The sequence below is a fragment of the Rosa chinensis genome, chromosome 5, assembly GCF_002994745.2.
Source record: "Rosa chinensis cultivar Old Blush chromosome 5, RchiOBHm-V2, whole genome shotgun sequence".
NCBI lineage: Eukaryota > Viridiplantae > Streptophyta > Magnoliopsida > Rosales > Rosaceae > Rosa > Rosa chinensis.
In genome coordinates this window covers 33,686,593-33,830,771 of record NC_037092.1, presented here as the reverse complement: position 1 = coordinate 33,830,771, position 144,179 = coordinate 33,686,593, and the positions used below count along the sequence as shown (strand labels likewise).

The 144,179-nt window shown below is 38.5% G+C and overlaps 8 protein-coding genes and 6 long non-coding RNA genes across 22 annotated transcripts; 7 read left to right on the top strand and 7 right to left on the bottom strand.

Annotated features, from left to right (window-relative positions):
* Positions 1 to 8,046: 8,046 nt before the first annotated feature.
* Positions 8,047 to 9,204, top strand: LOC112165277 (fatty acid desaturase 4, chloroplastic). The gene has a single exon (XM_024301760.2). The coding sequence runs from the start codon at positions 8,107 to 8,109 to the stop codon at positions 9,025 to 9,027; it is 921 nt and encodes a 306-aa protein (XP_024157528.1). The 5' UTR covers positions 8,047 to 8,106; the 3' UTR covers positions 9,028 to 9,204.
* Positions 9,205 to 18,792: 9,588 nt separating this feature from the next.
* Positions 18,793 to 23,637, bottom strand: LOC112167274 (vacuolar protein sorting-associated protein 22 homolog 1). 8 transcript variants are annotated; one of them, XM_024304279.2, is made up of 10 exons: positions 23,476 to 23,610; positions 23,345 to 23,363; positions 23,164 to 23,235; positions 20,850 to 20,949; positions 20,665 to 20,775; positions 20,436 to 20,571; positions 20,047 to 20,201; positions 19,466 to 19,573; positions 19,248 to 19,337; positions 18,793 to 19,136 (listed from the first exon to the last, which is right to left on the bottom strand). In XM_024304279.2, the coding sequence occupies exons 4-10, from the start codon at positions 20,898 to 20,900 to the stop codon at positions 19,035 to 19,037; spliced, it is 753 nt and encodes a 250-aa protein (XP_024160047.1). In that variant the 5' UTR covers positions 20,901 to 20,949; positions 23,164 to 23,235; positions 23,345 to 23,363; positions 23,476 to 23,610; the 3' UTR covers positions 18,793 to 19,034. The 8 variants fall into 8 exon arrangements, with proteins under 8 accessions (XP_024160047.1, XP_024160050.1, XP_024160046.1 ...); XM_024304282.2 differs by having other exon boundaries at positions 23,188 to 23,235; XM_024304278.2 differs by lacking the exon at positions 23,345 to 23,363 and having other exon boundaries at positions 23,491 to 23,637.
* Positions 23,638 to 30,244: 6,607 nt separating this feature from the next.
* LOC112203677 lies at positions 30,245 to 33,271 on the bottom strand. Its single transcript, XR_005800750.1, has 5 exons — positions 33,111 to 33,271; positions 32,730 to 32,852; positions 32,549 to 32,641; positions 31,824 to 31,920; positions 30,245 to 30,259 (listed from the first exon to the last, which is right to left on the bottom strand). It is a non-coding gene; the product is annotated as an uncharacterized LOC112203677 (long non-coding RNA).
* A 9,300-nt stretch (positions 33,272 to 42,571) lies between these two features.
* LOC112203676 (F-box/kelch-repeat protein At3g23880) lies at positions 42,572 to 43,696 on the bottom strand. Its single transcript, XM_024344604.1, has one exon. The coding sequence runs from the start codon at positions 43,694 to 43,696 to the stop codon at positions 42,572 to 42,574; it is 1,125 nt and encodes a 374-aa protein (XP_024200372.1).
* A 1,967-nt stretch (positions 43,697 to 45,663) lies between these two features.
* On the top strand, positions 45,664 to 46,425 carry LOC112203675. The gene has a single exon (XM_024344603.1). It carries the CDS (start codon positions 45,664 to 45,666, stop codon positions 46,423 to 46,425), a length of 762 nt encoding a protein of 253 aa, XP_024200371.1.
* An 11,435-nt stretch (positions 46,426 to 57,860) lies between these two features.
* LOC121049630 lies at positions 57,861 to 59,809 on the top strand. Its single transcript, XR_005800943.1, has 3 exons — positions 57,861 to 58,129; positions 58,570 to 58,633; positions 59,580 to 59,809. It is a non-coding gene; the product is annotated as an uncharacterized LOC121049630 (long non-coding RNA).
* A 3,326-nt stretch (positions 59,810 to 63,135) lies between these two features.
* Positions 63,136 to 64,510, top strand: LOC112168458. The gene is made up of 4 exons (XR_002924246.2): positions 63,136 to 63,249; positions 63,358 to 63,600; positions 64,135 to 64,234; positions 64,379 to 64,510. It is a non-coding gene; the product is annotated as an uncharacterized LOC112168458 (long non-coding RNA).
* A 5,232-nt stretch (positions 64,511 to 69,742) lies between these two features.
* LOC112201636 lies at positions 69,743 to 70,445 on the top strand. Its single transcript, XR_002936835.2, has 3 exons — positions 69,743 to 69,811; positions 70,160 to 70,191; positions 70,282 to 70,445. It is a non-coding gene; the product is annotated as an uncharacterized LOC112201636 (long non-coding RNA).
* Positions 70,446 to 75,990: 5,545 nt separating this feature from the next.
* On the bottom strand, positions 75,991 to 77,115 carry LOC112203674 (NAC domain-containing protein 6-like). Its single transcript, XM_024344602.1, has one exon. It carries the CDS (start codon positions 77,113 to 77,115, stop codon positions 75,991 to 75,993), a length of 1,125 nt encoding a protein of 374 aa, XP_024200370.1.
* A 14,889-nt stretch (positions 77,116 to 92,004) lies between these two features.
* On the bottom strand, positions 92,005 to 96,127 carry LOC112201343 (probable folate-biopterin transporter 4). The gene is made up of 7 exons (XM_024342231.2): positions 95,860 to 96,127; positions 95,391 to 95,518; positions 94,633 to 94,854; positions 93,744 to 94,202; positions 93,138 to 93,335; positions 92,922 to 93,059; positions 92,005 to 92,670 (listed from the first exon to the last, which is right to left on the bottom strand). Exons 1-7 carry the CDS (start codon positions 95,938 to 95,940, stop codon positions 92,409 to 92,411), a joined length of 1,488 nt encoding a protein of 495 aa, XP_024197999.1. The 5' UTR covers positions 95,941 to 96,127; the 3' UTR covers positions 92,005 to 92,408.
* A 5,840-nt stretch (positions 96,128 to 101,967) lies between these two features.
* On the top strand, positions 101,968 to 105,326 carry LOC112202474 (putative calcium-transporting ATPase 13, plasma membrane-type). The gene has a single exon (XM_024343487.2). It carries the CDS (start codon positions 102,259 to 102,261, stop codon positions 105,229 to 105,231), a length of 2,973 nt encoding a protein of 990 aa, XP_024199255.1. The 5' UTR covers positions 101,968 to 102,258; the 3' UTR covers positions 105,232 to 105,326.
* A 374-nt stretch (positions 105,327 to 105,700) lies between these two features.
* On the bottom strand, positions 105,701 to 107,386 carry LOC121049004. 2 transcript variants are annotated; one of them, XR_005799116.1, is made up of 2 exons: positions 106,664 to 107,386; positions 105,701 to 106,436 (listed from the first exon to the last, which is right to left on the bottom strand). It is a non-coding gene; the product is annotated as an uncharacterized LOC121049004 (long non-coding RNA). The 2 variants fall into 2 exon arrangements; XR_005799117.1 differs by having other exon boundaries at positions 105,701 to 106,428.
* A 58-nt stretch (positions 107,387 to 107,444) lies between these two features.
* LOC121049003 lies at positions 107,445 to 108,201 on the top strand. The gene is made up of 2 exons (XM_040505396.1): positions 107,445 to 107,838; positions 108,054 to 108,201. The coding sequence occupies exons 1-2, from the start codon at positions 107,475 to 107,477 to the stop codon at positions 108,062 to 108,064; spliced, it is 375 nt and encodes a 124-aa protein (XP_040361330.1). The 5' UTR covers positions 107,445 to 107,474; the 3' UTR covers positions 108,065 to 108,201.
* A 7,631-nt stretch (positions 108,202 to 115,832) lies between these two features.
* Positions 115,833 to 116,347, bottom strand: LOC121049353. The gene is made up of 3 exons (XR_005799702.1): positions 116,266 to 116,347; positions 116,052 to 116,105; positions 115,833 to 115,965 (listed from the first exon to the last, which is right to left on the bottom strand). It is a non-coding gene; the product is annotated as an uncharacterized LOC121049353 (long non-coding RNA).
* Between the last annotated feature and the right edge of the window lie 27,832 nt (positions 116,348 to 144,179).

Genomic DNA, 144,179 nt, shown 5'->3' with positions numbered 1-144,179 from the left:
TCTACTCTAATCTGTCTTTGTGGAACAAATGAGCTAGCTATGGAGTTATGAACTTGGTACCTTTATGTGATGTTTTGGTTATGAACAAAATTGGGGTTTCAGTGTGGAAGCAGGTGTAGGGAAATTATGCATGCTCTTGCAATTCACAAAGAGGTTCAAGTTGTGCATAATCTCACTATTTTCATCATCGAGGGTCAACCAATCAAGCTTTAGATTTGGGACACTGTAAGTTTCATGTTATCACTTGCTCTACTATTGCGGTATTTTTGAAAACAAATTTCCATGGTGAAATTTTGATACTGCCTTAGTTATGGTGTACAAATGCTATATTTTTGTTGATGAGATTGACGCTTGGTGAATTACTGCTACTTTTTGTGTTCTCTTTGCCTCAAACCGCCAGTCTTATCGATCACATTCTATCTCTTGGTTTCTGTTTGTTAGTGTGTCCTGATTTTGTTGTGAATAACCCAAAGTCGTCACATTTTCAATTCAACAAGAAATTTAGACTTTTTACGACAACTTTGGGTTGTCGCCGATGACATTTTCTCTTGTAGTGAGGGAGACTGGTGCGCATAACCAATGTTTGTGCTATCATTTGTAGTCGTTTGATAGCAGGTTCAGCGAGACCATTTTGGGTATGAACATGGGGAACTGGATGCTCTACATCAATCCCCAGTGACATGCAATAGTCATCGAATGTTTTCGATGTAAACTCCCCCACATTGTCAAGTGGAATTGACTTAATATGATGGTCCGGGTAGTGAGCCCGTAGACGGATAATCTGGGTGAGGAGTTTAGCAAGAGCAGCATTTCGAGTGGACAATAGCGCGACATGTGACTAGTGTGTTGACGCATCAACCAATACCATAAAGTATTTAAAAGGTCTACATGATGGTTGAATTGGTCCACAGATATCCCCTTGGATTCTCTGTAAGAACGGAATTAGTATTTTAGGATCTTTTGCCTAGGACGATCTCGGTCCTAATTTTTCGAAGGAACAAGCTTTACAAAACGAGCAAGGGGCCTTAGAAACAACTAATGAGGATTTTGGTTGGGCCTAAGCGTTTGTAGCGCTATTAGAAGCAAAATGTGTGACTACATCACCCATCATGGTGTTGAAACCATGGAAAGTGCCATCCATGGCGTCTTGGCTAGGGGAGAAGTATCCATGGTGTCATGGCCGTGGTTGGCACCATTTATGGTGTCGTCACAAGGGACTTGGGCGGCTCTAGGGTAGCTCAGCACAGCGGCAGCACCAGAAGCAGCGGTGGTGGCGGTCGTACTAAGTCTAGGAATCAATTTTCGATTCTTGCTTCATCTCACTCTAAAGAATTGATGTCCATGCGAAGTCTTTAGTATACGAATCATCATATCACGACCAGGATGTCCTAGTCAATCATGCCGAAGCCAGTATGTGTCAGAATCCAAGAGATCTTCTCTTATTACATTATTGGATTCAATTGGTCAAATTGTAGTGACATAAAGTCCACTAGATTGACACATAAGCTTCTCTAAGATGCGCTTCTTTCTGCAATCATTAGAGGTAATGCAAATGAATTCTTTTCCGTTCTCAGTATGCGTTTCCGCATGGAATATGTTAGCTCTTATATCTTTAAAGCTCAATAAGGTTCGATTTGCCTTAGGAGCGTAGAGAGCTTCTGCGACTATAATCAAGGTGCCATTAGGCAATAGGAATTGGGTCATTCCATGTCCTTAAACTAAAGCTGATGGCCCAGCCATCGTAGTCACAGAGGAATATGTAGGCAACATCTCTAAGAATAATTACCTATGGCGTAGAATGGTTTGCGCAGATATTGTAGTTCTCCAGAATCCATTCCTAAAGAAAAGCTCGTAATTAAAAAAAAGAGTCATAAAGGAAATAACTCAACTTTAATTAATAAGCCAAACGGAATTACATCATTGTTTCTTAACCAAGAAAAATCTAATCCAATAAACTAGCGAATGCAAAACAATGGCGGTTGTTTAACTTCTTTTGGTAATTCCAACACAAATGTGACCAAGTAAGTAGAGAGATGTCGGTGGAGTGAGGCTCACTTAAGTACCACTTATCTCAAAACCTTCCTAGACATCACATTTATATTGAGTACGCCTACTTTCAAGAAAGACTAAACCATTGACATTTACTACAAAAATAATATGGCAATTGTCTACATCTCTTGGAAAATAAAAGGACTTAATCAAAATCACCAGTTTATTGGCCCTTGAAGTAGTCCACCCTAAGAACAAGATCGTCCTCTTGATCCTCTTGCTCCATGTAGTGCGCCTCCCTTACTTCACTATACGCCTTGTATGCGTCTGCAACATTCTGGGATACTCTACATGCTTTGACCCAATGTCTGATTGATCCACATCAAAGACAAACATCATTATGGTTAGGCTCCCTTGATCGAGGAGCCTTTGGGGCGCGATTTGGACGACCATTCCCTTTGGTGGCTTCACCACCATGGCCGGAGGCTCCGCCTCTCTCTCTCTTCACACCTTGACCTCTACGGTTCTGTGCACGCCTCTCTTAGCGGTTTCCTTCCTCTTTGGGGCAAGTATATGGACAGAACGTCTAGAATTGTCCCTACTCTTAGGGTTTCGCTCCTTGAGTCCTCCCTTGGGGGCGCGACTATAAATAGACTCTGGAATAGACTTGGTTCCCACGGGTATAGCATTATAGTTCTTAACAAGGATATTGTCGTGCTTCTCAGCTACGTTCATGGCACCAATAAGCTCTTGAAACCTTATGATGCATCCTACATTCACATCAATCCGATAATTCTTAGAAATCATCAGTGCAGAGACGGGGAAGGTAGAGAGAGTCTTCTCGATCAAAATCGTATCAGTTTTGGTTTTGCCACAAAACTCCATCAAAGACTTGATACGAAGAGCTTCCGAGTTATAATCAAGTACAGACTTGAAATCACAGAAGTGGAGACTATGCCATCTCACTTCTAAATCAGGAAGCAGGGAGTCACGAACGTTGCCAAATCGCTGCTCAAGTTCCACTCATAGTTTTCTAGGGTTTTCCTCGTTGAGGTATTCACTTTGGAGCGCGTCATTCATGTACCTTGTCATGAGAATGATGGCTTTAGCTTCATTTTCCTCTCTCGTAGCTCTATTTGCTTCAAAAGCAGCAGCTTATTAAGGAGTAAGTACGTCTCGACTTGGCTCTTGGATGGTCTTCAGAAGTCCATTAGCCTTAAGATTTTGGCGCACATCTCGGACCCACCTATGGTATCCAGCGCCTGTTGTCTTCAGTGGAACAAAGTTCAACTTGCTCATCCTGAAAAACAACACAAGATTAGGGTTAGTTTCGGAGCGAAAAAAAAAACTACCACGAAAAACTATAAAATTTCTAAGCTTAGTCGCTTCCAAGAAATTAGGGATTTCTGAGCGTAGTCGCTTCCAAGAAAATCAGATTCCAAGGGGGGTTTGGATTAGATCGAAACAACGATGTATGTGGTCGATCGTTTTTCTTCTCAACAAACTCTAAGTTTGGAGGACTCTACAAGCTCCAAGCTTGGAGTGAGCACGAACCCCGACAGCTTGGCTTTTGGTCTCCCCTATAAAGAAGAAAGGGGGGTAGAAGAAGGGAGGTTGCAAGTCCCCGAGAAAAAGAAGAGAAAAGAATAAAAACTTCAAAAACATGAATTTTTAGAAAAGTTTACATCTAAAAGTGTCGAAAAATTGCAGGAAAAGTCTGCCGGAGGTGGCCAGAAATCAGAGGTGGTAGTTGGCCAGAACTGTTGCAGGGCTGCTGCGAGGCTGCTGCGGGGCTGTTATGCAGTGCTTGAAGGGTTGCTGCGAGGCCTGTGCGAGGGCTGTCTGTAGATATCGACAGCTAGTAAGGCTAGTTACGGGGAGCTGCGTGCAGGACTCGACAGGGCTGCAGGGGCTATCGACAAGTGTGCTAGGGGATGTCGACAAGTGTGCGAGGGGCTCGCGCGGGCTTGTGCGGAGGCTGTCGAGGGCTAGGGCAGGATCTGTCGACAGATGTTGACAGGGGCTCGGCAGAAGCACGCGGTGACTCATCAGATGCGCGCAGGGCAGGCACAGGGGTGCGGTAGAGGCAGGTGAGGCTAATTTCTCCGGTTCAGTAACTTCCGACGGCCGATTCAGGGTGATTCCGACCGGTTCTTTAGAATCCGCAGCAGGTTCTTGGCTCCTGAGGCTGAGGGCTTTTTTGTGTGCAGTGGTGGATGCTGGGATTTGAGGGCTACGAAATTAGGGTTTTCAGGGTTAGGGCTTCATGCTGATAACGTGTTTTAGAGAAACGGGAATTAAGAGAAAATCGCTGTGTATTCTTATTAATAATAGGGGTCTCTTTATATAGAGGGTTACAATACATAGAATCTGAATCATACAAGGACAGATAATCATACATTGAATAGGAATCTCTAGATTCTTCTAATTGAACCCTATTACCACTAGGTCAAATAACCTAGAGTTTAGGCCAGACACAAAATAGAGATTTACTTGAACAAGACACAAATAAAGTATAAAAAAAATATATAAAAAGACCAATTGACACACGCGTGAGCGTGTGTTAAGAGGCTATTAGAAATAAATCAAGTAAGAAACCTCTTTCAATCCTTACCAAAAAAAAAACAATGAAACAAACAAACACCGTCTGTTAAAGGCAAACTTAATAACATGTTTATTTACGTAACAAAAAAAAAAGGATAGGCAAAATCCAAAAATAAAATAGGTAATCCTATGTACCGACATCATGTAACCTAAATGAGGACCTTTTAGCAAAGCCGCGTTGAGCATCTTGAGCCCTAGCAGCCTCGTCGCTCTCAATTGAGGCTGGTCCAGTGATGGCCAGCAGCAGTGCGACCTTGATTGCGTTGTTGTCATTTATCATTGCCGGACAGGTGATTTTCTATAGGTGATAGTTCCTTTAGCTGGATTCTTAGTTTGGCTGGGTTTTTGAGGCTGGTAGGTGGTGGTGCTCTATTTGTCTGTACTTAGGCTGTTCTGAGGCAAGTGAAGGTGGGTGCAGTGTTTGGCTCGACGTTAGGCGGGCGTGGATGGATTTCAAACTACGGCGGGGGCTTGGTTGGTGGCGTTGTGGTGGAATGGAGGCGCTCTTCGTGGCGGTGATGGCAGACTTGGATGCTCCTGACAGATCTACAATGAGGGCTGAGGTAGGGCTGGCTGGGCCTGCTATTGTACTTTCTTGACCAAGCTTTTCTTTGGGCCTTGCTTGGGTTGTTGCCATTTTCAATAGATCAGATTTTCCTTTCAATAATTCCCTTTTTGTTTGGGGAGGTAGTGGGCTTCGACCCAGTCTAGGCATTTTTTTTATGTTGTTTTTTTACTCGTTAATTAGTTATGTGACAAACTACAAACTACGTTTAGCCAGATCAGTTTTGTCTTGTCTATCCTAGCTAGTAGAAGCTCCTCTAGGAGTCTTTGTAGAAGTACTTGGTTTAAACGTATCGTAATGGCATGCTCGGCATTGGAGTCAAGTAGAATATATTGTATATGAGATGATGTGTTTTTGTTAGCGTAGACTACTATGAGTTATCAAAGATATATGTAATATAGTCTTCTAGTACGTACTATTCTTTGCCCATGAATCCGGGCCATATTAAAAAGTATGAGCACGTTACATCAAAGAAAAAAATGTAACCTAAATGAGGAAGAAATGGGAGAATAATTGAATATAGTTACTGTTTGTTGTGATATCCACTTATATTCCGATTAAGCGCATCCATTCTTATTGATAAAGATAAAGAAATGAGAGTTTTTATTAGAATATCTTAATCTACTTATTAGACCTCTCTTATTTTTTAATTATTAAATGACATATATATATATATATATATATATCCTCATATAAAAAGACTGTTACAGACATTCAGACAACAAAATATTAAGAAAATATATATATGGGGAAATTACTGGTCACTCCTTGTACTTTTGGGGCGTCAACAGTTGGAGATGGTTGATGTCACATTGATGAATAGTGTAGAATATATGGCTAAAATTTAGCCCCAAGGCTATTGTTATCCCTTCCGGCTGGAGATGGCCTACCCAACAAACCAAGGGCTAAAGGGCCATTTTTTTAGCCCAAAATGGTCTCCAACCCACCAAACTAAGGATCAAAGTGCCAAAAGTTAGGGCTAAAGGTGAGTAGAGAGGGTTAAATTTAGCCCTAAACATAGCCCTTTGCCCCTTCAAACAAATGAGATCAGAAAGCTGTGGCCTACGGGTTGTAGTGGACTGTGACCTAAGCATGACGTCAGCAACGGCTAGTTGTTGGTGTCAACGAGCTGTTGGTTTTTTTTTTGTTTTTTTTAGCCGTTGGTTTTCCTTTTTTTAACTTTTACACTATAAATACATATCACCTCAACCTTCTTTTTCACATCTTCCTTCTACTTCCTCATATATATCTCTCTATTCTAAATCTTTCTTTTTCTCCCTATTCAAAATCAGCTTTATTCAATTTCGAAATTAGTTTTATTCCATTTCAAAATCAGCTAAAGATAGTAAAAGAAAAAAAATACAAGCGAAATTTTTTTTTATCATAAAAATGATTTCAATTACTGTAAGTAAATTGCTGATAAAAATTAAGAATATATATATAACATATCCAAAATGTTAAAATATATTTTAGGACTATAATTTAGTCTTGACGGTTGATGTCACATCGATAAATAGTACATAATTCAAGGCTAAAATTTTAGCCCCAGTCGGAGATAGCCTAAGCACGCCAGCTAACTATTACGTACTTAGCCGGACCAACACGATAAAAATGGGTGAAAATAGACATATGGTTACTGTGAGCAATAACCATATAAACCAACCAGAGCCATGAATAGAAAGATTAGAAAGATTCATGAAAATAAAGACGCAAAGCACTCCACGCAACGCAACTAAGTCCATTTACACGTCATACTAATTTAGACGATTTATCAGGACTTATTGTTCTTTGTTTTGGACTGGCATATGTAAATGTGCTTGATTGCAACAAATTCTTCGTTTCTTTGATGAAACCTAGCATTTTGCCAACAAAGTCGGCCCTAGTTGAGTGTTGACAAGGACTTATTCGTTTGAAACTTTGAATGATGCCGTGTATATTCCGATCGATCTGATCATATGAAGGATCTTAGAACATTGCAGATGCTGCAGTGATATTCTATACGCCATATATAAACAAATTAAAAAATTTGAAAACCCACACCATCCACACACCCATAAGGCCGCACCTAGGATAGAGTAACCATACAATAGCAAGCGGCTGTCCATCATATGTACACTTTGGTTCTGCAATGTTTGTATGTGAGGATCACAAAATGTCAATGGAACTTTAGTTCGGACATTATGAAATACGTGTAGGAACCAAAAACACATTTGGTTATTTAAAACAATAAATTTTTAAACACGGAATAGATGTGGGAGTGAGGAAAGTAATTTTAAAGAATGTTGGTGGTTATGAAAGTATTTTTATTTATTTTTATTTGTGGTTTTACTTCTTTAAGCTTTCGAATTAATTTGGTTTTCCGTGTGTGTGTGTGTAACTGTAAGGAGCATTTATGTAAGAAAAAAATCTGTTTTGGTTGACAACTTCTCTTCTTTTAAATATAGTATAGATTATAACAAGTTCTAATTCTAATTATTGATGAATCTTCAAATATGCTTCGAAACAAAGCACTACCACTGAACAAAGCGCTTTCTACAAAATCACTCCATGTTCCATCACAGTCATCTTGACACAAGAGCTTGTGACTTATGAGCCACCACGTAATTGAAAGACTTGCCGTTTTTGCTTTTAACTCATTAGAACCAAGCCAAAGGCAATTGACCATACATCTCAAGTCTCAGATGAGACCTATTCATTGGTGGGTGGCTGTTTAGCATCCAACAAGAAACCAAATCTGTGACAAATTCACAACAAGGCAATAGAGGATTTCAGAAATCCCACGATTCCTCTATACCCACCACACCATTGCCTTTCTCCCTTTCTCAGTTCCTCACCACAAAACCCACCACTTTTATTGAAAGCCACTACTCCCAAACTTCACTTTGTATATTTGTATACATATTCCCTCCATTTAGTCTCTCATATTGGTTTCTCTTTGACACCGTTCAATGTCTATCTTCACTCAAAATAAGCTCCTCCCAAGCCCCAAACACCATGTTCACACAATATGCCACTCTCCAATCCTCCGAACAACCGTACATTGCTCTGTCTCCACCACCGCAAAGCCGAAACCAGTCCCCGAAAAGCTCATCATCGAACCTCCCCGGCTGCAGCAGCTGGAACCCTCACCGGACAACATCCGGCCGATGCTCAATGACCCGAGTCTACTATCAACGTGGTCTCACCGTGCATGGGTAGCGAGCGGGTGCACTACTGTGCTCATTTCTCTAGCTAAATCCGTAGCGGGTGCAGCCCATTCACACATATGGGCCGAGCCCATTTTAGCAGGCTTGGTCGGGTACGTGTTGGCGGATCTCGGATCTGGAGTTTACCATTGGGGCATTGACAACTATGGTGGTGCCTCAACTCCAATTTTTGGTGCCCAAATAGAGGCATTCCAAGGTCACCATAAGTGGCCATGGACAATCACTAAGCGCCAATTTGCTAACAATTTACATGCCTTGGCTCGTGTCATAACTTTCACAGTGCTTCCCTTAGACCTTGCCTTTGATGATCCTATTTTTCATGGCTTTGTTGCTGTTTGCTCTGGTTGCATTATGTTTAGCCAGCAATTTCATGCTTGGGCTCATGGCACAAAGAGCCGGCTACCTCCATTGGTGCTGGCATTGCAAGATTCCGGCTTACTGATATCTCGGTCGCAACATTCGGCGCACCACCGGCAACCTTATAACAACAACTACTGCATAGTGAGTGGAGTTTGGAATGAGTTTTTGGATAAGCAGAAGGTATTTGAAGCGTTGGAGATGATCTTGTTTTTTAAGCAAGGGTTAAGACCTAGGTCTTGGAGTGAACCTTGCTCTGAGTGGATTGAAGAGGCTGAGACTATTTCTCAACTTGCAAACAATTGAACCTTTCTTTATTCTTTTTCTCGTTTTCAATTGACTTTGCTCTGGTTCATATATTGATTTGCTTGCCCAGTGCAGATCGTGTAATTTGTGAAATTCCTTTTCCAGAGATTGGATTATATATGTAAGATAATGTAATTCCAGTACATTGAAGATACAATAGCTTGAACTATTACATTCTTTCTTTCTCTTGTTGATGAACTTCATGCTCGATCTATTCAGTCTTGTAGCAAAATTGTGAAGTGTTTGTCCTATATTGGAAAAGTGAGATCTTACCAATGTTTTTATACGGATTTGAATCTCTCCGATTATTGCAAATTGGTTTTTGTTATAGTGCTCATATTACTTTATTACAGAATTAGAGCAGTTTTGTTCGCATAACTCAATATAAATGATTTATGTGCACGGTTTGAAAAATCGCCATATATATAGCGGTGCAGGGACTTGTGAAAATATGAATTATTTGTCTCACATTGAGAAAATAAGACATTGTAAATGTATTTGTAAGAATTTGAGTCTCTCCAATGTACTCCATTATCTTAAAATTGATTTTCGCCATTGGGACTTAAACCGGTGTAGCATGTAATGACGTCTGGTCTCTAGAATTCGACAATGACTGAAAAACAAGGGTGTCCTTCCAATATATAACCAAGTGGAACTATCCTTAAGGGGCATTCAATACACAATAAGAACGTGAAGGTATATAATTAAAGATAGGATTAAATTCAGTTTACCTCCTTGAGGTTTGGGGGTAACTTCACGTTAGTCCCTGCGTGGTCTCAATTTAATCAGAAACATTGCTGACCTTTCCAATTTTAGTCAGCTATGTCCAATTTCTCAAACTCCGTCTAAATTGGACATTAAGTCCGACAAATAAAATATAGCAAAAGGTGCAAAACAATAAACACACCTTAGCAGGGGAACTGTCAATGAAGCCAAACACAAAAATTAAGGTCCAATTGGCAGAGTCTAGCAAGTCATGGTGGATTCGGGAGGCACCAACATATTATTATTCCACTGCAAGGAGCGAGAGGTACTCGCTGCTCTATGAAACAAACAACTAACGTCAAAGCTAACAAACCTGAAATAAGAGTTCTTTCACAGTTCAAAACCACCTAGTCAGAAAATCTAATCCAGTCTATTCAAGCATGGCAATCCCAAAACTAAACCCCAATTCCTCAATTATTCCAATAGTTTACAATCCACCAATATCATTAACAAACACAATACAGACATTACAATTTCCATGCTCTGAATTTAACCTTAGGATCATGATCAACGATCACCAGACCTCAAAATCAACAAATTACCTCTAGTACCATTAGCCATTTCTCTCTTGCTTTCCCGAAAGTCTCTGTAACAAAAATTAAGAATCACATGCACTATTCAGATCCTATTAGCAAACAAAGTGCTTGAAATTCAACTCAAATTCAAAAGAATTAGATTGGGGAAGAGCTAGGGCACTGACCTTTGGCATTGGGTTGGAGAAGATGTTCATGGGGAAGAACAAGTCAAAACTACCAGAGTTTAAACTTGGGGAGAGGTCAAACGAAGGGCCTGAACTAGTCGGATCAGCGGCTCGGGAGGCTTATGATGATTGAGGAAAGGTCGAAGGGCCATAGGAAAGGTCGTGGATCTCCGGGTTACCTGAGGAGAGAGAAAGCCGATGAGCAAGTTGAGGAGGTAGATCCCTAAGCCGTACGACACGATGTAGAATCCCTGAATGAGGTAGACGCGGAGGACGTAGACCAAGGCCATGGCGGAGTCATTTTGTCGAACATGTGCTGATATCTTTACCTTCTTAGCCCCAATCTTGACATTTTTGCCTTCAATCCCAAATCCACATCTCCGCGTAAACCAACAACCACCATTTCCAAAAGATCTAAAGAACCCTAGAGGTTACCCATTAGGTTTTCTACCACCTCTGAACCCGAAAATCCCAAACCAATCAGTTCACAGGCCTTCTCTATTTCCCAGATGGAATAACCCATTAGGTTTTGGTGGAGGTTTGTTGAAGAGAGAGAGCTTTGGTCGAGGTTTGTCAAAGAAGAGATAGTGTTTGTAGAGGAGAGAGAAAGATCGGGGTTTGTCAACAAGAGAGAGGGGTTTGTCGAAGAAGAGAGTGAGGGTTTTGGTTTTAGGTTTGTGTCGAGAGAGCGTAAGGTGCTATCGAGAGTGAGGAGTGAGGCTTTTGGTTTTTGGGTCGATATGTTATTTTTTTGCTCACATGTAGGGTTTCATGCCCTGTCCTATCAATTTGGACAAGCCCTACAAAGACTCACACAACAGAATTTTATAACAATGTGGTCTGACTGCATCAGTTTTAAATTTGGGATTGTTTCCTATTAATTTGACTTCCCTCTTAGGAGAGTTGGAAAAAAATGTTGGTGGGAAATCTCCCTCCTCTCTGTCAAACTATTTGATCAGACCACAGTTATAACATTTCTCATCGTATGATCAATACATGTTGGGGAAAATTTGGGGTTTCATATGGGGTTTGACACCACTAACGCAGTGGGAAACTTAGCGCTCAATTTTTTTTAGCGTCACACAATAGTTTTTATCTTAAACGTGTTCTGAGCTAATTCATAAGTCCCTATCAGACGACAGCTCTTACAGAAACTACGTCTGAAAACAAAATTCAATCACACGACGGACAATTGCATAGCGTCGTGTGAGAGGTGTCGTCTGATCCAATTTTTGTAGTAGTGCTTGATTCACTTGAATCTTGAGGAGGGATTTTTGTAGTAGTGCTTGATTCACTTGAATATTGAGGAGGGCCTATTGTTGCTGATTATAGAAAAACTTTGGCGATATGTGTTTTGCATTATCACCCTTGATATATTCTAGCTTCATCTGTTCGATGCAAGCTGCATTATCTTCATAGATTCAAGTAGGCTCTTCAGTGGTAGAACTTAAATCACTAGTCCTTCGAATATGTGTAATGATAGCTCTTAACCATACACACTCACGTACCACCTCATGTAGAGCAATGATCTCTGAGTGGTTCAAGGAGGTAGCCACAAGGGTTTACTTGGTTGATCTCTAAGATATCGCCGTGTTCCCAATGGTAAATACATAACCAATTTGGGAACGACCTTTATGTGGGTCAGACAAGTACCCAACATCAGCAAAACCAACCAAAACTTCATTTGACGTTTTAGTGTAGTGAGTGGCGCTTTCGCCATCAACATTTCCTTTAGGGATTATAGTTCCATCTGCGGTCCCTCTTGTCTCTCTGTAGGGAAAGAATAGTCCCAAGTCAATGGTTCCTTTTAGGTATCAGAAGATATTCTTGATACCATTCCAGCGACGCTGCGTTGGCGCTAAGCTAAATCTAGCTAACAAGTTCATTGAGAATGCAATGTCTGGTCGAGTACATTGGACTAAGTACAATAATACACCTATTGCACTTAGATAGGGAATTTCAGCTCCCAACACCTCTTCGCCATCTTCCTTTGGACGAAATTGATCTTTCTTTGCATCCAAACTTCGACCGATCATGGGAGTGCTAGCAAGATACGCTTTGTCCATGTTAAATCGCCTAAGCATTTTTTGGACATACACAGATTGGTCAATTAAACTCGGTGTTCTAGTTTAAGGCCTAGACAGAATCAAGTTTTCCCAAGATCATTAATCTCAAATTCGGATTTCAAGTAGCTCGCGGTTTCTCTTATTTCATCAAGAGTACCTATTATGTTCATATCATGGACATATATAGCTACAATTGCAAATCCAGAACTTGTTTTATTTATGAATACGCAAGGTCACAATTCATCGTTCTTATAGCCATTCCCAATCAAGTAGTCACTTAGACGGGTATACCAAATCTGCCCAGATTGTTTCAATCCGTAAAGTGAGTGTTTCAACCTAATTGCAAACTCACTCCGTGGTTTAGAGTCACTTGACTTGGGTAATGTAAGGCCATCAGGCACATTCATATATATATATATATATATATATATATATATATTTATATATCTGAATCAAGATCCCCATAGAGATATACAGTAACCACATCCATGAGCTGCGTTTCCAGTCATTCGGAAACTACCAAGCTAACTAAGTAGCGGAACGTATAACGTCCATTACGGGAGCGTATGTCTCCTCGTAGTCAATTCCAGGGAGTTGTGAGAAACCTTGCGCCACAAGGCGAGCCTTGTACCTCAGGACTTCATTCTTCTCATTACGCTTTCTGACAAAGACCCATTTATGTCCTATAGGCTTTACACTTGGTAGGGTTAGCACTACCGAATCAAATACTTGGCTCTTTGCCAGAGAATCTAGTTCTGCTTGGATTGCTTCTTTCCATTTAGGCCAATCTGCTCTTTGTTGACATTCTGCAATAGAGCGTGGTTCTATATCATAGTGCTCTATGATTTCTTGAGCAACAATGTATGCAAATACATCATTAATGTGTATGGAAGATCTTTCCATCAACTCATACGCACTCTCATAATCCATTGAGATTTCTTTGTTCTCTGGAATCATTTCAAACATCGGATCGTCCTCCAGTATTTATTCATGGACATAACTATAATCAGAGACAATCTCATGAGAGGGATTCTCTACATTGATGATTAATGGATCGGTTTGTGCCTTACTCGCCCTCTTCTTCCTTGGGTGATTGTTAATCGAACCAAGTGGCCTCCCCCTATTCCTTTGGGGAGCCACGGCCTTAACCACACCTCCACCAAGTGTGATTGCAATGCCTCTATATGCGGCATTGTGCCCCTTGTTGGGGACTTCTAACCTTACAGGCACATTTGCAACTGATATATGTGATCTCGTCATTTTTGCGATATCAGCAAACGCATCAGACATCGAATCTGCTATGTTCTGAAGATTGATTATTCTTTTCACTTCACTTTCACATTGTGAAGTGCGGGGATCAAAATGAGACAGAGTGGGGACAAACCACGACAATTCCTGTCGTTCTCTTGGAAAATCTTTTTTCCTATCTCCCGCTAACGACGTGAAGACTGTCTCATCAAAGTGACAATCCGCGAATCTAGCAGTAAAGAGATCACCTGTCAAGGGTTCCAAGTAGCGGATAATTGTTGGAGATTCGTATCCAAAATAAATACTTAATCATCTTTGAGGACGCATTTTGATGCGTTGTGGGGGCGCAATAGACACATATACTGTGCAACCAAATATGCGTAAGTGTGAAATGTCAGGCTTATATCCAATTACCAACTGGTACGCAGAAAATGGTTGGCTAGCAGTGGGTCTTAAACGAATAAGTAAAGCTGCGTGCAATAATGCATAAGCCCAGGCAGATATAGGTAGGTTGGTGCCCATAACCAGTGCCCTAGCCACCATATGTAGCCTTTTGATGGTGGCTTCTGCGAGACCATTTTGTGTATGCACATAGGGTACAAGATGCTCTACATCGATCCCAATAGAGATGCAATATTCATCAAATGCTTTTGATGTAAACTCTCCAACATTATCAAGCCTTATAGACTTGATAGGGTGATCAGGGTGGTGAGCCCTTAAGCATATAATATGTGCTAGGAGTTTTACAAATGCAGCATTTCTTGTGGACAATAAAGCGACATGTGACCAGCGTGTCGAAGCATCCACCAGAACCATAAATTACTTGAATGGTCCGCATTCTAGATGGATATGTCCACAAATATCTCATTGTATCCTTTGCAAGAATGGAATATTTTGTTTTGTATCTTTAGCATAGGAAAGTCTTGATCCTGTTTTTGCTAAAGAGCAAGCTCTGTAAAACGAGTGATGTGCCTTTGAAATAGTCAATGAGGCATAATGGGAGGGAGGTTGAGCTTCTGGTACTTCAGAAGGCAATGACTGCATTTGAGCAGTACTAGGACCGACACCTTGCAGTGTGACAAATTTTTGTCCCATTTTATTTTTCACTCGAAAGAAAGGATGTTCGTGTAAGTTCTTTAAAATATGAATCATCATGTCACGACCAGGGTGCCCTAGGCGGTTATGCTAAAGCCTGTATGAGTCAGTGTCCCACATTTCATTGTTGGTGACAGCATAGGATTCAATGATTCGAATAGTAGTGAGGTACAATCCACTAGATTGACTCATAAGTTTCTCTAAAATGCGTTTCCTTCCACATTCATTAGAGGTAATATAAAGGTATTCAGTTCCATTCTCACAGTATATTTCTATATGATAACCGTTGGCATGAATATCTTCGGAACTTAACAAGGTTCGATTAGCTCTTGGTGAGTATTTCTATTTGGGAAGAATGACAATCTTTTCATTCTAATAATTTTTTCTTTTTCTAGATGTATTGCTTTACATCTTTATAATGCTATTTCGAATCATGTAAATATGTGTAGTAAATAAAAGTCGAATAAATTCAGTGCTTCAGAATAAAATTTGAAATTTATTAATAAGTCAACGATAATAAAATCAATGTCTTGTTCAGAAATCTAATTCATCAAACCATTCTTTAAAACCAAACAATAGTCTAATTAAAAATGAGGCATTATGCCTTCACAACTGTCCTTGGAAAATAAGATAAATAAAGCAGATCAATCAAATCTGGAGCAACCATTGACTGGGCAAGTTCCTTGTTGCCATTGAAGTCTGCAATTGTGAGATTGACGTCTGGGTCATGGCCTTCTTCCATATAGTGAGCCTCTTGTTCTTTAGACTCCCTATACCACTTGTAAGTGTAAGTGGCCGCAACTATATTGCTTGCTTAGCAATTCTTGTACCAATGCCCAATGACTCCACACCTATAGCATAGTTCATTGTCAAATCTTTCATGTTTGACTGAAGGGTTCTTAGGTGCCCTTTGCACCTTGTTTCCATGACCACTAGGGCCAGCACCACCATCTCTGCGCCATACATTGGGAGGGCCTCCACGGCCCATATCACGACCCCCACGTCCCTTTGCATTGGGGTTCTTTTCACCTTTCACTTTTCCATAATTAGCCTTGAGAATTTTCTTTGTCCCAACAGGCCTGACATTGTTGTTTAAAAGAACATCATTATGCCTCTCAGCCACTTGTAGTAGGTTGATCAACTTATTGAAGGTTGTGATTCTTTTGTTGTCATACTCCAGCCTTTACTGGTTCGGTAGTATAAGTGCTGAAGTAGAAAAAGTAGAAAGAGTCTTCTGGATCATATCATCTTCTGTGAGTTCCTATCCACATAAATTTAGACGTGCCTTTAGGCGCAACATGTCCTTGTTGAAGTCATTGACCCTTTTGTAGTCAAGCAAGCGGATTTCATTCCACTGAACTGTCATTTCTGGGAGTAAGGTGTCATGAACGTTCCCAAAACGTCCCTTAAGGGCATCCCACAGTTCTTTGGGTGTCTTCAACTGAAGGTATCCCCTGCGTAGGCTAGGATTAATATGTCGCCTCAGAAACATTAAGATATTTGCTTTCACCTTGTCAGACAGTCCATCGTCTTTGGGGTCAGTAGGAGTTTTGATGGTGGCAGTGTTGTCTTTTGCCACAAAGGCAGTTTCTACATCGAAAACCCAACGGTGGTACTCAAGTCCTTCTGAGTCAAAAATGTCAAATTCAAATCGAGTTGGATAAGTCATCTACATAAACAAGAGGGAAGATATAAATTACGCAGTCATAAAGATATCCACATGAATTATTTTCCAAAATTATGAATTAGATTTTAAGACCAAGATTTGTAATGGTTACTTTTTTTTTTGATGCTATGTGAAAATGCTTTATCACAGTAAGTATGTATTTATAATGCGCATGAATTTTCATTATCATGGCAAAACGCAATTTTTGTATAGCATTCTAAATAAGGAATAATCATAGCACGTAATAAAGAATAAGACATAGCATATATAAGAATAAAGTACATGGCATGCCCAAAATTCACAAATATACACCAAAATATATGTTAACATAATAATAGAAATAATATATCATGCGTAAAAAATAAAAACAATAGCATAATATAAAGACATGCTTAGGAATAATTATATAAACGTAAATAAAAATCACAAAACATGCTCAAAATTTCATAAATAATATATAACAAAATATATATGGCATGCTTTAAAATGATCAAAATTATCTAACTAAACATGCTCAAAAGTTCTAATTATAAACAATTAAATATATCGGATTATGAAATTAAATAAATAAAAGATAACATACTTGGTTTCGAGAAAATAAAACAATCCTAACGCACGTGCGTATTGACATGCGTAGCGATGCTTTTGGGCTTGAGAAAACTGGGCTGCTTCTTCTTGCATGGGCCACAAGGCCTTGCTGTTTTTCTGTTTTTTTTTCTTTGCTTTTCTCTTTTTTTCTCTCTGGGCCGCAGGCCTGCTTCCTTTGTTTTTTTTTCTTTTGTTTCTGTTGGGCCTTGTCACCACTCAAGGCCCATTTGTTTTTTTTTCTCTTTTTTTTTTAATTTTAATTGGGCCGGGATTCTTTTTTTTTTTTCTGGGCCGGACCTTTTCTTTGGGCCGAGTCACCTTTTTTCTTTTTCTTTTCTTTTTTCTTCTTCTTCGTTCTTGTCTGTGTCTTCTTCTTCCTTCTGGGTTTATGTCCTTCTTCTGGGCCAGAGCCGGACGCCGCAGGCTGCGAGGATGCTGGGCTGGGCTCGGCTGCTATAGGTAGGTGGGTTGCTGCAGGGCGCACGGGGACGCTGCAAGGCGCTCGGGGCTAGGGCTGTGATGCAAGCAGGGGGCGATGCGCGGGGGAAGGGGGGCTGTGCGACTAAGCTGCAAGTGGGGAAGCAAGGGCTGCAGGTTGGGCAGCAAGGGCTTGGCGGTGGTGGGATGTGTGCGCAGAGGCTAGGCGAGAATGAGGATCTGAGGTTTGTGACGAAGGCACATAATGTGTTTTTCCTTTAATATATATATATATATATATATATATATATATATATATATATATATGGTCCTTCTGGTGAGGGATCCCTGTTTTTTTGTTTTTTTAGGGATAAGGCATTAGACCAACTTTTTTATCATATTTTTGCATCTCAACCGTTTAGTTTTTAGGTCCAAATATGTAGATCACTTATGCAAATTTTCAGCCAAATTGATTATCGTTAAGGCATTCAAAATGATGATTTAAGATTATAAGTTGAACGGTTCAAGTCTGACAGATTTGGTTCGTTCGTTGATTTAATCTAGTTTGACACCTTAACGATCACCGATTTGGCTGAAAATTTGCAGAAATGATCTACATATTATGACCTAAAAGCTGAATGATTGAGATATCGAAATGTGATCGAAAAGTTGATCTAATGCCTTATCCCTAAAAAAACCAAAAAAAGACATCCCTTAGTGGAAGGTGTGTGTGTGTGTGTATATATATATATATATAAATATATACTGCGCCGTTCGAGAGCGGACGTCCGCAACCCAGAAAAAGTGCGGACGTCACTCCTCCGGCCTCGATCGAGTGGCGACGGCGCAGCGCGGCTTGCAGAAGGGATGCTGGGGGTCGTGCGGAGGGGTCTGTGGTCCGGTGGAGTCGCCGGCGACGGTTCTGCGGTGCTACACGGAATCTGCAACTGCAAGTGAGGTGGCTGCCCAGAAACCGGCAAGCCTAACCTCCTCCGACCTCGAACGCCGCCCAGAAGAGGTCTGAGATGCCTCCGGCCTCCCTCCGGCCAGCCCCGCGCCGCCGCTGCCTGCTGCGTCGACGTCGAAAGTGCGGATGTCCGCTCCTGATCGGGCCTATATATATATATATATATATATATATTTTTTTTTTTTTTTTTTTTTTTTTTTTGGATGACCTAGTTCAACTACATATTTCTTTCAATCTAATTCCAACATCATGTTCCAGCAAAAACAGAACTTTTTTTGTGTTCTTCCAACACTTCATTAATAAACCACATCTCAAATTGAGGTGGGAGTCAAGGAGACCGAGTTGTGAGAAATGTAGCAAATTTCTCATTTATACGATGAAAAGCATTGATCATCGTTAGTTTGTTGGACCAACTAGCATTACAAAGGGAATCACAAATGAGTCATTTTTACATATAATCCTATTTAACTCCAAAATGTTGAGATATCTCATTTGTTAAGTGTCAGCTCCAACTAGGGTAGAGATGGAAGATACACAGGGAAACCAATATCGGCGTATACCATCTTTGTGGCCATCATCAATCATTGCAAGGCCCTCCTGATACAAACAATGGTATTTTGAGCCCCGGAAATCGTACTGTACATGTAAAAGACAAAAGGGAAAGAGAGAATACTAATATGAGTAGATTACTTAAGGTCAAAAACTTACATCTAGTAAAGTGTCCAAGGCATCAATTGCACGGCCACTGGTCCAAGATAGCCGTCTTTCTACCTCATCAACAGTCACAAAGCCTTGAGACTAAAGAGAAGAAAAGCAGAAAATAACTGTAAATAATCATTCTAGAATCTCGATGGTAAATAGTGAAACATTTACTCGAATTTTATACAGATGAAGGTAGAAGGACGATAAAGGAAGAAAGTTGGAACCTGCGCGAGCTCTAAAATTTCATTATGGTCTTTGTTCAACTCAGTTGGAACAGAACGAACAAGCTTCCTCTTTCCAACAGAAATAACCTCAAAACCATTACCCAATACCTGGAATCAAGCAAGAGATGACAGTATAATGCATCACATGGTCAATAATCATGCATTACAGAGTTGTAATAAATAATGAATTATATAGTTCCACTACCATGTGATACAAACGGAAATGACATGTAAAAACAAAAATTAATTTGTCTTCCAGTAATCACTAGGCTAAAAGGCAGAATAGCAACAGTATTAGTTACTCATATGAAGGATTAGGTGATAGGCATAGGCTGGAGTGCTGATTTGGTGTTCAGATGAATCAACCCATAACAAATTGTTGTAAGAATTTAAGCATTCATGCCAAGTTATCCAACACAGAACCTCATCTAGCAAGACAATAGGAGAGCACAGATTTTCTTTTTTCCCTTTGTGGGTGAAGGGGCCAATTGACTCATGTAACAGATTCCTAAGGTCGTACTCAAATTAATTTTGGATTGAAACTTGCACAAGTAATGTACGCACAAGCTAAATCATATTACCTTCAGCTTACTTATAGCACGCAGGCAATCATCCTCAGAAACAGCTTCACGATCATTTTTTCGTCTCCGACGAAGCAAATTGCAGAGTTCCTGCAGGTTGATCAAGCCTCCATTGTGGGGTCTTGTTGCTAAGCAGATATCAACAATTTGCACTCCTGTCTAACCAAGGAGCTCAATATTAGAACATTTATACAATATTTACAAATATTCCCAAGCAAAATGCGGCGACTAGTGACTGAATCAATATATAAATGTTATAGAATATTGCATACTGAATTTGCAATAAATTCATTTGGAGCCTGGAGCATGAGTATCTAAACTATTTAGCAGTAACAATAAGAATAGCCAATCTTGCAGATATGCAAAGACACTAGGAAGATGGTACCAACCAAGTTCATAGTAGAAGTCACCGATCCCCAAAAGCTCTGCCCAGAAACCCTTATTGGAGGCCAAGGGGTCTACTCCAACCTTAGTGCACATATCATGAAATTGTGATCTAAAAGCAGGATTCTTGCGAATGTCATTCTGTGCATCCATATTAACAGTCAATACAAATTTATTCCAATAAGAAAAAGATTCACCAAATTTCTTCTGAAAGTGCTGGAAAAAAAACTGGACCTTGTGTTTGCGAGCAAAATCTTCTAATTGGCTTTTAAAAGTGGCAAGCTGTTCCTTCATGAGATCAGTTCTAATCTGGGCCACATTCTGGCCCAGCGCCCGATATTGGTCCTGCAAAGCAGCATACACAGTTACTCATATTGGAATAATTAGTAGCAATAATCACTGGTAAAGAAGAAACAAACCCTAGCAGCAGCAGCATTCTGCAAACCACCAATACCAGGTCTCCTCCTCATTTTCTTCTATGAGTCTACACCCACTTTGATAGAGTTGAATAAGGGGAAGCTGCCAAAAAGCAAACTAATAAGTTGGTAAGAATTACAATCCAAACTAGAGTCAAAATCATCAAAAGACTTTTTCCTCTTTCCCAGTCAGTGCCCTGTAACTTGAATTACGGACACCAAGCACACCCTGTACACGCAGACCCACCCTGATCAGATTTTCGGCCGTCCTCTAGGGAGGTAGAATCCCTTCCAAAACTAATTTCCCCGAACATAACCAAATCCTATCTCTCACTAATTAGAAATAAAAACCATTTCACTTCAATATTCCTTTCCTCTCTGAAGACAAACCGATCCAATAAATCCAAATCTCAGCAAATTCCTCCTCTTTGCTATTTAAAGATTTCGTCATACATTCAAAACTTAAAAAAATATTACAAGCTACGACTATGTAACTAACCGCCAAAGTACAATGCCATTAAACTAAGATGTCTTATATGTTCCCTAATACACTAGGAACGACATATTATATCTATATTTTGTGGCATTAAGCTCAAGAGCATTATATGAACTATTATTGAATTTTGATTCCTAGAAGTTGAAAGTTGAAACACAGAGCAAAATATGAATATATTATCCAGAGAATGCAATTCAATTGAATTCATCAGCCACAGTATATCATAGTCCAATCAGATTATAGAAATAAACTATCAGCTGAAACTGCAATAACTCATCTAAATCCACAGACTAGTTGGAAAATCAAATTATTCCAAATTAATTAGGTATAATCTACATAAAGAAGTTCATAGCGGATTGAGAAATCAATCTGTCCTCATAAATACGCTTCTTGAAAAGAAATCTTTGGCTCTCCCAAAAGATTGAAATTAAGAATCAATAAAGTCAAATTCAGAAAAACCCAAATTACAAATGGTTTTGGTCTACAAATTGAAGTACCTAAAGTTGGGTCCCAAATTACAAAATCATATGATACTTGTACATTCTCACCCATGATTGGAATTCACAAAATCATATGCCAATAATTACTTTTAAAGGGTGTGGCTATACATTATTGCTGGTGTAAGGGATTTTACAGTCTTTGCATCACTCACCAAGGACATAAGCCTTTGCAGTTACATTATCTGTATGATACAACTCCAGTCATTCAAACATACAGACAACCTAACTCAAAGTTCCACGCCACATAGCTGAACAGAAGAGGATGTGGTGTGGAACTAAGTATGTTATCATGTAGAGAATGAATTACTAATAGTTAGAATGAGGCTAATAAGGTCCAACTAATTACTAAACCCATGTCCGTGAACTTTTCATATAAAGTACATAAATCACTACTACTAAAAGAAAAAAAGGGCTACAGCTCAAGATTGCAAACACTGACTCCATCAAAATAGTCGGTGATTAGTCTAAACGATTACAATCTACAGATTGCAACTCTATTACAATCTACAATCTCTTTGCTACAAATTGCAGCTCTATTACAATCTACGATCTCTTTGATAAAGATTGAAAACTGAAAAATTGTTTTACAAAAAATCATCAAATTGCAGCTCTATTACAAAATGAAGAAATAGAGCTGAAAAGATTTCAAACTACATATTGCAGCTCTATTACAAATTATCAGATTGCAGCTCTAATACATCCAATCTTTTCATAAAAGCCGAAAAGGTTGCAAACCACAGTAAGCTAATGGACAGATACGATAGTTAATTTTACAATTAACAATATTCTGACTAACAAAGTCATCTTTAAACCACAGCATGCTGATGCACAGTTACAATAGTTCATTTTACAGCTCCATTCTTTATACGGGACATAAAATTGATAAAAAGCTTAAAGTAGAAAATCTATGATAATAAGGCTTATCATTTACATTTATTTGGAGATATAATCCACTAAGTTCAATTACCTTAATCAAATCAAAAGATCATGACACCAAAACACAAAAAAGGTAACAATTTCAGCCCCAAAAGCATGAAAACTTGTAAGACAACAAACAAATCCCAATGTTAATCGACAAAGACTGGAAATAATGACATCCCAGCAACAAATAAGATAATTTAAAAAAAAAAAAAAAAAAAAAAAAAAACTAAGAAATCGAATCAAATATAGGAGGGGATTCAATTACCATATTATTTTCAGTATGCCTCTGAAATCGAATCAAATATAGGAGGGGTTTCAATTACCATATTATTTTCAGCACAAACAAAATCAAAGAATATTTAAAACAATTTTGCAACAAAAGAAAGAAGAAAAAACACACCCAATTGGATCAATATCGTTGCACCTGATCAAAACCTAAACCCAAATGCTTCTCTTCCCCTTGGCTCCAGTTCTGCATAAACAGAAAGGGGAAAAAAAATACTTATAACCAATTCATATATGCAGATCTATATATCTGAAATTTGCTGATATATAGCATTCATGTTGTAAAAGGTTCTTACCATAAGATTTCTACAGAGCCTACAATCAATTTCAAGGTTGGAAACTCAGAACAAAAACAAAGGCAAGAAACCAAAAACAGAAGTGAAATCATTGAAATCCAAACATAAAAGAAGATCGGGACAATTGCTACCTAAAAACCCTCTACCTCTCTCCGATGCTTCTCACGTTTCTGGGCTGTTTCATCTCTTCCGATTTCAATCTCTATGCTCTCGCTGCGTTTCTCTGTGTCTGTGATCTTGGGCTCTGATTTCGCAACCGAGTATTGGGAGACAGAAGCGAGAAGTGGAAAAAGATTCCGATGGCCGATTGTAATTAAAAGAAAAAAGAGGACAAAATCGTCTTGTCACCATCGGCTCGGCTCAAGCCGGTACTGTTACTAAGCCGATGATGAACAGTGAATCCCGCACCCTCCTTTAATATATAGTATAATTACTAGCAGGTCCACCTACTATCTATACTATTATTATTAAGAGAAGAGGTTTTGATAGCCAAAACTGAAAATTTTGACAGATTTAACCCTGAAATATTAAAAAGTTGAGTTTTTCTATTGGAACCTCCAAATTTGCTCACTTGACCTCTATGCTTTTTGCACCTCCTATCAAATTTTCAAATACTAAATTTACTCACTACACCTCACTAAAGTTCCTTAAATAACCTCACTCATATAATTTGCAAACAAACTATTATCTTTAAAATAAATAAAAAACTTAGTCATTTCAATGATTAATTACTCTATAATCTTAATTACATGTATATTCCTTAATCAGACAACATAAATCTCTTATCCAATAAAAAAAATCAAAATAATTTCTAATCAACAAGAAAATAACATGAACTATTGTGTGATTTTTTTAAAACTTTTTTTTTCTTTTAGTTGTGCAAAAAAAAAAGAGTAATAATTTTTTTCTTAATGTTTTTTTTTCTCTATTTTCTGCACCTCATGATTAATTATTTAATTTTTATTTTTTAGTTTTTCTATAAATGCTAACTTTTTTGTTTTTTACAAATATAATAGATAGACGTAGATTTAGGTTATAATATGATTTATTTTGCTCTCCCTCACAATATGTGTTCAACATGTATATCATATATTTTTATGTCTCATGATCTTAATCATAGTTTTAGTTCTCATTAAATATATATGAATGCTTTAATGAGTATGTAGTGAAATTGGAAAATGAAAATAGATAAGGAAAATAATAAAGTATGCAATCTGATTATTATTGAATTGGAAAGTCTAGAGAAATAAAAAAAATATTTTTTTGATATAATTATTGTCCTTAATAGTCATTTTATAGTAGGTTATATATGTAATTTAATAATTCGATTATGAATGAGGTCAAGTGAGCAGATTTGGAGGTCTCAATAGAAACACTCTAAAAAGTTTTGAGAATAAATTAAATCACAAGGATAAATAGGACAATTATGAAATAGATTTTTATTCAGAAAATTAAAAAGAAATGATTCCACAACCTCCACTTTTCTCTCCCACTATTTTCTCTCTGCAATAACTACCCACTGAATCTATTTCATCTGCAGATAACTTTTTTTTTTTACAATTAAATTTTTCATACACATGCAGAACATGTGATTACAGACTAGTGTGTGTGAAGAGAAGTTAAAGGTAGTAGAAAGTTTTTTCTTACAACTACCACATTTTCTGCCTTTTTTTTATGCTTTTATTTTTTAGTTTACAATTTACCATATTATCTTTATTGATTAATTATATTTTATATTTTTTTAATATATAAAGGTTAAATTAGTAAAAAATTTCAATTTTGGAGAGCAAGGTATTCTCTCTTAATAATAGTATAGATACTCCCAAAACCACATAGCATTAAGAGCAAGTTCACCCGTTGGGTCACCAGTTCACTGCTTTTTAGTGTTTAGTTTTACTTTCTGGATCACTGGCACAGTTTCCAATAAGATCTGGGTTACTAGGTCAGCTTGCAGATCACCAAGGTGACACATGGCTACCCAGGGCAGGAAATATACTGTGCCCGTGACCCAGAGAGTGAAAATACACATAAAAAGCAGTGAATAGTAGATGACACGGTGACCCACCGGTGAACTTGCTTTAAAAAGTCATCTAAATAAAAATAAAATAAAGAAACAAAAAAAGGCGGTCATTTAAATAAAAATAAATAAATAAACAAAAAGAGTAAGGGAACACAATACTGTGATTTAAAAAAAAAAAAAAAAACTTTTTAATAAATGGCTGGTGTGGTTGCCCTCAAGTTTTAATTAATGAAACTGTTGAATACAAGAGAAGATATTGAGTTTAAACTCCTAATTACAATAAGCATCTAAAGTTCTTTCCTACAACCTCTTGGATTGAAATGAAAGCCCCAAAGCATGTACTAGGAAACACAGCACCTTAATCAAAAAAGAATATTGTAGGCGTCCCTCTCTTATTTTAAGCTCCGAACACCAGATGATTCTGGTCACCACCTAAAATCTAGACATCCAACTCTAAATCATATCAACACCTGCACCCAAGGCAATGGCTCAAAATCCTTCTTTTAGACTCGAAGTCGACTTGAAAAATTCCACTAATACGTTTCGAACTCGCATATCGAAGCAACATCCACACTATTTCTCTTCCAATCCTCCACCGTGTCTTAACGTCAATCTTGAACATCTTCGATACGTTAAGCATCAAACCTTCATCAGAAAAGATTGCTTCGGAACTATACAAAAATGTAAAAATCTTGCCGATGCTGAGAGACACAGAAGTTTGTAAGACTCAAAATTTCTCATACGTACACCCACAAGAATGTTTAAGATACCAAGGCAAGTATATGCTGATTTTCGGAAAAAAAAATATTAGACTTAAGATTTTGGGTAGAAGAACATGCGTGACAACGGTCGAGTCACGGATGAGTATTTGTGGGATCTTGAAGAACATTAATTGGGAAGAATCTGAAGTCTTGATAAGTTTTGGGAAAATCAGCACATATTTGTCTTGGTGTAACACACATCTTTGTGGGTGTGTGAGAAATCTTTCGTCGTGGCTCTTTTGAGTCTCCCAATGTCTCTTAGCATCAACAAGATTTTTGCATTCTTCTATAGTTGGGAAACTAAATTTTCCAACAAAGGATTGATGTTTAATGTATCGAATATATATGTTCGATTTTACGGTTAAGTTATGGTGGAGGAGTGGAAGATAAATAGTACGAACGTTCCATCAATTCGGGTTCAATTGGAAAACACCCTGCCACAGTGTTTTCAAGTGTAGATGAAGCCATGAAGGATTTGAATCCCTTGCCTTGGGGTTTAGGGGTTCTGATTAGAATCGCATGCTATCCTGCTTGGGTTTGGGGTTTAAATAAGAGAGGGATGTCTGCAACATTCTCTTTTTTATTAAGGTTCTATGTTTCCGAATGCATGTTCTCGTCTTCATTTTTCTTTTGGGCACCCCCTTTTTAGATTGTTCGTGGTGTTCTAAAAGCTTCCGTTTTCCAAAAAGTAATAGGATTTTCCATTTTGTCTCCATGATTTTGGTAACCTAAATTAAATTAATGAGATTAATTGGGGTACCTTATAGCAGCATCCTTTTTAACAAGTTAATTTTCTATAAGACCTTTTTTTTTTTTTTGAAAGAGGGCCAGTACGGTTGCCCTTAAGTCTTGATCATTTTTTTGAAAGAGGGCAGGTGCGGCTGCCCTCAAACCTTGATTAATAAAGGATTAAATTCTGTTTACTACCCTGTACTTTCAAGGGTTCGTCAGTTTAGTCCCTGCACTTCTAATTTAATCAAAAAAGTCCTCGCACTCTCTAATTTCATCAAATCGATCCACTTCCTCACAATTCCGTCAATTTCCTCTGTCTAGGAGCTGACGTGTCCGGATGCCTCTGATGTGTCAGATTTGTGGGACCTTCCCACATGAAAAATTCCCAAGCTACCCCTTCAATCTCCCTCCCCTTTCCCACCCGGAGCAGCCTAATTCCCAACATCATAATCAAAGTTTTTTTTCCTTCTATTTTGCAGCTTCAGGATTTCTGTTCAGAGAGAACTCGAGGAGAGAGGAACTAGAACTGGGTTTCTCTCTTTCCTCCACTAGTTGGCATCCAGGCATAACCTTGCATCACCTCCACCACCATCGTGCTCAGTGGCCTCCGACGATCCACCGGCAGCTTCTCCATCATCGGGGTATGCCCGAACGTAACCCACGCGCTGCCGCCATAAGCACCTAGAAATCTTCTCTGGGCACCCACGACCCCTGCTTTCTTCTCCGGTCTTCTCGTCGAAGCAGTCCTCAAGTGACCAATCCTTAATCGCTTCGTTTTCTTTTTTCGTTCACAACAAAAAAATCCCAGTCGTCTCTTCAGCCTTTGAGCTCCTCCGAGCTCAGTGCTTCCCCCACTCTACAACCATAAGTGGCGCCAAGGCCATCAGCCTCGAGGAAATCAAAACGAGTCCGTCGATCTGGTATACAACACACTCTCTCTCTCTCTTTCTTTCTCTTTCTCTCTGACTCTGCCGCATGCGTTTGGTTTGCTCAGAAGAAAACGAAACCAAACATCTTGAGAATTTTGGAGTTGACGCGTGGGCAGCACAGGAGCTCGATCCGGAGTCGAGGAGTTGGGGGAGAGATCGGAAATCTTCGACCAGAGCTTGGCGAATGCAATGGTCAGGTCGATGGAAATGATCAGGGCCTCGCCGCCGACGTAGCGGAGCTTCCCAGATGGTGGCCGGCGGTGGATTGCGCTGTTGGAGCTGCAAACGATATTGAGCTTCTTAGGCTGGGTGTGGTTGGTAATGAGCTTCCAATTTGGATTTGGGAAGAATGAAATTTTGATTTGGGAGGAGATCTATATCTTTGGTTTTGATTTTCATCTTGGATTTACATGCATCTTGATTTGAATTTGGTTCATATTTGGTTTTTCTGCATCTTAGTTGAATCTAGAGGACTCATCTCAACCAAATTGGGTAAATTCGCACACCCAAATACTTAAATTTTCTGGGTTTGCTATGAGCATGATCTTTGGCCGCGAGGGAGGACATTAATGAGAGGTTGAAGAATGAACCCATACCCAACACCCCTCTTGTTTATCAGTCTCTCTCTCATCTTCTCCTGCCATGTTCATCGGTGAAGGAGGTGAGGAACCATAACCAAGAGCTGAGAAGAAGAAGAAGAGCTCTGAAAGGGGAAGGAGGGAGATTAGAGGGGTAGCTTGGGAATTTTGCATGTGGGAAGGTCCCACAAATCTGACGCATCAGACGGCGTCCGGACACGTCAGCACCTAAACAGAGGAAATTGACGGAATTGTGAGGAAATGGATCGATTTGATGAAATTGGAGAGTGCGAGGACTTTTTTGATTAAATTAGAAGTGCAAGGACTAAACTGACGAACCCTTGAATGTACAGGGTAGTAAACAGAATTTAATCCATTAATAAAATTGCAGAATACAACTAGGGGACGTAAAGCCTGAACCCTAGATTACAATAAACATAAAGAGAACATCCTGAAATAATACCAAGACTCTCCACAAAATCTATGTATTCTAACAAGCACTAATTAGCAAAGAGTCCACGAATGACTACTCTATTTGCTTTGACATAGAGTGACATACCGGAAAGATAACTTTATCACAAAGAAGCATCATTACAAATAGCATAGTTTTCCCACTATGCTGCCGCAAGGAAACAAATCCGGCGACACTTAATTTCATCCTGCCACTAGGAGGTTGCGTCTATTTGATCGCTGTGTTTGGTGATCTGATATTGAAGCTATGTTTACCCTAGATATCTTCTGGTGTTATTGAAGAACCACTACTACAAAAAGGTTATCAGACGACGGTGGATTTATGTTGTGTGATGACCAAGCTCACCGTGGTCTAAGTGAGTGTTGCGTGATTGAAACATCAGACAACGGTGATTTCACCGTTGTGTGATAGTACTTTGCTCAACAGAATACTAGTTTTCGTTGTGTGAATTCTGCGCAGGCATGTGCCTGGCATGGCATGGGCGGGGATGCCGCGGCACAGTCAGACAACATAAAAGAAAATTTTCCGTTGTCTGAGATTCATAACACACAACAGATATAACTCATTCTTTGTTGTCTGAGATTCATAACACACAATGGATATAACTCATTCTTTGTTGTCTGAGACTAATAACAGACAACGGATATAACTCATTCTTTGTTGTCTGAAACTAATAACAGACAATGGAAATAACTTAATATTTGTTGTCTGAGGTAAGTAACACACAACTGAAGTAAAATTATCTCCTTTGTCTGTTGATTACTCAGACAACAATGATCATTTTATTTCTGTTGTGTGTTATGAATCTCACTCAACAGAATTTTGTTTTCTTTTGTTGTTGGTTGTTAGTTCACACAACAACTATATTTGGTTATCTGTTGTGTGAATATTGTAATCAAATTGGGTACCAAGCAGTGACTGTTGTAGGAGAAGCCTTAATTTTAAACTCTTTTATCATCATACAACACATGGTTTTGTATTGTGTTGTATGACTTAACCTTGGACAACTTGGATTGCCTTAACAAATTGTGTGAGAAGAACTCAAACAACATACTATTTTTATTAACCATTGTGTGTGCATTATAAACCATTCAGAAAACATAGAAAATTGAGACTGTACTTGTAAAATGTTCTAGCTAGAAAGACCTAAAATACATAGATTACTGGCGCTTTCCTTTAATGCACCTTCATTTGTTCTTGCCGAAGCTCTCTTGTAGGCAAAGATGATAAGTAGCCTCTCGATCTTTTACGTCATCGATCCTACACATGATGGACAAGGACCTTGTAGAAGCTCTAGTATTGACTCCAGTTCTGCTCACCCAAAGACCTTACCCTTTGAACACATTGAAGACTCTCTAGCTGATTGAAACATTCTTCAACAAGTCCTAAATGCTTTGCCCACAGTGCCACTCTACCCATATATCTGCACAGTCAAGAACACAAACATCTAACTTCATTTATTCGGAAGCAATCAATCATATAATGCTGGAAACAAATTATTCACTGGGACATCTAATAAAAACAACATCAAAACAAAGGTCATTTTCAATTAATCTTGGACTTGGACTATTTTCAAGAGCTGCCCAGCCACCAAATCAAAAGTCAAGTCCATTGGAGCTCATTTCGCAGCTTGGTAAAATGCCTAAGCCAACACCCAAATATGCTTAACACCTCAAACAACCAATTATTCAAACTTTGCAAACAAATCCCAGCTAAGAACAAGAACTTGTTCAAGAATTAGTACTACCTTGACATTAGTGTTTCTGAGCCTAATTGCTTCCTCAGCATCAGTAAGAGCATGTCTGTAATTACCAAGCTCCTTCGATAACATCAACACACAGGAAGTCAGGAACCACGCTACAATAACACAACCAAGTGGAACACACCCAGATAATAATAATCAATCACTGGAACAATCACTTCACCAAACACCATACAACTGTTCTAAGACAAAGTCAACTCAAATACACAAGCAAACCACATGGGAGACACATGTTCAGACCCAACAAAGCATCTCAGTAATTCAAATCTCGGTACGAAAACCCAGAAATACAAACACAAACCCCCAAGGTCTCCATCACTTGGGCTCTTGATGGAGACCTTGCTCTTCACTTGGGTTTCCAGAGCCTCACTCATAGACTAACGCAAACCCCCACAACCCCATCAGAAACAAAATTAATACACAAATAAAATATCAATTAATTCAAAAGGGCAAACCCAGTTCCGTAACACAACCAAATTCACATTCAACTCGTGTACTAACAATATGCCATTCAACTCTAAGTCAATCAAACTCTAGGACATAATTAAATCAAAGAACAATTCCACCCAGAATCTCTAATTTTACCTTTGATGCTGGTCAAAAACCCAACTGAGTCGACAGCTTCTTTGACATCAAATTAACTCAATTTGAGCACAAAGATTGTCTTCCGATAGAATTACCTGACTGTAAAACAATATTCAAAAGGAAGATCAGAATTATATGTAGCCCGCTTATCTTTGATGGTGCTGTTGAACTGAAAAAAGCCAATAACATTACTTAGATGATAAACATACACATATGTACACATATCACATATGATAAACCAGAAACTCAAGATTGTATTTATAAAACACAGAATTAAACTACTTACACTCTTAGAAATATGGAATCACAGACGTCTCTATGCTCTAATGACATTATGTATAATTGATTAATTGTTAAAAGGTTTCTTCTCTATTGTCATTGCAGAAGTGAAGAGTCGGCAGCATTTGGAGCAGCACGTAAAAATGACGAAGAAGGAAAGAAACTTATTAGGCCAAGAAAACCCATTTATTGGCGTACCAGTTCCACCAACGCCTCCAGGCCCTCATGGTTAAATATGCTTAATTTGGTCGATGAAACTCTAGGAATTAAGAATATTCTCTTAAAAAGATAATTAGTACGCATGATTACTTTGGGAAATAAAAAATAAAACAGATCAGAGGAGCCTATGGCCTTTTGTTACCCTTAATTTGTTGTTTTGTTGCTGCTATTTGTTGTTTTGTTGCGTCCTGTATCCGTAGAAGCAAAGTCTGGACCTTGTCATTATCCACATGTTGGATCTACAGCAAGCACAAGGAGAATATTATGATAAAAAAAATTAAAGTAATAGATAGACAAAATGAAACAAAACATGACAACAGATAGTGCCACCAAACATTTGAACAACATTTGTGGAAATCAAATACACCAGAATCTCTAACATAAAAAAATATAAAAAATAACACAGATAGAAGGAGAATGAGCAGACCCAACATAAAATAAGAAAAATGAATGATTAGAAATACCAATGAAACCACACAATAAACTCGGCAGCAACAGAGAGAAAAATTAATACAAAATAGAAACAGTCATTAGATTTTGCAAATACCAGATTTTAGTTTGTTTTTCCTAATTCCAAGTTCTTTGGGTGGATCTTCATCAATCAACATGAAGGACTCCTAACATTAGAGGATGAAGTATATATTCCAAGAGCTCCAAATAAAAATAAAAATAAATCTTCATTATTTCTAAGCAAACACATACAAGTATCACCCATCATCCTATATAAAGAAGGCCAACTTCTGTTAATAAATTGAAACACATCACTGGATTAGGTTTAATTCCATGAAATTCATAGCCTCTACATGCCGTACAAAAAAGAATCTAAAAGATACTAATGTGCAGTGAGATTTCTGAGTAAGAGGTTACCTTTCTGGTCACTAGTTGCTTTCCAAAGTCCACCCATTTATTCTTTGCAGCCTGGGCGCAAGCTATTTTGAAAACCGATGCATCAAACTTTTTCTACATTAAAACATCCCACCTTCAAATACCAGCACATCACTCACTACATAAAAACCACAAGCACGAGAAGAATGCATAGAAGCATTACCTGCAATTCATCTTTCGTGATGCCCTCTTGCGGTATGGACAGGAAGAGCCGCACTTCTGGCGTTCCATGAACAGCATATGTCTTCCCTTCCTCGGTGAGCAACCATGTCTCCTTTGTAATCTCCTGCAAAATCGACAAGTAGCAAGAAGTAATCAACACACCATTACACAATCCAGGAATAGGAAATTGGATTAATCTATAGCCAAATTTCTTCGCGCATTGTCTATGTGCCTAATTCTAACAAGTAACAAGTGTGTGAATCCAGTAGCGAAGTTAAAGCTACACCAGAAATTGAACATGAACAAGTTGAAATCTCTGTTGAAGAAAATCAAACTCTTCGTGTTGAAGCATGAGATTAGGAGGTTAGGGAAGTTGAAGTACCTGAGAGTCAACATATCTGTGACCGGTGAGACTCTTAATAGCATTGGCGATGTCGTCGTGGTTGAGTTTAGCTTGGTCTGCGAGAGCGCGTGGGCAACTGGGAGGGCGAGTACTTGGGCGAGTGTGACGGAGATGGCGAGAGCGAGTGGGAGGGCTGGACCGGGTTGGTGACCGTGACGGCGGCGGCGTTTTCGTTGTCCAAGAAAGTGGAAACGGCGGCGTCGAGGTCGTAATTGTGGAATTCGAGGAAGAAGAGGGCTTCTTGTTTGGAGGCGGAGGTGATCTCGCAGAAGGAGGTGATGACGGCGTCGTTTTGGGGGCTCGATTCTTGAGCTTCGGCTTCCATAGTGTTCCTCTTCTTCTTCTTCTTCACTCTTTTGATCGAATTCTTGAGCTTCGGCCATGGTTGCAGACTTGCAGATCTAGATTGAGAGAGCTTTCACGAGAGATAGGAGTTTCGCACAAAGATAGAGAGAGAGGATGGTGAGAGAGATCCAAATAGACTGGGATCCAAATAGACTTAGGGTTTGTGAGAGAGGATTGAGAGCAGACTGAGATTTAGGGTGTGTCTGAGAGGACTGACTGGGAGTTTCATTTCGTTTTGTCGAGAGAGTTTCAAGAGTGTGGGAGGTATAATTAAACTTCAAATAAATTCTAAAGTGACTCACACAACACAAACCTAACAAACTGTTGTAAGAGTGCACTACAAAAATCAAAATGCCAAACACATGGAGGGAAATATACCGCGCCCATAGCATTTTGGCTTAAAATGTTGCCGCCTATATTCCAACTTCACACAACATAAAAGTATAACTTATGTTGTCTAATTTCTACAACTTGCACTAGGTTTATCTTGTGGAAGACATTCAAGCAAGCTTCCTCAAAATTTGACATCCAGTTTTCAATCACACAACGGAAACCTCAAGCACCGTTGTATCAAGTAGCCCAAATTTCAGATTTCAAGAGGCAACCAAGACTCGAGAATGGAGGGAAATCTGCCGCTCAATTTTTAAGGCTCAGACGACGGACCATGCTTAATTCCATTGTGCAATGTAGTTCCGATAAAAAAGTTATCACTTTGTTGGCATTCACACAACAGAATATAATCAGCACCGTTGTATAATAAAACTGACTTCAACACACAACAGATGATTTGTGTTCCGTTGTGTGATTAACTTTTTGTAGTAGTGAACATTGATTTTGTTCATTGTGATTAGATTGTGTTCGTCCTCAATTGAATCAACGCAGAAGTTTGATGACTCCCAAATCAGTCTTCTGACTTTCTCACGTCTCTTTTTGAATTTTTCTTTTTAATTCAAATTTAAAGGCACCATTATCTTCCTCTCTTTCATATATTGGTCATTAAATTCTTTCTAATTTTGTTATTTGTCATACACAAATTCATTTAATTGGTTCTTTCAGTAGAAAACTTTCTTTAATTGGTCAATGACTTATTAATTTACTAAATGCAATTTAAGAATGTGATTATAAAAGTAAAGTGAATAAAATTAAGCAACCTACTCCGACCGTACCACGTACCAAAGTAATTAGCGTACTGCGTACTCGTACCACTACAACCCGCAATCCAGGTAATACTAGTCAAGTCTTATGTTTCAGTTTCAGTTAACCATTCAATATCATTTTTATCTGGTTTGCAATCTCTGCTCAACTTCTCCACCGCGTTCGGCGCTGCTCTCTGGGTCACTTTCATCGGCAGCATCATCATGTTCAAGAATCTTCTGAGGCATCAGTTCGGTAATCTGCAAAGCAAGATGTTTCCAGCTTATTTCACCATGGTGGGGATTTGTTGTGCCATATCGGTGGCTTCGTTTGGGTATTTGCATCCATGGAACTCTTCCACTGTAGCAGACAAGTACCAGCTCGGCTTTTTGCTTTCTTCCTTCTCCTTTAATCTCACCAATTTGTTCGTCTTCACTCCCATGACTGTTGAGATGATGAAGCATAGGCATATAAGGTAGAGAGGGAAGAGAACATTAGGGAAGAAGTTCGCTATTGGTTTGCTGTGCCATAAAAGGCAGCCATTAACAGTGTTAAGAATAGATTTGTTAAAGTAACAAGTGTCATAAATTGAATGGGTTGTAAAACCATATACATGCTCACAACATATGCACATCAACTTGACAATAATCATAAAAGGATCAAGACTTACCTTCAGCAATTACTGGCATGGATTCCATATCTACAACTGCACAACAACGATCACTATAATATAGCCTTCTGTTGCTTACTAACCTTGCTTCTCAGTGGACAGAACTAATGCAATAATCGTGGTGGCAACAGGGACTAATTCATCCATATATATAGGAGACTTAAATCTCAAGAAGCTTCCCATTAAAGCAATCCGTATTGGTTTAGGTTTCCTAGTTAGACTCTTAATGTATCACATCATTGTAGTCTTTCTTGCAGACTAACAATAGGATTACTTACCTTAATGAATTGATACACTCTTTCATTAAGTTACAATATTGATTTATAGTTTGTGTCCATATTGAACTAGTTTTTGACATTAAGCTAATTATCAATTTACTATATGTTAATGTGTGACAAGTCCATGTTGATTCTAACAATCTCCCCCTTGGACTGACACATATTAAGCTTGATAATTTGCACCAGAAAATGTCAGAAACTACTCAACTTACTGTAGTGCACGCCAGACAACAAAATCAAACCAAAAATCCATTCCAACATGGTCAGATCACAGTTACTTATGCAGAGCAAGAAACACTATACATTTTAACAAAAATGCAGAGTTTCAATACCACAAACATAAGCTCCTGCAACCTACATATGTCAATCAAGAAGTGATACGATATATGCTAATGTGTATCAACAAGAAGGCATATAACAGGTCCTACTTTATGTTTCTTAAACCAGAAACTCCTACTTTATGTTTCTTAAACCAGACTCAAGCAAATTTACTGAACACTGATGGCTTAAAAATTATTGCTTGAACCTTAACATCATGCTATACATGATTTAAGCCATCTGATAGCTAGCAAGTATAAGTTTAAGTACAAAATCCACAATTTTCAGAATATTTAATAAAAGCTGCAGCAATAACCAAAATCTGAAAATACCTCAAGAAATTTTATTGATAATAATAAACTGTCTTTACAACCAAGTTGTGATACATAAACTGGAAATCCACAACTCAAGGAAATAGAAGAACTCAGAAACCTTAGAAATTTAAATTGCTCCAACTGGACTAACTCTCTACTGAACCTAAGCATCTAGATTAGCTAAAATTCCAATGCTTGTTGTATGCTTCTGGAATGCAGCCACTGACAATGCCTTGGTGAAAGGAACTGCTAGCTGTGAATTTGTGTCAATACTCAAAACAACTATTTCACCATGTTTTACTCTTTCTCTAACACTGTAATACTTCAAATCAATGTGTTTAGAATTATTTGATCTTTTACTGTTCTTGCTAAAGAAAAAAGCTGCTTCATCATCACAATAAATCACAAGTGTTCCAGCCACAATGTGACTTAACACTTTGGTATGCATCAAAAAAATCCTGATCCAAAGTCCTTCACACACAGTCTCATACACTGCAATAAATTCAGCTTGCATGCTGGAGGTTGAAACCAGAGTTTGTTTCATGGTCTTCCAAGCAACTGCACCTCCTGCAAGCATGAATACATATCCACAAGTAGACTTCTTGGAGTCTGGATAATTCCATGCAAAATCAGAATCTGAAAATCCAACAAGTTTCAGGTCCTCCACTTGCCTATACACTAGCATATAACCCTTGGTTCTCTGCAGGTACCTCAACACTTTCTTCACAGCTACCCAATGCTCATGGCTTGGATTGGATTGAAATCTTGACAAAATCCCTACCGCAAAAGACAAGTCTGGCCTAGTGCAGACTTGTGCATACATGAGACTTCCTATAAGTCTGGCATAAGTCTTTGACTCCATATTTTCCTTTTCAACATCACTTTTGAGACTTTGCTTCTTGGTTAACTTGTCTCCTTTGGACATGGGAACTTCTCCAGCTACACACTTCTCCATACCAAATCTCTTTAAAATTTTGGTAACATAATTCTATTGTGACAAACCAAGTAGTCTCTGTGCCCTATCTCTTTTAATCTCGATACCTAGTACATAGGATGTTTCTCCTAAGTCTTTCATGTTAAAATTCTTTGACAGAAAATCCTTAGTGTCTTTAAGCAGTTTTAGGTTACTACTAGCCAAAAGTATATCATCCACATAGAGAACTAGGAAAATAAAATTGTTCCCAACTATCTTCAAATAAACACACTCATCCACAAGATTTTCTGTAAATCCAAAAGTAGAAATCACATAATCAAATTTCTTGTACCTCTGTCTAGAAGCTTGTTTTAGGCCATAAATTGATTTTCTTAACTTACACACTAAATTTTCACTTCAGGTTGTACAAATCCTTCTGGCTGCCTCATATAAATCACTTCATCTAGTTCACCATTCAAGAAGGCTGTTTTAACATCCATCTGGTGTAGCCCCATATCAAAATGAGCCACTAAAGCCATGATTATCCTAAACGAGTCTTTTGTAGAAAATTGAGAAAAAGTCTCAATAAAGTCAATGCCCTCCTTCTATGTAAAACCTTTGGCAACTAACCTTGCCTTGTGTCTCTTTACATTGCCATTTGCATCTCTTTTGGTTTTGAAAACCCATTTACAGCCTATAGGTTTCTGTTTGGGGTTAGGTTCAACTAATTCCCAAACTGTATTTTGGCTCATGGAATCAATTTCTGCTTCCATAACTAACTGCCATTGATGAGATTCACTACTTTCAATGGCCTGATTAAATGTAGTTGGATCATTGTCCTCTGCACAGTCCATTTCAATTTCTGCTTCTTGCAGATAAACAATGTAATCACTATCTCCCCCCCCCCCCCCCATAAGTTGGTTTACTTGCTCTCAGTGATCTTCTAGGCTGAGGATGTTCAGGATTAGTTGAGCTACAGGTACTTGACCAGATACAGGTACTTGATCAGTTACTTGGTTAGTTACTTGACCAGTTACAGGTACTTGATCAGTTACTTCTTGTTCTAAAGGCAATGCTACACTTATATTCTCATCTGACACAATTTCCTCAAAATCTGAGGTCAAATCCTCAAGGTTTGTATTGTGAACTTTTTCACTTAGAAACTTTACTTGATGTGTTTCAAAAATTCTAGGTGAATGATGAGCAGAATATAATTTATAGCCTTTAGATTTATCTGAATAACCTATAAAATAGCAACTAACAGTTTTGGGGTCAAGTTTATTCAAGCTTGGATTATAAATCCTAGCTTCTGCATGACATCCCCAAACATAGCAGTGATGAAGACTAGGTTTCCTGCCACACCAAAGCTCAAAAGCAGTCTTTTCTATAGCTTTGCTAGGTGTCCTGTTGCAAATATAATTTGCAGTTTTTAAAGCCTCAACCCACGGAAATTTAGGCAAACCAGTTGTACACATCATACATTTAACCATGTTCAAAAGAGTCCTATTCTTTCTCTTTGCAACACCATTCTGTTATGGGTTATAGGGTGTTGTATATTGAGCTTTAATTCCATTGTCTTGCAAAAAAAGGTAAATGGACCCTTTTGTTGGCCTGATTCAGTGTACTTGCCATAAAACTCACCACCTCTATCTGATCTTATTGTTTTGATTTTCTTTTCTAGTTCTACCTCAGACTTAAAGATTTGAAAATCTTTCAATGCTTGTGCTTTCTGAAAGTAGATAAACATAACTGTATTTAGAAAAATCATCAATGAATGTGATGAAATACACATTCCCACAGATAGTTTGATGCCTAAATGGACCACATATATCAGTGTGTATGAGTTCTAGTAAGTTTTGGCTTCTATATGTAGTCTTCTTTCTAGTATTGGTTATTTTACCCTTAAAGCATTCTACACAGTTTGTTAGATCAGAAAAATCTAGTTCATTTAGGATTTTGTTTTTCACCAAAATTTTTAGTCTCTCTTTTGAAACATAGCCGAGCCTTCTATGCCATAAAAATGCAGACTTTTCATTTAGTTTGGTTCTTTTAACACCTATTAAAGTGCTAGTATTGTTTGTGTTATTTTCAACAAGTAAAATTTCTAGTTGAGCCATTGAACAATTTAACTGTAAATAATCATTCATAATAACACCATAACCAATTTGAACAGAATTTTTAGAAATAAGAATTCCATTACTATCCATAACAAGTCTACAACCAGATTTTACTAAAAGAGAAACTGAAACCAAATTCCTTCTGATGGAAGGTACATAAAAAACATTGTCCAAAACTAACAATTTTCCTAATCCTAAATCGAGCTTTAAGGTTCCAATAGCCTTGACTGCCACTCTCATGCCATTGCCTACACACAAGTTCACTTCATCACTTTTTGGGATTCTCCTCCTTATGAATCCCTGCAAAGAATTAGTAATATGAAAAGGTGAGCCTGAATATATCCACCAAGATTGTGGTTCAACATTTATAAGATTAATTTCTAAAGAAAAAACTGTATTAGAAAAAACTATTAGGTAGCAGGTTCTTTTTCTTCCTTGATCCTAGCTTCCTCATCCACACAGATGGATATAAGTTCATCTAGAGTCTAGTTTCCCTTTTGAGAATTGTAACTGGTTCTAAGATGACTAAAACTATTAGGTAAGGAATGCAGTGCATAATGTACTACCTGCTCATCCCTAACCCCCATCAAGAGCTCCCTTAGTTTGCCATTTATATTGATCATCTTCATATTATGCTCTCTAACTTCCCCTGAACCCATGTACTTCAAATCATGAAACTCCTTGGTTAGCCTAGCTGCTTCTGCTTTTTCACTTTCTTTAAACTTAGCACCCATGAGTTCCAAAAAATCTGATGCTAGCTCAGGCTCTTCTATACTTCCCCTGACAGTCTTAGACATAGATGTTCAGATGAGGTTCTTAGCCATTCTATTTGATCTAAGCCACTTCTTGTAAAGATCAGTTTCTTTCTTGGTGCTCTTTTCATTCAACTCTGCAGGCTTATCCTCAGTAAAGCAATAGTCTATATTCTCATGCATTCCCATATAGGTCTCTACATAATCTAGCCAAGCTCTATAGTTGGTTCTAGTTAGCATCAAGACACTGTTCAAGTTCATATAAGAGTTACCTAAGGAGCAAAACAAAATTCATGTGAGTTCTCAAGAAAATAACTTTAAGTTTTCTGTGTTTTATTTAGCTTTAAGCAACCAAAACAAAAAACATACAGAAAACCTAAACAATCCATACTTACATTCATGTCAGTCCATAACCAAAAACAATGTTAAGAAACACTTTTGAGCAGAAGCATAACATTCTGTAGTTCTTTATCAATATGCCATGCTTAATCAAAATATGTTATCCATGGAGATTCATCCACATCTTTAGACACAAGAAAAATTTCCAAGTATCCACATATATTTCTATTAAGCATGCATACTGCTGTCTTGTATTCTAAGACTATACTTGACCACTTCTTTGGAAGATAAACAAAAGTATAGACTTAAAATACAAGACACAATTTCAGTTTTGTTGTACTTTATGTTTTCTGCCAATATCAATGAAGGATGCTTTATGCACCATGTTCACTTATGCCAACAGAAAATCACAAAACTCATGAGGTTTTAACTTTATATTCTACCCAGATGATTGTCTTTATAAGAAAATTAAGCTCTTGCATCTGTCAATTTCTACAATGTGTAAAGCTTTTGGGAGATTCTTATTTTTCAAACATTGTCACACAATCACAGATACAATACCATATAAGCAATCAATTCATCATGCATATTCAAGCACAATCTAAATTGTTTCGATTCCAAGAACCACAGAACAATCAAGAAATTGTAAATTTCATCCTGTCACCATCTACTCTAGCCTAACGCACGCCGAGAATGCAACTAGGGTTCTTGGGCACAATCAAAAACTTAATTATCATGCTATGAATTGAAAACAATTTTCACAGAAAAACCTGTTTTTGCTTTTTCCCCAATTTGCTGCAAAAAATCTCAGCAGAAGCGTGAATTTGATCACCAGATACAGCAATCGACTTTATTGGCTTCTTGATTCACAGCAGTTGGGATTTTGAATCCCTTCTTGAGATGAAAACATCTTGCGCGTTTCCGAATCCAGTCCCAGACCTTCTTCTTGATCAAAACTGATCGTTGTGATACAACGGTCACCTGTTCTTCATGTTTTGGTCGGGTTTGGGCTTGGATAGTCCGCGTGCTGTGACTAGGCCTAGATTAAGTAACTTACCTTGATGAGGTACCTAATCAGTTACTTGGTCAGTTACCTGATTAGTTACTTGACCCGTAAAGCAAAAACCTTTTTTTTATTTTTTTTATTTTTTATTTTTTTTATGTTTGTTTTGCAAAACCCTAAAACAATTTTCATGTGAAGCAAAAACTGAATTCATATTTGTGAGCCTATGCTCTGATACCAATTGTAAAACCATATACATGATCACAACATATGCACATCAACTCGACAATAATCATAAAAGGATCAAGACTTACCTTCAGCAATTACTGGCATTGATTACTTACCTTAATGAATTGATACACTCTTTCATTAAGTTACAATATTGATTTATAGTTTGTGTCCATGTTGAATTAGTTTTGACATTAAGCTAATTATCAATTTACTATATGTTAATGTGTGACAAGTCCATATTGATTCTAACATGTGTCACAGGGATGGAGACGGGAAAATTAGGGACAGAGGATTTGCTGCCCCATCCACATGTGTAATAATCGTGTTACGTACAACCCAAACCGGTGGTTAGATTCTTATTCTGAAACTAAATTGCCGTTTCAGATGAGAAGTTACATGGATATAGTGTGAGAATACAGAAGGCCTCAAAATACTGGCAGACATGATGTCATCATGTTAATTGCCTAAAAATCTGCATCCCAGAGCATAAACTTAACTTCTCCACAGAAAATTATGTCAAGCCTGCTAGCATATGTTATAATTTAAAAGTAAACTGAAGAACTCTAAACAACCTGGTACCTGTGGGAACTTGAGAAGATAATAATCTGAGCAAATCAACCGTCCACAAAAACTTAAGAAATTAATCCCATGGCATTTCATTCAAGCAGAGTACAAGCGTACTTTGATGGAAAAAAAAAAAAATGAAACCCCAACTCACCATGATATTCATAATTAGTATTTATAAAATCTCCGACAGAACAAAATTGCCAAATCATCTGAAACATACAGAAACAACCCACGTACTGAAAATATATTCCAGTTAGTTGTTTGGTTTGTGAATGCAAAATGCGCACAATCATCTATTGGTCTAAAACTTTTAAAAGGGAAAGTAAAAGACATGTCAAATTACCAGGGAAAAAACTAAGAAAACAAGAACTCTCTACAATCCAGCATGGGGAACAAAAGAAACAAAGCCATGTGCTAAAGTTCAATTCAACATGTTTTTAATTACTTGTTGCTTGCTCCTTAAAAAGATTTAACATGGCCAAGTAAGGCAAGGCTTTCTGCAAAGCAGTCCAAGAAGCCGTAGTACTCGTATTCATTATTGATTGCAAATTCTCCAACTTTCTTTGTCTTAAGATCCACTGTTAGTACCCGTCCACCACTCATTTTGAACACTGCTTCATTACCATTCTTTTTAAAACCAAATGGCTGTAGCTGAGGTCCTTCCAGACGTATAGTAAATAATTTTGTCCAGGATTCCACAGCTCCATAATCTCTCATCACCCACATGTCGACATCAATAGTACCGAAACTCTCCAAATCTGTCCCCGTAAATAAACCAATGGACTCCATGTATCTTGAAATATGGCAATGCTTTCCTCTCAAATCTTCTGGCATCATCATCATCTCGCGAAATAACTCACTGGCCATATCAAACAACACAATAGCAGTATCCACAATGGCCTTATGCCTTCGACCCCTACGACGGTGATGCACCCAATGCACTGCACCATTGACATAAGCATATCTAACATTATCACCGTGACGCGGAAAATCCTTTGGCATAGGAGCACGAAGGATTTTCCAGTTGCCCGTAGCCAAGGACCAAATCTCTGTTTCGCCACCAAAATCACTGACAGTTCTCAAAACCTTGTAGTCCTTGGTCCGCGAATCATAGCCAAAAGCATAACTTGCTATGTTAAAGTCACTGCCACCCTTAGGGTTTGAAACACGACGCTTAGGCAAAGTCACATACTTTCTGATACAAGGGTTCCAAATTACTGCTATGCAACCATAATAGGCAAAGTCAAAAGCAAAGCACACTAGCCCGTTACAAGTTCCCACCACATTGAAATTCTTGACTACAAGTCTTTCACCTTTGGGGAAAATTGATTCTGTAAGGTAAAGGCAAGGATTTTCGATGTTGATATAGTCACCAACGTCCCAAAAACACCAGTTGAGCGGAGGGTTTACTAGAAGGAAGTGAGGGTCGTTTTGGTTGTTGGATTGGACTTTGCGGCTGAGGTGGGTAGAGCTTTCGATCAGAGATTTCCATGACCTACACACTAAGCAGCAACGGATTACAGATTTTACGGGCAACCTTTTAAGGATTTCGCTTATGATTCCCTCAGGAAGGTGGTCTGACATTGCTTGCTTCGATTTCTCTCCCGCAATTTTGCAGCAATTGTAACTTTAGGTAGGGGAGTTGGGGATTTGGGAGGTTTTCTATAAAACGTCGTATGTTGAAAACCGAAATTATGTGTGCCTGACCCAAATAGGATTACTTAGTCTAGCTATAATAGGGTAGAATAGTTTAGATCATATTGATTAGAATTCTTGTACGCACATGTAAATCAACATATATAGGCCCTATTATTAATGAAAGCATTCAAGTACTCTCCCAATTTCTCTTATTCTTAAACATCATATAAATTAAAAATCATAGCCTATCGGATTACTTAGTCTAGTTGTAATAGGGTAGAATATTTTAGATCAAATTAGAATTCCTTGTACGGCAAGATAATATACATGTAAATCAACATAGGGCCCCTATTATTAAATCAACATAGGGTCCCTATTATTAATAAAAGCATTCAATTTCTCTTGTTCTTAAACATCATATAAATTTTTCTTTTGAAAATCATAGCCTAAATCAAACGAGGTGACATCAACCAAGAAAAAAATAATAATAATAAAGTAGGACTCCTAAATCATCAGTTATCTAAACATTTGTTTTTTCTTCATAATGTGCAATTGGCTACCTAGCTATGTTTCACTTTAGTATCAACTAGGCACTTAGGGCAACTCCAACCATAGGCACCATTTGGGGGTGCTATTCTCATTTTAGCACCCCCTTGTTGCACTATTCATATAGGACTCAATTCTCATCTCCAACCATGAGGTGCTATACGGGGGTGCTATTTTCACTATTCTTGACTAAAATATAATATGAGTATAATTTTGATGAATATTATATTAAAAATATGTTAATTTAATTAAATAAGGTAAAAAAAATAATTTAACATTTTATCATAATATTTAAAAATTATTCTTATTATTTAATGAATTTAAAAAAAATATTTTAATTTTTTTTTGTCGGCATATACGACAAAAGTGTCGGCACATACGAGTAAAAATCTAACTATTTAGATCATAATATTTAAAAATTATTCTTATTATTTAATAAATTTTAATTTTAATTTTTTTTGTCGGCATATACAACAAAAGTGTCGGCACATACGACAAAGAATCTAACTATTTAGAAGATATTTTGATGTTTTGTGTCGGCATATATGCCAAACAGCCGAATTTCGATGTGATTTCAGCGCCACGTGTCAATCTGTAATTGGTTGTCCAAATTACGGTTGATTCTTTGTCCGCCACGTGTCATATCTTATCTAATGATATGAACTCAAACTGTCCATAAATATGGGGTCATTGTCATCCTCATCTCTCACAAATTCACAAACACTTCTCATACCCAAATCACACAAATCTTTCTTTCTTTTCCGTTTTGATTTTGTCAAACCATTTCTGCAATGAATCGTTTGACGAAATGGTCGCAGAAAGATCAAGAAGAGGCCGTCACGAGAAGTCGTCGACGAGCCTTGATGATGTCTGCCGCTGCCTTGCAAATCCAAACTCTGGAAGATGAGGATCCACAATGGGGTGGTTCTTCAGAAGGTCGTACCTATAAGGCGAGGGATCGAGAATTGATGGATCTTCGACTCAAAGCTCAATACTTCACGGATCCGTGCAGGTATAAACCAAACATATTTCGTAGGTGATATAGAATGCAACCTTGGGTCTTTGACAGGATGATGCGGGACGTGGCCAACTACGACCCATATTTTGTTCAAACAAGAGATGCTTGTGGGAGACTAAGCTTATCCACTGAACAAAAGCTGACATGCGCCATGAGAATGCTCGCGTATGGCATCACAGCTAATTTCTGCGATGATTACCTAGATATTGCGAAGACCACTGCCATTGAGATTTTTGAGCACTTCACAAAAGCAATCTGAAATGTGTACCATGAGACTTACCTCCGCCGACCAACACTGGCAGATTTACGAAGGCTGCTTGACAAAGCTGAAGAACGGGGATTCCCGGGGATGGTCGGTAGCCTTGATTGTATGCACTGGCAGTGGAAAAATTGTCCCACCGGATGGGCAGGGCAGTATACTGGCTACAAAGGGAAACCGACAATCATCTTAGAGGCGGTGGCCTCCTACGATACTTGGATTTGGCATGCTTTCTTCGGACTTCCAGGTTCCCTGAATGATATTAACGTCCTTGGATGTTCACCGTTGTTCAATGCCCAATGCGTTGGTGAAACCCCTGAAGTGAGGTACCAGGTACGTAATAGGCATTATCATCAATGTTATTACCTAGTTGATGGCATATACCCTAAGTGGGGGTCATTTGTACAAGCAATCCGAGACTCGAGGTCGCCGCAGACACAACATTTCACAAGGATGCAGGAAGCATACAGAAAAGATGTGGAGAAAGCATTTGGTATTCTCCAAGCTCGTTGGGCAATCATAAGAGGACCAGCTCGTGGGTGGAGTAAGGAGAACCTTCAATACATCATGATGACGTGCATTATCTTGCACAATATGATTGTTGAAGATAAGCGTGATGAAGATGCAGCACAGCCATTTGATCCAGATGATATCCCAACCAGACCAAGGAAAGCAGAGATATATAAGAGACCAGAAATGGACACCGATGTTCATCGCAATCCGCAACAACTAAATCAATTCTTGCGTCGTTATAGGGAGGTTAGATGTCCAGTGATGAATAAAAACCTCCAAGACGATCTAGTCGATCACCTATGGACCATGAAGTTACAAGCTGATCAGAACCAGCAGTGAGGAGTTTTTTTTTTTTGGTGCTTTCAATAAGTAGTCATGTTGTCATGATAAGTGGTCATGGCCTACTTTAGTTGTGTGCTTTTAATTTGTGTTGTGTGATTTTACTTTGTATTGTATGCTTTTAATTTGTGTGGTGTGCTTTATTATGAAAATAAAAGTTCAATGCTTTTTTTGTAGATGAGATCTACTCAACAAAATAATTTTTATTATCATAAATTAAAACACAAACCATTCAAAGCAACTAACAATATTCATTACATCCAAGATGTCTCGCCAAGTGGATCATAAGTGGTCAAGCTTGTGTTGTCTCCTTCAGGGGGTGTAGGATCTTGATATTGTTCCGGGATGCTTGAAGTTTGTGCCTCCTTATCAATTATTTGTTGTTGCTTCCTCTCCCAATAACTCCTCTTTCTTGGGGTGAAAATTGATGGATCCACTTGCATCGTGCGAGCATCCTCAGCGCGTTGCTCAATTAGTTGACCTTCCTCAAACTGTCTTTGCCTTTGTTGGTACTCGCGTTCTGTTTGTTCATAACATTTCTGCATTTGAACTCGAAGGCCATCCGCATCCTACTTATTGCTTTTTTTCTTAGCTAGCTTCTGTGCTTTCTGTCCTTGAGGACGTGCCTTTCTTGATGACGGAAGCTCATCCTCAGTAGTGGGTGTTCCATCGTCATCCAAGTTGACATGATTAGGAACACTAAAGTATGTGATATCCATTGATGGCATTTTCCCAAACTTTTCCGTACTTTTCAAGTATTGCCAACAATGGTCAAACAAAAAATCACAACCTTCCGAGTCGTAGTACGTTGATTTAACATTCATGAGCTACATATAATATTAAGTAAATAAAATATTAAAAAATGACCTTGGCTTAGTATAAATCGATCAATAAACTAAGCAACTAACAATTTTACTTTTAACAACTACATGAGAAATAAAAATATAATCATTATTAAACATATTTCAATATAATTACCTCGTCCTCCTTATTTTCGCCGCTTCTTCGTTGAAAGTGTTCGACCTTGTTAAGAGCTTGGCGCCACTTCATACATGCCGGACTTATTTTCTTCCAACGAGCGTGGCAACTAGAATGTGTTCTATCCATGCAACCGGCCGGTTTGTGAGCATTGTACTCCTCCGCCACACGACTCCACAATAACTCCGACTTTTGATCTTTTCCTACGCAACCATCACCCCCAACGGTGATCCAAGCTTGGCAAAAAATAACTTCTTCATTGTGCCTCCAAGAATCCCCTCTTGGAGCCATTTTTTCCAAGACAAAAAAAAAAAAGGAAGATATATTTAAGAACAAGAAGATGGGTTAATGAATGAGAAATTGTGAAGGAGATGGAAGATATTTGGTGTGAGAAAATAGAAAAGAATGGGTTGGTATTTATAGAATTTTCTATATTTTACTGTTCCAACGGATATATTTTTTTCCCATAATTTTCTGGTATTTTTTTTTGTGGAACAAAAATGAAATAATAACCTTTCATTTAATAAGAGCCGTTGATAAGTTTTTTTCCCCTCAAATCTGAGCCATCAGATCAAAATAGATTCGTTCAGTGTAAAAAAAAAAAAAGCCAACATTAGACCGTCCATTTTCAAACAAAAGCGATCTCAACCGTGCATTTAGTGACCGTTGGGACACGCAACGGTCGGCAGCAGACAACTTTCGCCTTGCGGGGCCCACTGGAGCAGACCACCTGCAGTGATATTTCTCTCTCCAGCGCAAGTGGGCGCGTCTTCCTTCAGGGGAGTTCTCCCTTCTGCGCGTGCTGCCCACCCAAGGCTTCCAGCGCGTCACTCCGCTTGTTGGGCTGGGGCATCAGAACATGTGGTCCCGTTTTACTGTTCTGAGTTCTGGTCTTGGATTTGTCTCAAATTTGAGACTCCAAATGAGCCCAAGTCTCATATTAATAGCACCAAATCCACCAAAAATACAAGGTTGGAGAAGCAAAGTCCTATATTTGGCAAAATTTTGGTTTGGCACTCCATGGTTGGAGTTGCCCTTAGGCAGGTTCATATTTCAAGCTATAAAATTAAATAAAGCCATAAAAAGTTATTGTATTAGAGCTCATATAGGTGCATGTCAATCTGAGTTCAATCTGTAATATATATTATTTTATTTTATTTGAAGGATGATCCGTAAAGATATAAAAGACCCAAACAATATTAAAGTTAATGAAAATGCTACGGTTGAGAGAGAGCCGGCCTTTATTCCTCCATCATCGATGTAGAGCTAGTCCTATGTCGATTTTGGTGTCGGATTCTTTGAGCAAGACTTTTGCCATTTCCTCAAAGAGTTGGTGGTTTGTGAATCTGCCTTCAGAGCCAATCTGACCTTAGCGTCTCTGTTTGGGGTAAGATGTTAGAAATGCAGTGCTGACGTTCTGGATAGGGGAGGCACCGAGAGTTGGACGTCTACATCCAATTTGTGCCCGCCTGAAGGCGTTGTTGACGGACAAAGGCTTTGGACTGGTGGTAGTGTGGGTATAGATGAGGGGCTAGAGATGACTCATCATTCAACCTTGGGTGGAGTGAAGACTTTCCATAAAGTGAAGGTGAGGCCAAAGTTTGAGACTTGAGTTTTTCTGCTTCTCTTTGCCAGACTAATAAGATGATGGTCGGTATTGACTACTCAGTAAGTGGGTTAGTATGAGTATTAATCGGTATTAATTAGCAGATGGGAAAAAGCTGAGTGAATGTGACACGGGCGGAAGTAACCCTAGGTTTACAAGCAATAAACCTAAAACAAAGATTCTGGAGTCCACTAGAGATAAAAGAGTAAACTCTCAATTTTGATTGATAATATGATAAAAGATAGTTCTGCAGCCGTTTAAGGTTGCTTATATATGGGAAAAGAAACCCTAGGGCGACTAACAATGAAACCCTAAAGCCCACGGATTAAAACAAAACAAATCCAAAATAAACTAGAAAACCTAAAATAAAAAGAATATAAAACTAGCCTAAAATTATTAAATCACGAATCGGATTATTAAGATGATACATTTTGGCCTAAATCTGATAGGGCTCACTAAAGTGAGTCTTGAAGATCTCGTCGTTCCCATTCCGGAAAGGTATCATGCGTTTCAAACGGACATTCTGGCCAAAAGTTAGTCAAATCTGATTCAAAATCAAAACCTGACTTAAACACGAGAAACCCGAAAAGTCCAAAACCAAATCTTCTTGAATATTCCAGCGGCTAGTAACCCGATTACGCGTGAGTTACCTATTTTCCAATCACTCTTCTTGATTCTACACCGCTTCTTTACTTTTATGGTTTTTCGGCTAAACTGGGTCCATTCTCGTCCTACATCAGAATGTGTTTTACACTCATGCCCGTGTGAAATACAAACACCGTACCTTAACCCAGATAGATATCGGTGGGAAAATAACAATTATTACATATATCTGTGTAAACTTTATACTGATATTAGAGTGACTACTACATTTACATAGACGATCGACGGTGTGAAAAGTTATTGTTACATATAACTGTGTGAATGAAAATTAGTTTGCAAATTATAATCTTGTTATTACTAACGAAAATCTGTGTATAATTAATTTATACGGATATCAATATGGGCAAAACATTTGATACACACGAAAATCTGTGTATATATAAATTAGATGGATATCGATCAGTACAAGCTAAACATTTGGTACACACGGAAATCTGTTAGAAAATCCGTCCACACTGATTTCCGTAGTTAATAGTGTGAACATGTTTTTATGTAGGACCCCGTCATTTAGTTCACACTGATGTCTGTATCTTTAGATCAAAATCGATCCACTGATTTTTTATCAATGTGAAAGTCAACATGTTTAAAATTTGTGTGAGTTGTCCATTTTGCTAGTAGTGGCACTTCGACCGCCAGAGTGTTTAAAGTGGAAAATGGAGTCTGATAAAGGGATCAGACACAGATAGACTCTATTGGCAAGGGCACCTTATAACTCATGAGGAAGTAAACTCGTACAACGAAAAGCCATCTCATACCGTTTCAGATGCAAGGAGCAAAGTAAGTAGTCACTTGTCTGTGAAGACAAAGAAAGTACAAAAGTGACCGAAGACTTCAGAATCTAGATGGGTTTTAACTGGAAATGAGCATGATAGTAAGAAGACGGGTGGGGATTCGGATTTGAAGAAAAAGGACAGACTCGAGCCACATGCATACTGGCTTGATCACAATATGATGAGCAGTTGACTAAAGCATAGGGCTTCTGCAAGAAAAGGGATGTCAAGTGTGGTGAAGATGAAAAAATGTCTTGCGTGGATTAAGGCTAGGAAAAAGAGAGCAAGAATGTGCAAGAACCGAATAGTTTGACCTCGAGCTTGGTTAACAAAATATCAATCAAGCACCAGAATCTTCTGCATGTTCGTCGTTGTTCTAGCCTAGCATGTTGTCCTTCATGCTACTGCCATATTTGGAGACAATTATTGGGTTCGGAATCCTCATAAACAAGTCAAATATTTGACGCTCGCTCAAGCGACAATACTCTCAAGATGAATATTGTTGGCTCTGTGCAAAATCTCTCAAAAGCGGCTGGGGGATTTATTATTAGAAATGCAAATGGCCGGCGTCCCCGTAATTGCTGGTGCAAGTAACCTGGGTCATGCTACTGCTCCGATTGCTGAATGCAGTGCCTTCAAAAATGGTTTATCACACTCTTCTCTTTAACCTCAAACACAACTGTGTCAACTACTGTGAAATTTATTGGCACCGAATTGAGACCATTATCCAAGATACAAGCACTTAGCAGAGCAATTTGAAGTCATCTCGTTCGACTACTAGAGAAGCCACTTCCTCTGTTGATGATATTAGTTCCTTGAGGCATAATATTCATATTCCAAAGTTTGGCATCATATGTCCAGATTGACTACCTCCAGCCATCCTGGCCGTTTTTCGTGTCTTGCTCCTCTGCGCTAGAATGGAGTTGTTTTGTTTGTTTGCTGTCGTTTCACATATTTGGAGGGTTTAACAATTCCAACATGGATCTAACAAATAACAACTTATAAGAAGTAAGTTTCTGCGAGTTGCAGAGCCTATCCTTCACTCTATAGCTACCAAGCACTATAGTCCGTAGTTCAATAGGTGGTGAACCACTAAATGACCTGTTTTTGTCCGTTAGGGTTTTCTGAAGTTTCCTAAACCACATAAAAAGAACAATTTGGATGGTTTTTTGTTTCATGTATTGGAAGTTAATATGATCTATCTAAAGCGTTTTTCCAGATAACATTTTTGGAACTAATTAAACTCTGTTAATTTGCGTACTACATTTTAATCTTCTAATGTATATTTTGTATAGGGATGTGTGACATTATTTATCAATGTAGTTTTTATCATTGTTATTACTCATGATCAATTGAGTACCCTATTCAGAACACAGGTATAATAAACCACAGAAGGATGCAGTAGTTTTTGGAGCTAATCTATAATTAATCATATACTGTAATATATATTATATAATAAATCAAACATTAATTTCAACAAATGTTTACTAGCTGTGCACTTTATTCTTCATCCTTTAGGCCATAGCCCGTCTTATCATCACTACTAGATGCCTAGCGAACAATTCCAGGCCCCGAGAATTGGGAATGAACTGGTGTATCCTAAGCTTATGCCTAGAATGAGGATTCTAGAAGGACTAAATCTTATGTAACCAAAATTAAGAATCAAGAGAATCTTAAGTTCTCCAAGACATGTATCAACATTCCTAGACTATTCATTCTTTGGACGAGAGTAGCCATACCTTGCAGTATTAGGGGACTCGAAACTGTTTCACTCATCCGCTTTCCCCTTCACTAAAGTCAAGGTAAGTTACCTGCAAATCCCTCATGTAGCATACCACGATTGCATTCTTAAAAAGTTATGAGTAGAATAGCATGAATGTCCAAACAGATTATGCTTCAGCCTGATAAATTGTTGATGTTTGGGTAAAAAGATGAGACACATAGCAGATACATGCATCATTAAGGTCCTTAAATGCCTCCTAAAGGGGGATTTAACATAACACACTAAATTCCAGTAATATAAAGGGCATATGCCCACTACATCAAGGATTTAACAACTAACAGTTTACACGATAGGAACTTCCTATGTGTCGAGCATGTCTTTCATTCTTCTGCTGCAAAAAAATATATAGTAGTTCAATAGATAGCGAGGAAGTCAAAATCCTCGCTTCTTTGAACCCAAGAGTTTTTAAGCAAAATGTTTGTAGCCGTTTTATTTCGACGATTTCTGAAAATGTATTTAGTGTTCTTTTAATTTTATTTTATTTTTATCATTCACACATTAGATTCGATTTTAGGTGTGTAAAATCCACTAACACCGGATTTGAGACGTGACAATCTCGAACTACCATTTTCAGTCCTATTCTATTATTAGCTTTGTCATATGCCGCATCCACATTCAGTTTCTAAAAAGTCTGCAATAGAGGGCACCAACATTCCGGTGGTTTTGTATGATTGATTGGGAGATTCAAGTGCTTTCGATCCATTAGAACACAATATCTCTTATACTCTTGAATCCAATGCATTGCTTTAATAGCCGCGTGCTTGCCATCTAACTCAGCTCGACTGTTGTGGCCCTTAATAACAAATTAATAAGTGTTAAGTCTTCCTAAACTAGGATATATATGAGCCAAATTGAGATGACAATGGGTTCAAACAAATTTGACTATTCTTATCATGCATTAAATGTAAAGTCGCGGCGTACCATGTTTCATATCATTTCTAATCCTTCAAATATACTAATCACTTGTTGATTTGTAGACCAAGTAGACAACTACAATAGCCTTCATTGGTAACAATTTTATCCACTTAGCTATCGATCAAAGAGCCAAGCTATGTAATGGTTGATGATTTGGAAAATTTCTTTTCTAGTGACATAGATATCAAAGCGTTTAGCAATTGCAACATGACATAGTTCGCATAGCTTTTAATGGTTTCCCATCTCCTGAGCGTGTGCTTCTTGCTGCCAGAGTGGTGATTGCTGCCATAGATAGCTGGGAGATGAGGAACCCTAGAAACATATGTCAAGGGGAAGTTATTATTACGAATTGGAAAAATGCTACAAAGCCTGAATGACAAAACCACTCGAATGAAGAGTAACATCATGTTGTGGAGTTGACCATAATTAACGATCACTATCGAAATCTCCAAAGTTATAAGCAGGATGTTGAAGATCTGAGGAGCCATCATACTACACAGGTCTAAGTGGTTAGGTAATGAACAAAAATGTTCAAGAAATGCAGCAAGATCAGTAGATCACTATCTACACTTCTAAAATCTTGAGAGTTCTCTAATCAGAAAAATGTTCAAGTAGTTCAAAATTTTTACCACAATATAAAAGAAGAGCTTAGGATTACTAATAAGATACTACGAAGTAAAAGGTTTGGAGAAGAGCCGAGGTTTTTTGGACATGATGATCTTTTTTAACAATCCTTAAGCATGATTATTTCTAATGATATTGATACTGTTTTCGAAATTCGTTCGTATGGATGAAGTAGGGTTTACTATTTTCTCATCAAAGATATTCTTATCCCTTTTTATGGTTGATTATGTAGGAGCATATGTTAGAGTTTAATGTTTTAGATGTGTATATTTGCCAAAAAAAAAAAAAATGATTGTCTTATCATCATATGTTTTAGAGAGACAACAAAAAAATTGAGCTCTGTTTGTGTAAACCAATTTCTAGATGACTTAGTAACTAACATTCTCTGCTAAGCTTCTTGTTTTGACTCAATCGTTCTTCAAATTTAATGATCTTAATTTCTATGTGCCTAGTTTTTGCAAGCTAGCTCTATGAAATTTCATCCCTCTTGCTTGATATAATTTTGTTATTCTTTAACTACGAAGTAAAAAGCTTGGACAAAAGACGAGTTTTTTGGACAGGATGATCTTTTTTAACAATCCTTAAGCATGATTTCTAATAGATATTGATACTCTTTCCGAAATTCGTTCGTATGGATGAAGTTGGGTTTACTATTTTCTCATCTATGATATTCTTATGTCTTTTTATGGATGATTATGTAGGAGCATATATTAGAGTTTAATGTTTTAGAGGTGTATATTGGCCCAAAAAAAAAAATCTTAAATCTCTAGATGATTGCCTTATCATCATATGTTTTAGAGAGACAACAAAAAACTTGAGCTCTATTTGTGTAAACCAATTTCTAGATGACCTAGTAATTAACATTCTCTGCTAAGCGTCTTGTTTTGTCTAAATCCTTCTTCAAACTTAATGATCTTAATTTCTATGTGCCTAGTTTTTGCAAGGTAGCTCTATGAAATTGCATCATTACCCTCTTGCTTGATATAATTTTGTTATTCTTTTATTGCAAAGGAATCATGGACCCTTTTGCTTGATATAATTTTGTTATTCTTTTATTACAAAATATTTTATTGTACATATCAAAAGCGGTAAAGAAATTGTCTGTACCCTGACCACGAGTTTCCTCACCATATTGAAACCAATGAAGAGCGCCATTTAGATAAACATGATCCTGAAATTTCTTATAACCTTTGGGAACAACAGCAGCACTAAGATTCTTAATTCAGCAGCTAGCCCCTGGCTAACGAGTAAACCTCAACCTCACATGGGGTTTGTGGAGAAACAATGGAATCGTCCATAGAAATCACAATTCTCAATACCTTATAGTCATTTGTGGGCATATCTAAGCCAAAGGCATAGGCTTCTTCTTCATCCTAAGATTCTTCTATATCCTCAGACTCAAAAGTAATACTAGGCCTAGGCAAAATCACAAACCTTCTGATAGATAGGTTCCAAATGATTGCAATGTGGGGAAGATGTGATTGTGAAGATATGCATATGAGCCCATTACATGCATGCACATCAAACTCAAGTGAACTTGTTTGATTTGGTTCCACAAGTAATGAAGGATTTATCAGATTGTTAGACTCACTGATTTCTGGGTCATGTAGCAAGTAAAGATCAAGAAAGGCCACTCCCTTGGTTACAACCTTGAGCAGAAAGAGGTTAGCATCGTCGTTTTAGCAGCTGAGGTGGGTGTCTATAAAGGCTGAGCTTTCAATCAAAGACTTCCATGACTTGCACACAGTGCTACATTTGATCAAGGATCTAATGGGCAACCTCACTAGAATTTCGTTTATAACTTCCAGAGGAAAGTAGTCTGACATTTGCTTCGCTTTGATTTTCAACACAAGTCTAACGAAGAATTAGGCAGTGTTTGGGTAGGGGATTTAGAGGTTCAAAAGGACTTCAAGGTGATGAGATTATAAGGTGAATGGATTATCAAATGATGGGATCTTGAAGTGAAAGAATATAAGTCGTGGATTATTTAAATGATTTGTTTGGGTAATTTTTTTTAGTGAAGAGATTTAATTATGGGATTTTGTAAATATGTTTATTTTTTGACCAAATTAATCTTCTTTTCAATTTTGCTATAGAACTATTGTGGTTAACGACCAAATAGAAGGAAAAACAAAAAAATTTGTGGCTCACCAATTAATTCGAAAACTTCCATTAAAATGAATCAAACATGAAAAACACTAGAAATATGTAAAATGCAACAACTGAAATTTCAAAGTCACTATTTGATTTTGGTCTTGCTTGAAATCTTAGACGTAAAATGTCAATATTTTATTAATATTATAGTGATGCATGACATCCTAAACGTCACAACAAAATCATACAAATTTCAAAAGTCTCGTGGCATTGACTGCAAAACAAATTCATTTTTCTTCTCAAGTGGAATGCTCTTCAATGTTTGAAACTTTGTTGCATTATTAGCAAACACTTCAATTTCTCTCCAATGAAGAACTTCTTATAAATTAGGTATTGTCATAATCTCTTCATAAACTTCATCAACCGTCATATTTGCATATTCATTCCATGCATTGTCATCATCCACAGTTTCATTTAAGGACAACAACTAGACAGGAATCTTCATGGGTGGAATGCATCAACTATCAACTTCAACTCCATCTACAAAATGAGTAAACAGCTGCATTCAAGCGTTTAAATGCAGAAAATGAGGCAAAGAATAAACATAAGAAATAGGAACCATGAGGAGAAGAAGCTATATGATGTTTAAGGGTGCATATATGCTACACAACCTTTTATAGTTTTTATTGCAATAACATAATCATAATCTAGTCCATGGCTCAAAAGAACATGAACCAAGGAAGAACGAACTTTCGGAAATTCCATCTACGTACATAAGTGGAAAATTAATATGGGCCTGGACCCAAAAATGATACGAAAATAAGAAGAAATAGAGTAATTTCCAAGGAATGAAAAGAAAGTTGTTATATTCATCGATAATTCTTAAAAGTACATAAAGCAAAATAGAAACTTGAAGGGAAAGAAATTGTACAGCTGTCCAGTTTCAAATAAGGATCAAACAAGTCTAAAGATAACAAATTTACATGAGAACTTAGACTGCTAGATAGCAAATGAAAATAGTAAAAATAATTCTAATCCCAAATAACCTAAACCCTTTAAATCCAGATGCAACATCAAGTTCAATCAACATCACGATTCAACATTACACCAGCAATGTTAAGGGACAATAAGCTATAATGAAACTACAAAAATGAGGCCAATATCTGACCAAAGGTACAGATAGCTTGTAGTCTATTGTTAGTGACTAATAATACTCATGTGCAATACAGGAATGGAATCTGATTCCATTAACGATTTGATTCCAGCTCACACAATTACATATAAAACATTTAATTGAATCCCCTAAACTAAAGACTACCTAGAATCTCTTACACAACACCAACGATTTGCCACAGTGACAGTAGCACACGACATGACACACACACCTATCAACACTAACCATGATTAAAATAATCACTAATCATAGTGTTTTGTCCTAAGAGTTTATACATTGCTTATATAGCAAACTCAGAAGCAGATAAATTTTGCCAGTCTTGTTCACAACAAATTTTACCATTTTGTGTATCTCTGTGTGTGTGTGTGTAAGGGGATGGGCTTATTAACAGTGAAAATACTCTTGTCAAAGGGTATTTGAAAATCAATTTGTTTTTTTCATAAATCGTTGCTTACAGAAGGTACCTAGCTCATTCTTACATAAATTACAGCTTCTTGTTCTTATACCTCAAACACCAAATATCTTTCACATTCTCTTTAGTGGGTTGTAACACCCCGTACCCAGAAATACTGTCCCTTAATTTATTTGCATTGTATTTAGATATTTCAATTCATCGTATCGTTAAATTAGCCTTCTTAATAGGAAACTATTTTTTTGGAGTTTCCAAAAATTATTTTCTTAGCATGGAAAAATAGAGCACGACAATACGAGAACGTAGGAGCAAACGGTTTGTTAAACGGAGTCGTAACGAGAAAGTTATGAGTATTTTCGTGTGAGGAGTATTTTGGTCATTTCACCTCACCCTATCCCCCCCCCCCCCCCAAAATCCATTTTTCACGTGAAAAACAGATCAAGGAGAGAGAGAAAACGAGCTCTAGCCCTTGCCGCTCATATTTTCCGTCCCCGGCGCCGATTCCGGCCAAATTCGGCCACAATTCTTATACTAATCTCTTCCTTACCTCATGGGCTTCCTATCTACATAAGTTTCAAGACCTATTATCAATTGTGCGTGACGAATCGAAGGGGGAAGATTGGGTGGTTTTCCGGCTATTTTCTGAATTCCGGCCAAACCATTGAGAATTTGGAGAAATCCTAAGGTATAAAGTTGTTCATTACCTCATGGGCTTTCTTTTGAGTATAATATTGCATATATATTTGAAGATTTTGGAAGTTGGGATTCCGGCCACCATGAGCCACTGCGGCTTCACCGTCTCCAGCGGCCTTTCATGGCCATTTTTAGGTCTTTTGAGATTTGTTATGCTTCCTAGGATGTGTTAGTATTAGCCCAAGTAAAGTTGTTGCATTTTGGATGAGAAATTGAGATTTTGTGTTGAGAATAAATTGGGGAAATTGTAAATTGGAAGTGTTGGAGTTAGGGGGAAGCTAGTGGAAGAAAGTTAAGATGAATACTTGACGATAGAAAGACTTGGGTGACATTACGTCAAGGAGAGGATACGATTTGGCTAGGATGCATTAACGTTTCTTCACTTAGTTTTTTGGTTTGAGCTTAATTTATTCATAAATTATTATTGACTAGGTAATCTAGTTGAGCAAGCTTCCGAAGACATTCCCGAGATGGGACTCACCTAGTCACCCTTATTGTGAGTTGGACTTTGTTTTAAAGAAATGCATGCAATTATTTCGATTCTTTGATATTGATGTCCTTAATTACCTATCTATTATTCAAGAAGTTTATTGTGATCTCTCATAAATTAATTGTTGTAGACATTATGCAATTTTATAATTTATGTTTTGAAGTAAATTGCTTATTTTTGGGAAAGGAAGAAACTTTTCAAATGATCTATTAGATATGAAGTTTTAATTGTTATTACGTGTACGAAAAGAAAGAACCTTCTATTTTGGCAAAGTAAATTGGATTTCAACTTACCTTACGAGTACGCAACCCCAGCAAGATACGGCGATACTTCATCAGTTTTCCAGTCACGTGCACGTATACCCTCATGCTCTGCTTGTGTACCGGCGGACGCACAAGTGTATGACCAGCTCCCCTGCTCTGCCTGATGTGCACAAGTGTACGACCAATTCTTCCCCTCCCCAGCTCTGCTCATGTTGAGTTCGCTCGGCATGAGTGTATGACCAATTGTCTGCCACGCTCTGCTTATTTTGATTTAGATCATTGTAGGTGTATGACCAGTTTTTGGGTACAAGTTTGGTAATGCCTTGTAGTTTTGAAAGTTATGCAAAATATCTTTGGACTGAGTGACCTTTGCAAGCAGGTATCGAGTTTATTCTCCAGTTATACCTTTAGTTTTCTTATGGGACTTTTTTAAAGCAAAGTGCTTAGTTTGTTACAAGTTTACTTTATAATTTGGTATGTGAAAGTATTCGTGATTTATAATCTTTGAACTTGTCTTTTTACTGTAATTGGTTAATTGCATGCCAAAAGTTTACGAAGGAGAAATGGCTTTAAGAAAATAAGATTTATCAAAGTGGTTTTAAATATTAAATTATTTTTGTCCTCTCACTGAGCTTGTCTCACATTTTCTATGTTTTTCTCTGGGCTCTTTGGATTTTCATTTTGCCCAGGTAGTACATTTCACTGAGGTCGGACCGCACCACGTTGATGCATTCTCCTTATCCACCATCATCCATCTCGACTTGTAGGATTTGTTCCCTTTCGTACTCTTATATTTCTTACCTAATTGGACCGTGTAACTTATGCTCTGATGTAACCATAAATTGACTATTGGATTCCTAAGATGCAATTGTTGGGTTATAACCCCTTGCTTTGGTTGGTGGTGGATGTTTTTGTGAAGGACAGGGGTCCTAATTGGAAGTTATTAGAGATTTATGATTTTGGAAGTGTATTATTGGATTTACAGGTTCTTGGATAGTCAATTTTTTGGGGAGGTTATATCGAATTTTTGATAAAAATCTCTCTCTAACTTAGTCTATACAGATCCACCTTGGATTCCACCATGGAATCCGGGATCGGGTCTATCAGGGTTCAGAGAAGCAACAATCAAGACTTATTTGAGGACCAGAAAAAATAGCACATGCTATTTTTTTAGTAATGCTCCAACGACCACCAATGATTTCCTAGTAAGGCTAAGATCAGTTTAATATGTATCATCACATTGAACACGTACATTGTATGGGTGAATGCCCTAGACAATGCAGGGTTCAGTAGAAGCTACAATCAAGACTTATTTGAGGACCAGAAAAAATAGCACATGCTATTTTTTTTAGTAAGGCTCCAACGACCACCAGTGATTTCCTAGCAAGGCTAAGATCAGTTTAATATGTATCATCACATTGAAGACGGACATTGTATGGGTGAATGCTCTAGACAATGCAGGTATGTTATCAACTTATGTTAGTTAGTGAATACTGACTGGTCTTTGAACATTGTACTTTGACACAAAAACACAACATTGTTCTCGGGTTTCTATTTGTTGTTCATAGTGGAGAAACTAGGGAAAAATGTCACTACAGATTCCTAGTGTATCAAAAAAAAAAAATCCAACAACTAAATAAAGCCAATTTTAAAAACACAAATTTGCATTCAACCAACAAAACTCATTCACAACTAAAGAACATGCAAACAACCACAAACAATCCATCAAATGAAAGAAGTACAACGTAGCAGGCCAATCAGGTCAAATTGGATAACAAAACCAAATACACAAATGAAGTATTATAAAGCATATATACTAACACCTAACCATGGATAGATCAAATCAGAGATGAAAAGATCCAAAACTTAACAATCAAACTCTAGAATTCAAAGAGAAACAAAAGCCCAAGATGCAGATCGAACCTGGAGATTAGCGATGCAAGAAGAAGAGAGAACGAGAAATCGAGACGTTGCGCAGTCGTCGTTATTCCCATTCTGGAATTTCAAAATCTTGCCTGTTTAGGGGAACTCAAGGGAGGGAGTTGTCTTAATACATATCCCGCCTAATGGTCTACCCCTTAAAATCCCAGTAATTTAAGTCCCTCCTTGTTTTGTTACCAAACAAGGGATTCCACGTGGTATTTTTAATCCCATCTAAAAGTCGATCATCTCCCTCCTCAAAGTACCTTACCCAAACACTGTTGAGATTTCGGGGGATTTTGTGAGAAAAGAAAGTAACCCAATGACAATTATAGTCCTTGTAGGGTTTCCTTTTCTTATTTGGTCCCTTTGGAGTTGCACTTTTACCTATGAAAGTCCTGTTTTTTTAAAAAAAAATTTTTTTTATAAGAAAGTCCTATTTATTTTGTACATAAAATACTTATGTTTTTATTTTTATAATTCCATGGTCCCGACCACTACGATGTTGACACATGCACACAAGGGAAATAATGAACAGATCACTATTAAAAAAAAATTAAAAAAAACTACATGGAACAATTAGGTTGTCTCAAACCACACCACATACACATGGTAATATGAAATTCCTAAATAAATTTTTGAGAAGTCCTCGAAGGAGTAAAAATAGCAATTAGCATAGGAGTAAAACAGTTGTAGTATTTCAAAAGTGGTTTGGTTCATGTAGCAAAGGGCCGGGGCTTCTAATTCCTATGTTTTTTATGTTTCGACCACTACTAGAATAATGTCATTAGACATCGCCACTACTAAATCGTTCAAGATTGCACCTGATGTTAAAAAACGTGCTAACATTAGTTTGTGGAAAAACCGATTTCTATTGTTATTATGGACATCAGTCACCAAATAAAATGATGTGAAAAGTTTCGTTTGGAAAATTTTAAAAAACGCGTAGGGACTAAGTTTAAAAGTTTGAGAAACGCGGGGTCTAAAATTGTAATTCCCCCCAACACTTAGTCACTTTATCTAAAAGCTTTCGAACCTTAATTGATAGACTCTCACTCTGAGTCTCTAACTGCCTCCTTCGAGTCCCCGACCTCAGCTCCTTCTCCAACCTGAGCTCGTTCTCTACGCCATCGCCTCTGCCGATGCTTCTCTTCCAATGCCACCACGTCGTTGCTCCGAGATCCGAACCCCAACTGGTCCAACCTGCCTCTAAGGAGTTTATCCTCCTCGATTGGTGTGACTTCGAGCACCAAATGCCAGCGATAGAGGAACCGAACATAACCGCAATTACGACGGCGCAACCAGTATCAGGTACTCTGTTACTTATTGATTCCGTTTTGAAATATATCTGAGTTTGGATTGAAGTAAGTTTCTTCAGTTTCATTGATCAAACGAAAATTTTCGTACTTCAACCCATGCTCTATTTGTTTGCTGTTTCCAATGAGGGAGACTCATACACACTATGTTAATTTCCACAGTGTATTTCAAGTAACTTTGACTGCTGATACTCACTCATACACACTTTGTTCTTTGTTTCTAGGTTTGCAGATTCCCATTTCTTCCTGCTCTCTCTCCGTCTCTTCTGATGTTTATTTCTTTTCAGAGTCTCTGAAAGATTTTGTTCAAGATCTAAGAATTCACTTGTTTGTGATGGTTAGTGACACTAATATTGTTCTTTGTTTGATTTGAATTGACTGGGTTTACTTAGGTCTCTTTGCTTTGGAGAAATGGAGGCCACGATGCCCATTTGCAACACTGTTACTCCAATTCGAGTAGTGCCTATATTTTCTGAAGCTTATTTTGATTTGGATATGGGTTTTGAATGTACAATTGTGTTCAGATTAGTTGGAATTTGATGTATATATAGAAGTTTACTACATTTTTGTTAGTCTAACACTGGGAAAGCTTTCATTTTGGTTGATTAGAGCTTGTTTTTTCTTTGTGTATTTGAAATTTTTGAGCAGAAAGTTGGTTTCTAGGGTTCTTTAGTGAAGTGGATTAGAAGTACTTATTTTAATTTGGTATCTTTTCTTATTTCTTTATGTATGGTGTGTTTCAGTTTAAGATGTGGATGAGGTTTCGGTGATTGAATCGTATATACTTAGCTTCATTCATTTTTAGTTTTTGTTTCAATATTTTGAACCACCCTTTTGATGTGTGTGAAACACTGTTCTCAGAGATATTGTTTTGAGTGCTGAGTTTACATTGAATTAGGCCTGTTTTGAAAGTACATTCATTTATCTACGATCCATATTTGTAGAGATGGGTGCAGCAGTCAAGGTAGTGGTTTCAGAGTCTGTTCTAAAGAAGAGGAAGAAAGAGGAGGAATGGGCCTTGGCAAAGAAGTAGGGGCTTGAAGCTTCCAAGAAGTAGAATGCTGAGAATAGAAAGCTTATTTACAACAAATTCAAATAGTACACCAAGGAGTACGCAGAGAAGGTACATCTTGTTTGGTTTATTATATTAATTTTCACTCTGCTTCTTTTAATTGATTTCCCCTTTATGTTTATTCTTCATGTTAATATACTACTTGTGTGCATTATATAGGACAATGAGTTGGTCAGGTTGAAGCTTGAAGCAAGGCTGAAAGGAGGATTCTATGTTGAGCCAGACTCTATGCTTTTGTTTATCATTCGTATCCGTGGGTAGGTCATGATCCTTAATTTATTTATATATTGAGATCTTTATAGTTCTGGTTATTTTCCTTATACTTTTAATTATTGTATTTTCAGTTTCAATGACACTGATCCAAAGACAAAGAAGATCTTGTAGCTTTTGCGATTGAGACAGGTAATACTTGTACCTTTGGAAATATTGATGGTTACCTGCATTGTATCCGTGTTGTTTGTTTGGTAATTGATTGGAATCTTCTATTCCTTCATGGTAGAAGTTGGAAATGCAGCTAGGAGTATGAAAATAAGAATTTGTAGGTGATGTTCATGTGTTTTGGATTGAATAGCTGGTAATGCTTTGTTGGAAAGTTGGTAAGAGATGTGTATATTAGCTACAAGATCTAAAAGCATGACTATCAGTATGGATGTAATCTAGTAGTCTATATGTGATGCTACTTGGGATGATTGATAGTTTTTAAATATGAGGCAGTAGTCTATTGCCTGTATGTCCTTGTTAATTTGACGTCTGTACCTGTGGAAAATCCAACTTGTGTATGCATTTGACTATTGTCTGGATGGGTTGATGGTCATTGCTATTGTCTTTCGTTCTCTGTTATGGTTTGTGTCTTCTTGCTGCTGTTGTTTGGTTTATCAAATTTGATAGAATGTTTTATGAGTAATATTTTTATTGTGTATTATTATGTCCTTTTAGATTGAACGATACCGAGCTGAGATTAAGAGACTTCAGGAATCTGAGGCAGAAATTAAAGCATTATAAAAAAAACTATGCAGCTTTGTTAAAGGAAAAGGAGGTATCTGTTTGCTCTTCTATCAAATTATAGTGTTCAATTCATTTCTTTGTTTGACTTGTTGACTTAGGTAATTGGATTTGTAAATCCTACACCCATGCCATTTTTGATACTAAATTGCCATACATGGCTTTTGGCATTTGACAGGATCAAATTTCTAGATTGAACAAAGAAAATGGCTCATTGAAACAAAATCTGGACACAACTACTGCATCTCTAAATGCCTCTAGAATTGAAAACTACAAAGCGACATCAAATGGGACCAACTTACACAAGGTAGTGGTTTATATATGAAGTTAAGTTGCATTAGTTAACATCAATTCCACTCAATATGTGCTGCAAACTTGCCACCATTAAAATTCTGCTTCAAGTCATCAAAATTCTTGATGACATATCTATTATCAATATCTACATGGTTTGTAGTAAGAAAAGTATGTCACTAAAAACTCTGTACTAGTTTTGCTGGTTTGGACCATATGTCACTTATGGGTGCATACAACTAAACTCTTTGTTTTACTTGTAAACATATAAATGTATGGCTAATAGGATTGCATGATTTCAGACACCCCAACCTGAAGAGTGTGAAGGAATTGATTTACAAGAGGGGTTATGGCAAGTTGAACAAGCCGAGAATCGCTTTGACTACTGCAGTAAATTTATTAGCCAGATGGCAAATGGACTGTTTCGATTAGTATGGGCACTAGGAAGCAACGTAACTATTGCAAATACATTTGGATTTGGTGCTTTACTTGTCATTCTTGGTCTGGGTGGCTTTGTCATATCACAAGGTAAATCCTCTGCATAGTCTAATCTAATATGAGAAATCATAACAGGGCTTTTATGTGTTATTGTAGTGTCTCAATTAAATTCTGATAGTAAGCTAAACTTGTGTCTTTTTTCTTTTTATTAATTTTGTTATTATTTTTTATTTAGAGGATATGAAGAAATGGTTGTTGTGGGGATATTGGCTAGCGCTCTAACCATTAACTTATGGACAGAATGCCATCGCTATCAATGAATTTCTCGGAGAAAGTTGGAGACATGTATGCAAGGATAACTTTTCACGATTGTGAAAATAGAGCAAGAGACTAGAACAATTAGAGTAGGTGAAAATTGCTTGGAAAATGTTAATTCATGCATTTGGAATTTTATTTTGCCTATTTTGTGAACTGTCAAGGATAATGATTTTAGACAGAATACTCTAATATTCAAATTACTTTTGTCAAATATGGATTGCATTTTATAGCAGCAGCTACATATTTTGTGGACATCATCCTCATCTAAAGAACATGATGCCTATACATAAAGTTTAAATCAATTGTTTAAATCAGTTATAACCATAAAAACATATGTCTATTAAGAGAAATAAATCAGTTTCAAAATGGAAATCGATGTCCCATTAACCATAAGAGATCGAATTACTATGCTAGAATTGATGTGCCATAAACTAGTTCACATCGTGTTTTAGATAGAGATCTATGTCCAGTATAAGTATTGTCATCGATGAAGGGCAGAAAAACCGATGTGTGAAACAGTATCGGTCATTGTTTTTAAATGAATAACGATGTTAAAATACATAGTTGTGCCATAGGATATATATATATATATATATATATATATTTCTTTATGCATTAAAGGTAATAAGATGAGGGTTTAACAATAGTTAAACATACAAGTTTGTTATTATTTAAACGTATTTACATCAATTTATTATGGGTAACCGATGTGTATACTTATACTAGACATCGGCTAAAAACTGATGTCTGGATTTTCCAGACCTTTCTCATCACCCACTAAGACATCGGTCTGGATTTTGTTTCTCATCGGTTTTTGGCCGATATCTGAGGTCATAATTCTAGTAGTGGACTCTTCCAAATTTCACCTGGATCCACCCCTAGTCTAGCCAAACAACAGATTTTCTATAAAAGTTGCAAACAACCATAAGTTAGTATGGAGTTGTTGGAGTTGCTCTTAAGGCTACAAATTTAAATAATCTGCAAACTACTTTAAACCAGCACAAATTGCAAATACTTACTGAAAGGGAAAAAATGAAACCAATAGCATAAATGCATTTCTTATTTTCCCAAATTGAAATGCCACTTAATCATTGAGGACCTACCAAAATTCAAGTAACAAATTCCTGTAATGTGTAGGGCGTCAACTCAATTAAGGATATAGGAATCAAGTAACATAGGTCTAATATTTCATTAATTTTAAAACTATGAGTTCATATTGTGAAAAATTCTCCCATGTTAAGTCGATCTCTTCTGCTAAATCAAGTCAGCGCCAAAATGCTATTGAAGATAGATGTAGACCAATTACTCTTAAAGTAGAATTGGAGTTTCACGTTTGAATTATCTAGTAATTTAAATATTTTAGTATAAACTTGCATATATACATGAAGCTAGTGGAGAGACTCAGATCTGCTAAGGGTAAAAGTGTATTTTGCCAACTACTTGACACTCTTGAATTAATAGCAGACTAGTACTCTCACTCTATATATGTTCCACATATTTTTCTATCAATCTACATCTAATCCACGTAGGCAACATTCCTTGTAGAGTATTGATGTATAATTAATATACACCCAATTTTCTAAAGAGGTATTGGAAAAAACCTATGCATATATATTTTTCTATCAATCTACACCCAATCCACGTAGGCAACCGTCCTTGTAGAGAATTAATGTATAATTAATATTTTTTCTTGTTTTTCTATATGCCTAATTTACCCTTGGGAAATCTTCCTTACAAAGTGTTCATATATAATTATAACATTTTGAAAAGTATGTGATTTATGGTTTAATTCATGCATGCTTTGGTTTCGAATTTTTGTTGAGGAAAATTTTTATATATAGCATCTTGATTAATTCAAACTATACAAATACTAGTTCAGTTCCTGTAGACCATAAGATAGAATAAGTTCAAATTTGTTGTTGTGAACTTGTATATCACTTATGCATTTGTGACCATATTCTCTTTCTAAAGTATGGTATCTACTAATAAAGTATGTTATTCATCAGATTTAGTTCTTCAAATCTTTTCTTTTCTCATCATTGTACCCTGAATTTTCTTATGGAAAATTATTTTGTTCTATTTCATGAACTTTTCCTTTTGTATGTTGTCATATTACTTTTATCATTGTTCATTTTCAAATGTTACCTAATCGATAGATATATGCACACTACAAAAAAGAATTCAATTCGCTACACAAGGTTAGTGTCGGCACTCAATTGCCGTCGCCAAAGCTCATATATTTGCTTCAGCAAAACATGTAGTCACAAAAGCATAATAAGTTTGCGTCAGCAATAAGATGCCGTTGCTAAAATCACTTGGGTTTGCGACGGAAGCGACTGCAACCATCTTCCGTCGCATGATTCTTTCTTCTTTTACTGCTAAGCGACGTTGTCTCCTCCTCTTGTGCATCAAAACATTGACATCTCTCCATTATCTTCACTTCTGAATCTCTCTCTCTCTCTAGTAACTCGCTCTCTCCTCCGTTTTTGCCCTAAATTTTCATTTTGGGGCAAATCGACCTAAACCACAGCAATTCATCTCCCTCGACGCGACATCGCACTCAGATTTTCGCGGATTTTGATTTTCGATTCCTCTTCTCTGGAACTCTCTTCTTCGATGAGGTTAGACATTCTTCTATCGATGCTCAAATTATACAAATTACCAGATTCTGATGCAATTTTTCTGGTAATTTATTCTCAGATGACAAATTAGGGTTCTTGTAATCAATGGTGATTGAATCGGGATGTTGGACTGCGTAGATTCATTTTTTTGTTCCTTTCTCTAACATATTGAATCGATGCTCAAAATCATATCTAGGGAAAGATCTGCGGTCGATAGTGTTTTGAGGCAAAGGTATGGTCGAGGTTGCTGGATCTAGTTCTTTACGCCGGCTGCTGTGAAGGTTGGCGGCGGAACGATGAAGGTTGGCCTAGTGAAAAGAAAGACGCCTTTAGAACTGAGAGTTAGTTTTTCAATTCATGGATGTTTTGTATAGAAATGGGCACTGGGTCATATATAACTGGAGGCGGAGGAGTTGGACTGATTGTTTAAGGTACTCTCTTTGTTGCTTTGAAGCTTTGAATTTGATAATGTAATTGAAATTGTTTTGAATTTTTCTGGTTATTTTCTTATTAAAGTGATTGGATGGTTATGTTGCTTCATTGTTTCAATTTCGTTGCCAGTTTTGTTGTGCAGCAATGCTAGAGGTTTTGATTTGGTTAAGCTTAGAATGGTGTGGTTACATTCAAGTTTAGTTCTTTTCGGGAAATGATAATCTGTAAACTATGAACATGGATAAGTAATCACGTACAGAACACTCTTATAAAATACACCGATAAAGAAACAGAAGGGACCGATGATTCCACCAATGTCTGAAAGTGATATATGTTTTCTTTTCTCAATTCAATGCTAATTAATTGTGTAGGTATGATCATTAGCACTTGGATAATCCAGACAGGCTTCCTGCTGGACTGAATATGATCAGTTTAACTAAAGAGGATAATTTACTGAATGGTCAAACCAATTGAGATAACTTTTTGCGACTTATATTTACTTCCAGTCAGAAAATTACACGATTATACTGGAGCTTAATGACAAGGGGTCACTAGAATTTTGGAGGTTTACTACTTCTTTGCCATTATTGTGGGACTGTTATATACTGTTATATTAGTTGAAATACATATCATGAATAAACCAGCGTACCTAGTTGGAGTGAGCAGTAACTGGTTTTCTCTTCCCTCTTGAATTCATAAGATATGGGAATGCTTCTGATTCAGATTTTGATTGATATGTTATTGATGCATTTATATGTATTTGCTATATGATTTTTCAGTAGTGGTATCATGGGAGCAATATGATTTTAAGGACTACTTCTAGTCTCCTCGACATATTTCTTGCTTTTACCTTTACCCCCTTTCTTTCTAATGGTATCATGTTTCAGGTTGAACTATATGGAGAGGTCTTGGGAAACAGGATGAGGCTAGGATGCAGGTAATTTATCTCTTCTTCTCTTTCTTTATCTCTTCTGTGGGTGTTAATACTAACCCAAATGGTGGCACTTCTCAGGTTTTATAAATCCCATATAATTCTCATCAAGAAACTTAAAGATTGTAATTGTCACAAATCAACTTCAAAGTCATTTCAGACACTGAATGATTTTAACCTGTATATATATGTTACAGTTATCATTTCTTGATAAAGAATTGTCAGAAGTGTATTATCCTATTACTACATGGGCTTGGTTTGGGATTCTGGATTGCTGACTAATGCTCAATTCCTTTTTGCAGAACTTTGATGCAGTTGTTGGGGATGTTACAATAACTACGAATAGGACAAGAATGGTTGATTTTACACAGCCTTACATGGAATCAGGACTAGTTGTAGTTGTTCCTGTCAAACAGGTAAAATCAAACCCTTGGGCTTTCCTGAAGCCATTTACTATTGAGATGTGGTTAGTCACCGTTGCATTCTTCCTTTTTGTGGGAGTCGTTGTTTGGATTCTAGAGCATAGGATTAATCACGAGTTCCGTGGTCCACCAAGGGAACAACTCATGACTATTTTTTGGTTAGTATGTTCTACATCATTTAGGCCTCTGATTTGTTTGAGACTTTCTAATTCATATAGTCATAAGGTGTCTTTCTGGAAAGAAAAATGCCCAAATTCCCTAATTGATGGACCTAGATGTTGCCTGGGTGTGGGGTGCCTATTAAATCACTTGGTGATGTAATTGAAAAACAAAAAAAGTCCTGAAAATCATGATTGTGGTTTGACATGTGCAGCAATTGGCATGGTTATGAAATTGGTGAATAACTTGAGATTTCTGTAGTTTATGGAGTAAGAATATGACTACAGCTGCCTGCAGATTTTTTATTTTAGCTGTGTAATTTTACTGAAACTGCTTTTTCCTTGCAGGTTTAGTTTCTCGACGATGTTCTTCTCACATAGTATGTATTTCATGCTTAATCTTCATTGATCTCAGGAATGCAATTCCTGTTAGGAACTTCTAACATCCTCTGTTACTGAACTTGGCTCAGGAGAGAACACTGTGAGCACTCTAGGACGGCTGGTGCTGATTATATGGTTGTTTGTGGTGTTGATTATCAATTCGAGCTATACAGCTAGTTTGACATCGATCCTCACTGTACAACAGATGACATCACGGATTGAGGGGATAGACAGCTTAATATCAAGTAATGATCCAATCGGAGTTCAAGATGCGTCATTTGCATGGAATTATTTGGTTAATGAGCTCAACATAGCGGAAGTTTTCAAAACAATGGTTGCCAAGGGATATGTTCTGGGACAAGATGCATTAATCAAGGGGATTTGTCAAAACAATGAGTCCTATCAAGTATCGGTTGCTACAACGTCCAAGGTTTATGAGTTAGCAATTGAATATGGGCTCATCAAGGCAAAAAAAATTTTCAATCACCTCAATAGCTCAGAGTATGTAGGTCATGATACTTAGCCTACTGGGCGTCAGCATTATGTATTTCAATTTTTGAATGTTTTTGTATTTTTCAATATTGGTGAGAAATAATGTGAAAAAACATGAAATTTATGATTTATATATATGGCTTCTTTTGCTCAAAAAAGAAAATCTGGTATGCAAAATTGCATGTTAGGTTTTTTTTTTTTTTTTTTTTTAAATCAATAAATGCACTTTTGGGACGGCAATGTTGCTGTCGCCAGTGACCTTTGGCGTCGCCATTATGCCGTCGCCAAAAATCATGTGACGGCGTAAATACCGTGGCCAAAATTCATGCGACGGCGTAATTGCCGTCGCAAATAACAATGGCGACGCCACCAACGACATCGGCAATTTTGCCGTCGCCGTTGGTCTTTTGCGACGGCAATTTGGCTTTTGGCGACGGCCTTACGCCGTGGTCAATTGAATTATTTTTTGTAGTGGCATATAGGGATAAGTTAGAGATTTTCAACCTAAGAAATATGGTCAACTCGCAATGATAGAATACCTAAGAAAAAGGTTGATATGAAAATTCCTATAAGTGAGGCTAGCTAAACATATGCATCTAACCTTTATGTTGTAATTAAAATAAAAACCTATTAGATAGGTTAAAAACTTAAACCTCTAACTTTAAATCAGGTTGCAAGTAAATTGATGAAAAATACAAAATCTACCTTTAAAATAGAAAGTTTAAATTACCAAAAAGTAAATTTCATATTCATTTAAATCTATAAAGCTTTTGAATTAAAAAAAAATGTAAAGAAAGGCTCCATAATTCTAGCAATAATGATGAGTAGAAGGAAAACTGCTATAATAATGGGACCAATAAAAAATTTACAGTTTTAAAGTATTTAAAGAGAATGCTAATTTTACTACTTAACTAATGTTTATCAGATTTAAATAGTGGCAATATGTGTAATTTAGAAAAAAAAAAAGGCAATATTTTATTCTAGTTGGTAATAATTGGATGCAGATTGAAAAAAAAAATAGTAGGTGGGTTTTTTTCCATTAGATTTTATAGAAATTGGGTATTTAATGAATTTCCCCGAATTGAATACCATACAGACCCTCTTCTTCATATTTTTCTTTCTTTTTGTTGAAGAAAATATACAAAGCTTTCAAGATCTCCATAAATAAATTATTATTTATTATTTATTAGCAACAAATATAAGTCAATAACCAGGAGCATCTTAAGTTCTCTAGACATACATCAACCTAATCGATACTTCTCAGAAACCTTGCATTCCTAGCTGCTGCTCTTAATCCCATATGACACCAGATAATTACTTCAATTCATTCATTTCAAGGGAGGTACTGCCACGGAGAAAAATACCCTCGATCATGTCAATCATTTTCTGTCAATTGGTAGAGCAATTTACCTTGCAATATTAGCAAACTCGAAACTCTTTCATGCACTTTGTAAGAACAGATGAAAGTGGAGAAGCAAAGTCTGCGCATTCATTATAGAGGCACAGTATATAACTATATATACAACCCTAACACTAAAGAGAGACCTAAACTGCTAGATTAGGCTTATTACTCTAACACACTCTGACGCAGTTAGAAGTAACCCTAAGTTTACAAACAATAAACCTAAAACAAGAATTCCGGAGTCCACCTGAGATAAAAGAGAAAACTCTTAATTTGATTGATAATATGATAAAAGATAGGTTCTACAGCCGTTTAAGGTTTTTTTTTTTTTGAATCCAAGGAGGTCAGATATATTAATGTTCAGCAAGCAGTACCAGAAACGACACACCCATAGGGGCCGACAGAAAGAGTCGTCTTGTAGGACATACAAAGGACCTATACTAACATAGAACCTACGCACTCCCGAGTACACCCACCTTTTAAGGACTAATAATTAAGCACCTTTATTCTTACAAAATCTAGGAGCTCAGAAACAAGGAAATATAAAAGTTAACAACCGAGCTAACTAGATTCTGTGACCTATGAAAATTTAAACATTACTAGTTGAGGATGAAGCTCCAACATCCCCACAAATGTCACCATCAGTCGGCAGCTGCTCCATATATTTAGAGGTACTGCTTATATCTTTTTCCTCCTGCACTTGACCAGGGCGATCACTTTCCCTAAGCTTCCACTTCTTAGACTTCCTACCCTGGAACTCATTCTCCAGAACCTTTGCACACTTCGGTTTGTTCTTACTTCCCTTTGGTTTACCCAATTTCTTCTTCCTTGGCGAGACAATCAGTTGACCATTTTTGTGTTGCAGGACAAGCTGCATCCCATCGTCCACTTGGAGTAAAGGTTCAGTGTAAGACACACCTCTCTTCCCCAAATGATCGAGTCCCTCCACAGCTTTACGCTTAGTTCCTGAAGTAGGATAGCTCTGATGGGAAACAACCATCACCTCTGTACCCTTACCCTTATCCATCCCTAGGGGCTCGATCAACTCCATCGGGGATTTCTTCCCCACTTTACCTAGAGGAGTATGGCAAGCCTGCTTTGTCCAAGTTGCTAAGAACTCAGCTAGGTTAAAATCCCCGAACAGCGAAGAAAAAAGCTGAAGGTTACTAGCCAGCAAGGAATGATGTGGTGGATCAGTTCCCACTAACACCGCCTCGGTTTACATGGAGGCTGAAAGAAACAAGATCCTACATGGAGGGCCTTGGTTTTATAGAAATACAATAGTGGTGCTAGGAGGTTATGACGGTATTGGTGAGGTTCCACTGCATCTGGGGGAAGCATGGGTTGTAGTTAAGGGCCTTCTGGTGGGTCTTCGAAATAAGGCTGCGCTGAACTTGGTGGGATTAGCCCTGGGGCGTGTGATCCGTTTCGACCAGAATGCCCTATATAAGAAGGAAGCAGAGCAAAGGATCCGATTAGTTTTTGATGTTTGACGACGACTTAGGTTTGGATGCTTTTCGAGTTTTCACTAACGGTGGTGCCTGAACTGTCGTTTAACTTTGAAAAGGTCAGAGGTTTCTGTCAGAGCTGTGGCTTCTTTATGCATGGTGAGACAGGATGCGATGCCTGTTTGACTAAGGAGAGAGATGAGATCATGGCTCAGATCCAAGCCACGACTATGGCTGGACTATCATTTACTGTAGGGGAACGTGGGCATTGGACTGAGGGAGAAAGATGCAGGTTCAGAGGGTGATTGTGATTGCGTCGGAACCGGTGGTAGAGGAGCCGGTTTAAGGTTGTTTATATATGGGAAAAGAAACCCTAGGGCGACTAACAATGAAACCCTAAAGCCCATGGGTTAAAACAAAACAAATCCAAATCAAACTAGAAAACCAAAAATTTTGAAAAATAGTAAATTGCAGTTTTAAGGCCCGAAACGATCCCAAAAGCCCAAAAAAAACCCACACATTGTGGCAAAGCAACGAGTTTTGTTCCTGGCGTGGTTCCCTTTCCAAAAAGGTATAACAATCATGATTCGGACACCGAATGACAAATTGCAGCAAATCGGGTTTTCCTTTTTCACAATTGAGCTATTCTTCAATCCTTGTTGCCATCCGTTCTACATCACACTCATCCTCTTCTTTCCCTCAGACTAAAATTCAAGGTAACTGACTAGCGCTTCTCTCATGCAGCGTTGCCTGTATTGCACACTTATAATATACAAGTACAATGGCATGGATGTGCAAAGAGAATATGCTTCAAGGTTAATAAACTGCATATGTTATAGCTAGAAAGAAAAAAGAACAAGGCAAATAGTAAAGATCAATTGAGGACCTTGATAAGTAACTAAATTCTTGTAATATTCTGAGCCATTCCTTCACTCTTAACTGCAAAGAACTATAGTAGTTCAATAGAATGTAAGCCGGTTTATTTTGCAATTTGAAAGTAGTTACAAAGTGAAAAAGAAAGGAACAATGAGGAGACAAACTATGATACTATGATATTTATCATATACTCATTTTACATCTATTTGAACAAAAATAATAATGATTTAAATTAAAATTACAACATTGAGAACGAAGTTACCATATTCATTTACACTATTTACATATAATTAAACAAAAATTATAACATTGACAACAAATTTGTTCAAAAACTTGTAATAAGGTCGTAGGTGGTGTAATTACCATTATTAAAACTAAAATTACATAGGACTCAACATTACTACTCTAACAACAAATTTGTTGTCACATTTATAAATGTGTGTATGAGATACGGGTATGTATTATAAAATTTTCCATGAGAGACGGGAACCATGAAGCCAAACTCCTAATAACAAAAGATAATGGCGAAAATCCAAATGCATGGGAAGCAAGCATCCAATTAGAAGTATGACTATTGATGCTACAACATTACTGTAATTGACATAACATATTTTTATTTGCTGTTGAAATAGAATTATAGAATTTACAGTGGTTCATGCCATCGATTTTCTCTTCCAATTTAGCTTGACCTATACAATAGATATACAGTTCTTTAATTATCCAATTTGGCCGTTTGATCAAATCATGTTACATTAGCACTCACGAGGAAATGGTAGGAAAAATTTCCATGACTACTTTGCACTGACTGATAGTGGCTTTAATTTTTTTTTTCCTTTGCTTGATTAGTTTATTGTGACATTTTGTTAAGTTTCTCTGTAAATCTCGCACATATGACCGCTAGATTTTGACACTCGATCAGGATGAAGCATTTGTGGTATTGCAAGTATAAAATGGGGAGGATATTATAATTCCCGAACAGGTAAATTGATTAGAGTATGAAGCAGTTGATGATGATACTTATTACTTTTAATATTATGGCCACAAAGCTTGAATTCTTGTTTCCCAATTGAGATAGCCATAATGGTAATGTAAGCTGATGAAATGTGGGAATCCCGCATTATCAAATGAATTCTCTTTCCAAGTTTAATGTAAGTACTGGGTTTGGGGAGATATACATCAAGATTCTATTGAGATATATTTTGTTGACATCTTGAGCAGTGACAAATAAAATCATTGTGTTCTCTTTTCTACTGCAGATGAGGAACAATTAATGTAATGAACTTATAATTATAATTATGATATACTGAGAAGCAGAAGAGTCGGACATGTTTATACAACTACATGGAGCAAATTATCTGACACTATATATATATATATTCTAAGTCCTATATTTCATTCATATGAACACGATCAAGAATTTTTTTGAGGGCTGGAACCCAGTCTAGCTGGGGGGTTAGGCACCCATTTTACTAGTTGGAGAAGAAGGTACAACGGGGGACGTAACGCCTAAATCCTGTGAAATTACATGAATTGATTCTCGTACAGATCCTTATTATAAAAAGAAAAGAAAAAAATGTCAACTAAAATGCTAAGTACTCAAAATCTGAATTAGCAGCATTCCAGTCACCAACTTCCATGGTATTTGGCCGCTCATCATTCATTAGCTCCTCCAGAAAAATATTGGGCAAGTTTGCCATTTGCTGAACATGATTTTCATCTTGGTGATACTGAAGGCCACTCATTTCATCACCTGCAAGTTTCTGCTCAAGATTTCCTTCTCCTAGTTGAGGCTGAGCTTCAAATTCATCTTTAAACCACTTTTCTAGTTCAGCCAACTCCAATGACTGTGCTCCTTGATCAACCCCGAAATGCTCGAGTTCCATATTCTCATCCACTTGCAAGGCAACTGGCCACGGTTCAGCTTCTAACGTTGTTGGTCCCGATTCTTGTACAGGTTCTAATAGTGCTGGTTGCGATAATTGTTGGTCAAACCATTTTTCTGCTTCAGCAAAGTCAAATGATGGTGTTGCAACATTACCAGCGCATGGTAGAAGGCATTGCCACTTCGCTTGCGGCTCGTCAATGTTCAAATTATCATTTCCATCATCGTCCTGGTCAGAGTCTCCCAGCATCTCCTCTTCTTCTTGCCTTTTTCTTTTCTTTTCAGGTTGCTCATCGTTTTTCCTAAGTAAACAAAGAACATAGTCTTTCTTGTTTACTTGTTTCTTGTGTACGAGTTGCGACTCATCAAGTTCGTACTCGTACATGATCCAGCGACCGTCATGCACAGAGCCCTTGTTCTTATAGGTGTAGGTTTTCTTGAAACCAAGAATAGTAGTTGTTGGCTGCTGATTCTGATCAAGAAGATATATCTCTTTGGCTGCGTTCTGCCCTTTCCAAGTACCTCCACTCCCGACGGTTCGACTTATACGCGAGCCTCTGGCTGTCTTCTTCTTCTTTTGGGTGAAGAAGTAAAGATCCTTGTTCTTCCTCAAGTCGTTTGCCCTTCTTGCTTCAAATCTTTCCCATATCTTCCAAGGGTCTTGGTCACCGTAAAGATCTAACTCGCAGATAAGGTCGTCTTTTCCAGGCACCTCCTTGCTGTTCACCTTGGGTTTAAGGTAGAACATGAGTAGTTCATCTTCCATAGGGCAAAACCTTTGGCCTGGAAGAAGCAGTAGACCATCATAACCACCATTCTCCATGAATCTTTGATTCTTTTTGTTTTGCTGCGTTTTCTTTAAGAACCTCGAACGAATAGAGCGTCGACTGGTTTCAGAAACTAGTCGTGACCTAAAGATGGAGATTGTACTGAATAAAAGGGGATTTTTCTTTTGAAAGAAACTGCCCTAAGCGTGAAGACTGAGCAGGGTGATTTTAGAAACTATGACCCATGGTGTGGCAGGATGGATTTATAGCAATGAAAGCACGTGACCGAGTTCGTATAGGCTAGGGAACCCCCGTTTTTCTCTTTGCTTGATGATTAAGTAATAAAATTCTTAAGCCAAAAATTAATTAATAAGTCCATTCAGAACTCAGATTGAGATGTACGTAGCTACGTACATGAGATCTGTATTCATAATAACTTTTTATGTCGATGTGTAATTTTGCAGCCTGAAATATGAACCTGCCTAGGTGCTTGCCTAGTAGCCGTCCCAATGGGAAGCGTGGCCTAAGGAAAAATTTCCTTAATTTTCAAACTCAGGCCTCAACTTTTAATTTTGCTTTATTATGCTCCTATACTAAAGACATTGAAAAACTTTGGTTCTAACAGACCCCAAAAAAAAAAAAAAGCCTTTTGTTGTTCCTCGTTCCAAATAAAAGGCAATGTACAGTCAAAAGTGGTGAGCTACACCTCTCTCTAGAAACCCTACGCCCTACACGCATCGAAAGTTTCATTGTGATCTCCAATCTCCGTCCGATGGCACTTCTTTGGGATGTCATTGCCGGACGAGCATCCATGTAGCGTTACTCGACGCTGGACTAACGGATTCTAGGCGTTGTACTAGGGAAGTTTAAGGTTCAAGTTCTTTGGTCAAGAATGGTGGATGCGATTGCTGCAGACGGCAAAGTCTTCGTTTTATTTTCGCTGATTGGTCTGGAGATGGTAGAATGGTTGGACTGGGTTCCTGAGTTGGTAGTGGGCGGCTTCTCCCGTGTTTCATTGGCAAGTCAGATGTAGGGGTTTTGAAGGCGAGGAGGATCTGTTCGGATCGATCATGGTGGAGGTGGCGCTTGGTTTGGATTGATGGAATGACGGTTTTGCAGCAACGCTTTGGTCCGAAGTTGGCGGTTGTCCGGCAGGGATGGTGCGAAGGCGATGCAAGCACAGGGGCTGTTGGTATGTTTTTGGGTTGCTGACCCATCTTTGATTGGGTTGGAGTTTGTGCCTTAAATCTAGTTTGTCTAGCACCTATTTTCTGATGGTTCTATTGGGTTTCGCCCTAATCTAGTTTTTAGGTTTTTTGCCTGCAAATGGTCTTGGGTCTTTGTCGGCTTAATTCTTACTTTCTCTAGTTGTACACTAATTGAGGTCTCTGGGTGACTAGATTTATTATTTAAGGGAGTTAGGTTGTGAAGGTTTAGGTTCTTTTGATTTTAGGTTCGAATAAAATCATTTGTTTGCAATGAGAGTTACCTGTCATACTGCTTGGCGGCTTGTGCCATTTATGATTTTGGTGTGAGACGGCATATGATGTACGTGCCTTTTGGCCATGGATAAATTAATGAAATTATCTATTAAAAAAAAACATTGTATAGTCTGTACTATTACAAGATTCATTAGCCGGGCTAGTACTATTACTTTCCATCACTAGGTGTATAGTTTCGAGTATTTTAATTTCAAGCCGGTTAAAAAGGCATCATTTTCTGGTAAACGTTAACATAGCGGCACAGTACTTACACATGGATTCTTCTATTTCTATGCAAAACTCATCGAGTTAAGTACAACCTGTTTGAACCCAAAATGAGCATTTTGGCCTGACAAGGCGTGTCTTGGAGAAATTGAGCCAATGTCAATGGCTCAAGCTATATATTGTCAACAAGTTCGAAATATAGAGGCTAAATAAAGCCTACCTGCAGAATTATGGATGATTATGCAAGCTGCAAGAAAAGGCACGCCCATGCGAATATTCATACTCCATTCAATTAAGGAATTTGGCATGCACGTGGGGAAGCATTCAACTACATTTCATGGTAGCCAACAGGGATTACTCATCATGATTCCATTAGTGCTTAAGTGTTTAACCCACCATGATTCCATTAGTGCTTAAGTGCTTAAACCATCATGATTTGTTTAAGGCCAACCACTATGGCTTGGTAGCCTATATATAGAGGCTACGACGAAGTAACAAGACACAATTCATCAATTCATCTCTATGATAATCCAAGCCTTTCCAGAGGAACCCCTCTCCTTCTCTTACCAGTGACCACACTCCAATCCCTAAATCCTCAAGAGCCGACTGTCAGTGCCACCAAACCCTCTGTCAACGTGCTTCGGTCCTAGTCTCCTCAGGACCCAACTGTAGTACTCTGACTACAACGGTTACTGAACCAGCCAAGCAAGGGTAACCCCCTCGCAAACTAGCCAAGCTAAAGTCAAGCTTTAGCAAGTTCTCCCCACTTCCCAGTGATTTTCGCTCTACTCGATCTACGACGTCGAGTGTGGTTTGTATGATTTTGAAGAAGCTTAGCAAAAGTCCTCACCACAAGGCACAAAGAATCCTGCAACGAGGTTGATGCTCCCCTTATCCACAATCGCTCGAAAGAAGTCAGGTCAAGGGACACCCCCGACAACCGCACCTGAACAGTGCTGGCATACCGGCGTAGAAAAGAGACTGTTGACCAGCTGGAACAAAACTAGAGCCAAACATTTTGGGATGCCCAGTGGGACATGCTGCATAGCGTTTCTTCGCAATTGCAGCCATTGGGAAGTCAAACGCAAACCCTTATCAAAATGTTTACGTTAACTGCCTGAAACACAAGACCTCCAGTTACAGACAGCACTAGCGTGCAGACTGTCGTGGTCTTTCTGAAGAACTGGTAATCCAGAGATTTTCCCTCAATCCGCCATCGACCGAGATGACAACCGAGCAAGGAGGAAATCGACAGCCTACTACTGAAGGAGAGAAAGTTCCCGCCACCCAGCCTAATAAGGTTGGCAATGCGTCTAGCATCACCCAGGTAGCCTCGAGAGCGGTTGCAACTATTGACTTTGTGCCTATTCCCGTTCCAGAGAATGCGACCATAGAAGAGCGGCTTAATATCCTTTAACAGAATTCTGCGGCATACCATGAGAAGATGGAAAAAGCACTTGCGGAGGACAGCTGACGGCTTGATGAATTCATGATCTCGGTCAAGAGGCTTGAGCTAGGGGCACAACAAACACAAGGGCAGTTGGATGGCATGAACCAAAAAATGCAGAAGAACCACGAAAAGCTGTTGGCCGCAAGCAAACACATCGCCACAGACATCGCGGCTATCAAAAATGAGGGATCCAATCTCGCGACCCAAGTTACCATGTAGAGAGCTAACTTAGACCAGGATAAAGAGGTTCTGAATAAAGCTCTGGGAGATCCTAATGCCATCCTTGGTTCGCTTGGCCAACCCACAAGGTCAGGAAAGTACATACCGCAGAATGCTCAAGAAAAAGCTAGCGGCGGCAGTACGACCACATCCGCTCTAACTACAACTGCCGCATCAGTCAGAGGTAAAGAGACTACTCTGGCAAAGGATGGAAAGAACAACGCCGCGTCATCAGTCACGCAAGGAACCAGGACTTTGAAAAATAATGAGGGGGCCCTTGTTGACCATAGCCAGTCTCCCAAATACGACAGCGACGGAGTTGAATACTTGCACCAGGACCAGCCTTCAGCGAGCCAACAGGTTGGAAGTCCACCAATGATCACCGCGGCCGCAAAGGGTCAGTCAGCAGCGGGTTTTATGTCACAAACGTAGATCCAACACAAAATGACCCATAGAGGCGGCATATTTTTGGTTAATCAGGCTTCACAGGCGCCATCGCTGATCTGGCCAGTTGATGATATAGTGGTTCACCCACCTCCTCCTGATCCAAGATATGTAAGGAGAGAGGAGGTAGAAGTAATCATCAGGGCCGCGAACCAGAGGCCTAACCTGGAGGAGGCCTACCAGGGGCCTTTCCCACCGTACATTACACAGACATTTTATCCTTGGGGATATAAGAACATTACATTCTCTACTTTCTCGGGAAAGGAAGTCAAAAGTGTTGAGGCCCATTTGGTCAGGTTTAAAGTACAGTGTGGCCAATACCAGAACGATGACAATCTGAAGTGTAACATCTTCGCTACTTCTTTGTCGGGGCTGCCTTCACCTGGTTCACTAAGCTGCAACTGGGATCAGTTGCGAGTTGGCCTGCGATGGAGAAGCTGTTCAAGGAAACCTTCGGGACTATCAAGCTGGAAGTAGATCTGGCTTCACTCACTCAAATGGCTCAGCAGCCAACTGAATCCGCTGTCACGTACTTTCAGCGCTTTCAGATCCAGAAAGGAAAGTTGAACGTGATTCTGCCGGAGAAAGAACTGGTGACTTTGGCAACCAAAGGCTTAGAGCCCCGACAACGGAAAAAACAGCATGGAAGCATGTTTAATTCCATGGGGGAACTGATCACAGAAGTAGGCATTTTCGAGCACTTGCTCAGGGAGATGGACGCTATGAAAAACGCCTTGAATGGGACATACATCCCATGGAAAAGCCTAACAGTGGTTGCGTTTAGCCATCAATCCAGTTCCTTTGTTCCTTACTACAAGAGTGAGGAATCTAGCATAGCAGAGGCTGACAAGTCTGAAGAAGACGAGATAGCTGCGCTGGAACTCCAGGGAAAAAGGCTTCAACGCTAAAGCAACTAAATTTGTGCAAAGAGCCGGTGAAGCTCAAGTCGGTGGTTTTCACCAAACCAGAGTTCACGAGTTATACTTACGACGCGAACAAAGTGCATGAAATCTTGGATGAAATGATCGCTGCGAAGATGGTGAAAACCGACTTTGGCCCATTTCCCAAACCAGAGTAGCTAAGGGCGAAGAAATACTGCAAACTCCATAATATGTGTAATCATAATACAGCCGATTGTGTTAAGCTAAAGGATCAGATCCAAATCTGGTTAAATAATGGTAGTTTGCAAGTAGTGGTGTCGACAACAGCAGCAGCGCTGGTGGACTTAGATCTCTTCCCAGATATCGGCATCAACATGGTGAACATGGCATGGGGTGCAAAAGATCAGCAAAATCAAAGTCCAGACCACGCGGCTAAGGATTTGAAAAAGGCTGGAGACAAAGCCACAAAGCGGGAATCCAAGACTCGTTTACCCATCATCCTATGCTCGCGGTGCAAGGAAGAATGTGACACTTAAGCGCTGCATGAGGAAACATCCCAGACTGTCCGTTTTGGATCTCTGCCACCAATAAGGTTAGTATCATCTTCTAGAAACTTCCAACCATGCAGCCCAAGAGTGCACGGTGGTTTAGAAACTCCTTCTCCAAGGGACTCAAACTTATTCAAAAAGTTGAAAGCCACGAGGGAAGAAGGGTAGGCGGATAAGCGGCAAGGGGTTTTAACCAGACCTTGCATTCCGCCGGTGTCGACGTTCTCCATTAAAAAAGGGAGATGGTATAACAAAACAAGGGCAAGGTGGTGGAGATTAGCTCTTCAAGGAAGAGAAAACTCCAGCGGAGGTTTGGGGAAGCAAAGAAAACCTTGGAAGCGCTAGATCAAGGACTGATCAAACCATCACAATTACTAAAATCTCCAGAAGAGTACCAGAGACAATTGGAGGCACTGACCTCCAAGAGATTCGTTTCCCCTTGAGTTCAGAAACAGCAGCCCAAAGTATCGTGCGAAGAGCGAAAGCCATGTGCCCCCAAGAGTAGAGGAGAAGTCCCTAGTTCCCGTGAGGCGAGAACCGCCGCCAGCTCGTAAAGTCAATTTTTGGAGGAGAATATCTCGCGAAGGAAGAAATAGCGAGCCTTCAATCTTTGATAGGCTAGGGGGCAAAGACAATCAATCCGCGACAATGGCATGAGACTCTTTGGGCCTACCACACTTCTAAGCGAAATCCCACCGCAACAACACCTTATGCTTTGATGTTTGGCCATGATGCAGTCCTGCCTTTGGAAGTCAACGCCAATCATTACGAGTTCAGAGCAACATCATCTCATTGGAGAAGACTATGTTTAGGCTATATGGCAGGAACATGAAGACTTTAGCGAAAAGCGCTTGGAGGCTTTAGATAGTTTGGTCATGGAAAAGCAACGAGTCACTCGTGCCTATGACAAGCGGACGTGGGGAAGGAGTTACAGCGAAGGAGAGTTGGTTTGGAAAGCAGTTCTCCCGCTTGGTGAAAAGTTAGATGGTCGCGGCAAATGGACTTCAAGATGGGAAGGCCCGTACATCATCTATAAAATCTTAGAGAAATGAGCTTTTCATCTCAAGGACCTGGATGGAGATGTCCATCATAACCCTATCAATGGTAAATACCTGAAGAAATACTTTCCTAATGTCTGGGACTCGGAGGAGTCGTAGACAGTTTCTTCGCATAACACATGGGGGGAAATTCTAGTGTTCCTACACTCGCGAAGCCCATTCATGAAGGACTGTTTTTGAGGCCCATAATCGTTTCTTCGCTACGCCTAGCAACACTAGGGGGCAACACTACACTATACTAAGCCAAATTAGCGGCTTAGGAAAATTTTTTGAGCTTTGTCTCTTCTCTCGAAGAGAAAACAACTTCACGGAAAATAAGGTCGAGGTGTAGATTTTCTTAAAACCTTCGCCGCGAGGCTCTTTTTGACGAGGAGTATATTTTAAAAGTTCATATTATTTTCAATATACAACTATGGGGGCCTTGCGAGACACAATTATTGGCTCTTGACAGATATTTGAAAATATTATTGTATTCATAAAGTGGCTTTGCTGCCAAAAGCAATACATTCATTACAAAGCCAAAGGTGGCTAAAATACAAAACAGGAATCTTCGGATATCTTCTAAATCTTTCTTCAAATGGAAGCGGTAGAGGAATCCAACATAGGCTTGGCCAACACCATTATCCATGAGAAGAGGAGACTCCAGTGAAAGAAAATGAAGCTTCCAAGCCCTCTCAATTGAAAGCAGCTATGGAATCCAACGTCGGGTTGAGCCGTGCCATTATCTCCGGGAGGGGCAGAGAGTGAAGGAACATAATATCTGCTTGAGTCTCTGCACCTCCGTTAGCCTTGGTAACCACCATTAGTTGGAAGTGAAGTATGGGAACAGCCATTCTGTAGCTTGAACCCATTCCTTCAAAGAGTCCATCCCTTCTCATCCCTCCAAGATTCTGTCAAGAAGAGAGAGGGGGAGAAGAGGTGAAAACCAAAGCCCCTTCTATCTGGAGGGCACAACACGGGCCGAGTCCAGAATGAAGGAAACAGAGGAGGAAAGACGAATCATAAAGTGGTCTCCCTCCATTTTCCAGTTTCGCTCCGCGTGTGGGATTCTAACAAAAATGATCTCACATAACAGTAGATCCCACACTTGGAGCCCCCTCGCGTTTCTAAACCAATCTGAAGCCTGGCATTTTCCATCTAGACTTCCAGAAGGTCGAAACAAGGGGTTGCCTGAGATTACGCCATAAAGCCTAACCCACGCTTGAGATTACGCCATAAAGCCTAAAATTTAGAGGCTAAGGGCCATTTCCTGAGGGCAAGATTTGTGAAGAAGGAGAAAGAGAAGCAAAGATTGAAAGGCCATTGTTGAGGATCTGAAACTTAAAGGAAGGTTTTTGGCATAAACGTTCCCATCCCCAGAATGCACCTATTTATAGGAACAGGGCATGCAAATCTCCACCCTTGGATGGACAGTCGAAGAGTCAAACTAAGCGTCAGTAAATCTTGATTAAATTGCCATAAATCTCGGAAAAGAATGGATTATTGGCGCGTGGGGGAACCGAACGGTTTTCAAGGAGGTAACTGTCCCATTTTCAATATTATCTTCTCATGGTGGAGTTTTCAACAGTTAGTTAATGTGAAGTTAGAGACTCAAAAAGAAGATAAAACCAAAAGTTTTGAGTTGGGACCAGCAGGTGGATCCAAAAGATAAATATTAGTTAAGAAATAAAGACGTCGTCGGTACTACAAGAAGAATATATATATATATATATATATATTGTACTATAATTGGGCCTAAGGAAATCACTACTATAAGTCATAAGAGGCCTAAAGTGGCCGGCCCTCAAAATCAAGCTTCACACAAAGCGCCTCAACCTGGAAGCCTGTAGAAAGGGCCTCGTTTTCAATCAACAAGGCTTGATCTTTAGCTCGAGCCAAGTGGAGAGTCAATTCTTCGGAGGCAGCCAAGGGAGCGTCCAGTTGGGCTTCCTCCGCACTGAGCTCGTTGTTCACATGGGCCAAACGAGCTTGGAGATGTCAGATCTGCGCTTCTAAGTCTAACTAGTGAGGTGCCGCGAAGAGTCTCCATCTAACTAGCGAGTTTATTTCGTACCACGCGGGCCGTACGAGCTCGAGCCTCCACTGCAGATTGGCGAGTGCGGGCCACGTCAAGGTCTTTCAACAACTTCTCTATAGTGTCGAGCTGAGTTGGATTGACCGCATGCTCTCGGTGAAGGAACACAATGGTTTCCCAGATCCTGGGGAGTTCTTCAGGCCCCAGTCGCCACTGTCCCAAAAGGTTTCGAAGCTCTGTCCTTGCTAGTTCAGCGGCAGTAGGAAGAGTTTCCTCAAGGATTCGAGCTAGCTTTTCAAGCCTAGTGGGAGGAGGAGGCGGAGGATTCACAGCACGATCATAAGTCACCAATGCTAGAGGGTCGATTGGTTTCTCAATTCTTTCATCTTCAGCATAATTTCCCTCAATGACCCCCTGAGCTTGGTCTGACATCTCAGCCGCGGGAGATTCTGGAAATTCAATGCGAGGTTCATCAGTAGAGTGTTAGAACCGAGCAGCTCCGAGAGTAGAACCTTCTGCCTCAACGCTCGCCTCATCTCTTTCTGAAATGAAGAGACCACCACTGCTCGCCTTATCCCCCAAACCTGGGATGTACGTCCAGCCGGCCAGAGCTTCGGCGTCAAAGACCACCTTCTCTGTACAAACAGAATCCTGGTCAAGTTCAGAAATGTCAGAGAATGGGTTTGGAACTAAAGGGAAATAGAAAGCATTGGCCAACAGTGGCTTACCTCTTGAGCTGTTGGGTCAATATCTGGTACATGGTCACCAAGAGGAAGAGGCCCCGCTTCATTCACCTCTTGGACCTCTAGTGCCGCGGGAATCTCTATCGTCATTAGTTTCTCATAAGCAGCAGAAGCCTCAAAGTGGCTTTCCAAGCTTTCATGCTCCGGGGAGTCGTCATAGGAGATCTTTATCAAAATGAGTAGGATTTGTTGTGATGCCCCCGACCAGCCATATCCATTCTCAAAGGAACTTGAATGTCATCAAACTGACCATGCACATAGGGGCCAAAGTCAATGAGCAACCTCGTGATGGTAAGAACATCCAGCAGAGTTATGCTCATCTGCCTAAACTGGAAATCGAATGTATTGCTGGAGGTGTTCCAGAAGCAGAGAGCCAGCGAACAAGGTAAATACTTACTGCTATACACATGGTGAAGCTACCACCAAGGAAGAGAAGGATCCTCATTCGCGATCAAAAGAAGTCTCCTTTGCATGCGGGGCACGCTAAAGTTCTGATCTACTACAACCTGCCTAAGTTTCGCCAATTCACTACATACCAGACATCAGATACATGGGGGGCACTAAAGTTGGCAAAGAAAGCGTCAGTTCATGACAAAGGCAATTCAGATTGTGACATTCAAGCTTTATGGCCTATTTAGAGGCCTATATGGAATCAGTCAAGTAATTTCAATCAAGCCAATACAAGTGGCTTTGGAGCAACGACATTATAAGAGCAGTGCTGATTCAAGACTTCTTCAATCAAGACGAAGACCTTTGACTTCGAGGTCTGGGGGGCAATATTTGAACCCAAAATGAGCATTTTGGCCTAACAAGGCGTGTCTTGGAGAAATTGAGCCAATGTCAGTGGCTCAAGCTATATATTGTCGACAAGTTCGAAATATAGAGGCTAAATAAAGTCTACCTGCGGAATTATGGAAGATTATGCAAGCTGCAAGAAAAGGCACGCCCATGCATATATTCATACTCCATTTAATTAAGGAATATGGCATGCACGTGGGGAAGCATTCAACTACATTTCATGATAGCCAACAGGGATTACTCATCATGATTCCATTAGTGCTTAAGTGTTTAACCCACCTTGATTCCATTAGTGCTTAAGTGCTTAAACCATCATGATTTGTTTAAGGCCAACCACTATGGCTTGGTAGCCTATATATAGAGGCTACGACGAAGTAACAAGATACAATTCATCTCTATGATCATCCAAGCCTTTCCAGAGCAACCCCTCTCCTTCTCTTACCGGTGACCACACTCCAGTCCCTGAATCCTCAGGAGCCGACTGTCAGTGCCACCAAACCCTCTGTCAACGTGCTTTGGTCCTAGCCTCCTCGGGAGCCGACTGTGGTATCGCGACCACAACGGTTACGGAACCAGCCAAGCAAGGGTAACGCCCTCGCAAACCAGCCAAGCTAAAATCACGCTTTAGCAAGGTCTCCCCACTTCCCAGTGATTTTCGCTTTGCTAGATCTACGACGTCGAGTATCGATTGTGTGATTTTGAAGAAGCTTAGCAAAAGTCCTCACCATGAGGCACAAAGAATCCCGCGACGAGGTTGGTGCTCTCCTCGTCCACAATCTCTCGAAAGAAGTCAGGTCAAGGGACACCCCCGACGACCGCACCGGAACGGTGCTGGCACGCCCGTGCAGAAAAGAGACTGTTGACCAGCTGCAACAAAATTGGAGCCAAACACAACCATGATATACAAACAACAGATGTCCCATAGAACAAATTAAAGCAAAAATAGCGAACTTTTCCTTTAAAATGAAGGGAAAATTTCCCGATGATAGTCCTTTCCCATCAATCGGCATAAGGGGAACGTTAGTATTGTGGAGCAGAGCAATTTATCTTCAAGAAATTGGAGTGCTCCCTTTCTTCAGTACTAGTGAGTATATAATTAAACATTATTTGAAATGCAAATGTGTCATTCAGAAGCAGCTAAAACTTCAAAAGTTTAGTGTGCAACTGTAGATACATCTTAACTAGTGTTCTGAGTATATCATGAACAAATGGCCGGAGAAGACTCAGATCTCCATATAAGAAGATAATAATCTATAGCAACCAATATAAGTCAAGATAGAACCCGGAGCATCTTAAAGTTCTGCTAGACATACATCAGCCCTAAAAATTCTCTGAACGCTTGCATTCCTAGCTGCTGTTCTTAATCCCATATATATGACAACAAATTGCTTCAAATTCATTTGAAGGGAGGTACTACCATGGAGAAAAAAATACCCTCATGTCAATCATTTTTTGTCAACTGGCACCACAAAATGTTAGTATTCTGATGCGGAGCAATTTACCTTAGAATATTAGGAGACTCGAAACTCTTTCACTCGTCCTCCATTTTCGCCAGATTTAAATTCAAGGTAACTGACATGCGCCTCTCTCATGCACCATGTTTCATACTTAAAAATATACAAGTACAATGGCATGGATGTGCAAAGAGAATAAGCTTCTAAGAAGTTAATAAATTGCATATGTTTCGGCAAGAATGAAAGAAAACAAGGCAAATACCAAATCTGTCATTGAGGACGTTGAAATGCCTCGTATTGGAGGATTTAACAACTCTAAGGTACTAAATTTCTGTAATGTGCGTCAATCTATATTAAATAACATGGGCATGGGGATGAGCCTCCCAGCTTGACTGGGTTCCAAACCCCTTTTAGAAAAAAAAATTTCTGTAATGTGTAGAGCGGTCCTTCAGTCTTCAGCTGTAAAGCACTATAGTAGTTCAATAGATGGTGAGGAACCTGCCCTGTAGGAAAATGCCCCCATAGTTCCTTGTTCTTCGTATTGTAATCGTTGATAGCAAATAGCTTTGGCTTGGTCAAGTAAGACAAGACTCTCTTCAAACAAATCCACAAAACAGCACCATTGAACTCCCTCAATTCCGAATTCTTTAGCTCGACAGCTCCTGGGATCCACATAAACCATCCCTAGACCAAGGTTTTAAATATCGGTATTTTCATATATATCGGTACTTTGAAAAAAGGAGATATCGGATATATCTGGGATATATCGGGGATACAGTGTACGAAAATATCGTTTTTGAAAAAAGTCAATTTATTAGAAATTTAGAACTACATATAAATACATATGAATGTAAACTTCATCTACATCTACATCCAAAAAGAGACTCTAGGCGGTTGAAAAGCTGCTCGCTGGTCTATGAAAATGCAATAATCAGACCAAGACAGATAACCCATATAGTGCGAATTGTAGTGATGAACATGATAGTTATAGATCTCTTTAGAGCTGCCGACTGTTTCCCCTATAAGGGGATAATAAGGATGAACCCAACTAGATGACTGATCATATACTTCTCCATATTGATTATATCCATAAGCATCATAACCAAATTGATTGTTGCCTTCATGAGATTCATTTGAGATCCCACTGTGCTCTGTGCCTAAACTGATAGAGTCAAAACTTAAGGCAATTGAAGAAACATCAGATGGGGTACTTTGATCATCAGTTGCACCTCTAGTCCTCCTCCCATATCGGGTCTTCTCTTGAGCACCATGACTAGCTGTTCTCACTCCGTGGTCTTCATCTTGGGTGGCATGATCAAAATTACCTTCACATGTAAATTGGAATCCTCCATCCACAGAAGATTGTCCATATTCATAATATTCACCTCCACCACCTGTTCCGCTTCCACCCTCTCCACCATCATCAGAACTATCTGGAGTTGCTGTACCACCCCACGCATCATCACTATCTGAATTATCTTATGGGTATATAACAACTTCTTCAGATAAAACTCTCTCTACGTTGATTCTAGCATTAGTTGCAGTTTCTACAACTTGTGGAAGAGGTCTTCCAGCTTCATCATCGAGGTGTGCAGGCATAATCCAATCATGAAGTGGATCAATGCCATTATCAAGCGGCTCGCTTGCAACATGAAGTAGATCTATATACCTATTCACTTATTCCATTTGATAGTTACTTTAACATTTGAACTTTTAGCTTCTTTATACTATTCAACTACAGACTATACACTCATAGACTACACAGTAGCTTTATTATTCCTTACTTTTTTAAGATGCATAGCTAAAATTTAATACTCCGTACTCTGCACTCTCTTCTCATCATGTCATCCATATATGGTTCCTTGACTTCTTTATGCAATGTCATTTGGCCTCATTTGAATAATTGAACCTTTATGGCTTTATCTTCTTTCTATTATTCAACTATAGAGTTACAAACTACATACAGAGTTACAGAAATAGTCACAGACTACACAGTACCAAATAACTCCTCACACAGATTTGCATTTAGACTTTTAGAGAATTACTTCTCACCCAAAATCGCCTTGAGGGTATTTATCCAATTCTCCTCACCTAGATTCGCCTTGAGGGGTTTTTTTCCTCACCTAGATTCGCTTTGAGGGGATTTTCTACTCACCTAGATTCACCTTGAGAGGATTTCTCCTCACTCAAATTTAACTTTAGGAAATCTCTCTTCACACAGATTTTCATTTAGAGAATTACTGAGTTTTTTTTTTTATTTTTACCTCAAAGTTTACAAATATTTCTTCACTTTATCGGGATATATCGCAAATATCTAATATGTCGGAGAAATTTCGCAGAAACGGTGACAGATAAGATATTTACCCCCCTAGATATATCGGTCCGTCGAAAAAATGAGATATCGGGGGATATATCGGAAATATCGCAGAGATTTAGAACCTTGCCCTAGACGATATATATCGAGCATTATTTCTCCACTTGTAAAACCAAATGGTTGAAGAACACGACTTGGCAATCCTATCAGGCGTATCGTAAATAACTCATTCCACGATTCCATCACACCATATTCATTCATGACCCATATGTGAATCGTAGCTACACCTCCGTCAAATTCAACAATCTTAACAAGGCCAAGGACTTCCCATATCTTGACATATATATTCGGTGTCGTTGTTTGGTCAAAGTTTCCGGCATCAACATCTCAAAAAATACTTCATTGCACATATCTAAAGACATGAAGAAATTTTCGGAATCCTGTTTAATAGGGGTAACCAATGCACAGCACCAGAAACACAGTTTTGAAACCCCATAAAACCAACAGGAACAACATCAACAGAGCCACAGATACACTTCCAGTATCCCCTGGCTAACCAGTAAACCTCCACCTGACATGGGGATTGCTCAGAAAGTTCTGAATCAGCCATAATTCACAAAACCTTATAGTCATTGCTAATTGAATCGTAGCTGAAACAATATGCCTCATAATCTTCCAAAGTAACAGTACCACTAGGCATAGGCAAAGTCACAAACTTTCTAATAGATGGGTTCCAAATTACTGTAAGGCGAGGAAGATCTCCTATAGACTGAGGACAAGCATATGAGTCCATTACATGTTCCACGCACATCGAATCGAAGCGAAGGTGTTTGGTTCGGCTCAACATGTAAAGAAGGATTTAAGAGCTTGGTAGGCTCACCGGTTGCAGGATTGTGTAGCCACAAAAGCTCACCACTGGCCTCTTCCTTAGATACAACTTTCAGCAGGAGGTGAGAGTTGTCGTTTTGGTGGTTGGATATGAGTTTGTGGCTGAGATGGTTGGCGATGAAGGTAGATGTTTTGATGAGAGCTCGGTTGATATTGCTCCGGGTGCTTTTGTTAGATAGAGCATCTATTGAGCATTGTTTTGTTAGATCGCATATAGTTTCTTGTTAAAGAAATTTCAGTGCTTGCTTAATTACAAAGAAGTACATTCCAAGTATTCATTTGAAATCTGCTAATAAAAGTGTTTCTATAAGTTATAAAACACTTTTAGCTTTTTTTGCCACACACTGTCAATAGTGATTTTATAGACTGAAAGCACACTGTCACAAGTGAGAAAATAAAAACTGCAAAAACGAAAGTGGAAAATCGAGTAAATCAAACTAAATTGTGCCTTATTTGCATTTATGTTTTACAGGCAAACAGCTAATTGATCCTTTCCCTTGAACACGCCATGACAGAAAACGGCTTCCACATTTCCAGTCTTCAGCACATGAAAATTTACAACAATGATTTCCACATTACAAATAGCATTCCGGGTTAGTGAGGGATCTTCGCAAAAGAACTTACACATACTATTGGCCAATCAAGCTCTAAATGGAAATGTCCCACTCAGAAGTAGTTGTAATTTGCAACTGTAAGTACATCTCAACTGGTGTTGTGGAGACATGAACTCAGTTCCGTAAAAGGAAAAAAAATAAAAATTAAAACTATACTCCTTTCTTTTTCAGTCCCTAGGTAAACCTACTCTGTAAATCTCTATGAAAAATATGACTATCTATGCTGATATTCCTGTAGCTTCCTTCGGTATCAAAAATAGGAAAGCAATTGGAATGAATATGCAGAGAACTTGAACGACAATTCCCAATAGAAGGTTGTCAAAAGAACCTGAAGAGATGCTCAAAAGTGAAGCCAATCCAGCACCGACAAATGACCCCAACGTTGACCCTAAATTATTTATCGACATAAAAAGGGCAAAGAGAGTGCCCTCAATTCCAGGAGGGCAAAGTTGTCCAGATAAGATCAGGAATGGCATAAACCTGCATTTCATGGAAACTTACTCAGCATGATATAAATGGCAAAAGCATCAAAAACTCCCACACTTACTGATGCCCATCTTTTCTTTTGTTAATGGATGCATGCATGGATTTAAATAGATCAACCAAGTGAAGAAAATCATACAAGCTAGAAAGGCAAATAGAGAAATGAGAAGTACATGGATGAATTCTATGTCAAAACATGCTCCTGTTAGATTAATACAGAATTACATATGAGCCACACATATACTTACTTGAACTGATTGACTGCATCACTAAGTGCTGAGCCACAGAGCACCATAATCCTATCTGATATTCCGAAGGTGAGATTTACTCGAGACACTAAAACAATGTCAAGGAGAGTCAAGAAAGCCAAACCAACTTGAGACCACCTACAAGGATTAGGATCAAAACATCAACAAAATAATTCTTAAGAAAAAAGGAATCCTACAGAACTGCACTGTACTTACATGAGGATTCTTCTCAAATTCATTCTCTTTAAGTACTTATTATATACGAAGGTTCCAAGCATGAGACCTAACCATCCCACAACACGTGCAGTGCCCAAAAAGGATGCTTCTAAGTTCAAGAACTCTGTTTGATAATAAAACATCACAGTCGAGAGGTTTGGAATGGAAACATGTGCCAGGAAAAACCAAGCCATTGGTCTGATCACAAAACAAGTAAAATCAAAATTCACCAAGATTAAGAATTATTATATATCCACATAAGAAAATAGTAAATTATACATCCATAAAGTTAATTTAGATTACATATTTACATTACAAATAGTATCAAGTTATCAACAATGCTCAGGCACAACTAAACTGGTTTGAGCTCAGTTAGCTTTCGCAAAAACAATGATTGGTCCATTGGACCAGCCATTGTACGGAATATTCTTAGACCACTTGGCATTCTTAATTTTGTTACCAGATCATCCCATTTTTTCTTTTTTTCAGTCAATGGATCATCCCATTAGGGTTCACCATAAAATGGAACTTTCCTAGAGGAAAAGAAAAATCTTTGTGATTTTCAACTGCAAGGAAGGAATTTAAAAAAGAGGAATTGTGATTTACCTCAAAATAATTGGTTGTTTAAATGCACGGCACAGACTAAACGTGGCTGCTTTCAGAGATTGGAACCACTGTGAAGCTAATGAGTCAGCTTTTCTCGTAACCTGTACTTTACTAGAAACTGTTTTCTTTTTGCTGCCCTTTTTGCTCTTCTTTCTCCTTGTAATGCTGGTATTGGATTTCTTCTCTGAAAAACTATCTTCATCTAGAGAACTACTGTTCCCATTCACTGCATAGGAGCTTTTTAACTCGGAAAATTCAGGGAAAGCTTTACTATCTACAGAATTCTCCTCAACCAAGCCACATGATAGCAATTGTATGGATGGTAGTACAGAAAAAAGAAGAAAAATTGTGTGTATGTGAAAGTTGGTTAATGCAAATCCTCCTGTCAAACTCCCACATATGCCACCGAAAGCCATTGCCAACCATGAGATTGACTGGAGATCTCCAGCAAATGAAACCCTGATCAAGATATTTTCAAGACATCAAATTGGGTCATTAAACAAAGTTTTTTTTTATTTCATTTTGTTATTATTTATTTTAAGATACTTTAAACAGAGTTAATACGGAAAGAGGATATCCATCAGAGATTAACTAAAATTGAAGTAGATCCACTAAAATTAAACTCAAATTGATCAATTAGACAACTTGTAGAAGGAATAGGAGGGAAGGATGAATAACTATCTTCCTTTGGTGGCATATAAGAAGGCAAATAACCATAATAGATTTGACAAGGGAACCTCTGAGTGGCATTTCATGCCAAATCAGTAAATCCCAAAATATGGCTTTAAGTAGTTCATTATGAAGGATGCTGCAGATCTTTATGCAGGACTTGATATGCAACTCAAAGTTCATTAAAGTGAATGAAAAGAAAATCAGTTTGGGGACATACCGCTCATGTCTTACTGCCTCAGCAATCATCGCATCAACTACTACATCAGCCATGGCCGAGCCCAGGTTCTGGACTGTTAAGAAGGTCATAAGGAGCCACTTGGAACTCCTCGACGTTGCATTCAGTCCAAGAATAGGCCATGGGACAAGAGAGAGCACAGTTGCAATCACCAAGTATGGAACCCTTTTCCTTCCTTTTATTGGAATACAATCAGATAAAATTCTGCATAAAAAATTTCTAATCAGATTTCAAGAACAGAAAAGTAGGCTCAAAGTTGGGAGTAAAAGCTGGTGTACTGCAATGATTAAAATCACAAGCGAGACTGATTATTGTTATGTGTTTGCTCATGCCCTTACATGAAATGTGTTATACTTCAAAGATTGAGAGGTAGACAGAGGAGAAATAGCAAGTCATCCCTCAAAACAAGGATACAGTCCATATTTAGGATGATGTTACCAATTTACCATTATATGCATTATTATCCAGTTCTTTTCTGTTTATACACATTAAATCATGATTACATTCTCATCAAATTACTCAAATTTGTTTCTAAACGACTTCACATACATGGCATCAGACAACACATCGCAATTAGAACTGCCTACAAACTTAATACAGGTATTTGAATTTACTACACATGGCATAAGTGATAAGTGTTATCAAGCACCACATTGCAAAGTTGTTGTCTACAAGAAAGCATTTTGATACTTAAACACATAAAACACCCAATTGCACACTAAGTAGAAAAAGATCCATACCCATATAATGGTTTAATGCTCCATGGGAAGAAGGCTATCGAAAACAAAAACTGGGAAGACGAAGGTGACAACTTCAGAGTATCTTTCAGCTGGTAAGAAACTGCAGTCCAAACAAAGGATCTAAAACCCTACAACACATCAAAAACAAACAGTCATATGTCAATTACCATATAAATTCTTCTCAAACCAACAACCAAAAAAAAAAAAAAAAACCTGTAATAACATCCCCATCTCCATATGTCTTAATTCAAAAACCAAAAAAACTTCACACCCCCATAATAAAATCTCACAAACATCTCAATCACTACACATTGCAAATACAAACCTCTCTAATAAATTCACCCAAAAATCAATAACAAATATCACCCAGAATTCTAAAACACAAAAAACCTCATTACACAAAAACCCATTTGTATAAGAAAAAAAGCGGATTCATATAGTTTGACAGAGAGAGAGAGAGAAGGAAAACCTGGGTGAAGTAAATGAGGCAAACGAGCCAGAGAAACGAGGCTCCAAATGCAGCTCTTAGTCTCTTCAGCCATTCAATCATCTTTGTTTTGTTTTGGTGTCTTGAGCTTTTTTGAGCTCTCCCAACGGAGCTAGCTCTATGGAATTTGCGTTCAACTCTCCTCTACTCTAGTGTTTTAGTTTTCTCTTTCAACGGTTTCTTGTTAAATCGTCGGACTGAAATTGAGACCCGTCTTTGGACCAAGAGGAAAGAAGAAGAAGAAGAGCAAGAAGACGATTGTGACCCTGGTGCGTTTTTAATTTGTAGTATAACGGGCACTTTATTGAGTGGAGTGTTTTGACATTTTGATGGGGATGAATTGTATATTTGGAAGGGCAGCTCGCCACGTCCATGGTCCTCCCATTTGTTGCCACTTCAGCATAATGGGCCTACTCTTAGAACCCTGACCAAGTGGATAGTGTTGGAACCGTAGATCTGGTTTTCCCTTTTCCTTTTCTTTCCTTGGACACAAAAACAATTAAGGCCATGTTTGGTTGGTGGAAAGGAAAGGAATCACTTTCCTTTCCTTTGGGAAAGTGTTTCCCTTCCTTGGCTGTCCCAAACACAGGAAAGGAAAATATTTCCTTTCTCAATGCCCACTTTCCGGGAAACAAACATGGCCTAGGTTTCTGTAGAAGCAGACGATGGTTTAGTAGGAAGAGCCATTGGAGCGGGTGCACTGATGGTGGGCCTGCTGACTTTCCTCTGAAAATTGAGGTTCTTCTACGGGGCCTCTTTAGTTTTTAAAAAAGTTTTATTATTATTTTATTTATCAAAAGAAATAAAACAATATGAGTTCAGTACCATTTGGTCCAGTTCGAGTCACATTAGATTAGCCGTACTATATGAGTTATTTATTTTATATAAAAAAATAATTAAAAAAAAAGGAGGATTTTTTTTTTTCCTCATGGTAACTCGAACCCAAGACCTAGATTCTAGGTAGTGGGCGCTCTCACTTTACACAAATTACACTTATGAAGATCAATGGAGTTTGAAAAAAAAAAAACTTCTATTTTTAGAGGTTACAAAAAACACTGAAGTGAATCGAAACGAAAGGAATGATAATGTAGTAAGGGGGACAAAACTAATTAAAAAGTGATTTGCCAACATTCTATGATATCTTTTTATCTTGCATCTTTGAAAGGTACAATGATAAATTATTGTGCCATGAATTGTATGTCTATATGGTGTTGTGTGTTCAAGCAATGGTTTTGATACTAACAAGAAAGAGACTTGCAAAATCTACATCATACCCAACCCCTTAACAATACTCGTTGTATGATGACAACATAATCTTTCTTCTAGCTAGCTCCTTTCAGTAAAAACACGCACAGATTGTAACTTAAGCCTAGAATGGTTCACTGCATATGCTTAGGGCCGGCGGTCCTGAAATTTCAAAGGCTTAGTATGCGAAAATTTGAATGAGGATAATTGGTATAAATAAAAGAAGAAAACGAGTGGATAAATAAAAAAATTAAAAAAAGGCTAGACAAGTACATATGGGAGGCTGGGACTCAAACCCAAGACGAATCACATAAGGCATTTTGAAAAGTACATGCCAAATAAAAAAAATAAACATAATATTGTTTGTTGGAAAGACCCTCTTAATATGAATGATCTTATTGTTAAGATACAAAAAAAGCTTGCTAGTTGGAAATCAAATACTATGTCAAGAAGTGGTAAGTTAACCTTAGTGAAATCTAATATTTCTGGAATGCCAAACCACATTATTTCTTGTATTAAATGCCCTAAGCGTCTTACTGACAGATTAGATAAAGAATCTATAACTTTTTTCTAAGGGAAGCCTTGTCCAAATATTGCTTGGAGGCAATCTTGTTTACCAACATCTAAAGGCGGTTTAGGGATTAGACCAACCGATAACTTTAATAAAGCTGCCCTAGCTAAGCTAGGTTGAAAAGTTTTAACCCAACTTGAAAATTGGTGGGTTCAATTAGTAACAAGAAAATACCTTAAGAATAGTCATTTTTTGACTACTCCAAAGAAAGCTTCACATTCTTTGGCATGGAAAGGCATCTTAGATGCTAGAAACTTACTCTCTGAATGTCTTAGATGGACTGTTGGTGATGGCTAGTCTATTCTTTTTTGGTCTTTCAATTGGATTCTACCTTTTCCTTTATTTTTACTTATTTCAGAACATCAAAGAAATCAACTAGATTGGTCTCTTACAGTTTCTCATTTTATTCATAATACGTCTTGGGATAAAGAAGCTTTGCTGACTATTCTTCCTATTGATATTGTTGATAAGATCGTAGCTATTCCTTTGCCTTTGTATCCTACTCAGGATGAGCTTGTTTGGGGTCCTTCCGGATCAGGTACCTTCACTGTTAAAAGTGCTTCTTGGCTTCAATCTCAACAGGTTCCTACTCACTCTAAAGCTTCTTTGTTAAATAAACTGTGGAAGTTTAAGTTTACCTCCTAAAGTTAAGATCTTTGCTTGGATTCTGATTAGAAATCGTTTACGAATAAGAGATCAGCTTTCTGCTTATAATCATAATATTTCTCCCCTTTGTCCTTTTTGTATTAATGCTCCAGAACTATTGACCATCTTTTTATGCATCGTCCTTTCTCTCATCAGGTTTGGACTTTGGCTCATTCTTCTAATCCTCTTCAATGGAATGACTCATTTTATTTCTTGGCTAAATCATATTAATAATGCAGGTTCTTCTCCTGATTCTCTTCCTCAAGCGCTGCTTACTTCTTGGTCCATTTGGCATTCTAGGAATAGGGTTAATCTTTCAGCAATCAGTTCCTTCCCCTAATAAAACCTTGTTTGGGGCTGTTATGATGGAAACTAATTACTGTCAGGCTAACCTTAAGAATAGTCAACCTAAGTTGTCGAAATATCTCCATGTGAACTGACAACCTCCTAATTCAGAGCAAGTGAAATTAAATTTTAATGGTTCCGTTAGAAATGGCTCAGCTACTATTGGTTTTGTCATTCGAAATTCGGATGGAAATCCTTTAGTTGCAGCTAATAAAAGATTAGGCCATTCTAGTGTTCTCATTACATAAGCAACTGCTCTCAGAGATGGTCTACACTCTACACACTTCCTTACTCCATCATCATCCTAATATCTCTATTGAGGGAGATTTGAAGCTCCTAATCGACTGCATCCAAGGCAAGACTGCTATTCATTGGAGAACTAAAGTTCTGGTTCAAGATATTAAGCATATCTAACTCAGCAGTTTAATTCCATTTTCTTCCGGTATATATATATATATATATATATATATATATATATGTCGAGAAGCCAACTTTTTTGTTGATCATCTAGCATCCTTAGCTCATCAATCTCAGAACCCGTCTGTTTGGTTCTTCTGCTTTCCCCTTCCTGTGTCCCCAGCGTTCCGTTTGGATCAGTTGGGAGGGGGAGTTAGTCGTAGTTTTGTGTTTTAGTTTTTTCAGTTGTGTTTTTGTGTCATCAAAACGTTAAACAACAGTTTGCTTAGTTGAAACATTGACAAGATACAAATTTATATACACCCCAAGGCCGTCCCTCAATATGCTGCTACACTAGCTAGATGATCGATGATCTATGGGCGAGGGTAATTGAGCTTTACTCCTAAGTTGCGTGCCATACCTCGTCGACACGAGTGCTGCTGATAGGTCGTGTTAAGCACGCCCAGGGGTCACTCTCTCAATCACTCGATGCCACTTATCTCTTGTTGGTATTTGTTAACTGCTAGTATAATTACAAACTTCGATCCCTCGTCCCTTCTTTCTTTGGAAGGTTTTCTTGGTCAACGATCATTGTTAGGAATATAGATTCAGCCAGAAAATCTCGAAACAAATCAAATCAAAATTCGTCTTCATTGAGTTAGCATGGGTCCGGGATTGGAAGCACGCACACACACACACACACGCACATATATATATATATATATATATATATATATATATATATTTAGGGTTAGAAGTGGATTCCTCCATTGTTCTTAATTTTCTTCGCTCTCCTCATTTGGTGCCATGGCAGCTTAAAGTAGAGTGGATGAACTGTTTGCACCGCATTTCTCATATGCATTTTGGATCCTCACATATCTTTTGGGAAGGTAACAAGGTTGCTAACATCTTAGCAAATCATGTACCACACTAACAAGTTTAGTTTGGTTGGATATATGATTTGACTCCTCCGTTCATTGTTTCGGCTTGCAATAGTGACCATTTAGGTTTACCTCAATTTTGTTTTCGTTAGTTAGTTTTCTTTAATGTCTAATTAATGTATTCTGATAACACATAATTTCATACATTTTTATACCCTTAAATATCGGATTCTAGGCTTAGTTCTTGTCATTTTTGAGTCTTTTACTTTGTGTTTGTGTTTTGTAGGTTAAATTGGAGAAAAGTAAGATTTGGAGCTTAGAGTCACGCAGGATTGAAAGGATGCAGGCCATCCTGATTTTCCAGAATTGTCTTTGTTTTGCGTCAACTTCAAGTATTAAAATGTACCTTCTCACAAGGAACTAGCAGGCGAGCCTTACACCATTGGAAAGATATGGATGTTAGTTTTCTGAGGAATTTTACGGAAGTGAATTTGCATTCTTCAGGAGGAAGTTATGATGATTTAAGTGAACCTAGTTCAGGAAGGCAGATTCTGACGGATTTTGCATATCTTTTCGGAATCTGATTTGTGAAGCCCAAGTCCATTGCTCTTAGCACTTTGAATGGATAAGACTAAACGTGTTTGGCATGTTTGGAGTAATTCATTGCGTTGACTATAGTAGCCTTGCGTTTTCTTTGGAGAGAAGAAATCTATTCCAAGTTGGACTAGAAGACCTAAGAAGCCCAAAGTCAAGTAGGATTTGGAAAGAGAGATATAGGGCAGAAAACCTAGAACGCCGAGAGATGAAAGAGATAGCATATTCTGCAGAGAACAAGGAGAAGAGAAGCTCTTACCATCGCTCGACCCGAGTTCCTCAATTCTTCCATTTTATTGTTTCATGTTTTTCTTTGATTCAGCAGGTGCTATCGTAACAAACAAGAAATCAGAACCTCATTTTGTCCTTTTCTATGTGAAACCAAGCTGGAATGTCAAAGTAATTCCACTAGCTAGCTAGTACACTGGGCTAACATTGTCATTGTGTCTAGCTGCATCATTGCATGGCAATTAAGAGCTTAACTAAGCGTTCACCGTACCGTATCTTTTTAACATCACTTCCCACTTCACATTTAAATGACCAGAATGTACGTGCAGGGTGCAGGAAATTGTTTTCAGTACGGACTCACATATGAAATTAAAAGCGTGCGAATATATATAGCGTTTAAAAACAAAATCCAATGCAGTCATCAACCAACGAAACTTGAAAATGAAAGTAACCTAGCTCATCAAAAAGTTCAAATGAACTAAATAACTTGTTAAAAATCTAATTAATCTTAGTCAGAAGATCGAGCAAATACAATATTGATTCATGTAGTTTGCTAGTGAGGATATCCTCATGTACTCAGAGGCTCAATTTTCACTCTGCATCATTGTTAGAGTCGCGTAATCACTTCTTTTATTGATTCATTAACACTCACATCCAGAATCTTACATAAGATTAATGAAACCACAATTATGAATACATTGATTCACGACCTTCCTGGCTTGTAACGTTGCAATACTGATCTCCAGTTGCTAATGTCTACATTACGTTAGCGTCTATGTTAATCATTAACATAGCTACCCTTCTCGGCAATTGTATGAGAAAGACATTGTTTTTTTCAGATAATTCCAGAACTTAATAAATTTTTTTTTTTTTGGACATGAAGCAATAATTAACTTATTAGACACTAATTTACCAAACAAGTTCGTTAAAATTAAACAATAAAAGGTGGACTCATTAATTCTCACATTCTGCAATGACGACGTAGAGAATGACGTACGTACTGTAACGTTAAATCAATAACTTTCTAGGTAATTGTATGAGAGAAACGTGCCTTTTTCTTCCATATTATCAGGACAAAAAACAAACAAACAAATTCATTAGAAGTAAACAATAAAATGTGGACTTAATGTCTCAAGTTTCAAACTCCGGTCACTTTCTTCAGAACAAGCTAGACACAAGTCCGACCTATTCTGACACGGCAACACCTACCCTCCTCGTTGTTCTTTCTCACTAGCTAGTTTCTGCAATGAAGCACAAGCGCTACGCGTTTCGGAGTATTGATCGAAACGCGTTCATGTTGTCGCGCTACTATATATAATAACTACAAAGGGAGTACAAGCAAAGCTAGGGTTCATATATCCATCCCAAAATTTTCTTTCTTTTGGTAGGTACTCGATCGTCATTTTGTTTCGACAATCAGAGTTGGCCAACCAGAATATTCAGTTATTGCTTTTGGTGAAACAGTAGAACTGAAGCATGTCTGATTCTCCAACCATGCATATGCATGCAGAGAGCATGCTTGATGATCCCAGCACTAGGCTCCTTAATGATAAACCCAAAAACAAATGGCGTATTGCTGTTTCCACCATCTTCTGCATTCGAGCCCTCCTCTCTTTACTCAACCAAATCACAAAAACCAACTTCATAACATCTAGCTCTCCGGTCTCTTCCAATAGTACTTTCAATGTGGACCAAATAGCTCTCACTCGGCTTGTGAAGAACAAAGATCTTGCTCAACTGCAAGAGTTGGGAGGGGTTGAAGGAGTAGCATTACATCTCAAATCTGATAAAGAGCATGGAATTCATTGCCATGATGCTGAGGACATTCCCGACAGAATCAAAGAATTCGGTTCAAACGTTTACATAAAAGACCCAACAGTACTCATCCTCTTAGGCTGTGCGGCACTTTCTCTTGGTTTTGGCATCAATGAACATGGATTCAAAGAAGGTTGTACTAATGGTGGAACCATATTGCTCGCAGTCATTCAAATCATTTCCGTGTCTGCAGTAAGCGATTACAGGCAGAGCAGACCTTTGGTGCGTAACAATATCCAAATTGAGGCGTGGAGAGGTGGCAGGAGGCAAAAGATTTATGTTTATGAAACTGTGGTTGGGGATGTAATTCTCTTGAATATTGGAGATCGGGTGCCGGCTGATGGATTACTTGTACAAGGCCATTCCTTGCAAGTAGACGAATCAAGCATGACTGGAACCGATAGCCCTGTTGAAATTAGCCACCATCAGAATCCCTTCCTTTTTTCTGGGACAAAAATCACACATGGATATGGTCGAATGCTTGTCACATCCGTTGGGATGAACACAACGTGGGGTGAGATGATGAGCCAAATGAGGCAAGACACCAGTGAAAGGACACCCATGCAAGAACGTCTGGAGAAGCTAAATTCGTTAATAGGTAAAGTAGCTTTGCTACTTGCTTTCCTTCTTCTTGTAGTCTTGTTAGTTCGATACTTCACGGGGAATACCAAGGATGAGAATGGAAACAAGGAGTTCAATGGCAGCAACACAGAAGTAGATGACATAATAAGCGCAGTCATTGGGATTGTAGCGGCTGCGATTTCCATTGTTGTGGTGGCAATTCCAGAAGGTCTCTCATTAGCACTAATTCTTGCTGTTGCCTATTCCAAGAAGATAATGATGGCTGACAAAGCAATGGATCTGAAGCTCTCTGCTTGTGAGACAATGGGATCTGTTACCACAATTTGCACTGACAAAACAGGTACTCTTACTATGAACCAGATGGAGGTGACCCAGTTTTGGTTAGGTAAATATTCTTTGGAAGAAGAGGCTTATTCATCAGAGATTTCTCCTTCTGTTCTTCATTTGATCCAAGAAGGAGTTGCTCTGAATACAACTGGTAGTGTGCACAAGCAAAGTTTGGATTCAAAAGTAGAAATCTCGGGCAGTCCAACTGAAAAGGCTATTATTTCATGGGGGGTATTTAAGTTGCAGATGGATATGGAGAAAGTAATGAAGAGTTGTAGCATTCTCCATGTTGAGGCCTTTGATTCGCAGAATATGCGAAGTGGGGTTTCAATGAAGAGGAACGCAGACAACACAGTTCATGTACATTGGAAAGGAGCTGCAGAGATCATACTGGAAATGTGTTCAAGTTACTACAATCCCTCTGGACTCGTTATAGATATGGGTGACAGTGAAAAAATGAGTTTTGAGGAGATTATCCAAGGTATGGCAGCTAGCAGACTCCGGTGTATTGCGTTTGCACATAAAGAAGTTCCAGCAGATCAAAACCATAGAACTATGCTAAAAGAAGATGGATTGACCTTGGTGGGACTTGTAGGTCTTAAAGATCCATGCTGTCCAGAAGCAAAGAAAGCAGTTGAAGATTGTCAATATGCAGGGGTGATGGTCAAAATGATTACAGGCGACAATATTTTCACTGCTAAAGCGATAGCCACAGAATGTGGGATACTCAAGTCCAGTGATGACATCTTCAGTGGAGCAGTGATAAACGGTGTGGAATTTCAAAGCTACACCGACTTGGAGAGAATGTTGAAGCTGGACAATATCTGTGTAATGGCGAGGTCTTCTGCTGCTGATAAGCTTCTAATGGTGCGATGCTTGAAGCAGAAAGGTCATGTAGTTGCAGTGACTGGTCATGGCGCTACTGATGCCCCAGCATTGGAAGAAGCTGATATAGGACTATCTATGGGAATTCAAGGAACAGAAGTTGCCAAAGAAAGCTCAGATATTATAATCACGGATGATAACTTTGCTTCAGTGGTCAGTGTTTTGGCATGCGGAAGATGTGTTTATCACAATACGCAGAAGCTCGTCCAATTCCAGCTCACATCAAATGTTGCTGGTCTTTTGATCAACTTTGCAGTAGCGGCTTCATCAAGGCAAGTGCCATTTACGATAGTTCGTTCAATTTGGTTGAACATGATTATGGACACACTACTAGCTCTGGCTCTTACCAAGGACAAACCCACAAAAGAACTCATGGAAAAGCCACCGGTGGGCAGAACTGAGCCCTTCATCACCAATGTCATGTGCAGGAACCTCTTGGCTCAAGCTCTCTACCAAACAACTGTCCTCTTGATATTACAGTTCAGGGGAGAAGCAATGTTTGGTGTTAATGATAAGGTAAATGGCACCTTGATCTTTAATACTTTTGTGTTTTGCCAGATGTTCAATGAGTTTAATGCCAGGAAGCTTGTGAAAAAGGATATCTTTAGGAATATCCACACCGACAAATTGTTCATGGGGATAATTGCAGTGGCAGTTATTCTACAGATTGTGACAGTGGAATTTCTAAGCAAATTTGAAGATATAGAGAGGTTGAACTACAGACTATGGGGAGTATGTCTTGGAATTGCAGCCATTTCTTGGCCAATCGGTTGGGCTGTTAAGTGTATACCTGTGCCACAGAAACCCATTTTCCACTACCTGAAGATGAAGATGCACTGAAGAACAGAGCTCCAGTAGAAGTTCGAAAGGAAAGAACAGGCTCTAGAAGCATCATTGCATTGTTCAGATTGATAACTTTGTAAATACATCAGGCAACCCCTATGTTTGGATCAGATAGGATTTGATTAGTGCATCTTCTATTTTGTTCTATTAGTAAATTAGTAGTAAAGCGATTTGGAATTGTCGACATGGGATCTAAAGCAAATTATCTCTATATGTGCCAACCAGCAATTAGTTCAGTGGTATTTGTTGTCAAAAAAAAATAAAAAATTAGTTCAATGGTAAGGCGTTTCACGCCAACATTTTTCATCAAAGGGGATGGGACAATTTGGACTTAAAACCTCCACTAAAATTTTGTTGGAGAGAAATTCCTCGCTATATGGCAAAAAAATCAAAATAACACACACACACACCACCACCACCACCACCACCAACAACAACAATAATAGACATAAAATGCAATAGAAAATACAAGTAAAAAATGGCCTCACATTCATATGCTAGAAACATTTTTAGGATAACAGTATATCAAATTATTATTGCAATATCTTTTAAATTGAGGAACAGCTGCCTACCACATGAATACAGAAGAAAGGTGTGTCCTATATCTTACCACTATTATGTTCATCAGAGTTCTGCATTTGTGTATTCTTTGATGACTCATTGGATACTAAACTTGGATCTATCAAAGCTACTGTCTAACTAAAAAGTATGTTTTCAGCAAAATATACTATTTTAATTTTATGAAAGTTCCTGTATTGCTATATGTTATTTCAATCAAGGACTGGTCTTAATTAACAAGAAAGATGCTTAACAAAAACTAGACTGCAGCATCAACCTCCCACAGCACTATAATAACATTCACTGTGTAATGACTACATAATCTCTTTTCCAATTCCATTTAATATAGGCAAAGCAAGATTGCAACTATAGAACAGTAATATACATCAAGCCTACAACGTTCAAATGCAGTATGCTGGTACACTAGACGGTCGATAGACGAAAGTTCTGACGGTGTGAGAATAACCTGATGGGTGATTATAATTGAACTTTACTCCTGAGCTGGCACCCCGGAGATGAGTGCATAGTGCTCATGGAAGCTGCTGATAGGTCGTGCCAGGCACGCATCCCAGCGGTCACTCTCAGGCATTGTGTTAAAGATAATCAATCTTCCTCAATCACTAGCCATTGATATTCCTAAAATGCTATGCATTAATCTAGAATCAGTTTTGCTATTGTTTTAAATATAGATGGCTATAGCCTATACTGCTGTGCATCAATCTAGGATCAGTTTTGAAATTGTTTTAAATGTAGTTATTACAGCATTGCAAAATTGATGCAGCCTCTCCTATATATTGTAAACATCGTAAATGTACAAATCAATGAATGACAATTTCTACATGGAATCAGTAGTCTAAGGTGTCAGATTTACCTCCTATGTCTTCTTCCTGTGTCTTTGTCCTCCTTCCCTATCTCCATGGCCTCTTCCTCGTCCAACCCTCCCTCCCAAAACACTGCTCAGTTCACCAAACTTACAGAATCAAATTATCTTGTTTGGCTTCCTCAGCTAAAACCATATCTTCATGGTGCGAAACTAGGGGGATATATAGATGGGTCTATCCCTGAACGTTCTGCCACCAAAACACAACCTGCTAGTGAAGGCAAACCTGCCACAATAATTCCCAATCTTAAGCATGAAACCTGGTTCACTACTGACCAGCAAATCGTTAGCATTCTCACCACTTCCCTTTCTGAAAATGTAGCACGTCTCACCATTGGCTTCGATACATCAAAAGGGATATGGGACTGCCTTGCCCGCCATTTCTCCCAAAAATCTGTTGCCAGTGCCACGAGCCTCAAACTTCAACTCTTTGATCTTCAAAAGGGTTCGCAATCAGTTGATGAATACCTCCAACAAGCCAAGTCAATTGCTGATTCCCTAGCCTCCATTAATCAACCCGTCTCTGATGCTGATCTTGTTGTGGCCACACTTCATGGACTTGGACCAGATTACCTGATGCTTCGTACTGCCCTTGCTCAGTCTTCCTCCCTTCCAGATTTCTCTAACCTCCTATCCAGGATCCTCGCTTTTGAGGCACAGCAAACCCATTCATCAGATTCTAATCCTGCCTCAGCATTGTTTCACCATGGATCGAACCCAGCTGCACCTCATGGCCTGAACCAGGACGCCGCTGCACCACCCCGTGGCCCTTCTACTCGCCGTGACGGCTGCCGGCCCTCATATGGCGGTCGCAACAACCAGCGCTACCGCCGTGGTGGTGGAGCACGTTCCCCGTTCCCAAACTTTGCGTTTAATCCAAACGCAAATGCCTCCTTTCTCTCCTACTTCATGGTCAGCTCGCCCAGCATGGTCCAATGGACTTCTTGGTCCAGGCCCGCAAAGGTGTTTTAACTGCAAAACTAATCAGCATGGATTGAATCAGTGTCCCCATTGTTATTCCGGCCCAACCACTACTCCTCCATTCGCGGGTGCACATTTTCTTGGTGATCCAAATTGGTATCCCGATACTGGAGCTACACACCACATGACCGCTATGCCTCTTCAAAATTCTCAGCCTTATGGTGGTCCACACAATGTCTATATGGGTAATGGTGATTCAATGCCGGTTTCCCATTCTGATAACCTTCCTTTTTCCTTAGGCAACTCTAAATTCTTCCTTGAAAATGTCTTGAGCATTCCCTCCATTCGTAAAAATTTATTGTCTGTCGCCCGTTTCACTAAAGATAATCTTGTCTATTTCCTATTCGTTCTTGACTTTTATCAAATTCGTTGCTTACGCACTGGTTGTCTATTGTTTCAGGGCCCCTGTAAAGATGGCCTCTGCCCCCTTCTTCTGTCGTCTGTTCCCACCATTCCTCAAGCTCTTGCCACCTTTCAATCCTCACTTTGGCATAATCAGTTGGTCACCCTTCTTCTTCTTCTGTCATAGCTCGATTAGGATCACCTCTTGGTTCTCACATTTCTTCTAAAGATTTCTGTAATAATTGTGCGTTGAGTAAATCGCATCAATTACCTTTCTATTCAAATAATGGCATTTGGTTCTGGCAACAACACCATGAATTAGGTTTGTTTGCATTTGTTTCTTGTTTTGGATTTCTCAGTAAATTTAGTTCTTTATTGTAGATTGTTCTATGGAGCCTAAACCCTGAGAAAAGTAGAATCTGATTAATTATAATTTGGTTGTGTAGTTTTACTGCTAGCTAGTGATGGAATGATGAGGCTAAAGGCGATGTTCAACTCACATCTAAGTTCTTATGTTATCTCTGGGAGTATTCAGAACCTAGGCCTCATTCGTCTTCTTGATTACACTGTTAATGACATTCCAAACATGTCCGATAAGTGATCACTTCTCTGCCTCTCGGTTTATTTCTTCTGAAGTATTGGGTTTCAGATGCTAAAGTTGATAATTATTGCTTAGTGGTCTGCTGAAGGAAGTTGAGACTTTGACCAAAAGCCTTACACAAGCCTCGAAAGATTTGAGGTAAATTATCTCAATCTATTTATTTCACATGGTACTATGCTCATTGCTCTTCACCAGCTACGTTATAATATGTTATCTTCTCTCAAGATAGGTAACTAATAGAGGACATTTTTTCTGAATGTTTTAAACACGCTTCATTATTATAGCAATGGTTAATGTCCAATGCCATTAGAGATTTTTGTGTGTCTTTTTCATCTTTATTTCCATAGTGGTTAATTATTTAGTAATTCCATGTACTTATTTTCATCGTGACATTTGTTGAAAATGTTCAAGGCTTAGGTTCTCTAACAACCTTTCTGTGGCAAAAGAATTCTCTAATATTGAATATCTTATCGTACTTGTTACTGGAAACATTGTACAGAGAATTATAGTATTGGCTAGATGGTTTATTTTTGATACTGTTTGGCTACTTGGTAATTTCTTTGTATACAATAGATGGCTATTCTCTTCAAGTTCTAGTTTACTTTCTAGATCCACCATTCAACATTTACTAGCTTTCGTATTCCTTAACAAGGGAACCATGCGTACTTACACGAATGCTAGAGGTCAAGGCCATGTCTTCAATGCGGAGTTAACAGACGAAGATGTAAGCAAAAGACTTATTAGATTCTGTTTACATGTTCCGATGCTCCTCAGTTATATATGTGGCTTAGTGATTCTCACTTTGTTCAATCTGGTGCAGAGAACTGAAATTCAAGCTGCAATGTTTAATGAAGCTGTAAGGAAGTTTTTTGAAAAGTTTCAACTAGGGAAGGTTTATTATATTTCAAAGGGAGCTCTGACGTTGATGAAGTCAGCAATGAAATGACTTTAAATGAGAAATTATGAAACAAAATTTGATTTTATCCCAATTGATAAGTTGGGCCCCCATGTTAACAGCAAGGTGCTTGTGGGTAAGTAGCTACTTCTACAATATGTTTTAGTCTTTTAGATGTATGGTTTTCTAAATCCTTGTTACACTGTTACCTTGTTTCTTAGATGTTATTGAAGTTGTGACAAATGTGTCTCCTACAAAGAAAGAGCATCAGTGAAAATATCCCATAGCGCGACATTACCATTGCTGATCTAGATTTGATTAGGGATTTTATTTGTTTTACAGATCTTTGAGAAGATTATTTGTCACTACTAGAATTTTTCCCAATAGGGACTAACTAGTAGGCACTAAAAATTATCAGTGGGAAATGGAAATAGTAAGCCACTGATGTGAATTATTGGTGGGATAAATTTTGTTCACACAGTGTAATAGTGGGTAAGTGAGAAAAAACATATATTTGTGATTAATTTATAATTCAACTCACTAATATTGGTGCCAAACACGATAGTGGAGCTGACGTGTGTTAGTTATCGGTTTTGACAATCATTTGTAGCCATCGGATTAGTGATGAAGAGCTGATCGAACGGTAAGGGAAAACTTCCTTCAATATAACCCCTTCACCCCTTTAGAGTTCAAACCTAATATAGATCCGGAGGTTTCTCTCTCTCTCTCTCTCTCTCTCTCTCTCTCTCTCTCTCTCTCTCCGTCTCCATACCTAAACAAGATCTACTTTTTTCTCCCCTTATTCTAATTTTTGATCTCTCTCCTCTTAGTGTTTTCAATCTTCTGGGTGACTGTTGCAGTAAGGATAAGATCGTCTCCCATCACTTGTCATTCGATTACAATCTTAGTACTACAAAGAACTCGAAGCCGCCATTGACGTGCTTCCAAGCTCTGAGTCTCTGGTCCAAACGGCGTTATCGTCAAGCCAAGGAGGGATTCTCGAGAAGAACGACCCTCCGTTTGAAGCCTTCAGCTTTGTTTCTTTTCTCTCTGGATCTGACCCATACCAGCTTAATCTCCAGGCCTCGAACAATCGTTAGTTGAGGTTAGCAGGTGCTTGGATCTTGGCCAAACTAAAAACCCAAGCTTGAACCCTTCGGTCTCTCTCCTTCAAACCCTATAATTCCGTTCCCAGAAGCCAAGTTCTCTCCTAGTCTAGTACCTATCGAATCTATGCCCTTATCTTCTCCAGGCCTCCACCAAGGTAGTTCCTATTTATTCCAACTTTTCCTTGTTCTCATTGTTGTTGTTTCTTAATTTGATCTATTTTGATTTGGGTTTTTTTGGTGCAAAATGGACCCATATGGCTTTGGAATCCTATACATTTGAATCGTACAAAATCGACAACAGGGAAGTGTTTTATAATACTATTCTATTGTATGCCTTGGTTAATTTGTGCCCTATTGTCTCTGGTACCGTTCTTACTCTATTACAATTATTAGAACCTAGAAGTAAGTATAAAGTTATAAAATTTTTTGTTTTGTTTTTTTGTTGACCCATTACACTTTTTTCTGTGCACGTCATATCCTTTTGTTTTTGGTTTTGAATTAAAATGGTGTTTCAAGTTTAGGTTAGGAAATTTCTCTCCTCTAGTGCCTTTTGGTTGCTTGTAAAGAATGGAATATATGAGTTGAACTGCTTGATTGATTGGATTAGATTTGTGAGTATGCATACCCATTATCGAAGAAAATGGTTCCTCACTATGCTTGAATTTGGGTTTATTTTTGACACTGAAAATGTAAGCAAATAATGGCCTAATAGTTCCAATACTTAAGCCCATACTGTGTATTTCTACTGTTGTTGATTCATTTCTCCGCCTTAAATTCTTCTTGCTGCAGGGGTCCAAGATTGTTTGAAGCCGCTGAAGCCTTCTACTTGGTATGAGTCTTGCTTATATTACCCTGGAAATAAAATGCAAGTAATACAAGATTTCTAAATTATTGTGCTTTTGTGTGAGGACCTTGTTGATCTAGTTAAATTAGTTTATTATAGTTTGCAGGGGTTGATGTTAAATATGAAGAGATAATTGAAGCAACTTCAATTGACTCCAGCAAAGTCTTACGGTCCTGCACTTCTTAGGTCTCTTAGTTCACTTTCTACATGTATTTTAATTTCTATACATGTTTCACTTAAGGACTTTATGATTTGGATGGCATTTTACTTATTCTTTGTATTGTTTATATATTGAAATTTTACTATGATTTGCTCAAGTATTCCTTTTTTTTTTACTTATTTTCAGTAGGATCATGAGTGAAAGTTTTCATTGTTATTCTCATTATTTCTGTTTTGGTTGACACCAAGAACCAATAGAGTAATGGACTAGATTATGTCAAGCACTTTTGGTAAGACTTGGTATGAGAGATGACATTTTCTGTTCAATCTGACCAGAAAGAAATTGCTATTTTTGTGATTCAGACAAAGTATACTAAATCATCAAGATTAAAGAGTTGGGAAAAATATATATTTCTATGCCATAATTTAATGACTCTTGCCTTTTTGCTCACTCTCTTCCTGAAAGCTTGATTCTAAATAACTAAACATGCTTGTTCTTTTTCTGACCATTTCATATTTGCATTATAATGGAGTTGCAGCTGCTGCTGACAGGAGGCTACTTCTATGGTATAAGATTTATGTACTGCCATGAGCCTCCTACTTGAGATACTTGAACAACAGATGTACTTCCATCATTTGGTATGCATCTATACTGCATATGGTTTATCGTTGTCTGGTTGATAAACATATTGCATCTGGTTTATCCTTGTCTGGTTGATAAACATACTGCATCTGGTTTATGTTTGTCTTCTTTGCTACCATAATGAATATTATGAGCATTAATGTATATCACTTTTCTATGTAATTGTTAGAATAAAAACTAAATACAAATTTTATCTTGCAGGCTATCCGTAAGGAAGGGTTGCAGTATCAAAGGAAGGTTTGCAGCCTTGGGGAGGAAGAGACTTGATGTTTAAATTGTGATTTTTTAGGTTGTGTAGTTTGATACTTTTAAAATATAGTATACCGTACATTAATGTAGAGGTGCCAGTTGACACCTTATTTTTTCAATCCAGCTTCATAATTTTGCCACTGATATCAGTGGCATTCCAAAACCACCGTTACACATTGATAATGGTTGCTTTGGCACTAATTCGGATGCAACCACTATGCCAAAAAGTGCATCAGACGACAGAACTGTTCTGTCGTCTGAACGAACAAAAATGTGTCGTCTAGTACGGTGTCGTCTCTTGGGGACATCAGACGACAGAACCCTTCTGTCGTCTGATTTTTCAGACGACATAAAAAAATAAAAGTCTTGTGTCGTCTGATGAGTTTTGCATTTTGGGAACATTGTGATCTGTTTCTTTAAAAGCATTCAAACAACAGTTTTGTATTGTCTGATAAACAAAACAACCACAGTATTTTTTAAATACTATTGTGTGAAGCATATTTGCAAGACTTATTTGTGTGGTCTGAATGCCCTTAAATAAGAAATATGAAGACTCTTATGTAGTGTCTTCTCTCATACAACAACATTTAAAGGTTGTGCTAATTTACTTTAAACGACAATTATATGTGGTCGTAAAGAGCATCAGAGAACAATTAAGTGTCGTTCTAGGGTACATACATACGACACTTAAGTATTGTGTGAAAGGTCTTTTATGAGGTCTTTTTATATTGTCTGTGATTGATTTCAACCACACTTATTTGTTGTTATTATACGTTTTAGCCAACACTTTCGTCTAACTTATGTTGTTGTTTTGCCCTTTAGACTACAATTTTCTGTCGTCCCAATGCCAAAAAGACAATAAACTTCTATTTGATTTTTGTGTTGTTTTTGTTTAGCTGCAACCACACATTTTGGTGTGCTTTTGTTGTAGCTTGCAATTTTCTATTGTACCAATGCCAAAAGGACAATAGAATTCCAATTGGGTTTTGTGTTGTTTTTGTGCAGCTGCAACCACACATTTTGGTGTGCTTTTGTTGTAGCTTGCAATTTGAGATAACACATATTAGTAGTCCCCTGTTACAATTGGTATGCATGCATTCTGGAAATTAAAATTGCCCGTTCATGAAAGTATGAAACCCACATCCAAAATCATTCATTGCAATTTCTATTAATCCACCATTGTCTTATGTACACAACCTAATCATGAGCATCGATCAGTTCAAAATGTCTCATATCTACTAATCTGAATCTGCAGACAAGTCCAAATGCTTAATGAATGAAGAATCTACTAGACAAAAGTTAATACAGGAACTACCTAGCTACACTGCCAACTCATGGTAGATGATCCAATCTGGTTGTCTCTGGAAGAGCGCACTGCTTGGATGGATATAAACTGGCTGGTTCTCCACTAAGGTTCTATACCCCTCCTGAGGGTCCTTTCTAGCATCATGGAAGAAAAATCCCGCCGTAATTGCCTTCCTGATCTGTGTAAAATTCTTTCCAGCACTCACAACATCCAGTTTATACCAGATTGGTAAAGCTCTTCTGCTACCTAAAATCAATGTCTAAGACAATTAAAAGACCAAAGAAATAATGATCATGACCAAAGAAATATGCAATCAGAGATGTGAAACAGAAAAGTCAGAGACTAATCCTTGGAAACTCACAAAGTCTAATGCTTTTTGTGAATCAGAATTGCATTAATTTAGTTCTTGCTAACTGAGTTGCATCACAAGAAGAAAAGCAGGCAAAAAATGTAGAAAGCTATGACTGAACATAACACAAGAACTCCATACAGCACAAGGAAAAAGCTAATCATTCAAATTTCATCCAAGGCAAGCACACAGCCAATACAGCCAATACTTCTATATATATTTATATATGTTACAAGCATCTTAATTTCTGTAATACACACACACACACACCTAAACCTGCTCGGCTCAAATAAGATGCTTAATTTGTGGTCTTAAGTTTTCCCATTCAGAACCCACTAAGAAGAATCTGAGACCTTGCTGCCTGTACTGCCATCAGTACTAACAAACTTTGAACCTGCACAAGTATATGCATAATTAAAGAATAAGGAGCAGACTGATTAATAGTAGGATTCTTGTGATTAATACTAAGATAATTGAACAAAAGGTTCTTGTGAATGCCATTTAAAATACCATTCCCTTCCCAGACTTGGTGATGAGTGTTCTGTTCTTAAGTTTATATGAATAATATGTTTGACTCATCAAGTTATATGCTTTATGCAGAAGACGTAGGCATGAAAACATACGTCTAGAGAGCAAAGATAATAACTTACAAGGTTAGACTTAGAACCTGCTACTTAAGTAGCAGTAGCTTCTCTTAGTCCTGCTGAAATCTAAGGATTACCTGCATGCTCCATAAAGACTAATATAAAACCATAATATAATGCACATATATGCAATAAACACAGGGATGATCTCTACCTCAAGATGTGACCTTTCTGATTTACCACTTATCCTGCAGTTTTATCAGAACTGCTGGTGAATTGAGGAGAATTAGCAGGAAGTAAAAGATGTGCCTGTCCTGGAGCTGGTGCAGCTATACCTGAGAAAACTGAGCAAATCATAATCTTATACATGAATTATATCCAACTGCACAATCAATTTAGGTGACTTCCACATGTGCTACCGTACTCTATAATCAGTTGATAACAAATGTCAAAAATGCAGCCTAGCATGCAAAATGATTGCCATAAATATAGAATCTTTAAGAAAGAAGTGTAACAAATTACAATTCAACAATTCTAGTTAAGTAATTCAATCTACTGCACCTTGTAGGTTTGCAGTTGCTTAATCTGATTCCCAATATCTTCAATCACAAGTTCACGTAACCTTGAAACTGCTCATATCCAAAAACTGATGTGAAACTTAAAGCTCACACAAACTTTGCCCTGCAAACAATGAATTAGTCACTTGAAGATAGGGAAGCAGGAGTCATTACCCACAGAAGATCGAAAAACAACTTAACTAATGAACACAAAACAGATCAATTACAACTCTGACCAGAAACCAAAACAAAATAAAAACCTAACCTAAACTACTCTGATTTCAATGAAATGTTATAGGCATTATGCTAACACACTAAACCGGATACAAAGTATAAAGCAGAAAGCATGTTTCAGTGTTGAAAGATGCATAAATGGAGAAAGGAGGGTAATGATATAGTGCAAGAAGCATCTACTTGGGAGGTTTGGATATTCAACATTGTAATAGGTCAAATTATATTCGAGTCCAGGAAATAGACAACACAGTTTTCTATTTGGAGATAACTTTTTCAAACATAAGAGGAGTCATTTTAATAAAGCTTACCTGGTCCATAATCCCGGTTTCACTATGCCATAAGCTTATACAATGGTCACGTCGTGAGTAACACGAAGAAGCTTGCTGCTGAGCCTCCTTAGGAGCAATGAGAGTGGTCTTCCTTATGATAACATCCTCACCCTAAAGTGATTATAAAAAAGAAAGTTGGTTAGAAAATATAGTTTAAGGTACCAGGTAAGAAAGTAAACAAATTCCCATGTACTTACAGGAGGTGCAAGACCATCATCATCCAATTTATCATAAGAACCATGTCACAAACCCTGAAATCCGTATCAAATCTTAGAATGGCGTCCAGCAATAACATGAGCAGTAGCAGCAAAAACATAAAGTACTCCAAAAACAAATTTTCACCATCGTATTTGCTCCGTCTAGACGTCCAAAGAAAAGAAATGAGAAACTAAAAGAAAGAGAGATATTTACAATTCCAGCTGGAAGTTGCCTGAAGTGAAGATGCTCCATGGCTCGTGTAATGACAAGCGGCTTCTGAGGGTAGTACTGAACATGAGCCAGTGTACCCTGAGTGGACCAACAAGGTGAGTTAATTTTTTTTTTTCTAGTCAACTGTAACATACAACAACAATACATAATTTACAATGACAAGAACCAAATCACACCATTCAGAACTGATAGTTAGTGACTTAAATTCCCATAGCTTGCTTTCCCATGGCAGATTGATATGTATTACGTGGACTGTTTACCCAAAAAAAAAAGAGGTCTTTCATTAGGAGCAACCAAACAAAATAACAGATGGTACAAATTAGTATAACAAATGAGTTGAACAAAATTAGGTTTCAGCTCGAAATGTTTTTTTTCTATTAGAACTGAAAAGTAGAAATAGAGTGAATGAAACAACATTTATGTTGTTGTGGTGGGTTTCAATTGAAGAGGGAAGCTGGAAATTGGAGAGGAGGGAACCTAAAAATCTGAAAATGGGGAGTGGGAACCTGAAAAACTGAAAGTTGGGGAGAGGGAAACCCGAAATTAAGTACAGCGCATTTTTTCCCCCCTTCTTTGTTTCGATGTGTCCTTGAAAGACTCTCCCCCTCACTTTCAAATTTCGATCTGTCTTATATTGATGTCTGAGACTTTCCCATTCTCCAAATAACTGACCCAAATATAAGAGCTGATGCAACCATGATACAAGTAGTAAAATTTTATCAACCATGAATATTGCCAAGCTACTAGGATTTCTAATAGGTCACAGGAGTACCCTAACCAGACCCCTGAAACACAAAAAAAGTAAATAAATAAAAATTGCAGTCCTGCAACCACGGAAATCAATTACAGAAGCAGGCTATTGCAAGCAAAAATTAAATATACACGTTCAAACACAATAAGTTGATGAAAAAGATTATAAAATATTATCACCATAACCTCCATTAATTAACAGCTATAGATATATCAATTTTGTTTAGTCACATGGAAATTGATCCATATCTAGGAAGGTCAAACAACCAATCTCAGGGAGAAATGAAAAATGAGATATGATTGATACTTTTGGAGGTATGTACCCAATGCAAACAACAGCTCAAACTGTCCAGTATGCATTTCAGGTTCAGCTTGAACCTTTCCACTTTCGTCTTTTTCAAAAAATCATCAATCTCATTTTAGTTAGTACAGTATAGCTATATCATCTTCAACTTTCCCAACTCGTTAAATCCCATGTAATAGGCCGGTATAGCTACATTTTATACTAGTATATAAACAAAAAATTGAATACGGGCCGTAACTCAACAAGTAATCAACTAGAGATTTCCAATGACAAATTATAGTCAGCACATACAAATGAATAATGCCAAAAAGTAACACATCGAAGTAGTGACCTCAGAATTACGCATACCTCGTCGAGAATGAACTCAGAAACTGAAAAGCATTATTTAAACCAAAATGTAGACAGTAGCACTATCTTTTTTTCAGAAACGTATGGATTTCACTACAGAGCGAGAAGATTACCAGTGCAGTCTAGTAAATCTACTGAAAATTGAGTCTGACACTAGCTTGCTGATTGAGTCTTTTGTGCCATTCTAGATGAATCAGCAAAGACAAAAGGATCAGAACAAATGCATATGTATTTCAATCTCAAGAAATACTCACACTCAGCCCAAACCCATCAAATACCCATCTCAATTCTTAACTTTCCGTAAACCAATATCAAGACAGATATGAAAATATAGAGACTCAAACCCAGTTATGCAGTGCTGCTAAAACTAAAACTAAAACGAAACTAAACAATGGAAAGCAAACCCATTACAGATACTATAGATAGTTAAAGCTCTGTTTTGGTCAATAGCAATACACACGAACCCTCAAACACAACCCAGAAAACCCAGAACAATCGCATCAAAATTGATAAAGAAAAGCATGGGAAGAATTGAAGAACTTTCAAGTATAATAAACAAATAACCATAGATCGCCCAAATTAGTGATCAAAAAACGAAAAACTCAACCATAGAACCCTAGATTCACAGTGTAAGTGAATAAAATTGTACCTTGATTTGGCCAGAGAAAAAAACCAATGAGCAAGACGGCCAAAGTTCTCAACTTTCTCCAAAGGCTCCATGGACGGAGTTCTCAGGAAGCATCTCAAGGCCGTGGCGGCAACAGACTATTCAACTTGGCCGCTGGCGAAGGCTTCGAATCCAAGGCCATATAGAGGAGATCTGAAGGCGGAGACTCGTTCTCCTTGGCGGCTATATGCTTTCACGGAGGCTTGCCAGACCCTACTGGGGCGGCTCCATCGTCTCCCAAGAAATTGTGGCGCAGATAGACTTCATCTCCGTCAATTTCAGAGAGAGACGGAGAGGATTGTAGAGAGAGAATGTGATATTCGGAGACACAGACAGAGGGAGAGGGAGAGGGAGAGTAGGGTTTGGAAAGACACGAGAGAGAAGGAGAAGAGAGTTGGTAGATCTTCTACTGAAGTGGCCAGATTTGATAGAAATATGATGAAGAAGTTCAATCTTAGCCAACAAAGAATCGAGAGAGTGAGAATCGAGATCTGAGAGAGCTGAGTGAGAAGGAGAGAGGGCTCGTGTTTGAGTTTTCCTCACGGTTTCTAGGTCGAGCTGAGAGAGCCCGAGTGAGAAGGAGAGAGAATGGGTGAAGGGTCGAGGTCGATCTCTATAAGCACAGGTCAAAATAATTAGAAAATTTTAAAAGAAGCTCCACACTCGGACAACATTTAAATGTTGTCTGAATGTCACAATATTTTCTAGTTAACTAGGGCTTGGTTATTTGAGAGGGAAAAGTACCAAATCAATTTTTGGATATCCCTCCAAATTTGAGATAGGAAATCACCACCTTCTACAACTACATAAATGTGTTGTCTGAATGCTCACCATTTATCCAACTTTGAGATAGGAAATCACCACCTTCTACAACTACACAAATGTGTTGTCTGAATGCTCACCATTCTTCCAAATTAAACCAGTATGGTTTTAGTGTATATTCAGACGACAGAAAAAAAAATTATGTCGTCTGAAAAACTCAGACGACATAAAACAAAACTTATGTCGTCTGAAGTGTGTCGTCTGAAGGCCTTTTTGGCATAGTGAACTTTGCTTTGGTTAAAGGTATCCCACTGTTAAATTATTGGTGTCTAATGTCTCAATAGCACCTGCAATAGAAGGGACTGATTCTTCATTAGTGGCTAATTGCATTAGCTACTATTATCAGTGTGTATTGGGACAAAGGGGACTAATTCCCATAAAAAAAAACCCTAGGAGACCGACCCTCTCACCTCTAGTCAACACCTAGATTGGCCGACGGCCGGAACCAACCTTTTCCCATCCTTATGCAGCGCTTCAAGGTCCTAGCTTGGAACTGTAGGGGTCTCAACAATACCGAAACACAGAATGCTCTTGTCAGTATTGTTTGACAACAAAACCATAGCCTTGTTTCTATCTCTGAAACCTTGGCTTCTCCAAATTTGTTGACGTCTGTTCAACTTCGATTAGGTTTTGATGGTGTCGTTTGTGCGCCCAGAGAGGATGATTGTCGTGGCCTGGCTCTTTTCTAGCGTAATGAGACACCGGTCCGTCTCCAAACGTATTTAGCCAATCATATTGATGCTGAGATCGGTGCAGTGGGTTCTACAGGAGTCTTTTGTTTCATTGGTATATACGGAGTTGCTACTAAAGCAAATCGGGAATCTCCTCCGGCTGCTAGCGTCCCAGTCCCATCTGCCTTGGGTCGTTGCCGGTGATTTCAATGAAATCCTTTGCCATGAAGATACGTCTGGATGTCCTCCTAGGCCTATACCACAAATGCACAGGTTTCGTCAAGTTCTTGTTGACAGTGATTTGTTCGATATGGGGTTTGTTGGATCGCGATTTATGTGGTCTAATTGTTTTACTAAAGAGAGGCTTGACCGGGCATGTTAAACAGTACAATGGAGAGATCTCTTCCCTTTTTCTCGAGTTATCACCCTCCCTCTCAGTCAATCTGATCATTGCCCTAGTTTGATCGAGGTGAATCCGGAACCAGCCATTTTGAACCGAAACCGTAAGGCATTTCGTTTTGAGGAGATGTGGTTGGCTCATGATGACTGTGCTGCTATAGTTGAGCAAGGATAGATGCTCCCAACTATTGGTGAATCCATGTTACAAGTTGGTAGAAAGATCAAGCACACATGACATCTTTTTATGAAATGGCATTCCAGAGTTTTTAAACAGAGACAAACTTAGATGAGATTGATCCAGAGTAAGCTCTAAGATTTGATGAAGAGGAGTTTTGAGCCTTACCACTTTGATGAGAAAAAAGCTCTTCAATTCAGATTGAATGAGTTACTTACTGCTAATGAAACCTATTGGAGACAGTGGTCCAGGATTCAATGGCTAAAGGAAGGCGATCGTAACACTACCTTCTTTCATTGTAGGGCTTCGAATCGCAGATGTAGGAACCGTATCAAGGGTCTCACTAATGCATCGGGGCAGTGGACTTCTACACCGGGTGAAGTCTCAGAGATTTTACTCCAATATTATGAATCTATATTCAATGGGGATACCTCTGATCCGGATGCTCATAGTGTAGTGTTGGATTGCATACAACCCAAGGTAACCGAAGTGATGAACTCTAGTCTTACAGCTCCGGACTCTGATGATGAGATCAAGAGGGCGTTATTTCAGATGCATCCCTCAAAATCCCCAGGTCCTGATAGGATGTCCCCATGTTTTTTCCAGAAATTTTGGACAGTGGTGGGATATGATGTTTGCTATACGGTCAGAGAAGTGTTGACTACAGGTAACATCTCCCAGGAATTGAACTTTACACATCTCACTCTTATTATGAAGATCAAGGAACTAAGGCTCCCTTCTGACTTGACACCAATTGCTCTATGTAACATGGTGTACAAGATAGCTTCCAAGGCTCTGGCTAATAGATTCAAGCAGATTTTGCCTCACATTATTTCCCTGCTACAGAGTGCTTTTGTTCCGGGAAGATTAATTTTGGATAATACTTTGGTTGCTACAGAGATTTCTCACTTTATGAAGAAGCTTCGCCGACAGGCTGAGGGATTTTTTTCTCTAAAACTTGATATCTCAAAAGCGTATGACTGCTTGGAATGGCAATATCTTGAAGCTATCCTTCTCAGGTTGGGTTTTTGTAGAAGTTGGGTTACCATTGTGTTAGCCACAATGAAATCTGTCAGTTATTCCATTTTGATAAATGGTTCTCCCACATGTTTTATCTTGCCTACCAGGGGTATTCGACAGGGCGACCCCTTATCTCCATATTTGTTTATTTTGTGCGCAGAAGGACTTTCAGCCATGATCTCATCTTTTTCAGAACGGAACTATTAAATGCTTAACTATGGCTCCCACTGCCCCCCACTATTCATCATCTACTGTTTGCAGATGATAGTTTTCTCTTTGGGGAAGCCTCTGTTCGTGAATGTCAAGCCTTTAAACAGATACTTTCAGTGTATGCCCGAGCCTCAGGACAACATATTAATTTGCAGAAATCCAGTGTGGTCTTTAGTGGTAATGTCAGCTTACAGAACAGGAATAGTCTTGTAGCTATCCTTGGAGTGCAATATGTTAAAGAACATGGTTTGTACCTTGCCTTGCCTATTCATGTTGGACATAACAAGAAAGCCATTTTTGCATAACTGAAAGAGAAACTGTCCAAGCGACTCATTAGTTGGCGCTCCAAGATTTTGAGTTCTAGAGGGAAGGAATTGTTAATAAAGGCGGTTGCTCAAACTTTACCTAACTATGTCATGAACTGTTATGCCTTGCCAAAGTCTTTGTGTGATGAGCTACAACAGTTGTACTGTCAATTCATTTGGGGTAGTACTGATGAGAGAAAGAGAATACATTGGAGGTCTTGGGAAAGAATGTGCCTTCCCAAAAATCAAGGGGGTATGGGTTTCAAGCACCTACATGCTCACAACCTGGCCATGTTGTCGAAACAGGGTTGGAGATTGCTTACTAAACCTGAGTCACTAGTGGCTAAAGTTTTTAAAGCAGTTTATTATCCATACTCATCCTTCCTCAATGCAGATATGGGTGAGTGGCCTTCATATTCGTGGAGGAGCTTAATAGAGGCTCGTCCAGTTTTACAAGGAGGTTTGTCTTGGAGAGTTGGTGATGGTCAACGTATCAACATTGGGGAGGATGAATGGATCCCAAATGTCTCCCATCATTCTTTATCTCGACCGGTTGACTCTGTGTTTGATCGGGTTTCTGATTTGATTAATCGTGCTTCTTTGTCTTAGGACCATGCAATTATTCATGCTTGTTTTGAGCCTCAGGTGGCAGAGCAAGTCCTTTCTATTCCATTGAGTCATCGATTTGGTAATGATCGGCCGTCTTGGAAGCTTAAGAAAAGAGGGCATTTTTCTGTCAAGACGGCTTATAAGGTTGCTTGTGATTTTTCCATTGGCAATATCTATGCTTCTACCTCGACGGGAGACCCGTATGGTCCTATTTGGAAAGCTCTATGGAAAGCTAAAGTCCCTAGTAAAGTGGAGATATTTGGATGGAGAGCTATGCACAACCTCTTACCAACCAGAGCTGCTTTAACCTCCAAAGGTTATTCAGGCCCACTGTAGTGTGTGGTTTGTTCTAAAGATGTGGAAACCCTAGAACATCTGTTCTGTGAATGTAGTTTTGCCAGAGAGATCTTTGGAGCACCTCCTTTCTCTATTCCTACGACTAGGGCTGTCAATTCCGACACAACCCGATAACACGACTCGAAACCTGCATGAAATAAAGCGGGTTGAACCCGCACGATTAAAAAGCAGGTCGGCCGCGGGTCAACCTTCCATGACCCATTTAATAAACGGGTTGGCCACGGGTCAACCCGCCAACACGAAGTGAACCCATATAACCCAATTATGCTATACTGATTCTTGAAATTTTGGACGTTGGGAGTATTTGATCCTATGATTGGACAATTTGAAATATTTTACTTCATCATTATTTGATTTAATTATTTATTAATTATATATAATTATTTTTATTCTTCGTCTTGTGGAATTTTTAGTGAATTTAATGAATTTATGCTTCTTTTTTTTTTAGTTTAAGAGTCGCAATGTATCCTTAAATGAGTCATTTGATCCAACATGACACGACCTATTTATTAAATGGGTTAAGCGGGTTGGAAATGGGAGACCCGTTTAGTAAATAAGTTGGATTTGGGTTTTAATTTTTGACACGAATATTAAATGGGTTGGGTTTGGGTTTGTCTCTTGTGACACGACAAATACCTTGACCCGACATGACCCATTGACAGCCCTACCTACGACTACTCTAAGTTGGAAGGATTGGATGCTGGCTCGGGCTACTTCTTTCGAACCTACACTCTTTGATCAACTTTTGGTTCTTCTTTGGAGTATATGGAAGCACAGAAATAACAAATTATGGAGAAAGAAAACTAACACTAGTGCTAATCTAGTGGTCACTGCTATGGCCAGGCATGATGAGTACATGCAAGCTAACCGGTCTGCTGCCATCTCTTTTCAAGACCGATCACAACCCAAGAAGCACTGGACTCCCCCAGCTGATGGTTTCTTAAAGTTGAATGCGGATGGTTCCTTCCTGCCTTCAATCCCGTATGGTGGTACGGGGGGTGTAATTAGAGACTCCCATGGTCAGTTCATTGCTGGCTTCTCCTGTAGAATGGAGTTTGTTAGCTCCCCGTTACACATTGAGTTACTTGCTTTGAAGAATGGATTAGAGTTGCTTCAAGCTATGCAGATCACACGAGCTGTAGTAGAGAGTGACTGCTTACTTGCGGTGCAGGCTATTAACTTAACAGTTGGGGAACTCTCCTCTTTGAGTGCCTTGATCACAGACCTCCAGTCTCTATTAGCTGCAACTACAGAAGTTGAGCTCTATTTTGTCCCCCGTCAGGCTAATGTTGTAGCACATAGACTAGCTAGCTGTAGCTATGAATCTAATATCAATGTTGATTGGTTTGTTAATGCTCCAAAATTCATCTCGGATGCCCTCATGTACGATTTTCATCGTATCTAATAATAATAATCCTATTTCTTCAAAGAAAAGGGACTAATTCCCATCAGTGTGGAATGGGAAAATTTCTAGTAGTGTGTGTTACATTGTGCATAGAGTTTTGTTGAAGATAACTGAAGAAGCTGCCCTTTTTGGTGATACTGTTCCACCCAAACTGAAAGTTCCTTTCGTATTAAGGTATATGGCAACACTTTTGACTGATTGTTTGGCCTAAACCTTGTATTTGTGGCAGTGGCAACTTCTTTTATTGTTTATTCAGCATCAAGTATGTATAGGCTTTCTACATGTATTTCATTAAACCCATTTGTAAGTTGAGTAAGTGTTAGTGAGTCTTTACGTTGCTATAATATGTGCATGACTCCTGACATGTCTGCAATGCATTGTGACTCATCTCTGGATCTGAGAGTAGATGGGAGCAAACTCAAAGATATCCTAGAGGTAATTTCCTCCTACTCATTGATGAAATCATCACTTTGCTATCTCGCCTTGTATTTTACTTTAATTTTTATTACCTTTCTCGCACTATTTCTATTTTCGGAGGGTCTGTTAGCAAAGTGAAAACAAGAAAAAGTTGAAACGGCTATGTATTATCTTTTTAAGCTAAGCTAAATGTCTTTTTTGTTGTCCTTGAGAGAAAGAACATGTCCATTTTGTATCTTGGGTCATGTACTCATGTGGTAATGGTGGAAATCAATGTATTTATATTGTGATTTCTAGACTTTGCTGGTTTTGGTTTCATTTGAACTCTTTGTTCTTTGCTATTAATATCCTGCATTTTCGTTTTCTTGTTTCGCTGATCTTTCTTCATATTCCCATGCAGTTTTGTATTATCTTTCTTCTGCAACCATTAAATCATGTTGTGCCTGATACAGACATTGTCAAATTTCATCAAATAAGTAAACAAGTTCGTGATGCGGGAAGCGTGAACACAATAAGAAGAGGCTCCGTCAAGCGTCGAAAGCCATATGAGACGAGCTAGAATCCACTAGCAATTACGGGCACAGCCGTAAGAAACATAGAGAAATTTCTCTAATATTTGATTTTTTATTGATAACTTGAATGAAAATTACAATCTAAGAGGTGCCTTATATAGGGCACATAGCATAAACATGATACAACTAGAAAACATAAAGAACAATTTATTGTAGACTAAAACTAGGAAACCTGATTAAATAAAAATCGGAAATAGAATCCTAGATACTAAAGAATATTACTCTTGAAATCTCAGTCAAGATTTTGCTCGAGAATCCCGATATATCCAAAAGAGTAATTGATGATTAATTCCATCATTAAGAAGTATATTTGAATACCAATTTCTAATATTCAAATTATTCTTCTTAATGTGAAGACGCTTCTTTCTTTTTGATATTTTTTGTTGAAATTGGCTAAAATCTCTTCCTACATCAATCTCCTCCACTTGAAAAGAACTCGACCTCGAGTTCCCCTTGTATGTAGCTCGATCATTAGTAGGAATAAAACATGATAAGCCATCAACTTCAATATTCTCGAAATTAAAAGGTATCACCATGATCCAATACCGTAAGCATCTTGAAACTTGAACTCCTCCACTTGAAAAGGAATGGGCATTGACTTCTCCTTGGGTTGATCTTGAACACAATTAGGCATGTATGAAATGGATATCAATGTGATGAATGAATCAGCTTCCTTGTCCTTAATGAGTTTCTCTTCAATCTTCAAAGTGGTTTCTTCATGTTCCTTTTCACACACCTCAGGATGGTCATTCTTGATGTTCTTCCTTCCTGGCTTGATTTTAATTTTGTGCGACTCTCACCTAAATAAATATGTGTTGTCTTTGAAATAACCACGTTTGACGCTTTCATGCCATGGTCTTCCAAAAAGCACATTAGTGTCGTCCATGTCAATCACATGACAAGTAATCTCTTCTTTATAAAATTTTCCCATAGAGACAGGAACTTTACAAACCTCTGTTACTTGTGCATATTCATCCTCTCCAAATGGAATCTAGTATGGATCACTCAGCTTCACTGTTGGTAATTGAAAATAATTCACAACTTTGTTTGCTACAAAATTCTCTCGTAGACCACTGTCAATTATTACCGAGTATACCTTGTCTTTGATGATACATGTAGTTCGGAAGTCGTCGTAATCCCTAGGTTTACAAGCAATAAACCTAAAACAAGAATTCTGGAGTCCACCAGAGATAAATGAGAAAACTCTCAATTTTGATTCATAATATGATAGAAGATAGGTTCTGCAGCCGTTTAAGGTTGCTTATATATGAGAAAAGAAACCCTACGGTGACTAACAATGAAACCTGACTTAATACACATTTACGCAAACGTACGTATCATTGTCAAGATAGAGAAATATTATGCCCAAAGTTTATCGTACCACGGGGATTAGCCCACAATCCTTGGGTAATTGGAAATAAAGACATTTAGCAAACAACAAAAAGAAAAAGAAAATAAATAAGAATGTTAATCTAAGGCACCAAGCCTTAGCAATGCTCGGCTTTAATTTTCACCAAAGCCTAATCAAAACTAAGAGCCTAGTGATGAATATTTACAATGAGTTGGAGTTCAATATTTTGAGAGATGATTTTAGATTAACAAAATGTAATGAAATGTAAAGCAATTAATAAAAATGAAAATAAATTAATAAAAGTGTAACCAAATCAATGGGAATGTCGGGTGTTAGGGAGGTTCCTTCACCCAAATTCTATGTGTCGGAAGATAATATAATGTAGATGCAAATCCCTACTTTGGCGGTAGTCGTATCCAAGGTGGTTTGAGGCTCAAGGACCGAAATTCCCTTTCATAGTATTCCTACTCCGGTTCAAGGGTCGTAGGAACTCACTTGGCATGAATTAGAGCCGGTTCAAGGGTCTCTAATTCACATCAAGAGACCTAAGGATCAAGGAATTAGACTACTAAGCGAGCCGCCCAAGTATTCACGCAACGGGTGTAAATCACCATGCTTATAACCCCTAGAATACGAAATTGAAGGTTTCTAGCTTAGGAATTAGAGGGGATCAAGCCTCTAACTCCATCCTAGACATGCTCAAAATACACACCCTAGAGTTGACTAGGCTCCTAGACATGCATTTCAACCCAACAATAATTGATATAAGCATCCATCATATGAAAATTGCATCATTACATTAAATTAAACATCTTTTACACAAAATTTGGGTTAGGGACACAACCCTAACCCCCAACAAGAAAATTACTCACAACCCATAATCATAGACATCAAAATTACAAAATTTAAATAGAAAAGAGTAGAGAAGTGTAAGAGAAAACAAGGATAGTCACAAATAGCTAAAAAGCTAGCATGACTAGCCTTGAATTAGAACTCCCACAATTACCCAAATATTGAATCTTGTAGAGGTTGAGCCTCTTGATGGATCTTTGAAGTTGTGTGTGAGTAGTCCTTCAAATCTCAAAATAAAATAGAAAGAAAAGAGGGAAAATGGAGGAGTAGAGAGGAGAAGAGAGCAGCCCAAAGGGCTGCCCATGTTTTTGGTGTGGTGTCGGCGTTGTTGCTCTCGGGTAAGAGTGAAGGGATATATATCTAGTGGTGTAGCTGTGTGTTGTTGGCTTTTGAAGGGAGAGAGAGGATAAGGCTGCACGTAGCCTCTGTGGTGGGAAGAGAAAAGAATGGACCAGGTCTATTGGTGGAGAGAGAGAACGAGAATCATGCCTAGGATCTGTGGGTTTCAAGGTTGGTAAGAAGAGGTTGCCACATGTCATACTTACATAGGCTGAAATAATTAAACAAGGCCTTGTTTCATTGCTGCACGTATGTGATGGCTGATGGCTCCTTGATTAATTAATCAAATGAATAATTAATTAATCAAATCAATGATTAATTAGCTTAACTCTCTCAATTCAAATTTTTTTTCTCTTCACCTTCCTTCTTTCTTTCTTTCTTTTCCCCATTTTCTTTCTTTTTTCTTTCTTTCTTCTCTCTTCTCAATGCACTTCCACAGATATTATTGGAGGTAATTTGATTCCGCTCCCTTGATGGTGTTGACCCGCATTGATTATTTCGTCTTTTTGTCGGAAACTCCAATTTCGCACAATTTTCTCTCGTTTCCACAATTCCGCTTATTTGCTACAAAATAAATAAAAATAGATTAGTTACATATTAATTGACATGGGGATTGGCTTATTTCTAGTGTTATAGACATGATTACACGTATATAAATGCGTGTAATCAAAACCCTAAAGCCCACTGGTAAAAACAAAATAAATCCAAAACAAACTAGAAAACTGAAAATTCTGAAAAATAGTAAATTACAGTTTTGAGGCCATAAACGACCCCGAAAGCCCCAAAAAGCCCACTCATCATAGCACAGTGACGAGTTTTGTTCCTGGTGTTGTTCCCTTTTCGGAAAGTTATAGCAATCGCGATTTAGACACTGAATGCCAAAGTTGCAGCAAACCGGGTTTTCCTTCTTTTCCACGGTCGAGCTGTTCTTCAATTCTTATCGCCATTTGCTATACATCAGTCTCTTCCACCTCCGAAGAACTCGACCCCGAGTTCTCTTCAAGAAAAAGAACATCATCTTCACGAAACTCATGCAGATCAGCAACATTAAAGGTGTTAGAAATGCCCATGGAATTAGGAAGTGCAACAACATAAGCGCATTGTCGCTGATCTTCTTTAGCACCTTAAAAGGTCCATATTTTCTTGGCTTCGGCTTGTTGTAGGTACCAATAGGAAACCTCTCCTTCCTTAGAAACACCATCACATCATCACCCTCTTGGAACACTTTAACTCTTCGATGCTTGTCAGCTGCAGCTTTATACTTAGCATTAGTTTCTTCCAACTTGGCCTTAACTTCTTCTCTAATAGACTGCACATCCCTAGCAATGCCCTCAGCAGCAACACTAACACCAGGAACTTTAGGAAGCTTCAATAGATCAACCACATGTCGAGGAACAGCAGTATAAACTAATGAGAATGGTGACTTCCCTGTGGCGCTATGCACAACACTGTTATAAGCAAACTCCACCTGTGGCAAGGCATAATCCCACTGTTTGGGCCTATCTCCACAAACACTCCTGACCATGTTACCCAAAGTTTTGTTAGTAACCTCTGTTTGCCCATCAGTTTGAGGATGAGCTGTGCTGCTACAGTTCAAAGTTGTTCCAAACATTCTCCACAACGTAATCCATAAGCGACTAAGGAACTTCGTGTCTCTATCAGAAGTGATGGACTTGAGCACTCCATGCAAACGAACCACCTCCCTGAGAAACAGTTTGGCTATATTGGAAGCATCAGCAGTCTTCTTACAATTAAGCTATAAAGTGCGCCATCTTGGAGAACCTGTCAACGACCACAAACACAGAATCCACACCCCTTTGGGTACAGGATAATCCCAACACGAAGTCCATAGCAAGATCCTGCCAAATATCCTCAGGAATAGGTAAAGGTAAACAAAGACCAGTATTTGGGACTAACCTTTAGAAACCTGGCAGGTGTAGCACTTCCTCACAATAGCTCCTACATCCTTCTTCAATTATGGCTAGAAATACCTCTCCTCAAGGCTAGCAATAGTTTTATCTCGGCCCAAGTGTCCACTCAAACCCCCTCCATGCAGATCTCTGATAAGTTTCTCCCTCAATGATGAACTAGGAATACAAAGCCGATTGCCTTTGAATAAATAACCATCATTCAAATAGAATTCTGCAACTGCATCTGGCCCAAATCTCCTTAAAATTAGCATCTTCCTCATATAATTCCTTTAAGAGATCAAAACCTACAATCTCCTGAGCTAAAGTGACCAACAAGGAAGCCCTCCTACTCAAAGCATCTGCCACCCTATTAAGAGTACCAGATTTATGCTGAATTACAAAAGGAAATTTCTGCAGAAAACTCACCCATCTTGCATGCATCTTGTTCACAGTTTTCTGACTATTAAAGTACTTCAAGGCCTGATGGTCAGTGAACAATACAAATTCTCTCTGAAGTAGGTAGTGCTCCCATTGCTTTAACGCCCGGAACACAGCATAAAATTCCTGATCATAAGTACTCCACTAAATTTTTCACTAAAGAACGCTACTAGCATCTTCTCTTGTGACAACACTGCACCAACTCCCACGCCACTAGCATCACATTCAACCTCGAACACCTTGTCAAAATTAGGAAGAGCAAGAACCGGTATAGTACAAAGTTTCTCCTTGATTAAAGCAAAGCTCTTCTCTTGTTCTTCTCCCCACTGGAATTAGCCTTTCTTTAAACATTCTGTAATAGGAGCTGTAATGGTACTGAAATTTCTTACAAATTTCCTATAAAAAGTAGCCAAACCATGAAAACTCCATACCTTAGAAACTGTTTTTGGAGCTGGCCATTCTCTAATAGCTCGTACCTTGTCTTCATCAACCTGAATGCCTTCTTCTCCAATGACAAAACCCAGAAATAATAGCTTGTTGGTACAGAAAGTACACTTATTCAGGTTAATGTACAGTTTATTTTCCTGTAAAGCTCCCAAAACCTGCCTCAAATGTACCAGATGTTCTTCTTTGATCCTGCTATATATCAATATACCATCAAAGTACACCACAACAAAAGAACCAATTAAAGGACAAAGAACCTGGTTCATAAGCCTCATAAAGGTGCTGGGTGCATTAGACAACCTGAATGGCATCACCATCCACTCATATAACCCATCCATGCTCTTAAAGGCTGTCTTCCACTCATACCCTGGCTTGATTCGAATAAGGTGGTAACCACTTCGAAGATCTATTTTTGTAAACACCTTGGAACCCTCCAGCTCATCAAACATGTCCTCCAAACGAGGAATAGGAAACCTGTACGTCACAGTTATCTTATTTATGGCCCTGATATCAACACACATCCGCCATTGATTGCCCCTCTTAGGAACAAGGAGGACTGGAACTGCACAAGGACTCATACTTTCACTAATGAACCCTTTCTTCAGCAAATCTTCAATCTACTCCCTCAAAATCTCATTCTCCTTAGGACTCATGCGGTAATGGGGCAGATTTGGCAAACTAGCTCCAGGAACCAAATCAATCTGATGCTGAATGTCCCTCATAGGTGGTAACTCATTGAGCAGCTCATCTGAAATCAGCTCCTCAAACTCTCCCAACATATTCTGCACTTCCTTAGGGATCACCATATCTTTATTTTCTGCAGTCAATAACCCTTTAATCACCGCTGGACAAATAACTTCAGATTCTTTAAAGGCTTTTACCATCTCGAATTCACTGCTAGACAAGGTCAGAAAACTCTCCCCTTTGTTTACACCAGATCTCTCAAATTGATAAACAGGAGCCATGGCAATTTTATGACTATTCTACATAAACATCATCACATTATCTCTGCCTTTGTAAGTCACATCCACATCATATTTCCAGGAGCGCCCAAATAAAATATGACAAGCATCCATATCAATAATATCACACAGAACTTCATCTTTATAATGCTTACCAATGAATATCGGTACTTTGCAAGACTCAGCAACTCGAACTTGTGGACCTTTCTTGACCCATCCCAGAGAATAAGGTGCCTCATGAGGCTGTGTAGGTAACTGCAAATACTCCACCAACTTTCTGGCTACGAAATTTTCGCAGCTCCCATTATCCACAATCAGATTGCACACTTTGTTATTAATGGAACAAAGTGATCTGAAAATATTACGCCGCTACCCATCTTCCTTATGAGATAATAAGATCCTCTGCAACATAATATTAACCTTCTCAGGAGACTCTTCCACCGCAAACTCAACCCCTTCATATTCATCACCTCTTCCAACTTCTTCATCATAATCATCCATAAGGGCAGTTTATCTTCTCTCATAACACACATTAGATCTATGTCTAGGCTTGTTGCATCTATAGCAGATTTTTGTTGTAGGCGTAGCATAGGGATTATTAGGCTTCTGATTTGGGACCCTATTTTGAGTACCACTAGAACCGCTAGAACTGCTAGAACCGCTAGTCCCTTTAAAAGGAGGATTGGAAACCCTAGGTCCATTCTCCATATTCTGTTGTATGGCTTTACCCTTGCCAGCTGAGGAGTTCACCAACTCTGTGTTCCTTTGATAGGTATACCTCTGGAAAGAAGAAGCTCGTGAAGGCTTCTCTAATAGTTCTGCTTTCAATGCTAGGCTTGAAGCTTCTGTCACAGTCCACATAGTTTGCAACCCAATTTTCTCCTGAATGGCTGGCTTCAGCCCACTGACATAGCGAACCACCTTCTGACTTTCAGTTTCTCCTAGTTCATTACGCTCTGAATAGCGTAAGAACTCAGCAATGTACTCAGCCACAATCCTAGTGCCTTGGACACAATTAATATACAACCTGTACAGAATCTGCTCATAATCATCTGGCAAGAATCTTTCCATCATCAGCTATTTCATTCTTCACCATGTTTGAATGCCCTGCTTCCTCTGCTTCTTTCGAGTATTCTGCAACTTATCCCACCAAAATGCAGCAGTACTCTTCAATCGCCAGGCAACATGTTTGTGTTCAGGAAGCTCCATAATCTCAAAGAATCTATCCACCTGAAGTTGCCAATCCAGATAATCTTCCACACCTAAGTTGCCCGAAAAGAAAGGAATTTCAGCCTTGACTTTGTAATCCTGATCAGCTTGTCCTTGTTGTTCAGGTTGCACAATTTCTTCTTCATAATCAGATTCTGAATTATTAACAACAACTTCACTACGTGGAGCCCTAGCTCGCTGCCCTCCTTCCCCGCCTCTATTTCGATTGTTGTTGTTGTTATTCCTCTCTCCCAACAATCCACAAATTTCTCCAATCTGATTGTTCATGGAGTCATTCACGGTGTTGATGGCAGTGGTAAACGCTGCGGTAAGAGAAGTAGTAAGAGCATCAAGATCTGCTCTTCTAACATCACCCATTGCTACTAAGGTAAATAAGAAAGACAGGGAAGACCTGCTCTGATACCACCTGACCCAGTCAGAAGTAACAGGGCCAATTACAGGAGTGAGACATTCCAGGTTTTGCTGAAGCCAAAAGCAGTTGAAGGCTGAGAGCTATAGAGAATAGGAATGTTTTTTTATTCTTATGTAGCTAACTAGGAATGCTCTTGTTTAGTGCATTATCTAGTTATTTGAATGTATGAATGCCTGAATAATGATACTTGAATGATATGGATTAGAGTACTATTTATATGGTAATGTATTGAGCATTATTCTGGACAAACATTTATATTAATATTCTTCTTGTTGTTCAAGGTTTAGTCATACAACACAATATGATAGGACCCGCCCCAAATTTCACCCCGAAATTGGAAGAGGCCCTGCGGGGCCCACCTTAGAAGAAATTCTACAAAAAATTTGGCAGAACTTCCCCTAAAAATGGACTACCCAAAACCTGTAGAAAACATTTACACTTTTAAATCATCCATCCGTATTCTCCTGGAACCACCCTGCTCCCCAAATTACACCATTCCCCAATTCACAAAACACAAAACGCAATTTGAATAATATTAATCCCACAGGTAATCAGAGCAATTATAATAAAAAGGGTAAACAAGGAAAACCTAATTCAAAGGAAAACGCGGAAGCCATGCTGTTGACTATGCCTCAACTCCATGTACGCCCGACCTCAACTAATTTAGCCTGCAAACTGGGCATTTGAAACCGAAGGGCCCAGGTGAAAGTAATTGAAAAACATGTCAGCGTGAGTGGACAAAAGTAAACAACCAAATAAATAATTTAAAAGAAATGAAGTTGTATTACTTTCCCACAGATTTAAATTTATAAAACCTTGATGCATGCAACGTTTATAAAACGTATTTCTTTAAACTAAAAAACTCGTGAAAAACATATCAGCCCCGCTGGTTAAGAGAAATCGGACTAGCCCCGCTAGTCAAGTAATAATATAAAAGTAGGGGAAGAAGATAGCCATACGAATGAGCCTCCCAGGCTCGGGTGATAGCCTCCCAAGCTACAGTACTCCCATATACTCCCGTTATATACCCACACGCCACTAAGTGTAGCGATTAGGATACTGGGCTTCAGCATTACTGTCACAAAGATAGTAACCAGCGCCACAAAGGCGGACGGGCTTCGGTGATCCCATCACCTCGCCACAAAGGCGGACATATCAATGCTAGCATGATAAATAATCACCCAAAGTATGGCAAAAAGAAAATCTGAAAACCACATAAATCCATAAAGCTTCCCACAAATTCTCACAGTAAGCCGAAAATATCATCGACATGTCCCACACGCCAAAAGTATCTCAAATCAATAGCAGAAAGGCAAGAAATTGTAAATCACAATTCAGAAACAAAACCGAAACAAGAATCATCAATAAGGCATTCCCAATGCCAAAACCGAAAGTCGATAAATAAATAAGAAAATGACAATAAATCAACGGCGTGTCCCACACACAAAAATATTCTCGGATCAATGATGAATAAGTAAGGAAGTTCAATAATGAACTAATATTCCACTTTAAAATAAATACCATGGAAAATACTTTGTCGAAAAACAACATAAATCAAAGTTTCGAATCCGAGCATAACAAAATTAATATCCGAAATTCACAACCGGAATAAATCGTAATCACTTCATGAAAATCATTATTGAAAGCAAATCCGTGAGATAAACCGAAATCAAATTCCGAAATCAATTCATATGCTCGAAAAGTAATATGTTAATTAAATAAAGCATTAATTCAAGAAAATAAATGCATGCATCATTATTTAAAACAAAAGTCCACTCACAGTACTATTCCGACGATCATGTATACGAGTTCCTTCATCGAGCAAGAGTTTGGTATGTCGCCCTGTACATAATTATTTTTTATGAATAACTATTCAACAATTAAATACGATTCCCCAAAATTAAATCCTCATAAAACACCTCTCCACTTCTTCTCGGATTCAACCCAAATGTTTCCTCTAATACCAATTCATTATCTTAAAGGTTCTAAGGCAGAACCAAGAGATATCCGACGGTCGGATTCTCGTAAATCGATAATGGAATTCTAAATTCTGAAAATTCATAATCAATTAAAAACTTCTCCAATTCCAACCAAATTCACATACAAGCTCTACCATATTTCTACAATTTAATGGGCTAAAAATTGAAATTAAAACACTGCCCTACACGCCTCCACTCGCCACCAACAGTGGCAGCGCGTGGAACCCACGCACTGGCCATCACCACCTCCGATGGCCACCAAATTTTGGTAGCACCACCTACTCAACAGACCCAATATTTTTCACAACTACAACAAGTTCCAATTTTACCTGTAAGTGATCCAAACTGACCGGTGAAATTTTTCCAGAAAAACCCAAGAACCCTAGAATTTGAAATCGTCGATTCGACCTCTACACTGCAAATCGTTGCTCAAGGATAGGGGCGGAATGATCCTTGGCAAAAATCGAACCTTCGACGTCAGTTTGGTGGTCCGAGATGGCCGGAATCGCTAGAAATCGATGGAAATCCGAATCTGCTACAGTGACCGTCCTCTTCTTCTCGTTGCTTCACCTTCCATAGTTGATATTAAGCTACCAAACAAACCCAGAAATGAAGAGAAGGAAGAGAGCTTTCCAATGATATCTTATACGTCAAATCCGTCGCCGGATGAAGGAGTTATGGCCGGAAGAAGGTGAAGAGGTCGGAGAGGATGACAGAATCGGGGAGAGAGAAGAGAGAGAGCACGGTAAGTTTCCGAAAATGGAAACTTACCACAGTAACTCGGCTATTTATAGAAAATTATCATGAACAGTAACTTTTACATTTTCGCTTATAACTTTCGCATACGAACTCCGATTTTTACATACCACATATGCACGAGCTCGGTTTAACGTCCTCTACAACTTTCATGAAGGAAATTTTCTCAAATTTTGACCCAAACAAAAAGTCAACTTTTAGGGCCACTAAAAGTATCGAAACAAAGTAAAAAAAATGAAAGTAATTATTGTTTACCGTCCAAATGACTAGTAAACTGGTATCTTGAGGTACGGGACGTAACACAATACAAAACAATGTGTTGTATGACTATAAAAGAGTTCAAAATTGAGACTTCTCCTACAACAGTAACTGGTTGTTACCCAATTTGATTACAATATTCACACCACAACTAACCAAATATAGTTGTTGTGTGAACTAACAACCAACAACAAAAGAAAATAAAATTATGCTATGTAAGATTCATAACACACAATAGAAATAAAATCATCTCTGTTGTCTAAGTGAATCAACAGACAAGGGTGATAATTTCACTTTAGTTGTGTGTTACATATCTTAGACAACAAAAAATGAGTTATATATGTTGTATGTTATTAATCTCAGACAACAAAGAATGAGTAATATCTGTTGTGTGTTATGAACCTCAGACAACAAAAAATGAGTTATATCTGTTGTGTGTTATGAATCTCAGACAACAGCAAAATTTCTTTTTCTGTTGTCTGAATGTGCCAAGGCATCCCCGCGCATGCCATGCCAGGTACATGCCTGCGCAAAATTCGCACAACAAAACTAAATATATGTTGAGGAAATGGATATTGCACAACGGTGAATTCACCGTTGTGTGATTTTTCAATCACACAACACTCGTTTAGACCACAGTGAGGCTGGTCATCACACAACACAAAACCACCATCGTCTGATTAACTTATTGTAGTTGTGGTTAAACAAGACGCTAATAAGTTTTTTGTGATGCCTTGTGATGTCTCAGACCCTTTTAGACCTTAATGATCTCTACTTGTTTAATCTAATAAGCGTACATTTAGGTTGCATTGTTAGAGAATATATAGCCTAAGTGTAGAGCAGTTCCTGCTTAGCGTATGAACTAAGAAAGGGTAATAGATTGTGTTCAAGCATACCGAGCCAATCTGAGCATCTTCGTCTAAGTTAATTGGATTAGAATTGAACAAATTATTTTGTGTGGTTATCAGGGGTGGATGGATCTCTCTAGCTAGCTTTTGCCATTAATTTCAAAACCAACTTAAAAATTATTTTTTATTTTCATTACTTTATGTCCTCCTTCTCTTTGTATTTTATTCCTGTATCAAACAACATCCAAAAATTACCATATTTACTGTGCTAGCACTTCTGTGTGTCTAGTATACGTCTGTAAATTTTCATAATTATCAGAGTAATTTAGATTTAGGTAATTAATTAGGTTTTCGACTGCTATTTGTTAGGAACGGTGGCTATTTCTATGACATTGTTTTAAGTAGTTAGAATATTAGTCATATGTGGGAAAGACTCTTATTTTCCCTTGCTACAATTGACAATCTCAAGTGTGAATAAGGAAAAGAGCTAACTATTAACTTTAGTTAAATCAAGTAATTCTCACACCTTCCTCGTTGCTCACTGATTTCTGCCATGATGATCGAAGAGAATGACGTAGGTACTATGTAGTTTCAGAGAAATGATCTTTTGCAAGAAAACTTTGAACTTCATTGGACTTCGAATTACCCAGCAGAGAAATGTGCCAAAAAAAAAAAATCAAACAAACAAACAAACAAACAAATGCCAATTAAAAAGTGGACTCATCGAAAAACAATAAAAAGTGGACACAAGTACAAGTCCAACCCTATTCTGACACGTTAACACTAACTTCCTCACCGTTCTTTGTCACTAGCTAGTTTCTGCAATGGAGATAAAGCGCCACGCATTTGACCTCCGATTCAAACGCGTTGATGCAGTCGCGCTAGTCTATTTATAAATTGGTATCACAATTTGAAAATTTAAAGAGATTTGAATAATGATTAGCTATAGCTTCCGCAAGAGCAAAACGACAACAATGGCGCGGCACGGGGCGATGGTCAGATCTGACCACCTCAACGATAAAATTAATTATATCATCATATAGATATTGACCAGAAGAAGAATAATAATATGTACAAATCTAATTTGCGAATTCCCATTTGTCGTTTCATTTTGGTATATTCTGTAACACAGAAGTTGGGTTGGAATCACACATTATGGGCAAAGAATAAAAGAAAACATCAGTATTAACGGTAACATGAGCTAAGCACCAAGTGACACCAAATGATTGAAAATTGCATGCAGTTCAATCCTCGATGACATTTATATGCATGTCTACCTGTTTGAACTCAAAATAATATTTTTTTCCCGACATAGGGGACTCGAAGAAATTCAGGCCAATATCCGTGGCCCAAGCTATTTATTTACGACAAGTTCGAAATATATTGTTTTGATGCTAATCAAAGCCTACTTGGAGATCAAGCATTCTTGAGGCAAATCTGGATATTCATTGATCTAGTATTAATTATCAAATATTTGATAATTAAGGAGATGTGTTGGCTTGATTACCAAGTATTGCCCAAGAAAAGAGGAGGTTGACGTGCAAGCTGCCACTGGTAATTGAAAATAGTTGGTCTACATTGAAGGTTCGTAGTGGACGTAGGCTAGCCTCACTGTGGATAGCAAATACGTTCGCAATTAAAACATTCGCGAAAGGATAGCAAGCATGGCGCAAGAATCAAGGCTACACATATATATATCAATTAGGTCTTGCTCGCGAAGGTCAACAAAGGATATATATATATATATATAAGTCAATCATGCGAGCTCATGCACGTGGGCTATATATACATATATACATATGCATGCAAACAAGTAATCAATGATTACTGAGGTAAGGCATGTTGGACGTGAACAGATGGCAATTATCCTTAATTGTATTTCACAAGGAGATGTGCATGCCCAGAAGTTGTTCTCAGAGGCAATTAACCCTTGCCTATATTCTAGCGGTGACAGAGGCGGATAATATTAATTATCGCCTACGATAATATCAAAGCTATTAAGAGTTTTGATTTGATTCAAGGCCAATAACTGTGGCCTAAAATATAGTATTTCATTCCTTTAAGGAAGGTGAATCTACAAACAGCCTATATATAGAGGCTAAAGACGATACAGAAGGGGACCTCTCTCTAATCAATCAATCCCAGCGATTACAAAGCCTCCTTGGAGCAAACCTTCAACCTCGTTGAAACCCGGTGACCGTCCGTCAGTCCCAGTCTCCTCGCGAGCCGACTGTCAGCCTCACCAGATCAACCCGGCGACCGTGCTTCCAGTCCCAGTCTCCTCTCGAGCCGACTGCCAGTACTACTGCCACCGATACAACCAGCGAAGCAAGGGTAACGCCCTCGCAACCCAGCGAAGCTAAAGATACGCTTTAGCAAACCCGTGCTTTCTCAGAACTTCCCAGTGATTGCTCTGCTCAACCTACAACGTTGAGTATCGATACGGTGAACGCAAAGAGATCACAACCAAAGACCTTATCCGTAAGGCAAAAGTCCTTTCCCGAAAGGCAAGAAAGAACCCTGTGACGAGGTTGGTGCTCTCCTCGTCCACAGCGCTTGAAGAAGAAGTCAGGTCAAGGGACTACCCTAACGCTCAAAAGAGACTGTTTGCACATCAACTGGTTTTGGAGCCAAACACTACCAACGTGAGATTATTGAGATACAATTACAATGATATTGGCTATAGTGTCTTTGTGATAACAATCTATATATAGGCGTGGGTGGTTGTTTATGTAATTGAACTAATCATAAGCACATTATCTTTTAAATGTATGCAATTTTTAATATGTGAGATATCGGAAGTAACTAAATATTCTGGAAACAAACAATTTCCGGTGCTTTTTTGTGTTTGATTCAAGAGAAAATTAGAAAAAAAAAAACTCAAAAAATAAAGCTCCTATTAAGAAAAAGGGGCCGTGACCACTTACCTGATTTTAGGATAAAAATTGCTCACTTCCTCCACTAAGAGTTTTTTAACCCCATTTACCCAATCTAACAACTATTGACAGTTTTAACCTTATTTTAATTATTAAATTACAATTATCTCTCTCTCTCCCCCCTCCCCTCTTCGATCTATTCTCTCTCTCCTCCCTCACCAATTTCTCTCTCTCTCTCTCTCTCTCTCTCTCTCTCTCTCTCTCTCTCTCTCTCTCTCAAGTCGGATGTATTCATTTCGACTTCCGCAGGCGCCGGCGACATCACAGTGGGGTTGGCGGTGAGGCCACAGTTTTTCGGTGACTTTAGGAGAAGTTCAACCTCCAGCAGTGATCTGATTCAAACCGAGAGGATCCGAATTTGATCCTGCAGAACCAGACGCCTCCGTGAGTACAGCCATTTGAATAGGAATCCGATTGATCAGCAAGCACTCCGATCGATCTGCAAGTACAACCATTTTCGGAGGCAAGAACCTAGCGAGCATAGGCAGCAGATCAAGGAAGCCAACGCTGTCGTGAAAACCTGAAACAAAGCGACCCCCAAACCACCACGGAGAGCACCGGCGAAAAAACCAGCCGGCCTCACACGCTGATGGGTGCCCAGAGCATATATTTTTTTTTGGTATGCTTTGAGTTCTAAGAATGAGGAAGGAAAATAAATAAATAAACGTGTACAATTGTACATATAAATTGATCAATTGTGTCTGTAGTGTATTCATTTTGATTTTGGGAGATTATGCCATTCACTTGAGGGCAAACATATGATTATTGGAGGGCAAAAATATGATTATTGGAGGGCAATAATATGATTACTGAGGGGCAATAAAATGTTTATTGGGGCAATAATAAGATTATTGGGGGGAAATAATAAAATTATTTATTTGGATAAACCTCCGAAAGCTTTCAAAATTCAAAACAACTTCATTTTTCACTAATTATTGATCCCCAATAACAAGTTTATTGGGGGGCAATAATATGATTACTGGGTATTATTGGGGGGTAATAATACCCAGATGTCGGAATCCGGTCACCTGGTCCGGTAGCCGGATTCGGGATTCGGGTCACCAATCGCCGGATTCCAGTAATCAATCACCTGATTTCAATCACCAGTCGCCGGTCGCCGGAGTCTGCTGCCGGCCACTAGTCACCGGAACACAGCAAGGTGGAGGATGACTTTTCTCTCTAAGTGAGAAAGAATGAGAGGGCAAAAAAGTCCCAAAAATAAATAAAAAGAATAAAAAAAGAATTAATTGGGTAGTAGGGAAATAATCCCTTAGAGTGTTTTGGGTAAATGGGATTAAAAAACTATTAGTGGAGCGAGTGAGCAATTTTGTTGTTGAAATTGGGTAAATGATCATTTCCCCTAAGAAAAACTCATTCCTATATTTTCTTTTAATCTACACCCATTCACATAATTAAACCTTCCTTATAGGTTTTAAGTCTATAATTAAGTTTTTTCACATTTTTTTAGTTTGACTATTTTACCCTTCTGATTGAATAAGAAAAATATTCCTCAAATATAGCTGTTTTTTTTTTAATTTAAATATGACATCAGTTATAAACACAAATTAGAATTTAATACAATCAATTTATTTTTCCTTATAATTTAAAAACGATTAATTGCCTTAATTATTGTATATCTCTTCCTTTCTGATTTGATCTATATATTGCCATTTTTTAGTAGATATGTTTGTGTAGATATTCCTATTATTAGATATCTCAACGTGATTAATCGCTTTAATTATAGTATATAAATGATGCCATATTTTAGGAGATATGTTTGTGTAGATATTCCTTATTTAAAAAGATTAATTGTCTTACTTATTGTATATCTCTTCCTTTCAGATTTGATCTATATATAAAACAAAAACGCATTCATTCGGATAACCCTAACGCGGCGGCAACCAAATTGAGAAACCATTCTCGTCCGGCGGCGGCCCTAGCATCTCTGCTAGCCTTGGCCTCGCCGACGCCAAGCGGTTTTGCTGCCTGACGGGGACTGATTTGCGATCGTTCAAGGGTTCCCTTGTGTTTGGTGTTGCTCAAGTTTCTGGCAGGAGGTGGTTGTCTTCTGGTTGGGTGCGATATCTCTGGGAGGTGGCAGTTCACATTTGATGGTGGCTTGGATTGATGGCGCGGCTCGTAATCGAGGGTGGTGTGGATCGGGGTCGCTGAAAAAGGGGTAGGTTGTGTTGGCTTTGCTGTGATAGCGAGGTTCGTCGAGATTTTGGTTGTGGCGGCGGAGTTCCGTCGTGATTTGGGTCATGGCGGTCTTGGCTTGGGGCGGCGAAATCAGGGCGGCGCTGGGATGGTTTTGGTGGTCTGGAGGTGGAGGCTGCATCTGAGACAAGCTGGCCCTGCTGGTCCTTGAATGGGCCTTCTCTTAGGCTACCTTGGACTGTACAACCTTTGGGCTAGGGCTTTTACCCTAGGCCCATAAAATTTCTCTTTGTTTTAGGGATACTATGTTAGTAGTTTTTACTTTCAATAATTCCCCGAGTGTTTAGTGATAGGAGCATTTTAATGCGACGTTTTAACTGTTATTTCCCTATATTTTCTGCGTTATTTCCTTAATAAACTCTGTTTAGGAAAGTTTCCATTTTGTAGTTTCTATTTTCCATTTTTAGAAAGTTTCCATTTTAGTTTAGGAAAGTTTCCATTTCTTATTTTAGAAAACTTATATTTTCAGGTCTTTGGAATAAATAAGCTGAATTGAGTTCATAAATGGAAAGAGAAGCTTCATGAAGATGACATGGCAAGGAGAGAATCAAGGAAGAGTTTTTTTTTTAAAAAGGAAAATATATTTTCCTTGGGGATTAAATTTGCCGTGTAATACTTAAGGAAAAACAAGGTGACAACGTGGGAATTGAAGATGATTGATTGAGGATTTCAAGGAGAGATTTTCTTGGGAGACTTTTATGGAAAGAAATATTATTGGAGGAATAATTTGGTGTGATTGCCAACGTGAAAATCAGAAATAATCAAGGAGATGACGCAAAGAGAGATTCAAGGGAGATATTTATGGAAGGAAAATATGTGTGCACCAAGGAAAAGCTCAAAAGGCGTCTAGATTCATCCCTAAATTCCCTAAAGGAATGTTGGCCGAAATTCATGAAGAAAATCAGAATAATTTCAAGGAAATTCGGCAATTAAATATTAGGGAGGTATTTTAGAGAATTATGATTGGTTGGAACACATCACAAGGCTTACTTGGCATTCTATGATTGGTTGGACCACATCACAAGCTTACTTGGCGAATTATCATTGGTTGAAGCTATGTGGAAAATTCTGATTGCTTTGTGAACCCTAGCCATGCTCCTATATAAAACTCCCCCTTTCTCAACGTCAAGGGTGCCTCTACCTTACAATTTACACTTTAGAAAAAATCAGAAAATCTTCTTAGCATAGCCGTGAGTTTCTCCATCCTCTAGTCATCTCCACGAGTTCAAGCAAGGCCAAGGGAGAAGAAGCATAGCCGTGAGAATCCATCATCCATCTCCAACCTTGAAGCTTGCTTTCGAGATTCAAGAGACCACCACATCAATCGTTCATCACCATCCCCATCTCACGGTGTAATCCGATTCTCCTTTGTAACCTTTGCTTTGAATTTCGTTGGTTATGAACTAGTTGACATATGTGTTTGAACAAATATTAATTTCTGGAATTTTTATGATTAATTGAGAATTTTCAGATTCATATTATTGTGATTCGAGAGTTGCTTATGTGGGTTTGTTTAATTAAATTTGCGTTATAGATAACTTTTGTATTTTAATCTTATGTGGTTGCAAACACTTAGGGTTTCGATATAATTGGTGCTAGGTTTAAGAACATGAAATCGACTTTTCGTTTTGTGTAAACTTGAATCAAAGTAGTAAAGGTTTTGTACAAAGATCGAATTTAATTAACGAGGATTGCAATTAGGTGGACTTTTCCATACTAAGTTGTACACTTGAGTTGATAGCCTTTCTATGTGTTTCATGCGTTAAACATGTCATGATTGACTAGCTTTCTAGGGCTTGATTACATGTTTGATAGGATTAATCTTTGTGCTTTCACTTAGGTTAATTAGCATTGAAAAGTAAAAAAATGGGAAATTATTTGCTTTCGAATATTTCACATGATCAACTCTTTTCTCATGACTTAGATGAACAAT

What these genes read in the sequence shown, in the direction of transcription:
- LOC112202474 (XM_024343487.2), top strand. Translation starts at nt 102,259, where the DNA reads ATGTCTGATTCTCCAACCATGCATATGCATGCAGAGAGCATGCTTGAT.
- LOC112167274 (XM_024304278.2), bottom strand. Translation starts at nt 20,900, where the DNA reads ATGAGGAGGAGACCTGGTATTGGTGGTTTGCAGAATGCTGCTGCTGCT. An exon ending in AGAATGCTGCTGCTGCTAGG is followed by an intron (nt 20,776 to 20,849) that starts GTTTGTTTCTTC and finishes GCTGCTTTGCAG; the next exon opens with GACCAATATCGGGCGCTGGG. An exon ending in TGACTTCTACTATGAACTTG is followed by an intron (nt 20,202 to 20,435) that starts GTTGGTACCATC and finishes TTGGTTAGACAG; the next exon opens with GAGTGCAAATTGTTGATATC.
- LOC112201343 (XM_024342231.2), bottom strand. Translation starts at nt 95,940, where the DNA reads ATGATTGAATGGCTGAAGAGACTAAGAGCTGCATTTGGAGCCTCGTTT. An exon ending in GCCTCATTTACTTCACCCAG is followed by an intron (nt 95,519 to 95,859) that starts GTTTTCCTTCTC and finishes GATGTGTTGTAG; the next exon opens with GGTTTTAGATCCTTTGTTTG. An exon ending in AGCATTAAACCATTATATGG is followed by an intron (nt 94,855 to 95,390) that starts GTATGGATCTTT and finishes TTTTTTATGCAG; the next exon opens with AATTTTATCTGATTGTATTC.
- LOC112203674 (XM_024344602.1), bottom strand. Translation starts at nt 77,115, where the DNA reads ATGGAGAATGGTGGTTATGATGGTCTACTGCTTCTTCCAGGCCAAAGG.
- LOC112203676 (XM_024344604.1), bottom strand. Translation starts at nt 43,696, where the DNA reads ATGTCAGACCACCTTCCTGAGGGAATCATAAGCGAAATCCTTAAAAGG.
- LOC121049003 (XM_040505396.1), top strand. Translation starts at nt 107,475, where the DNA reads ATGGCGGTCGCAACAACCAGCGCTACCGCCGTGGTGGTGGAGCACGTT.
- LOC112165277 (XM_024301760.2), top strand. Translation starts at nt 8,107, where the DNA reads ATGTCTATCTTCACTCAAAATAAGCTCCTCCCAAGCCCCAAACACCAT.
- LOC112203675 (XM_024344603.1), top strand. Translation starts at nt 45,664, where the DNA reads ATGGTCGGTAGCCTTGATTGTATGCACTGGCAGTGGAAAAATTGTCCC.